We start from the raw sequence: 144,179 nt of genomic DNA on the forward strand, positions 1-144,179 counted from the left end.
CCTATAGCTGTCCCCATGTCGTGGGGAGTGGATGAAGAATAAAGTTTTTTTGGTAAAGGAGGAAGCTGCAGCCATCTTTAAGTCAACTGGCAACATCCCCAAGTTTACTCAGAAGGGGGAATTTGAAACTTCGCATTGCTGCAAAGAATGAGAGTGTGCTGTCTGGAATGAGACCTTTTGGTTGAAAAACGTCTTCCGGAGAATCTAAATTGGTTTTGCGAAAAGGAAATGACGCAGTAACTGTCACATATCACGCCCCTACCGTGCCATAAGGGAAGAGATAAAGGACGGAGTAAAAAAAGAAAGGAAGAAAGAGAGGCTGTAGTCGAGGTCTCCTGACTAATTTCGACTACTTGGGGATCTTTAACATGCACTGACATAGTACAGCACATGGGCGCCTTTTGTGTTTCGTCTCCATCTAAACGCGGCTGCCACGGTCGGGTTCGAAGCTGGGTATCCGGCTCGGTAGACGAGTGCCTTAATTACCGAGCCACCGCAGCAGGTGAATCTGACTTACAGTGCCGCTAATGGTGCTGAGCCATTTTTTAATCTTCTAACAAATACGGTTCCTGCCTTTTCTTTCTGCATCTTTCTAAAATGTAATTGCTTATTCTCTAACCTTTGCATGCGTGTTACATCCATGTTGTCGCAATATCAAGGCTTTTTTCCAATATTTCCACTGGTCAGTTACATCATGTATATCACCAGTTAAAATAACATATCTGAATAAGCTTTTAAATATTTTACTGAAATTCATTAAAAACAGTGCTCAGCATGGCATGCGTCAAGCTCGCAAAGGGTGTCTCTGTGATACTAACTTCTGAAATGAATACCGAGCTCACTTCGCAGTTATCTTGTTCATTCTTGTGATAGGGCTACTACACAACCCGTTATAAAAGCACCTCATATACCACTATTTATAAAAACTTCCCTTTGTTGGCTTACAGCACTTGCAAGTATGTAGCTTATCATGAGTGCAATGGTGCAGGGTGTGGTATCTATTATCTTATTTGTTTTTGTGCAAAGTCGATGACAAGAAAATAAAGTGACACATCAAGGCAAAGTTCAATTTTTTTGCGAAATCATAACTGTTTATTGCCCGGTCCCACAGGCTGGCTCATTTATGTACAGTAACACTCACCAACAATGGAGTCAATAATAATATTAATTAATAAGTTTGCATCTTATAAATTCTTTGGCTCTAACAGCTCATAAATAACACAGTGTGAAAAAAAAAAGATAGGTGACAGGAATAAAGAAAGTAATGCAAGGTTACCACCATTTTTTTCGCGTTCTACATTTGTCCAATGGCAACCCATACTAGCCGAAATGCTTTGTCCTGCATCGTCGCTGGCATTTCTGGTCAGCTGAGACACTACCGCTTACCTTCTACCTTCCACAACAGTACCTCCACATAATTTCTTCTCTGCTTAGCACAATGTTCTATGTACAAGTGAATGAGCGACGACGATGAGGCGATAATTCACCAAACAGCTTGACAGAGGCAGCACATGCACTACTATCCACACTGGCGCACCACAATTGTGGGAGGTCAGACGCTGTCCCTTCACTTAAGTAAATGTGCAACAGAAAAGTCTACACAATAAGACATACACTAGAAAGCGCACGCAACAGGAAGCAAACACTGGTTGGAACAAAATGGCAATACAGTAAAGGAACGGTCACATCAGTGGGAAAACATGCGCGAGCATCAGTGACGCCTGGACGAGCTCACACTAGTAACACTACCACTGTGACACTCACTTGGCAGCTTTAATGAAGCTGCTAAACAGTAGTTCTGATAGAAGCCGAGAGGTTCCAACACTAACGCTCCTCTGGTGACTGGATCAGGCGCCCTTTATTGGTCTCCTCGTTTCGGCAGTTTCTGCGGCACGCGTTTTCCCGCTAGTGTGACCGCGTGCCTTAAAACACACCAACATTCATCGGCTGTTATGCATCTCGAGCACTAGCGTGACGTGACGGCTGCCACAGTTTTTCATGAAACTGCAAGGCGTCATCCCCGGGAAGTAGTACTCGCACACACGCACAGCTTGTTCGTTGTGGTAATTTTGCTTTTTTCCGACCTGCTTAGCTTTGAGCTCTTTTAGCAAGATTTTTGACTGGAGCGTGGACGCTCCGCGCAAGAAGAATGCTGTGGTGGCAGTCACTTCACGCACTCACTCTATCAGTTTCTCTCGCAGTGAGCTAGCGAGAACAACGCCGACAACAAGAAATCAAGAGGGAAACACGGCCCACATGCACATTCCTCTTCTGATACTAAGGGCACAGCCAACATTCAACAAGTCACTGAAACAGACAGAAGAAGGTAATACCCATACGCAACAAAGAGCAGACACAATGCGCCATTTCAGCTGCGTTGAGCTTTGATGCACGGCGGCTGCCCACTTCCAGTTAAAAGTCTGATCTGCTAGCCGCACCCAAGTACAAGGCTGTGAAAAAAAAAATCGAGTGCAGAGCTTGCAAATCACTCACTCTTCTGTAATAAGCTGCAGCGTCGCGACTAGCATCTCGCTCTAGAGGAAACAAATGCTGAGTGCGCCCATGTCTGCCCATCGTACAAAAGCCAAGACTGCGCGAGGAGCTTGTTGCTTGCAGAAGTAACAGGGAAATGGGAGGTATGGGCCTTGGTAACACCCGACGGCAGTGTTGTTGACTAAGATTGCGAAACCACAGTGAAATAGCGCTCCCGCCGTACTCTTCGCCAGATTTGTTCAATATGCAGTGCGCCGGTTATATACAGGGCTCTTGTCTCATAAAAGCTGGAGCCATTTTGCACCCAGTCACTTGTGGGTACCTGAGGGAACAGTTAATAGTGTGTAGTGCATCACATAGTATAAACGGGTAGTACATCTGAAAAACATCTTGAGGTAAGCTTATGAAAAGTGCCACTGTGCTCCTCGTGAAGCTTGTGTAACCTGTGCTTCACACAAAATTCTATTTGCCAGAACAAGAAGTGTAGCACTCCTTGCTGCCACCACAGCATTTGTAACTCCAAAGCGAGAGAGCATGACGATCGTACCAGGACTCCTGGAAAAGGCTACCTGGGCACAAAACACTGCGGCGCGCCTCTCCGCTCCCAAGCCGAATTGCGGGTGGGGGTGCAGGCGCACAAATCTGTAGCATGTAGTGATGACCAGCTTTCTTGTGCACGGATGGGATGGATCGGGTGAAAGGACTTGTGCTCAATGGCAGCCTTAAATGCTTGTGTTTCGAAGCCTGGCCATACTGCAAACATTCTGCAGCTGTTTGGCGCCCTTTAGCATTGCCATTAACGAAAAAAGTTGCTTCAAAGCTTTCCCACGGAAGCTGTGCAGAAGAACTGGCCACTGGTGTTAGGGCACTATGAATTAGGAAGGGAAAGTGCCGTAATTCATTACTCCTAAGCGGACTTTAGGGAAAAGTTAGCGGGCAGCGTGGCATATAGCAAAGCAATATGATCTCATGTTGGTAAACTATGCATGGACACCACCTCATCGCCAACACTGGCACGTTTTCTTATGAAGTGTAGAGAAAAGATTGGAACAAATCGCTCAAACCAGACTCCATAAGGCATCTAAGAAGCGTCTTATAAAGTGGTGCGTCTCCACTAGTGCATTTGACAAGATCAGGCTGCTAAGATGCTAAAGGAAACTTCAGCAGCTGGTTTAAGGAATAGCGGCTGCACACACCCGTGGCTAGAAATACTAGCTCGCCATCCGCTTCCTTACATGCAGGAATTAAGAATGGCAGTCAGTGCGCCACAGATTAAACCTACACTCCTCATGAGCTCATATCCTGCGCACCAGGTGTGGAAGGAGGTTGGAGGTGTAGGAGCTAATGGTATAGGTGCCACACAAAAGCAGGGCAGCAGGAGTTGACTGGCCACTTGATACATGCAAATTCTAGTCAGATTTCCAAGAGTGAAAACAGTGCTAAAGTACATAACAAATTAGTGATTTGGTTCTCTCATAAACAGCTGCACTGCATTCCTTGCCCCATTTCTCTTTAATCGCTCAGGAGGTAACAAAAGGCTCACAGCACAAATCATGACATGCACTCTGGTGCTCTACACTTGTGGAACTTCTTTTTTCTCAGTCAATCGATGCAACGAGCATCTGGCGTCACTGAAAAGACAGCTGTCCACTAGCGCCCGTGTCTCGAATGCAAGTGCTATAGGTTGATGTCGTATGCTGTTAGTGCGCCAGCAACGTCTCCATTTCAATGCGAAGCATATAGGTGACTTTGGCAAGTAGTACACGGCAAATGAATGCATCGTGTGGTATTGTGTGCGGCTCGATGCACAGGCTAATCTAGATGGTCGAAAATGACTGCACAACATGTATGACAAAAACGTATTCACATATATGCACTCACATATCAAATTGCAACCGCTCAGCTATGTTGTGTCAACATCACACACACATCAGCATGCCATCACTGACCACTATTGAAGCTTGCAGAAAACCAAAAGTGGCCACTATAGTTTATGTGGACAACATGGGTATTGTCGAAACGTTCACTTCAGCCCAGGATGCCCAGCATGCACTTGGGGTGGCACGCTGGTGCTGAACGTGAGAGATTACCTTCGAGGAAAGAAAAAGGAACAACGGAAATGCACAGAGCTTCAAAGCATCGGGGGGAAGAAGCGCGTAAGCTATCCCTGGCGAGAATCTTTCCCAGCCCAACTGGTTTATGGAACAATTTACAGTTGATTCCAGTTGGAACCAATTGGGTTCCAGTTGGCTCCAACTGGAACCAACTGGAAATTGTTCCATAAACCAGTTGGGCTGGGAAAGATTTTCGCCAGGGATTACAGCCCACCGGAAAGACAAGAAGTGGGAGAATGTGACAACTGCCTGTTTGAGCAATGCACAAAGTTCAGTGCAAGTCTTGCATCCACCAGCAGCAAGTGTACTTAATCCAGTGAGAAAGAAAAAGGAAAGCACTCAAGAAACCAGTGATGAGCAGTTGTCAGTCCAGCTTGGCTCCATGGGAGCAGCTTTCTTCCGGAGTGAAAAGGCAAGGCGTGTGTCCTTTGCGTCATTTCACCATTGATCTAAACAGTTGGGCTTAATTGCACACCGAGCTAGAGTGCATGGAGGGAGGTCCGACCAGAGGCAAAAAACAAGCGACACATCTGTGCGCCCAGCACAAAGATTATGCTGGTCTTCAAATGTCCCATAACCTGCCTCAATGTAGAACTGCACGTGTCAGCCACGCACGCATACACACACCACAAACGGCCTTCTTGTGTGCACAGCAAGGAGAGAATGTGCTGCTAATGTAGTGGTGGCCATTGCAACAATGCCAGAGAAGACAGTGCTCAAGCAGAAAGCAAGTTTCTATTCGGCCAGCATCCCGAAACGTGCAAAGCGGTCTGGAAAAGGCTTAGCTGGATGCACTGAGCATGCAACACGCGGAAGAGGTCATACGTCGAATGCGCCTGGGGAGCCATTGCTGCTACTATATTCGCAAATGTGCGGTGAAAAAAAAAAAGAGGCAAAACACCCTGACATATTATTGTCAAATGCAAGTAACCTGTTTGTCTAACGCCCCCCCTCCATTAAAGCAGTGATCCCTAGGGTGAAAATGCAAAAGAACAGGATGAAAACTGACAACCAAGACTAAATGCATTATACATTCATTTGCATATTTGTGCTAAGAAATACTCATACCAGGAAATAAAAGTTTTATCAAGTCCTCACTGCATTACTTTATGATTTGTTCACTACAAGGCTACTAAAAGAGGAGTTGCGCTGGTGTTTATGAACCAGGATCAGTGCTCACTACTAAGCTGCTGTACAGTAATCAGAAAGCAAGGAAATTCAGTATCTGGGACACTGGATAGAATTAAGCCCTACGAGACAGCATGTACTAGAAATGTGAAACAACGTAAGGATGCCGACGAATGACCACCACAACAGTAGAGGGGAGCTGCAAGATGGCAGAAGTTCTAGCAGGAAACATTCTTGCCAAAAGAATCGTGTAACATTACATCTAGAAAGCTTGACCGATTACGCAGTGAGGCAATGTCACCTTCAGAATTCTAGCGTACATCGCAAAAAAAAAAACACTCACACAACTCAGCAATATTGTGCACATTTTGTTATGCGGCTAAGCATGTGCTCAACACAGTGTACTTTTCAGCACTCTATGGCATACATCAACAGTCACTTGCAAGTCTTGTAAGGTGACCTATTAAGAGCGCAGTGTTACTCTTGATGCGTAACCCTAGAGAATAAAAGCACTGCTGACAATGTGTACATCACTAAGCTTGGCAGCATTACCTCAAAGCAGTTGAATTTGCAGTAAGTCACTAAGCAGGTTAGAGTATCATAGCTCCAGTGCGCATGAATAATATTGTAGCAGGCAAGTGGCACGCTTCCATCACCCTTTGATATTTGAAAGCTCGAGCAGAAATTGAGAAAATGTCAGCTCATTACTTCACACCTCGCTAAGTTTGACAGCACTCCGGAGTAACATTACAACTGCATGCGGAAGGAAATGTGCGGCAAATTACCTTTAGGACAAGAATTTGTTCGTCTGTTTAGGTACAGTATGAACTCTGGCTAAGCTTGTCACAACACTAATTTACTCTCAGCTTTGATCCTGTTCCAGTATTAAAAACGACATTACACAAGAACAGCCCACGGTGAACATGTTCCACAGTGTACAGTTAAAGGTGCACTGAAGAGGATTCTGAACTTGTCTTTTTGCCGCGGGAACTCGATCTACACGTTCCTAGCATTCTTAGAAACAGTGACTTATTGCCCTGTCTGGCCGATTTCCCAAATTAAATCGAATTAACGTCCGGCTCCCGCCTTCTTTTTTAATTCTGCCTTGTACGGTAGGCGGAGTCGACCAACGCGTGGAGCGCCTTTCACCCAGTCCCGTGGCGGCTTGCCACTCTGACATCGGCGGAGTAATATGTAGTAGTCCGTAGTAGCAAATAGTCCGCGCGTATTTTTATTTCTTCGGGCTTATTTTGCGGCTATATTATCTGCGAATGAAACTATTTATACATGGAAACCTAAAAAACAAAATAAAGCGAAAGCAAAGCCTCTGCAGGACTAGGTGAAAGGCGCTCCACGCCTTGGTCGACTCCGCCCATCGTACGAGGCAGAATTTAAAAAAAAAGGCGGGAGCCGGACGTTAATTCGATTTAATTGGGGAAATTGGCCACACAGGGCAATAAGTCACTGCTTCTAAGAATGCTAGGAACATGTAGATCGAGTTCCCGCGGCAAAAAGACAAGTTCAGAATCCTCTTCAGTGCACCTTTAAGAATGTAAAGCCCCAGCAAGATTTGGATGCCACAGTAGCAAAGCCGACACGCTGCAGAGTGACGGGTAGTGGTTTTTTTTCAACGGAACAGAACGAGGGCACGGACAGGAAATCGTGACGGAGGCTTCACCGAAGGCAAGAGAACAGTTATGCACGTACGCGTACACACGCATCGTTTCCTGCTGGTATGTGGGCAGGTTCCTTCCCGCTATCCCCTTGGGCACCAATGCCGCGGCGCCAGCGCCGAGGCAGGGTGGTAACGAAGAAGCACTTTAGGACCTGCTTGAAGCATTGGCGGTTTTTTATCACTGCTCAAGCACTTTGCAGTCGTAACGTGTGTTGTCCCTCTGGCACAATGACAAGTTCGCAGTGTTTTTTTTTATCCGTTTGTTTTGTCTGTGTCCATCTATACAGATACAAAAATGCTGTGACATTCACGTTTTTAAGCCTAGTTTGCCATGTTACCCCTTAACAACTGAGGCCAGGTTTCAGCACGAGGAGCTTGGTGCGACAGGAAGCCTAGCACTCAGAATCAAGTTTTTGAAGTTGCCTGCTAGAGACACAGAGAACTATAACAATTTTTTTCATGCACAAGGTTTTTTTGTAGCACTTGACTGCATAAGCAGAAAAAAAACAGGTTCTTTGCTGTTTGTTCTGTCGAGCGTTCATCTTCATCCTGCGTTTTGCTCGCATTTCATTTTTCGTTAATTCATTTACGCATTAGAATTTGACATTACATTTTTATGGAGAGATTTTACATCCGGGTGAAACGGCTCCTTTATGAGGCAAGCTTTTGCATATTGCAGTGTTTTGGAGAAGTTAAAATCAAAGAATTCTTCAATTTAAGCACCTTAAATGGACAGTCTACAGACTTTTAGCCGCCAAATTTTTTGTAGCAAACAAAAGCTCCTTACCCAAATAAACGAATACCCAACTGTTGTGCCGAGAAACAGAGCACAACCATTTGAAACCAAATTGTTTTCCTTATGGTGGTCGTTTTCTCACAGTAGGTGGAATCTGCAACCCTGACGTCGGGGGCACGAAATATAGCCACCTAAGTGACTCCATGGAGCTCGTATGAACACAACGACTGCCATGTCACCTAAGCAGCGTGCAATGACAATGTAAATTTATAGTTGAGAGCAGTAGGTGGTTACAAAAATACTATCGACAACATAATACAGGTGATACCTATCACAGACACCAGAAACTGCTTTTGCCCGCAGCAGTGCTACCAATGGCAACGCCGCTGCGAGTATAACGGTGGTGTCAGTTGCATGATTTATATTTCGAAAACATTTTTAAAGATAATCAAGCAAGGTTAAACAATAAAATCGGGAGTAACTTATACTGAAAGAGTGAAAAGTATATGCTGCCTTAAGTTGATATGAACAAAAATAACTACCAATATAACACTGGGACATAGTCGTGAAATGCAGTACTTCACTACAGGCGTCTGCCATGTTAGCCTCAATGAGAGAACAGAGTGGCACTACCAGCCACTCAGACCTGACTTTGTTTGCCAATTTAAGATAAAAATTCCTGTGCAACTGTGCGAGTTCCCTTCATTTTTGCCACCATAGGGTCAGATCTACCAGAATATGCCAATATTTTTATGCTCGTCGCCGACAGCAGATAATCCCTTTAAAGTTTCCATGGCATTTAATTGGATGTCCCTGGAATTCTCCAAGTACAGTCGGGGACAAAAGTCTCCGGACCACGTGTTCCTCAAACGAAGCTTATAGCTCTACTATCAGACAGCGGCTGGAGACCGTACTTGTGGAGATGAAAGAACAAAAAATTAACTTTTACCTCCACAAGTGTGGTCTCCAGCCGCCTACTAATAGCAGAGCTATCGGCTTCGTTAAAGGAACACGTGGTCCGGAGACTTTTGTCCCCGACTGTACATTCCTTCGCATACACCCAAGTAGTGATATGGCTCAGTATGACAGCCTTAATGTTGACAGCAACAGTCCAGCCTTGCACTTGCAGTGGGACTAGTATCGACTGCAAATCGTGCACACTACGGTATTAAAGCCAATCACACAAAAGATATGTAACACTAATGCACACAGTGGCTTCTGCTCTAGATTTTTGCTGTCAGCAGCACCTGCTCGCTTGAGACTTGCATTGGCCATTCAAAAACAGTAGGCCAGACCAACACCAACTTTGTAAAATACAAAGCATGAGCAGCAACACCTGTCTCAGGCCAATTAAATATATTTAACAGGACACAAGAGTAGCAAGACAATGTATGATACTTCCTCTTCTTTTTTAACCAAAGTGTAGTGTTGACATGACAGGATGTCCTTAATGAATATGTACCATACTTTGGTTTCTACTCACTAACTCCTAAGAATCATTTGGAGAATCATATCCACAATATCACTGCTTTTTATGTGCAATTACAGAGGACACAACAGAAGATTTTTGTAGGACAGAATGCCCATGCAATGGACACACCACACAAAGTGAAAAGAAGGTGACATACGCCAGAACGATTAGAGAACCTGAATGGGCATCAGTGCTGTAATCTTGCTTCATGTAATGTGTGATGGCTGTGGAAAGCAGAACTCCCTTAATACCAAGATGAAAGCCATTTGACCATTCGTAACCGACAGGCAACTGCAAAAATGATTCAGTGTGCTAAGCCTACAGCGCCGTGCCAGGGGAGCTCCTTTACAGTGAACTAGATTACCTGCGCAGTGAAAAAAATGTGGCATCCTCCCTCCGAGGCAAAAAGTGTTGATCCTAAGCGGCGTTAGCGACACTGTGATACAATGTCTCGCCGACGTTCGTCTCCGGTCGTGCGACTTGCTCCAAGACAGTGACTTACGCCCCAACAAGTACAGCGGGTGGTGGGCTCGGGAGTGGCCTGCTAAGGTGGCGATCCCCGTCGTCTGTACATCCCCCACCACGGGTTGCGGGCAGTGTTCCCTCCACTACCCAAGTATCCCGGTTCATTGTTCCGCGACCTCCGAACCAGTCTGGCACGCAACGCGCACAAGGACGGCCACCACCACCACCGCGGGGGCGACGGGGTCCTCCTTCTCAGGCCTGGTGTCGGCCCCCGCACAGTCCGCACCCGACTGCCGCCCGGTGGCACGCCCTGAGCGGCAGGTAGCACCAGAGGCAGGGCACCAGCAGCGACAGCAGCGCCAGCCCCGCCCAGCGGCGGCGGCAGTCCCGCGGCGACCCCGAGCACGAGCAGGGCCGCTGGCTGAAGTCGCCCTCGGCGTCGGCCATGCAGTGGTACAGCATACAGTGGGCGCACGAGATGCACGACGCCGTGTTGATGCACGACAGGACACTGTCCGGCGCGTACTCGCACGCGCCCCGCACGTTGCTGTCCTCCGAGAACTCCTCGAGGCAGTGCCGACACTGACGGCGCTTTTGGCCGCTGCGCGCCTTGCTGGGCAGTGGGGGGGCCGCCTTCTTGCCCGGAGGCACCGCGGCGGCGGGCGTCTGGCCGCTCGGCGGAGGTCCCGCGGGCGCCGGCGGGGGCGCCGTGGGGCCGCTGTCCCGCACCACGCCACTCTTGAGCGTCTCGACCAGCGGGTAGGAGTAGTCGTGCTTGGCGAACTGCACGTACGAGTAGGGCTCGGGCTGCACCGGGTTGCCCGCGTCGTCCAGGAGCAGGCCGCCGCCCTTCTGGTGGTTGTTGGACGGTGGCGCGCCCTCGCGGCGCACGTAGTTGATGCGGTGCAGGTGGTGGTTCGCCGAGTACGGCGACAGGCCGCTGCCGGCCGATGAGGAGCCCGACGAGGAGCGCGAGTCGACGGGCAGCTCGAGTGTCATGAAGACCTCGTCGTCGCCGATGTCTGAGTCCGGGAAGGTGCCGCACAAGTCGCCCACACCTGCGCAGCACAAAAAACAAGGTGCCGACCGTGAGCGACCTTCCGCAGCACAGCGCATGCGTAAATAACACTGCATAAGAGGATGTCGGCCGTAGGCGGTGAGCAGAAAACCTTGCAGGTAAAAAAGGAACATAACGCAATATAAAAGGAACACGCAAACGCATGCCCCTGATGCAGGCCTAACTGCAACGTGCCTCTGAGTGTTCTGGCTTGAGGTCCATCCCGGCCGCGCTAGCGACGGAGTGCCTCGATCCAGTTTACGAAAAATAGAGAATTTCAGCACTCCTGTACGGTAATTCTGACCATATGGCAAATGTGGCTAGGCAAGCCTGGCTACGGTAGGAACGGCACACGCCTCAGAAAATATCTGGTCGGCCGCACCTTACTATAAAAGTAATTAAAGCTGCCTTAGATTGGTTTCTTGGGGTCCAACGTCCCAAAGCGACTCAGGCTATGAGGGACGCCGTAGTGAAGGGCTCCGGAAATTTTGACCACCTGGGGTTCTTTAACGTGCACTGACATCGCACAGTACATGGGCCTCTAGAATTTCACCTCCATTGAAATTCGAGGCTGATTTTTCACACTACAACGAAATTGCTGATGGCGAGACGCTGTGGACAAATTATGTTCTTTGCATTTTTTATGTGGATATACTACTGGCTTACACATCAACTCTCCAAAATTCACCATGAGCAGAGCAGAATTTGCTTCAAAATATGCGGAGTTCAAATTAAGCGGAGTTCAACAGATGGCGCTGTCGCGATTAAAACATCAGATCGAACAAGCTTTCAGTTCGAATTAAGCCAACTGAAATTCATGAGGGTCCAATGTAATTAACAATTTAGCCGTTCGGGCAGACACGTCAGGCGTGGCAGTCGGCATCGAGCCGACCACCACCAACCACACGTCGATGGCGGGAGCATGGTACCATGGGCGGGAGCACGGTGGAAGAAAAGGAGAGGCCGAGGAGAGGATGGCGGCGGCGGCATCTCAAGAACGAACGACAGGCGCGCCACCTGCGATCGATGCGGACGGCTAGGCGCGACGCATAGTCGTCGGCGCGTCCCCTGGATGGCGCTGCTAACGCGGCGGCGTCTGGCGGCGTCGCGCTGCATACTCGAAAGACCGGCCTTTCTTTCTCGGGTTCGACGCCTCCTCTCCCTCGACCACCGTAGCTGTTTACGATACCGAAATTTCACAGCCTCTTTCTACTTCAAAACTTCTCTATCTAGCTCTCTCTGCGGCGTAGCGAGCTAAGTACCAAACGCTCTCTCGTTCAGAAGCCAGGATTCTACGGTCGCATAAAATCCGACGCGCCTCCGAAGATGATCCCCCGTTTCGCGATCCGCAAGTGAGCCCACCCTGCCGCCAGCGGCGGAAAGGCAGGAGCTGAGAGCACACACCAATGTTTTGAGCCAAACGGTTTGGAACAGCGGACAGTGTGAAAGGCGTGGCCTCCGACAGTATCGCGCCGTCCATGCTAGACAAAATGAATACCGTAATTTTTACATCCAGCGCCATCAATCACAAGAAAAAAAACAAACAAAAATCGGCAAAAAGGATGAGAGCGCCCTGAATATCGCCTAAATGTCGCTACCGAGGCCACACGCGCCCACCAAGTATTCCCAAAGCTTTTTCCTATTCTTCGGCACCGCTAGGGTAGGACCTCGATATATTTGTATATTCGCGGACCGCGGTAGCACAAATGGAAGGGCATATTCTATGGGTGTGCGAATATTCAGAAATTTCGAATACCGACTCGAATACCCTCGTACCTGTTATTCGACCGAATCAAATGGTGTATGTTCAACATTACTCGAAAAGAATCAAATATGCTCTCAAGTTTTCGAATATTTTTCGAAATGGCGCGGAGTTCGAATAACGCCTGCCGTATTTTTTTCCGTGGCTATTCCAAGGACAGGACCGCGTTACCATACTCCCGCGATCCGTATGCGGGATTGGAGGGTTCAGCGTCACGGTGCGATTCATTCGCGTGGTGGTGTTCGTAATTGTGATGAATAGCCTCAGAGATTGCAGGAAGTTCAGCAAACCAAGCCTTTATGCCTGACCTCCGAGGCCGTGCCTCATATATAGTAAGCTCTCGCCTGTCTCATGCACTGAGATGTGGCGCTTGTTTATTATCTTCCGTTATCAACAGCAAAAGGTACTTTTCCTATGAGCGTAACATGACAACGATAAACTTATTACACTGACTTCGTGTTGCGATCCCCTAAATGCAGTGTTGCGTCTTTTAACATATGCAGCTATAATTGCGAAAGCAGCTCTTCGCTGTTCCTCACGATTGTTCATTGAATTTCGCACAAATAACGAATATTCGATTGGGTTTTCAGCTAAACTACCCGCATTCGATTCGGTAGCAAAGCTGCACTATTCGTACTGGATTCGGTTTGGAAAAAAGTACTATTCGCGCACCCCTATACAGTAACAATGGCGGCCACCATCCCGCGGCAAAGCCTTTGCGCGTGCAAAGCGATTGCTATACGCCACAAAGAAAAAGAGTTAGTTGACAATCGAGGAGACGCGGTCACTGTATAAGCGGGGTGCAAACCGCTTCCATAGCCGAGCGTTAAGTTCAAGCTTCACGAAAAACATCGAGGGTTAAGATATCAAGAAACCACGAGAGTATGTACTTCGAATAGGCATCTGCTGTCAACCGACTGACAGTTAGGACGACTCCACAGTTGGTCTGTACTCTAATTGACTCTCGATAATACGATCTCGAAGGAAAGCGAAAGTTTCTTCCATTTAATCTGAAATTCGCATTATGGGCAGACCTTTTAAACGCACCCAAAGTAGGCGGTGTCTAAGTGTCAGTTCGAATAAACCGGAAGTTCGAATTAACGGGGTTCCGCTACTCTACAGCCTTCGAAAGCCGCCGAAACATGTAACACGTGAGACCAGCTGTGTGTCCCGCATGTCATTTACTCGCACCCGACTGTGCCGAGTCGAAAAAAACGACACAACCATGTCAAAAAATGCGACATGATAATTTGTAGTTTTGTCGTGCGACAGATTTTTCGGTTTTTTTTTTTGTAGTATTTTTCGGTAGTACTTCTCAGTAGTCAGTAGTACTTTTCTGCAGTGCCGGTTCCGCGCCTTGGCGAAGCATCTGCGCAAGGCCTCCGGCGCCGGCGTTCCGCCAAACGCTCAGGCTTCACACATACCTCGGTTTTTTTCAGCCTCGCTTAGGGAATAGAGCTTTCGCACTGAAAACTCGAAATCACGCTCCCACACTGTGGCCACCGTATGCCAACCCGCGGAGAATGCCACACCGGCCCATCATTGGATGTGGATATGTTTAGTTACAATTCCCATTTATACGAACCAACTCTCGATGCCGAAGCCTCAAATTAAGGTGGTCAGCTGTACAAACGAATAGGAAGATCGCATGTTGACGGCGCAGTTACAGCTACAGAGCGCGGATGAGGTCCGTGGAATCGGGTTATATTTTCTGGAGCACGCCATAAACCTGGTCTTGCACTGACCTTATGGGACATGTGACGGTGCTACGCAAAAGGCCTACAAATCTAGCAGGACCCGAACTTAGCCCCATTTGAGCCGCTTGAAATACAATTTTTTATTTTCATGCGCATTCGCCACGAAATGGGACGGGTTTGGATGCCGTCGGTCACTTTTATCGTCACATATCAGGAGAAGGAGCTCTGCACATTTGGCGGTAGCAGCTCATAATCATCACTCGTCAATTGCAATACCCTTAAAGACGTCTAGTGGGGATTAGACATCATTCCCACCACTGTGCAGCTCAACTAAAACGATTCAAGGCGATTCTCATTAATTTCTCCGAAGGCCCTCACTGACATATAGCGTCTGAAAGCAAGAAAAAAAAATTAAAAACGTCGCGTCTGGGAGCTCCAGCGAACGCACAGCCTCGCAGTGTATCTAGGCGGCAGATCTCTTCATTTCCCCTCCGTGCATTCTTAGAGATACACTTCGAAGCAACAACGATAATACCGTAACAATGAAAAACAACCGTCAGATAGGCGGCACGCCCAGAACTAGGGCATCCTGCGTACACGACCTCGAGCACATACGAAAAGAAAGAAAAAAAAAAAAACGTCCCTGACGTAAAATTCAGCGCCATTTTATAGGGCACGTATCCATCCATCTATCGATATGTGTCCCGGTTCTCACGACCACCCCTCAGGCACACTATTACGGTTGCGTGCGTTGAGGAAAATAAAGCTAGACAAAGATTCGGCACGCCATCCTTCACAATAAGATAACGCGCCGAAAGAATGCTTGTTTGTGTGCGTTGACATCATTTCACTGGAACTGCGGTGTTTCGAGTTTTAGGTTTGGTTTGGTTTATTGGGTTTTAACGTCCCAAAGCGACTGAGGCTATGAGAGACGCCGTAGTGAAGGGCTCTGGAAATTTCGACCACCTGGGGTTCTTTGACGTGCACTGGCATCGCACAACACACGGGCCTCTAGAATTTCGCCTCCAAAGAAATTCAGCCGCCGCGGCCGGTATCGAACCCGCGTCTTTCGGGTCAGGAGCCGAGCGCCAGAACCACTGAGCCACCACGGCTTTTTTTTCCTCTTTATTGCATTTTCACAACGGGTACAAAGAAGTAAAACATGCCAGCAACACTTGCACTGACACGGCAGGTTAAATAATTTTTTTTCAGTTCAACCAAGTCATCCAACACATTTAACCAAGTTGGCTGAGCAGGCAGTGCGTGATACACTTCCCTCAGACGTATGACACCTTCAATGAAATGCTCGCGTGGAGATCTCCCCGCCGCGGTGGCTCAGTGTAGAAAGAACTCTACACTGAGCCACCGCGGCGGGGCCGAGTTTTAGGAAAGCCGAAAACTACAGTAGCAGCCATATCTATGCAAAAGAGCAAGTTTCTTATAATACTGAAATTAACAAATCTTTCCCCTTATGGCGTTTTTATTCACTAATCCAGCCTTCTTATCTCATACTACACTTCTCCGCAACTCCGCAAGGGTGACTCTTAAAAAGCTCATTGTTCAGTCACGTGCTGGGCACATGATGCTGCTACGGTCGGACATGATTTTCTGACTAGACGCTATCGTCACTTAAAAACGAACAACGCGACAAAGGCCAGACTCCGAACGCACTCGACACGCCATCAGTACGTTTGCCGCGCTACGCAGAGAAGGTCTCGTATGCGTAACAAATTCCCCCACCGCTAACTAGTAAACAGCTCGTTACTAGGGCTATGACGAGCGGCGCGGCCCTGTTGGCTTATATAACTGTTTCCCACCCGTCGTCGCTCGGTACTCATTCATACAGCGGGGGCGGGGAAGGGCCGAAGAGAGTGAACGAACGGCTGGAGCCACGGTGGCTGGAGCGCATCGTGACGACTGCTCCACATGACACCGTGCGAGAGCAAACAACAGCGACTGCAGCGCCGCCGCGACCACGTCCGTAGGTCTTCGTACTACTACGTACGCTCCACTCAACACCCGGCCACGCTCGGTCGCTGGCACGAAGGAAAAAAAAAGCGGGAAACAAGAAAAAAAGGACAAAAGAACAAAAAAAAATAGCGAGAGAGAGTGAGGCAGAGAAAAGCGCAACGGACCGCCCGTACTGCCACGGACGTTCTTCTGTCGCTCGGGCGATTTTACCCCTTCACCTCGTTACACGTTGAACCGTATCGCGCGGTCTTTCGCTCCTTTGACGCGCACGCTCACTCGCATACACACACGCGCGCATGCGTAAGCTCTTTTCGTCGCCCCCCCCCCCCTTCGTTCCATTCTTCCTCCGACTCTTCCCACTTTTGTTTCACCTCTTTCTGTTCTTTCCTTCTCTCTCTTTCCCTTAGTGAGCGCACGCACACGTAGTGCGAACGGGCTCGCACGTAAAAAAAAAAAAATGCTGGGGGGGGGGGGGGCATTCAAAAGAGGAAAGAATAAGAAGGTCGAGACGTTGTTGTTCCATATTTCTGTCACGCCGCCTCGTCTGGCTGTGGGAAACGACGAAAGTGCACGCGCGACAAGGCGGGCGAGCTGGGGGAAAAGAAAAATTCAGGCACTGAAAAGAAGAAACGAGAAATGTAAGCAAAGAAGGGGCCAGCAAAAGGCCGCGCTTACTCCCCGCTAGTTCCCCCTCCCCCTCCCTCCCCCTACGCTCGCTCACTCGCTCGCTACGCCCTCGCGTTCTCCGTTGGCCGGCTTCATTCACGAGCAGGTTCGCGGCTGCAGCGGCAGTCTTATTTTTACCCCCGGCGTTCGTCGGCTCCCGCGCGCCCACTCGCCCAGCGCCGCACTAGCGCGAAAGCAGGCAGGGCAGGAAGCCGGCGTGCTCGGCGAAGGCGGGAAGCTTTTTAGAGACACGCCACAGCTCGGAGATGGGAGGGGAGGGGGGGGGGGGGGAGAAAAAAAAAACAAGAAACAAAGCACGGCAATTGACGGAGCGGGTGCTGCGAAAACCGAAGAGTGGGAGGAGGAAGCTAGAGAAGAGGGAGACGGGATGAGGCCGTGGCGTGACGAAATGAAATAAACGAAGAAAGGAAAAAAGTGAAAAAGAAAAAAGTGTATCGGGAACGGAAAATCCGCTCCTATCGTTTATTTCCCACCCGATGATGATGATGATGATGTAGCCTTCCCTTTGTAACGGGCGGGCGCCTACCAAAGGTGCCCTGGCTGGATAGATACACACATAAAAACACCACTATCAAACGCGAAGCGGCAAACACACACGCACTTTCCTCGGTGCTGCCTCCTGGGGGGCGATACGCGAAACGCACAGGCGTGGCCATCCGACAGTCGGTAACTGCGATGAAAGCTGTGCTCTCAAAACACCGCGCGATTACGAATGCCGCTTTGCTGGCGACGTCCACCTGACGAGCGCGAGATGGACTACGATTTCGAAATGCAGAGCGAGCGACCGCGCTCTCCGCCGCTCCATCGTTCAAAGTCTAACAGCTCCACAGCTCCCAAGTTCCATACCACTGCTCCACAGCCACAGAAAGTTGCCCGCGAGTTCAGTTCGGCCGTGACGCCATCGAAGCACTTCGCGTGCTGGCCGCTAGGGTGAGAGCATGCGCTATCGGACGTGGTGACGAATCCACGATGAAAACAGAGCAACAAAAGTTTCGTAGCCATTCGTAAACTAAATAGAATGCACATATATAAGAAACTGAACGTTAGCGCGTGCATTTACGAAGCTTAATGGCCGCCATATTGGCGGACCAGAAGGCTGTTCATTCATCCGACCCGCAGATCGGCACCCTACGCGGAAGCCTGCTGGAAGCATGCGTTGCCCACCAACACAGTGCCCGTGACTCCACTGGCAGACTCACAACCTGTCCCCGCAGTCCAATGTTGTCGCGCTTTAGGCATGCCGCTCTATTTGCACAAAAACTTTCTACCTCTTTCTACCTGTCACAGTGTCACACATCCTGTCCACTGTGAAGTCACACGGCACTCAGGCCTTCACATCGCCCTCTATAACGAACCTAAAATATACAAGTTGGGATCCACTCTGCGCACTATTTACAATATTTACAAAGTGACTCTCCAACTCTCCATACAAACTTCCACAAAGCGTCTCTCATTGAAACACCCACCTCAACCAATTCAGAGACCACCCTTCCGACCACATGAGCTGGCGAACAGCGCGAGCCGATTGACCCGGCTAGGCTAGAGGGGAAGGCAAGAGAGCTCTTGGGCTGAGGAGCCCTTACAGGAAGGTTTTTATCTTTGTTATTAAAAAAAGTTTATCCTTCTCTGCGATAAACGTTGATTCCCTCCGATATGCTCCCTCCTTAATCTTCGCCATAACTGCCAGCTTGCTTGCCTATCCTCCATGCAGCAAGGCGGATGTATACTCTCTGAGGCTCAGATCCCACCCATATGCTCAATGCCCTTCAGGCCCATGGCCTCCCACATGTCCTTTCCATTCCCCGCACCGTGTCCCCTCTCTTTCACCCAGGATGCAGGCAGGGGCCTAAGCTGCCCATCACTCTCCTGCTCTACAGTCACTCTGCAGCATACACCGATGCCTCCATACGCGAATCTCTCTCGGTGCTGCAGCTCAGTTCATACACTACCCTTTTACTCCTAACTCGCTCTCTTCTACTAGATGTCGCAACCTCGACCCGCCGGACTGCACTAGCTTAGAGATCCTCTCGACTGTGCACACTATACAGAAGTTTGTTCATCTTCCTCCGAAACAGCAGTATGTTACATACACTGACTCCCAAGATGTCCTTCACAGTTTTCAAAAAGTGAACCATGCCCCCGGATACACACACTGTCCTAAATATGGCTGTTCTGGATCTTAAACGTCGTACAGTCGCATTAAGGCAGATCCCTGGGCATTCAGGGATTGCTGGAAATGAGCAGTGTAATCAGCTCACCAATGAGACTATATATTAATCGGGCTCCACAGATCCACTGATTCAAATCATCATCGTGTGACGAGGGCCTCCTGATCAGGAAAGCCATATCGCAGACCTAACTCTAATTCATGCACGAGCTCGCCACTCTCCCTGCCCCACACTCCGACCTATTCATCAGGCTCATATCTTTTGTAAAATTCAGACCAACAGGAAGTCTTTTATATCACATCCATTCTGCCCCGTCCTGCCTCTATTGCCCTCAACTCAATGCCGATCTTGAACACCGTCTCTTCTAGTACTGTTCTATCGCTCTTCAATCCTCTTTTAATCCTTGGTCCTCGCCTGGCATACCTGGCTGGCTTCTTCATGCTAAGAAGGTCAGCTTGGTCTGGTGTGGCAGGCAAAGCTCATTTTGAGCAGTTGATTTGTGCTCTGGAATAAAATGCCTTGCTACCACTACTACCACTTTCAAGGTGCCACCGAAACCTAATGCTAATAGAGAGGAATAAGCAATCTACAATCAGTAGGCAATCCGATCGCCCTACAACGCGTGTCCATTTTATTTGTTAAAGGCAACAGGCAACACCTGGGGCAGTGGCATATCTTTTATCGAGTGAATGCAGCTCTTGACCTCAATCTACCATGTCTCTAACGATGCAGCATTAACAGCGCAGGACAACTTTCACAAGAGTATTGGAAAATGTCACCAGTCTCACATGACCAAGAATTAAAGTAATGCAAAGCAGATTAAATAAATTCTTGGTAGTGTCACTGGTGCAATGCAATAACAAGTTAAATGAAAATACTAAAGCAATTGCATGATGATAAAATTACATAGTGTTTGACATCTGAGTAAAGCACAGCCAAAAATGAGTTCATAAGAGTTCCTTTGCACTAGCATCAAAATTTGGTTTACGAATATGGGTGCAATGAATAATTTATTGACACCTCAAACAGGCACAGTTAAATACAACAAGGTCCGAATATGGAATGGCCGGTTGGTCCGATCGTACGTTGGTCAGCGGTACTTTGTCCGCTCGTCCGGCGACACGTTGCCGGTTGGGGCAGCCACTCCAGACTTCTTCAGACAAAACTGATTTAATCAAGACGAGACCGAAATACAAACACTTAAAGAAAAGGCGGTTTAAAGAAAGGCTGTTAAAAAAAGGCCGTCGAAAAGCGGCCGAGACTGGGACTCGGCGCGCTCCTCCCGCTCTTTGTTTGCAGCGGTTTTTATCCCCTCGATAATTGGGCGGAGCTTTAATAAACCGGCTCTCGCCCAATTCCAACCAATACTGCTGCAGTGGCACTGCGCATACAAGTAGGCGGAGCCCAGTGCACGCCAGGGCCCGACTCTGGAGGCGCCACTGCTTAGCTAGACAGTCGGGGGTTTAAGGAGTCGTCGACCTTATTGTCCCCAGCTCCCACTTCTATGTTTGTCAAGGGATCCTTTCAAGGGGTCGTCGGCCCCTTGGTCCCCGACAAGGCGGTCGCGGTCTTTCCCGCAGCCTTGGACGGCATCCGAAGCGCGCGACCCGCTGTCGCCATTCAACTCCTCCCGACTTCAGACGGACATGGTAGGGGGAAATTAGCTACTGGCGCCATAGGCTTCTGCCTTAACACCTCCCCACCAAGAATGTTGGGTGGACGCTCGCCGTACACACAACATACCAAAGCGCGCAAAAGTACAAAGAGCCGGCCGTGAACAAGCACAAAAAAAAACGGATCTCAACTGAGCGCTGTACGAACAACATAAAAAAAGGAGCGCTTCTGCGTCCTACTAACAACTGCACAAAGAGCATGTTCAAGACCACATGATGCATGCATCAACACTCACGCTCCTTAACTTCTTTTCACAAGCAACCACAACAGTCGAAACACTTGTAACATGGGAGTCCAACATCAATGCACTTGAGTTCACAGTCCACCACGTTCCCCCATGTTCCCCCACTCTCACCCACTGCCCCATTGTGTGCTCAAACCACAAGGCATTTTTGCGCGTACCGCAACCTGGCAAGAGTGGGTTAAGGCTGTGGCCATTAGGTGTTTGTCGCTATCCACCAGGATCGAACACGTCACCTGTTCGCATGAAAGTGAACAGTACGTGCCGCAGCGTGCACAGTCGTCGCATTCGTCCTTTCCAGTTGCGTAGCGCATTGTCTACATCGGCGGAGCCGCCTCCCGTGCGTGCATAAGGGGCGCAGGTCTCCGCGAAAGCCTCTAAGCTCTCGTTCACAAAGGGCCTCTTAAAAAGTGGCACGGCCAGCTCAACCAGTCCACCGTCAGCGACATCTGAGTTTGCGATCCACCTGTTGCGCAAAACAGCAAGGTGATCGCGGCATGGGTCGCGGTGCGACCCTATCAGCGGCGGTGTACTTTCGTCTCCTTCAGGGAGTAAGACGAATTTTTCGTCGTCGTCACTGCTCAGACTCCATTCACCTACCGCCAAACTCATTGCGGCGTTACACGAATCTGAGTTTTCTAGCTCGGAATAGCCTCGCCTACCAAGCTGTTCCGCAGGCTTCTCCGACACCGCTGTGAGTGCCGCGCATGGTGTTTGAACACACACGTCGCTTTCATCAAACCCTGCCTGGCCCACTGGTGCTTGAGTTGGCCACAAAAGGTCGCAGTGGGCAACCCGGCCGGCCGAGCATTTCATGTCGTTCCACTCATCAGCGCCAATAGTGTCACTAAAAGCATGCTCGGCTGCCTCGGAACACTCGACCTGCACAGTCTGATCATAGGTGGACTTTTTCGCAGTCACATCCGTGGAGCTCACTTCCACCTTGGGAATCAAGGACTCCTGGTTTTCTGTGTCAACAGTCATGGCTGACTGCACAATGTGCGGCTCCTCTGCGCTAACGACAGTCGCGCTGTCTGCAGGAGCCCGTGATTCCTTTTGTCTATTCTCAATAGGAACCGACTGACTTCCGCTGCTGCTATCCTCTATATTCACCTCCTCGGTTAGCGTTTTATCAGCGTCCTTCGCGCTAATAAGGCATGGCTGTGTCTGTGCCGGATCCGGCAGTGCACTAGACGCTCTTCGTGAGCGTTGCTCCTCCTTAATCCGTTTCCTCTCCTGCCGTAGCTTCTCTTCGGCTATCGCTAACTGACGCTTGAGGTCTAGAATGTACGCGTCGCTCCTCTCTTTTGCTCTGGCTCGCTCAGCCTCTGACATTGGGGCTCGCTCATGGCCATCCCAATATCCACAGCCATAACCACTTCGCCAGCCTAATGTACTCATTGCGCCTCGGTTACTTTAACCTTGCGGCTCAAGCACTCCTGAGGCAAGTAAAGTGAGACTGGAGAAACTCACTCTGTTATCGGGCTGTCGATCATGGCACTTGCAGCGCAGCAGCGGCAGGTTGCGTCCATAGGCGCAGAGGAGTAGCCGGCATCCAGGGCTCGCAGTTGTCCCACCACGTCCTCGCAGTGGACGGAGTCGCCAATCTCAGGTACCGCCGAGGTCGCGGCGCTTCGCTCCGTCGGTCTCGCTTCGCTCGCTCCTTGGCGCTGTCGCGGAGTCTTGGCTCCGAGGCCTCGCGCAAGGGTATCGCCTCACTTGGACCTTGGTCCCCGGGACTCTTCACCAAGGTAATTGCCCCGTCAGGCTTCCGGAAGATAGTGCCTCCAACCGCTCGCAGAAAGCCGCTCGGACTATCCTGGTCACGGCACCAGTTAAAAGGAAAAGATCCGAATATGGCCGGTTGGTCCGATCGTACGTTGGTCAGCGGTACTTTGTCCGCTCGTCCGGCGACACGTTGCCGGTTGGGGCAGCCACTCCAGACTTCTTCAGACAAAACTGATTTAATCAAGACGAGACCGAAATACAAACACTTAAAGAAAAGGCGGTTTAAAGAAAGGCTGTTAAAAAAAGGCCGTCGAAAAGCGGCCGAGACTGGGACTCGGCGCGCTCCTCCCGCTCTTTGTTTGCAGCGGTTTTTATCCCCTCGATAATTGGGCGGAGCTTTAATAAACCGGCTCTCGCCCAATTCCAACCAATACTGCTGCAGTGGCACTGCGCATACAAGTAGGCGGAGCCCAGTGCACGCCAGGGCCCGACTCTGGAGGCGCCACTGCTTAGCTAGACAGTCGGGGGTTTAAGGAGTCGTCGACCTTATTGTCCCCAGCTCCCACTTCTATGTTTGTCAAGGGATCCTTTCAAGGGGTCGTCGGCCCCTTGGTCCCCGACAAGGCGGTCGCGGTCTTTCCCGCAGCCTTGGACGGCATCCGAAGCGCGCGACCCGCTGTCGCCATTCAACTCCTCCCGACTTCAGACGGACATGGTAGGGGGAAATTAGCTACTGGCGCCATAGGCTTCTGCCTTAACAGGCACTGTAAAGGCTTTGCATGCCTTCCTATCTTAAAAGGTCAGCCTGCCCCAGGTGTTAAAAATGACAGTGGTTTCGCCGAGAATTCCTTCTTAAATATCAATGACGTAAGGTGGAGAAATCTTCATCATTGGTGACATCTGTGGTATCGATCTCTATAGACAGCCAGCGAACAGTATTCACAAAAAGCAACAGATAAGATAGATCCATCATGCCCATGTGTAGCCTAGCAAGCACGCCTCCGTACAGGCATCCAAGCAGCAACAGCATGTGTTCAGTGTCAATAAGGAGTGAAACTGAAGGAAGTTGATTTCCATTCACAGCGTTGCAGAATTCAAGACAAGCAAAAACAAAACACTTTGAAGAAAAGACAGCATGTAGCCGGTGTCTTTCCTTCTGGGTCCCTGTTTCTTCCTTCTTTCCTTATGTCTTGCACAACCTTCCGCATAATTAAGTGTTCTCGTCAACAAGGAGCCAAGAATACTCACCATGTGTCAAAGTGGCGGCCACACAATGCAGTCCACAATGCAGCATGAGAAAAGTAAGAGAGGAAAGACAAGAAGAGGGAAGGGAACAGAATGAAACAGCCTGTCTCAATGACAATGGGCCATTTTCGAATGCAGGTGATATGTGCATGATAGCAGCAGTGCTCCCACACGGATGCAAGGAATGTAGCTCATTTTCTGGCACTGCAAAATGACCAATCTCCAATTTGTGAGTGCCGTCCGACCTATGATATGAGGCGAAACTGTATTGTTGTTAAAATACACAGGAAAAGCAAACAGCCCACTAGAAATTGATTTACAGTAGTGGTGGTTCATCACCAAGGAGTGTCAGCTTTCTACTGCATGTCAGTATGTAAGAAGAAAGCTTCTTTTTTTGGCTAAGATTATTTAACAAATGGTAACACTCAAGTTTCTTCACTTCCCACAAGCAAAAACTGCATACTGCAGCTTCGCGGATGCCTGGGAACTCAACTGCAGGCTATCCTAGTGTTGCGAGCAAGAGAGCATGACGCTGATCTGACCCCTAATCCCTCAACCTCTCTGCAGTGACATATACAGCACAGTAATGGCCTTGCTTACAGAGACAGCCAGCAGATCTTCCCAACTGTGACTCGAGTACAAGAACATTAAATGTAACTTGCTAGTGACAGTGTCTACAGAGATTAGGCAGGTGCATACGGTATAGCTAAACCATCCAACACCCAAGGTGTGCAATGCATGGTGCTGCTGGCTTACACACATTCCTAATCAGTCGCAGCACGGCTTCTAATATGCCAGCGATAATCCATTTTTCATTCTGTGCTGAAATGACCATGGAATGTGGAAGACTGTTTTCCTCAAGTCCCTTTCAAAGTTTGTAGCAAGGATGGTAGTTCAGTACATCCAACATGTGCCAGTGAAGTTACAGAGAATGTTCAGTATGCCTTCCATTTTTCACTCAGGGGTGTACGATTTAATTTCAATAGTGCCGCACGATTCCGCAGAATGAGTGGAAAATCAGTGAGGTCACGTGCACGAGTATGTTGTCCATCCCAGCAGCAATTCTGCCGGGGTGGAGCCTTTCATCATCCTAGGTTTTGTTAAGAAAGCCGGATCTCTTCAGATTTAAAAATGCGCAGAAATGATTACCCTGGCCTCACGAGATTAGCAACCCTGTTCTGTGTATAGCGTGGAATACAATTTCACTTTCCCTGCATCAGCTCTCATTTGGGTGCTCTGAGCTCAGTGCTGTAGATCAGCCCATAAGCTGACCAGGATTACCACGCTTCAAGAGGGAGTATTCACTGACATCACAACGGCCACCATTACGATATCTGTGCAACACTATGTGAGGCCACGGGCGTGTCTGGAGAGATTATTCCCTCCTGCTTCAGCTTGCACGGCTCAAGCCACGCACTGGACACCAAAATGGCGCCATTGACGTAGCTCCTGGTGCTCAATCCCCATATCCATAAGGCAAGACAGGTCGTGCGGGCCAAAGATTCCGCAACAATTCAGTGCCCGATCTCAAGACCACCATACGTGGAAGGAATAAGTCAGAGGGGCCCCTGGAGGGTGGGCGGGTGCATAACCGTACCGTCCAGCAGGTCCTCCATGGCGATGCGCACGGCCTTGTCGAAGGCCCTGGCGTCGGCCGACGTCTGGAAGGTGAGGCCGAACTTGTGCTCGCCGGCGCGCCAGTGGTGGAAGGTGGGCATCACCTTGTTGTACGTGAAGTCCCGCCCGATGGCGCACGACAGGAGCACGCGGGCCTCGCGCTCGCCGGTGATCTGGTAGAAGCAGCCGCCGCCGCCGCCGCCACCGGGCGTGGCGGTGGGCGGCTGCTGCAGGTCGCAGCGCTTGCGCACCGAGACGCTGCTCAGGCCGCCGCCGCCCAGCGGCACCCAGCCGCCCGTCGAGTCGTCCCGCGTCATCACCTGGGCCCGCACACGAACCAGGCAGCCGCCACTGCAAAGGCACCAGAGAGAAACGGACACGTCACCAAACGGAACAGGACCATCGACTGAGACGTGGCCGCCACACGTGTCCACTCACACACGTCGTTCAGTGCAACACTCGAATGAAAATACCCTTCTAGTCTCTATAGCACTATGGTACACAGCCTTGCACCATTTTGTAGCGAGAGCTACACTACGCCACCCACTTCGCGAGGAAAGCGTGGCTGCGCGCTGAGCCGAGGCACCACGGGCAAGGCGTCGCGCCGAACGGGCGATGGCGTCCCTTCGTAATATTGAAAATTGTTTTTTGAGGAAAGGGAATACGCAGTAACTGTCTCACATATCTCTATGGACACCCGAACCGCGCCATATAGGAAGGGATAAACTGATTTTTTTTTTCAAAGAAATGGTTTATGAGGGTTTAGTGTAGCCAGGGCTATGTACCTCGTGCTACTCTACCAGGTTTAACCAGAGCTAAACCACAGCCAATTGTTTGTCGTCGGGCGCGAGACAACTCTACGTATTTACGCTCCGGGCGAAAAGATGGGTAAGAAAACGACCCACTGCGCCACTTCCCGTAGAACGGCCACTCCCTGCGCTCTAAACATAAGTACACCTATATGGGAGTATGAAGGGAATAAACTCTCCTCTAGCGCTCTCTCTTTCATACAAGGGCGTGCGCTAGAGGACAGTTTACTCTCCTTTTACTCTTTTCTGTCTAAAGTGTGGGGAAACTGTGCCCTTTGCAGTAGGGCCGCCGAGGAGGAAATGGTTTCGCCTTGAGGGACTCTGGTTGTGGTAATGCAATTAGTCGACAGAGAAGTAACCTCTGTAGCACAATCCTTCTTACTAGAGTGTGGGCAGGGACTGAAGGCTCCCAAGATTTTGTTACGGCAAAGGGGTACGGCCAAGGTCGATCCGGCCGAAGCCATGTTCGTGCTGAGTGCGCGAGATGCGTGCAGCCGTACAAATGTAGGCGGGATAAAGATATTGCGTGGATGATTCTTTTCTCGGATTGAATGATAGTGTTCCGCCTGGGATGGATCGGCGGCAAATGTTTCTCGGGAACGGAGGCGCTGAATGCAGTGAGCACGCCTGACTGTGTGCGTTCAAGCAACGTAAAATACGTCAGTGCACCGAAACTCGGTGTTGATCTATAGTTTCGTTTTCAAGCACCATTCCGCTATGCAGCGCGAAAAGTCCACCGCTATGTGCCCCGTGCAGAGAACACAGAAACGTCTCTGAACGCACCGAACAGCTACGGCCGCCTAGCATACTTCAAAACACCGTCGAAATAAAAGTGACGCCAACGATTCCGTTAAAATCGACGAGCGGTAGGCTACAGGGGGACACACTCGTTACTGCCCAGCTTCAGAGGGCACAAACGGGTTCGTGAAGGAACTCGGCACTCACGACTCTCCGACGACGGACAACAAAACGCCTTCGTGAAGAAACACGGAATCTTCGGAAGAATAATTCACCATTGTTTCGACACGACCTGGCGCGTCCACAGCTACAAAGCTTTTTTTTTTTTCTAAGACAAAGAAAGTGCTCAAAGAACAAAGACACCGCACTTCTTGGAAAGTGCTCTTTGAAAAAAAAAAAAAAAAACTCTCGCCGCCGCCATGTGCACACTAAAACTCCTTGTAACGAAACTGAAAGGAAGACGGTGATTCTTCTTTTTTGGTCACGATCATCGCCGTTTTTGACGTATAGCGTTGCACAGACAGCGCCCGCCACAGAGGCCGCAGTCAGCGCAACAGAGAGGGCAGTTTCGCTTGGATACTGCGTTGGGGTTCGATCCCAATCGCGCCGCGGGTCCACTTCGACGGAGGCGAAACGAAAAACATGTACGCGCGCTGTGCGATGTCTGTGCACGTTAAAGATCCCCACGCGGTCGAAATTATTAAATGCGGGAGCATTATATAGCTCTGTCACGTCAGCAAAAAGTGTCCGCAATTTCGTCCGCACAATTACGTTGTTCTCTGAAGATAAATGCGTGAAAGTGTGGTTGTGACAGTTAGTATGTGATAAAATGTTGCCGTGGGAAAAGGTTGGTGAGGTTTAATTAGTTAATTAATTAAACGCGAAAAATACCATTAGACGTCAAAATAGCCACAGACGTCAGAACAGGCACGGGCGTCGATATAGTATGCGGGCGTTTTGCTTTCGCAGTGCTTCAGTGCGGGTCGCCGCAGTGATCTCAAAAGTATTTCCGGAGCCCTCCACTACGGCGGCTCTTTTTTCGTTCCCTCCCGTGTCCACCGAGAGATGTTAGTGCTTAGCAAGGTAAAATTATTCGGAAAAAAACTTGCAACACAGCTTCGTGATTTTGCAGCACTTTCGTTCCAAGGCGAACGCACGGTCAGAGATAATCCGTAAAATACAACCATCGTTTTGAAAATTACCACGGGAGTGTGAAGAGCAACGCGTCACCATCCTCGCTACTACAAGAGCCGTTTGGAGGGAGATGCCAAACCGGATATCCGGTCCGTGCACAGTTCCAGGAAGAGTCCGAGCGAAGCTGTGCGCGAGCGCAGTTCCGTCTCGTATAGACTTCCGTTAACCTCGATGGCTTCGGGCCCGACGTCCACAGCCGCAGATATTGGCCATATTACAGTCAATATCCAAAAACGTCGTCGTTCCGTGAAAGGTGATGGAAGACAAAATATCAAAATGATACTTGGTTTTTGAGGAAATGAAAGACACAGTAACTGTCTCACTTCTCGGTGGACACCGCGCCGTGACGGAAGCGTGGAAAGTGGATGCGAAAGAAGAGAAGAGAGAAAAGGCGACGTAGTGGAGGGCTCCGGAATAATTTCGACCACCTGGTGATCTTTCAACGGGCGCTGACATCGTACAGCACACGGGGGCGTCTTTGCGTTTCGGAGTGACCTTAATCGGCGTCATTATAATATCTAAATGAGTGCAAGTAACGTTGTCTACGGGTTCCGCCGAAAAAAAGAAAAGAAAGTTACTCAACAGTGCACCCACACAGAAGTTAAGGTGCAAAGCAACTTCGCTAGAGCGACCACAACTTGAATATCTCCGCCGCACAAACTATCAGCTATCCGCCACACAGCTAATAGTTAGCGCTTACGACCGTGTCTTCTTTTAATCTTCGCGCATGCGAATAATCCACAAGTGAAAAGACAACCCTTGGCAGGAGAGTGCTGCTTTCCCCACAATAGGGGTCGCTACACACAATTAATCCACTACAGAAAAAATAGACCGTTTTGTTTTCCAAGGTTCGACGGAACACCGTCTGGTCAGGGCGAAGCATGATTTATTCACAAATGAAAATTGGGTCAATGACCAAGTCCTTGTTCACAATAAGGCTGTCACAGAAGAAGGGATGGTTATATACGCTTCAGAATCTTCTGCAATCTTTTCACGTAAATATGATGTAGAATCAGGGCACGCTACATCATATTTACGTGAAAAGATTGCAGAAGATTCTGAAGCGTATATAACGATCCCTTCTTCTGTGACAGCCTTATTGTGAACAAGGGACCCGTATGGGACCCGAAACGTCATTTTTCATCTTTCGACTTGGTCAGTGACCCAATTTTCATTTGTGAATAAATCAGACCGTTTTGTTATTTTTTCTTGGCCTTCAAACAGGCCTACGGGCCTACCAATCACGAAAAATGATCTCGAAGCACCAGTGAGCAGCGTGATTAATTACAAACGATTCTGCGCACGCAGTTCGCGCCTCGGATAGCGCCAGCTCTCGAGTGCATATATTGACGTCACGTGTGGTCGACCTGCCAAGCTTGCCCGTGACGCCGACGTTACACTCGGGTAACTTCGGCGTCACGGGCAAGAACCGGTTGTTCCTGTGAACAACCACTGATTTCTGTGACGTCACGCTAATTGGGGCAAGTGTCCCTTGACGACCAACGTACTTCGCACTAACTCGTTGTTCTGTTAACGCTGTTCGGGACGTCATGTTCCACTCAACGCCTACGGCTGAAACCTTGGCTTACGCCCAAGAAACAAACGATGTTGTGTGTTTGCGTTCGAAATGTTGTCTCTGTACCCTTTCAAAGCTTCTCTTGGTACCTAAACAGGAAGCTAATCACAAGACTGAATTATAACCTCAAGGATTTCGATGCCTCCCGCTTGTTTGATATAGCAGAACTTTTCAAAGCTGATTTCTTTTACTGACACTGTGATTGGTCAGCGGAGTAATAACACAGGACGCTGCGGACCATACTCCTTGGTTAAGAACTGCCGTATTTTTCTAAGCTGTATCCTAATACAACTTAGAAAAAAAAAACAGCACTTGTTAACACTGGGTCACAGTCCGCGACGTCCGCTAGCCAGTCACAAAAGTAAACGAAATCAGCTTTTTAGTGTTTGTATTGAACAAGGCAGGCGTCAGAATTCTAGAGCATATAACGTTTATCTCGTGATGAGCTTCGTGTCAAAATTCCAGAGGTTATAACTTTTGTCTCGTGATTAGCTTCTTGCTTGTGACAAGAGAAGTTTTAACAACGGACTACTTTTTGGTCGCGGAGGAATACTGTGCGTCGGTCCTGAATGTTGGCGGAGTTTCACTGCAGACTCAAGTTGTATCCGACCATAGCATAGCTCCTCCGAGATGCCATCCTGTGCAGCTGGACGTTCTGTATTCATTCCTCGCCGTCTCCCACCCAGGATACCGAGGAAAGCGGCGGCAAGCAGGAAAACAGAAAATAAAGAGAAAAAATAGCCAAGAAATAAAATGCAAAAAGAGAGACCGCACCTAGAAAGGAAATGCGCACCGAAGGCCAGGGAGCCAAGAAAGATCCCCGACCGAAGGGGGGATGGGGAGAGACAGAGAGGCTACTCGAAGAAAAGGGGGAGAGGATGAAAACGTTTCCGGTCCCCCCTTCCGGTCGCGAGCAACAGCGCGCGCGCCTTCTGCGTCGTCTTCTATCTGCCTGCCTCTTCTTTAGCAGGAGGAGGGGAAGGGGGGGGGGGGAGAGAGTGAGCGGGCGCGTGTTCTCTTCTCAGACGACGTTTTCACGGACCGCACGGCATCACCCGTGCGTGCTTCCCGCTCTCCCCCACTCTCCGCGACGTCAGACACCTCCTCCTCCTCTCTTACTCCGCGTAGACATCATTCCCCCCCCCCCTCCCCCCGACTTCCTTTTCTTCACCTCAAGGTTTACTCAACTACCGCATTTACTGGATCTTAACGAGCACTTTTTTTGTTAACAGAAAGATGCATTTTCGTTACGATCGGACACGAAAACAAAAACAGGCTAATAGGCCACGTCGACATCGCCATCACAAGATGGTAGATGAACCTCTTTTTGTGCGTGTTGGCAGCAAGAATCTTCATGGAAGTCGTTGGATCCAACTGTTCTGCACTCTGCTTAACGCTTGTTTATCCTTCGCTGTCATCATCCCTCGTCATCGTATCATAGATGGCTAATGCTGTTCGGGGCCCGTATCATGGAAGCGTATTGTGGAAGACTCAAAATTCAACACAGCGACCTGTCGGTACTTTCTAACACCGTGATATAAGTAGCGAGTATTTACAGCTCAAGTTTCCCCCCGATATTCACTTGTCCACGACAATTACGGACGAAATGGAAAGTGCAGCTCCAGCCGAGATGACGTCACAGGAAATACTGGTCACCTGTCGTAACACAGTCGTCACTTCCGGCCTCGCTACGACAGCACGTAGGACAAAGCGTCGTGAAGCTGACAAAGCCCGAAATAAAGGCAGGGTTATGACGAGAACGAATGCGATAGCAGGAGCAAACGTTGCTTTGCTTTCAGGCTTGCGCACAAGTTTTGCTTCTTTTCTGTTTTCGCTTCCAGGCTTGCGCACAAGTTTTGCGTCTTTTCTGTTTTCGCGAACAGGAGAAAGTCGGGTGCGCAGTGAGGCTGGGGGAGGGGCTTAAAATCGGATAATTACGGTACACGCGGCCGCCTTTTTCCCGGCCGGGGACTTCCACACCAGATATCCTCGTCGCCTCCTAGCGCAGCTTTCGCCGATTCCGGCTAGGAGACCAGAGAAAGACGCTTCGGCAGGGCACCCGGATTTGGTTCGCGACGCGCAACTAGCTCAGAAAGAGAAGCAAGAGGGGAGGGGGGGGGGGGGGGGCGGAGGTACAGCAGGAGGAGACTCTTTGCGGGCGGGACGGAGGCGGCAAAAAGGCTCCGACTCTCGGATGGTGTGGTATCTCCGTTGCTCGCCGGTCTGCGCGGTCTCCGAAGAGAGCTTCCTGCCTCCCTTTCCCTTCTTCGTTACCCTCCTCCTACTCCTCGCCTTCCTCGCACAGCGTTCCGAGAGGCGGATGCGAGCAGCAGAAAAATGGCGACGGCGTCACTACTACTACAGCTACTACTACTGCTGACAGCTGCTGCGAAAGGCTAAATAAAACATAAAGAGCGAAGGAGTCATTCATCGAGAAATCACGCGTCTGCAGCGAAGAAACGGGTATGGGGGAGGGCGGAGGGGGGGGGGGGGGGTTGGAGGCAGCAGTACTGTACTTGACCGTACGCGGGATGGGAGCGGCATACCGTAAAAAAAAAACCAAAAAAAAAACGCGTTGTCCTTGAAAGGGAGGAAACGTGGCTTACCGTCCGCCGAAAGTCGAGAAATGGCTAGCGAGGAAGTAGAGGAGGGGAGCCGAGTCGGGCCGAGTTCGTGTTTCTGCCGTGCAAGCTCGAGTGAGTGGACCGAAACAGGGCGAGGGGGCGTCTACTAGTGTCCACACGACGCGCAGCTGTCCCGAGCGAGAGAAGCAACGAGCGAGAAAAGAAAGAATTAACTAATTAGGGGGAGCGAAAAAAAAAATAAAGCGAGTTGCGCAGCTGCAGGGTGTTTCCAGAAACAAACACAGACGAATTTTCTGTGTCCCTGCCTGTGCGTACAGTCGGGGACAAAAATCTGTGGACCACGTGATCCGCAAACGAAGCCGACAGCGCTGTTATTAACCTGCGGCTAGATTTTCGATTTGTTGGGGTGAAAAAATAGGATTTTGACTTTCACCTCCACAAGTGTGGCCTCCAACCCACAGCTAGCAAAATAACTATCGGTTTCGTCAGCGTATCGCGTGGTCCAGGGACTTTTGTCCCCAACTGTACGCAAGCCGAACTCCTGCGGGGCAAGTCTGACACCGCCCTACTCTTATGATGAAGCTTGACACCGCTCGGAAGGGAAACGGGGCTCGACTGTTTTTTAGAGTTTGTTGCACTGTGCACTCTAAACACAAATACGCCTACATGGGAATAAAAACGGAGTAAACTCTCTTTTATAAAAGAGTGTGCGCTAGAGGACAAATACACTCACTTTTACTTATTTATGTTTAGAGTGTAGGTCCTGGTGTAGGTCCTACTCCCGGCTTCTTCATGGTGACAGCACGCAAAGAAGTGCCGGTCATGAATCACAGAAAGCTCGGAACAGCCAAGGTGCGAAACAGTGGTCGTCCATTCAAGGACGTTGCGGTTACACCGTTCAATTACAAACGCTCATTACGCTACCTATCTGGCTTAACTGCTTGGCGTCGTGCCCACTATCCCACCACAAGCCTAATAATAAGCTCACGCCACCGGTTAATGACGATTCTTCCGTTCTGTTGGCAGCTGAAACAGATGCATCTTGGACAAACGGGGGCCGCAAATGAGAAATTACCTTTAACCGCACGCTGGCACGCCACAAAAGCGCCATGTCCTATGGCGTGTCTTGAATGAGTTCCATGTTCCATGGCTCATACTGTCGTCCGTTAACAAAGCGCGTCACACGCGTTTAGCTCGGGAAATAAAAATGATAGACGAAAGCCAATGCTTCCTTCAGATAGAGGAGGAAAAATAAAACTAGAAGCCAAGTTTGACGACTGCAGGTTAATTAATTATATGCAAAATGTCGAAATTGCGTTGAAATAGCGCGGACGTCGATACAGCCACGGGAACGCTGTGACGTCACACCCACCGGAAGTCGTCACAGCATAGTGAAAATTGTCACAGAATGGTCGGAAAAACGTCGGATTTGTGTCAGACTAGATGAAAAAATGTGTAATTAAGCGTAATTAACACTGAAGATCCCCGAAAGATGTACAATTTGGGTGTCGATATAGCTACGGCAACGGTGTGACGTGACATCCACCGGAAGTCGTCACGGCATAGTGTCCTCGGCTTTCGCCTCTCAACACTTTAGTTGCCAAAGTGTCTACGCAGTTTTTTTATTGTTTCAGCTTCTTTCATTTTTTTTGTTTTACTATTTTCGCTATCATTTCTTTCTCAGTTTCGACAAATTGGGGAGTCGCTTGTATGGAATGAGGAAGTAAATGTGACGCGAAAAAGTAAAAAATAAAGAGAAGGCGGGCCGCACGTGCACGGGAGGCTGAATCACGGTGTCAAAAGCGACGGACTACGGAACTTATTGAAACAATTATGCGGCGTAGAAACGAGTAGGTCGACTTTACCCGGCTCCAAAGAAGAAACAAGAGCGAACGCAGAAGGCGGAACTGCACGTGCATATAGGCAAATGAGTCACGCTGACGTAAAGGAGCTGAAGCGGAAAAGCGTCGGCCAACGTCCCCTCAATTTCAATGTCAGCCGTACTGCTCGCTCGCTTCGCAATGAGATCTCTTTGACCGACTTTGTTAGCTTAATCGCCGCAGGATGGCATCACTTACGTGGACAGGTTGCTTACGTCACAGCGCGAGCTGTTGGCATGACTGAAGGATGTCGTATAGAGGTGGCTATGGACGAATGCTTATGAACCGCCACCAAGGGGAGAAAAAAAAACAACAAGAATTTCTTTGTCCTTTGTCATCCAGATCAATAAAAATGAATGAATGAATTTCCGGTGGTACGTGGCAATTCACGGGGTGCTGTCTGCCTCTCACTGCCCTGCTTATACAGGGTGTGGGAGCAAAATAAAGAGTTATGAGAGAGGACCCGATCTGCCCTGTAGTGTAACTGTAACACGTACTGTAACCTGTACGGTACCGCACTTTAAACACATTTTGTTATAAACGGTACCAAACTGCGCAAGAGGGATCTTATGGATACTGTTACCTAACCGCTTTTCATATAAATACGAATATGTTACATTCCTGGCACTAGCGAAAGTCTGTTCCGGGCTGTAAAAGTTCTCCGGCCGAACAAGGTGCCCCCCCTTCCCTAAATAGCACAGCAACAGCTCGAACACGAAGAACTCGATTCACTCCTTCTGTGAATGTGCGTTTGTGAACGAGCGGTCGCTTCTTCGCGGAACACTTAATTCCCATTCTCGTTTCCGCACCCTCAGCAACGTCAGCCGAAAGCCAATCCCTTCCCCAGAGATTTCTTGGACATCGTCCTTTTGATACGACGTCCTCACGCAGTAAGTTCGTATTACCTGTAGTCATCAGTAACACTAGATGATAAACCCTTTTAATGGCAACAGGTGAGGAACTGCCCATACGGCCCAGGTGTCCAAATCCGGCTTACCTACTGACTACCGAAACTCGGAGATTTGCAGACTGTCGCGCCACCTGCGGAATTCAGAACTAACTGTCCAACGCTGCTCAAACCACGAAGACAAAATACAAGTGAAAGTTGCAGCGATCACCAGATAGATGAGAGCCCAGCTCATAGGCGGCGCCACTGTGGCCTTGTTGCAAGCGAAGGTGGCTCTGTTACAAAGTTGCCTCGTACGATAAACGGCGTGTGGGCGGCACCTCGCTAGACTAGGCGCGGGCGGCGGCATACATTTTTCACCGTCTCGTTGCGCACGCATACACTCTAAACAGAAAGGGGTAAAAAGGGAGTAAGCTGTCCTCTAGTGCACTCCCTTATAAACGTCAGCTTTTCACGAGCGAGGGCAGCAGCTTACGCCAATGGAGTCCCGGATTACAGTTCGTTCTGAATTCCACAGGTGGCGCGACAGTCTGCAATCTCCGAGTTTCGGTCCAGTCAGTAAGCCGGATTTCGACACGTGGGCTGTATGGACAGTTCCTCACCTGTTGCCATTAAAGGGGTTTATCATCTAGTGTCACCGATGGCTACAGGACTACCCTCCTCTTGTTGGCCGCAGCGGTGGCTCAGTGGTTATGGCGCTCGGCTGCTGACCCGAAAGACGCGGGTTCGATCCCGGCCGCGGCGGTCGAATTTCGATGGAGGCGAAACTCTGGCGGCCCGTGTACTGTGCGATGACAGAGCACGTTAAAGAACCCCCAGATGGTCAACATTTCCGGAGACCTTCACTACGGCGTCCCTCATAGACTGAGTCGATCGCTTTGGGACGTTAAACCCCCAATAAACCTCCTCTTGTTGTTGTTGGCCTCACAAAACGGCACATATCCACAAGGGGCATTAACTACCTGTATTGCAAACTGCATGCGGCAAACAAAAATGGTCTCAAAAATTTGGGCAACTCAGTTTCCGTGACAGAGATGGTTGAGGGTGGTAAGGGGGCCTAATAAGCTAAAATTTATGAGAGGTAGTGAGTAAAAAAAAATACAGGAATAGCAAAAAAGAAATGAAGTAATGGGTAAAAGGGGCATTATACGAAAGCTTATGATGATAGGCGTTTTGATTCTAGAAGAGAATTAATTTTCCCTCTCTCCTGTTCCTATGCCTGCACTACTATAAATATTTTCCGTCATCCCTGTCACCGCGCTGGCCTCGTTTCGATGGAGGCAAAACGCAAAGAACCCGCCCGTATGCTGGTCGATGTCAGTGCACGCCAAAAATCCCCAGGTGATGGAAATTATTCGGAAGCCCTCCACTACGGCACCTGTTTCTCTCGTTCTTCCATCAATCCCTCTTTCATACCTCCCGTTAGGGCGCGGTTGAGGTGTCCACCGAGATATGTGAGACAGAGCGGCATTTAATTTCCTCAACCCCAATTTTTTTTCCCTCTCTCCTTGCTGGGCTGTTTCACTACAGCAGTGCTTATATTTTCCCTCGCCATTGTCAATTTCGCGCACAGACATAAAAAGAAACTTTAATGAATTGAATTAAATTCAAATGAATGAAGTTCGTTTTCAAGGTCGACAGGCCGCGCTGCTTTGTTCGTCGAAAAAACGTGGGGGCGAATACAGCTTTCCGCACACAAGCGGTTCTTGCCTGGACAGTGGAGGAGGCGTTGGCTTCGAGAACGAGAGCTGTGGGGAGGCAGCGGGTCTGGCCGTCTAATCGGCGATTCGCGAACTCCGCATTGTGATCAATCAATCGATCAACCCGTTCCGAATCGAACATGAACGGCGAGACACGATAAAAATCGTGGCCCATATGCTTGTCGTCTGCATTCCACTCTTATCACAACGTGCCGCGTCGACTGTTCCGATTCCTTCGGTGCTGAACGCCACGGGGACAGCAGAACAAAGGTTTTGAAAACGGGGTCCCTACTAGTGTTTCTATTTTTCGTGAGGGGGGGGGGGGGGGTTAACGTCCCAAAGCGACTCAGGCTATGAGGGACGCCGTAGTGAACGGCTCTGGAAATTTCGACCACCTGGGGTTCTTTAGCGCGCACTGACATCACACAGCACACGGGCCTCTAGAATTTCGCCTTCATCGAAATTCGGTCGCCGCGGCCGGGATCGAACCCGCGTCTTTCGGGTCAGCAGCCGAGCGCCGTAACCACTGCGCCACCGCGGCGGGTTCTTTCCACACTAGCAGGGCACACTAGCAGGGCCTTAAGAATTGGCCGACGCCATTGGCTGGAAGGGGAGTCTTTGACGGGGAAAAAGCCGCTTCGTTCTAGAGTTGTATCCCACTGTAGCAACCAGCTGAGGAGCGAAGATACCCCTTCATATGAGCTAGGCTTACTGACTGACTGCACGGGCAACTTTTCCCGAAGCTTTGAGAGAGAAAGAGAGAAAGGGGGGGGGGGGGTGCGTGTTCGGGCGAGCCCGGCGGCATCCGGCGCCTCAATGAAGCAAATACAAAAAAAAAACACTGGAAAACGACGAGGAAGACGGCGAGTATTATATACGAGAAGACGGTGGGCGCGGCGTAAGGCGCGCAGTTAGCTATAGCTACACGGGCTGGGCCGAGCAAGCGGCCGCTTAGGAATGCTCCTGTAGTGTGTGCTACACAGCAGGCCAGTGGCGGCCCGACAGGATCACGCGGCTCTCGGGTCTAGGGGAGGGGGGGATGCTGCATGGCGGTAACGCCACCCCAGACATGAGGTGTTGCCCGCACACACCCACGCGTCTCTCTTTCTTTCTTTCTTTCTTTCTTTCTTTCTTTCTTTCTTTCTTTCTTTCTTTCTTTCTTTCCTGCCGCTAGCGTTTCCTGCCGCTAGCAGCACTCAACACTTCAGCGTCTGCGAAGCAGCTGCTGCAGTGAGAGTGAGATGTCGGCTGTACCGGATGATGCGAGCGACTGCTGTCGGCAGAGGAGGGGGAAAAAGGGAGGGGCGTTTTAAACAGCGTGCCTGCCGGTATTATTTATTTATTCATTTACTGTTCCCGCAGCCGTTCGGTTCTGGGCGCTATATTTCGTCCGTCACCGAGGGGAATCTCGTATGTGATGCTGGAAGAAATTGCGCATATTAATAACCCGCGGGGTTCGTACACGTCGTTCTTCCAGGGATCGCAGGCTTCGAGTACACGGCGCTGCTGTCTGGCGCAACTTCCTCTGAGCGGCCTTGAGCAACTTGAGCGGGGTGAAAGATGAAAAGAAAAAGTGAGGTGAAAAAAAAAGACAGTAATAAAATCGTTCCCTTTCCCGCTGTTCTCAAGCTGTGCACGATATGTTGCTTCAGAGATGAAATGCGAAATTAAGAAACGCTTCATTTAGGTGAACATTTATGTCCTTTCTGAAGACTGAAGTTACACGGTTCTTGCTTCTCTGAGCCGTGTAACTTCAGTCTTGAGAAAGATCGGTCTTCCGATCCAAACGTCGAGTCAAATGTTTCGTTCACTGTGTATGTGTGTGTGTGTGCATATATATATGCACACACTGCATCTTACATCGCAGAACGCAGTGCGGACCTACTGCTGATGGCCTCCCGTCTGTTTCAATGCAGAGACGCATTCCACGTCACACAAACTTGCGGGCCAGATAACAATAAGCTCATCCCTTGTCTTTTAAAGTGTACGCGACATCCACGGCGGCGTACGTAGGAGATTAGTAGCAGGCAAGCAGATAAAGAGAGCCCGGACACAGTAAAGCAGCTTCTATGGGCAGTAGGCGGGAATATATTTCTGCCGCGGTTGCACCCAGGGTTTTGTGTACACGCCTCTAATTTCTTTTTCCTTTCATTTATTCTGTGTGTTGAAGTCGCTGCAGCGCAGAGCGTACATACGACGCCACGGCGACATCAATCAATCAATCAATCAATCAATCAATCAATCAATCAATCAATCAATCAATCAATCTTTAATAATGTGCGCAGGAACAAACGTGCGGCCTTGAGAATTAAGCATAGATAGGAAAAATAACAGAAAAGCACGCCTCTATGTTGCATAACGAGATAACAGTAAAAAGAAGAACGAAATACCACAAAAAAAGAGGAAGTCAATAAGAAAGGGGTCTGGCACATAATGAAAGCCCTAAAAAAAATAGCATCCTTTAGAGATACATATCACACGAAGAACGTCTACAGAGGAACGAAAACAAAAACATCATACGTACACGCGAAAAAAAAAATAGAATGAACAAACGCGAACAAGCAATCAGACGCGAATAGGCGGCTTTAAAGTAAAAATATCATTAAAATTAAATACAAGGTACATAACACATAATAAAAGTTAAAAGTAATGAGGAGAAAGAACGCACAAATATAGTAAAAAAAACAGTATGCTAGAAATGCGAAGTTACATGCAATAATAAAAAAGGACTGCTCACACAATGAAAACCAGTGAACTTCAAATGTAAACGAAGACCCGAGATTTGGAAGATATCCAGATGAAGGCGATAAAAACGAAGAAGTTTTTGCACCAATCTCGTAGTATTTGTTTAGCTTATTTCAATTACAGATCTGAATTTCTTTCATTTCTTTCCTAATTACTATTATTATCATTATTATTTTGATTTTTTCCCCCATCATTTATTTTCTTGTTTAACATTCTGAGTACCTATCAGTTGCCGCCTGTGTCCTGGCCAATCCCCCGCAGTGGGTATGCGACATTGTTTAGAGGACAACAACAACAGACCGCGTCGACCCCGGAAGTCGGGAATGCAGAATTAAGACTGATCCGAGCGCGAAAATGTGGCCATGCACATAGACAAACTGCCTTCAAATAGAAGCGATAGAAAGAAAGGCAAAAACAATAAAAAGAGAAAAAGGTAAAAAGGAAACAAAAGAGAAAAGAAAATCACATAAAGAAAGAAATGCAGAAAGAATGAAATAATGAAAGGCTGAAACACAGGAACAATATGGAAAGAAGAAAACAAAGAACGGAATAAAAACAAAGAAGGAAAGAAATAGAAATAAACAAATAAAGAAACAAACAAAACCAAAGAGACGAATTTGCCGAGAAAGTGCTTGTTATACAAAGTAGTACACCACAGGCGGTTACTCTGCCAAGACAAGTCGCGGGTTGGACAACCGATCGCAGCAACCACCCATCATCGGTGTGGCAGCAAAACGCAAGAACGCATTTCACTCGAAATTTCAGCGCATGTCAGACGGCCGCCAATGCAGCACACAGCCATAAGATGACGGAACAGAGGGACGAATGTAGATATTCAATATTCTGAACAACTACATCGCCGCCGCGGTGGCTCAGCGGTTATGGTGCTCGGCTGCTGACCCGAAAGACGCGGGTTCGATCCCGGCCGCGGCGGTTGAATTTCTCTGGAGGAGAAATTCTAGAGGCCCGTGTACTGTGCGATGTCAGTGCACGTTAAAGAACCCCAGGTGGTCGAAATTTCCGGAGCCCTCCACTACGGCGTCTCTCATAGCCTTAGTCGCTTTGGGAAGTTAAAGCTCCATAAGCCAACGAACTAAACAACTACATCGATCTCGCTGCACGGGCAGTGACCGACCGGCTGTTTCCCAGGGTGTTCATTTACGACGCCTGGAAACGTTCCGAGCTTGATTGGCTCAAGCTGAAATGTGTTCATTTGGCGCATATGAAACTAATGCATCCGAGGGCTGCGAAAAGAAAAAAAGCTGCCCTTGGACAGCTGAGTGGCACCCAACCCACAGGTTAGCAGCAAGGCATAACACAACACAACAAAACAAGGAAGTCACAAACGCGCGTATTATGACGTAATTTATTGAATGTCCCGGTATACGAACATAGACATCCAGCTATTTGTTAAGTTGATAATCATTTAAAAAGTAAGACAGCGCATGACATAATCGCTGTTGTCCTGACCTGCGAAGAGTCATACAGAGCCCCAGTTCATCCGCAAGCTTTGTCAATAACCGTTTTTTATTTGTTTTACGTCATAACTCTCACAGTGCTTAGATTAGACGTAGTGTCTATGTGCTTCCGATTTAAATTTAAAACTCAATCGAAAACCGAGGCCGAATTATCTTTGCATTTATTAGCTTCCAACCTCCACCTCGACGTGGCATCCAGCAAAGGCAATCGCTCGCGGTTAATATTTGCGGTATTCGTGCAAACAAGATCCCTACAGGCTGTTTGGCATGACGCATAGCGCAGGAGTTCTTTTGTTTTTTCTTTTTTTTTGTGCCGGTCATGTGGCACACCCAATATACGCCCACTCGCCTTGGTGAAAGCCACAACGTTGTGGAAAGAGCAGGAAACTTTTCGAGAGAAAAAAAAAAGGGGGACATTTTAGTGACGTGTCACCGTTAATGGATAGTTGCTACTTTCTGCATTAATAGTACACCTTTCTAATCACACTCACTGATTAGCATACTAGACCACGTGATGCACCACTAGACACAACAGGTCTCCCGTTATCAAAGTCGAACGAATGTGCCTCAATGGTCTATATAGGGGTAGCGTGTCTGACTCGTAACCAAAAGGTCATGGGTTCGATTCCCAACCAATTACCCGAATTTTCTTTTCAGCCTAGTTCATCTACTTTACATCCTTACATGTCATAATGAAGACCTCATAATCACAATTCAGCTCAAATTTTAATTGCCTTCACACCACTGCCCGACGTGTGACGTCACGACCAATCAGGATTTTCTCGACATGCCAAGCAACTTCCCCGCATGCACGGGAGCTTAACTCCGTCGCTTGAAATCTGAGCACACACGGCAACGGCGTATTCTTCGCTGCCGAGTTAGTTCCGCCCTCGGCAGCGCGCTTTATCTTTCCGACAGCTGTATATGCACGTAGGCGAGTCAGCTGATCGGGGAGGATAGGAATGACGGAGTGATAGAGACGACACCCTACTACGCGTCCGCCCAACGTCATATCTGTGAAGCCATTTCGTACCTGGGACAAGGGAAGAAATTGCATTGTTCGCCCTTATCAGCAGCCCCCCGACTGATGACTGACAAGAAACGCAGTCGCAAATACGCTGCCCGATAACACCAGCCGAGCGTATCCGCTTCCACGTACGCACGTCTCCCACGACGGATGAAGGCAATAAAGCCAGGGTAGTAAATGTAGTACGAGGTCTAGCGTATACTGCCCACTAACAAGACTTTCTGCCCACTAGCGGACTTTCAGCAGACTCTGAGATTCTGTTGAAACTACCAAACGTCTCTGCGAATGGATTGACCTCGTAATTCCGCGTTAGTTATTACTGCACGTTTCGAAGCACCTAAGCATTACCAAGTTACCCCTCCCGCTACCGACAACCACTAACTGCGTGTAGTTGAAAATAGTTCCGCAGGTTTAGCGCTAGGCGGCACTATAATGCCTCACGGCCCACGGTGTTTCCGTGCTAGCGACCCAAAGCAACCACAGCAACGAGCTCTAATGCGCGCACTCTGTTCAGCACCGGAACGTCACGTGAGTCTACGATACGCATGCGCAGTCAGTGCCCGGGGCGATCGAAATGCGACGGCAAACCTCAATGAATTCTTGGACGTCGAAAAATCGCCAGACATATGAAAAGAGGAGGAAGAAGGTGATCACTTCATCAACGTATTTCTTTTGTTAGTCTATTTATTTATTTAGAGCAACGTATTTCCTTTGTTAGTCTATTTATTTATTTAGAGCAACGCATTTCCTTTGTTAGTCTATTTATTTATTTAATTAGAGCAACGTATTTCCTTTGTTAGTCTATTTTTTTATTTAGAGCATACTGCAGGCCCAGTGAAGGGCCCTGGCAGGAGGGGCACTATGAGAACAATACAAAAAGTACAAAACAAAAGTACAAGGCAAGTCATGAAACAAAAACAATTCAATGAGCGGCCTATTCAATGGCATCAATCTCAACTGTTGATGATGATGGTAGCTGATTCCACTCGGTAATGGTGCGGGGAAAAAGGAAAATTTGAATATGTTAGTTCTGGCAAAGTAAGGTTTTAACGATTCAGTGTGCCTGTTTCTTGTCGACCTGGACGTTATCGGTTGGAGATACAAATCGGGAGATACAAATACATATTTATTTCGCGCCGGTACGCGAAGAGGCCTATACACCGTACTTTGAAAAGCAGGGACCTGGAAACATTTACCAGCAGTCTTCCAACTTCTTGTAAGGCAACGTGCGAACCGTGACGCGAATCTCGTCACGAAGAGCATTCAAGACTGCTTTGTAACCCCCGGTAGTCGAAGTCGCTATCGTCACGCGGAACCCCCTCTGTCGTTCTTCACGATTCACTGTGCGGTCTTTGTCGGCCAGTCGGTCCACACGCAAACATGTGAACAACGCTGAGAACCAGAACACGCTCCCCATCGCGTGCGCATCCAGTCCGGTCCCTTCACATCGCGGTCCTAAATAGATTCACCGCATCCGGCGTTTCGGGTCGCTCAGGGATCCTGAGACTGCTGCGGCTATGGTTTGAGTTCCAATATGCGTCCAAAGCGAAGTACTGGAAGTCGAGCGTTTCGCAGAATACGCTTTGAAAGAGCGAATGTGGGTGCTGGTGCAAGGCGCCCGATATTAAGGCGGCTTCCACTGAATGCGTGTCGGAAAACTGATTGAAAAAGACTCCAAAATAAGCAGGAAAAAAAAAAGCACAAACGTGAGGAAGGAATAACGTCCGCCCGTGCAAACTGTACGCGCAAACGAACGCGAGTTCACGGTTTTCGTTGTCTCCTCGGCTGAACTATAGGACCGATACAATTGCCTAGTGAGTTTATCGGCTCGATAAAGGTTTCACTCAATTACTTTTTCTGGTGTAACGGTCACTTACCCTTTAAAAAAAAAGAAAGAAATTAGCGGCGTAGAAGAATGGAACCAAGCATTCAGCAATGCTCACGCATTCCGCGCAACCTTCTAGCAAAAATAAACTGCGTCGTCATAGCATTATACTCCGAGCAGGTTACGCCTAAAGCGATCGCTTTTGAATTTCGCCAGAGAGAACTGTCAGCGTGAAATCAAACGCGAAGGGAAACACGAGATCTTGCCTGAAAGAGTCGAAACAATAGAACAGTTCATTTTCACTTGGAAAAAAAAAATAATGTAAACAATCCAAGACTGCTCTCTGAAGGAGCTATGGAACGTGTCTGGCATTTCCTCCAATGCAGCTAATATGTTTGCATTTCTGTGTCGAAGTTTCAGTTTGTCCTGCTTGCGTTTCACTTCATTCTGACGGTTCGCGAAGGCCCGAAAGCCAGAACCTGTAACCGCAGCTCCCTTACGTAAAGCCGGTATACGTATGCGGTATGCTAAATCTCTCTATTGTCCGCGATGTATACGCTTTAGTACGGAAAACACTTCGTACGTAGTACGAACAGTCGTTTCTGATGTACAACGTACAGTTAGTTCCACCCACAGTAACATTTCCATTTCTTTCACCACAGACGACGCGACCAGACTGGATCCTGTTGTAGCAGACAGGGGGACCGGGAACACCGTGATTTTAAATACGTACAAACACGCTCACACAATGCCCTCCTTTAGTTTCTTCTTCGACCGAAAGATGACGCGACCGACTACCTACGCCACTCGATCGTGCTTAGCCGTGTATAGGTCCCGGATGCCTCAAATAATCAATTAAAAAAAAAAGCGAAGAGACAGGGGATACGCGTATCGTTACATCGAAGGAGCGACACACAGGCGAGCGAAGCGGAGAAGAGAGGTCAGCCGGGTCTATCCGACTCACTATCGAATAACGGTACACGTAAGGACGCTGATTGGACGCCAGGATGCAACGCACAACCGGATACGCGCATTGACTACACACAAACGCTTTTGCCGCTCCTTCGTTCGTCGCTTCTCGTCTTGCGCTCCAAGCGGATGTGGTGGTGGTGGCGCAAGCGGGTCCTTGACAGCGGTTTCGCCGACCGACCAGCAACTGATGGAAGTGTGTACGGAGGGAGGAGCGGGAGAATGTTCAGCGCGTAGTAGTACTTAGCGCTCGCATACGTCGCCAGCGCAGCAATAGCGCAGCGAGCCAGCGTTTGTTCGTTCTGCGCCAGCGATTCGCCCCGTCGTCCTGTTGTTGACTGCCTTTTCCCCCCCTCTCCGTTCTCCATCCGCGATCAGCTGCGCTGCGCCGCTCGCGGCGTCGTTCATTCATCCACTCGTCGTTCACCCATTCAAGCGCCGGCCAACGCCGCACGGCTAGGCGCGCCGAAGAGAACGGCGGAGAAACAGATAGACAGAACGACGAGAAAAAAGAAAAGAAACAGCCAAAGCGGCACGCACGCTGCCGTCCTTTTCTTCCATCGCAACACTTCTTTCTTCCTCTTTCTCTCTTCCCCCTCCTCCGAACATCCACCCCTCCCTCACAGTTCCTCCTCCTCACCGTCCTCTTGTTCTTCCGTAGTGGAAGAAATTGACGGGGGTATAACCTGCTGCGCAGCGCCTGCTCCCCCCCCCCCCCCTCCCCACCTGCAGCTGTTTTTCCTTTTGTCTCTGTTGTTGTTTTGTCGGTGGTGTGACTGCCTTAAACACAGCTGTGCCTGCAGCTGTGGTCTTCGCTCGTCGTCGTCGTTGTGACTCGGGCGAGTGGAACGACAGCGAGATAGAGAGAGAGAAAATAGGCGCAGGCTTAGAAAAACGCGTCGTCGCTTGTACACGCGTGTGCGGCCGTAGTAAAAAGCGGCACCGTACGCGATACACGGTCACGTGAACAGGCGCGAGAGGTGACCGCCGCTGCCGACGGCGGCTCTGCCTGCCTGCCTGCTACTTTTGCTTTCTTTTTTTGTTGTTGTTCTTTACAGCCTCAGTACTGAGCCAGCCGCCTTCTCTTTTCACTAATCGAGTGTCGTCCGAATCCTCCTCGACGAATTTCCTCCTACTCACACACTCCAGGAGAAAGAACCAACCTCTTAATCTCCTCCCTCACTGCGCTTCATTAGTTCTTATGCCATTTCAGCTGACCTTATATGTCAGTTAATGTAATACCCGTGCCACACGGCCAGATTTAATGCCAATCAGCGCTTACTGCCTTAAGTTTTAATGGCATTCGTGCGGTGCCACAGCATAAATTTAATGGCATTAGCCCTACTGCCATTCGCGACCTACTGAGTTCACCCCAACTCATTCGCCCGTGCAATGCCTGCTCTCGTTTCCATTCCATACGCAGAAAAGCATGAGTAACAACTTACTAGCTAATAGCAAATGGTTAATTCGTAGCTTTGTCAGATGAAGCATCCATATATGCCGCGTTTTCAATGCGAAGAGCGCCATTTTAACCAGCCTTTTTGACCGGTACTCTGGACTTGTGTGCCGACATGCGAGTTTATGGCTACTCTTTCCACTTGTAAAGCAAGAATAGCCGTATTTTCTGGAAAATCATTTTTACATTACATTCGAACAACATTCCCGATATATTGTGCTTAAGACATTCAGGTGAAACTTCTGACTGCCTTACAAGCGTTATCGTCATCCTCACTTTCGACAATGGCATTAAATGTGGACGTGTAGCGCCAACTGCGAAAATAATGGCATTAACAAACTTAAGGCCCTAAGCATTTACTGCCATTTCTTGTGCGCGTATGGCACACGGTCATGACTCACGACGCCTCCACAACGGTCGTCTTCAGCGTTCCACTGCACTCTTTATTTTTTTTCCCCTTAGGTGTTCTGGTATTTCTCTCGCTCCTTATAGTACTCGGCTCGGATATTGACTTGGCTTACTCGCGGCACGTTTGAACGTGTCGGCGGCGGAGCGGTTTTCGCGCCAGCATAGTAAGTCCAGCGCTGCGTTTATTTCTGTACCGCCCTCCGCAATAGGCGACACCAGCCGCCTCTGAGTCTACTCGGTCGAAAAAAAAAAAAGCCTGCCGTTGGCCCGTCGCAACGGATCATCGGATAACGGAGAATGAAACGAGATGGGAAATGTGGCGAGAGCGGGACAAAGGAAGGGGGGAGGGAGGGGGACTGTGCGTATACGACGGCGGCGGGGCAACGGTGGATATAGTAGGTAGTAGAAGCGTAGTGTGAGAGGCCCGATACGAGGGAGTCCTCTACATCCGCTCTGCCCTCACCCCCCCCCCCCCCCCCCCCCCCCCAGGCGAGCCGACTTCCGCAGGAAGAGACTATTTCCGTTGGCTGCTTGTTATTAGCATCGGCATCCCCATACACGCCACAGCGGCGCATGAGTCCAACGGCAGCCGTTTCTACTTCCTCTTTGCACGGTACAACCCCCCCCCCCCCCCCCCCTCCACTTTCGTTCTTTTCTAACTTCTCTAGCACGCTCGGTTTTCACGCCGTGTCGTCGCTTCCGCTACGTCACATCCGGCACCCCGCGACCAGCTGTTGTCGAGCGCTACCGGCTCGTTTTGCGTCGGAAACGGAATAGTACCCGGGAAAAACACGGCGGCGAGCGCAGAGACGACCAAGGCACGAGGGCCTATACGTTCCACGCAAAACATCGACGCGGAACGCGGGAAGCACCTCTCCTCAATGAACAGCGTAAAAGATTTAAAAAAAAGAACAAGGATGGCGAAGAGAGGAAAAGAGGGGGGGGGGGGCAGGATTCAATGACGAAAGCGAAGCGTGACGCTGACGTCACAAACGTCTCCACAGAGTAGAAACAGCGCGAAGGGCGAACACGTCGCCGCGAAAATATGCTCGCCAGCGACAGGCACGGAACAGCTGCTCGGGAAAGAGCTCGTTCATAGACGAGCTATGTGAGTGTGCGTGCATGTGTACGGCGAAATCCGGTGGTATACGCCGGGCCGCAACGAACAGGCTGTTATTGCGCGCGGCGTACAGGCATCACTATACATAGACCGCGGATCGGGTCTGTCGAAATCAGCTCTTTGTTCGGCGCGTACGCATTCCACGAAGCGCGCAGAACACATTCCAGGTACTGCACACTATAGTGTTGCCGGCGAACAAACGGTTATTCCTCTAAGCGTAAGTAGCTGCTGATGCCTTTGCCGTTAGTCCCTTTTGGGTAGTAATGGACGCTCCTTCAATGACTACGAACACACCTGAAGGACACACCACGACAAACCGAACTTGGACTGCATCGACGGATTATCGCGTCGCAACGACACAAGACCAGCTTTCACTGAAAACCTGGAAACAGAGTTTTGTAGGCGAGAAAAGAAAACAAAGACGAAAGAGCAGGTATCGCCGCCACCGGCCATTTTGGGAAGCAGACAGCGGTGACGTCAAGAGGGTTTTTGGGCATGGATCCCTGATGTCATAGGCGACGACGCCGTTCTGTTCCCAAAGACGATCACGGAGTCCGTTCCGGTCTTCACATAATTGGCTGGATCGAATCGCGGGGGGGGGGGGATTCAATCTTAAATTTTCTTGGGCAATTATAATGCGGGTTTTGTTGCGGAACAAAGATAAACATAGCTGCTAAGATCCAAAAACCGTTTTTTTTATTGAAAACAAAAATTCTATGCAGCTGTCCTCAATATCCATTCTAAAGGGTGAATGAATTGTGATGCTGATGATCACGATGACAATGATCACGAGCAGCTCTGCGATTGAGAACAAAAATTGCGGGGACACTTTGGAAACTATAGTGAACTAGAATACTCATCTAGTGGCGCGAACGGAGGCGCGCGGCAGCGTAGTGGCTGAAGCAAAACGCCGCTCCTCGCCGCAAGAGGCGCCACTGCGCCTTTTACTAGCCCTGCGCCAGCCTGCGCTGCCGCTGCCGTGCTGCTTCTCACGTTCAGAACGGCTCTCCGGGCGCTGAACCGAAGTGTTTTGTGTGCGTTCTACGTTTCGGTTTGACTCCTCGAGGTGTGAGTGATCCGGAGAAAATCGTATTGCGTGTGTGAAGTTGGTGCTATATACTACAGAGAGGCACGATGCCGAAAAGGAAGACGGACTCCTATTGCTTTGCTCCGGGCTGTCGGAGCGGTTATCCGGGAGCTCCTAAGGCGTCTTTGTTCGCCGCACAGTATTTTTACCAAGAAGAGAACATCTGTGTAATATATTTTCTACATTTCAGGTGTAACTGGAAAGTGTCCGTAGCCATTGCTCTACATGGCAAAAATGTTGCATTACAAGCTCTGTACGGGATCACATCTAGCCACGCCAACCCAAACAGTTTTGAGGTTCAGAGGGTGTCACCTGCACTGTGGCATCAAGTGACAGCCGGCTAATATTTTATATAGCTGGTTATGTCGCCAGAAAATGTGTCCTGAAGACGGGCTGTGAAAGCTGCCTGAATTTTATTTTGCTGACCAATTAGGCGGCTGGGAACTAAAACCTAGCCCCGTTCACTCGCATGAAAGACAACGGTGGTCTTCTGTATCCCGCTGCTCCCCTCAGCAAATTTGTAGCTGACCTAAAAAATGCCTTCACGACATTGTGAAGGCCTAGAACTACATGCAGACAGTATCGTTGATATTGTACAGGTGGTTAAGGCAAAAACAGAGCTTCGGCTTGGCTGTCCTGACCACGGTGAGAATGTGGCAGCAGAGCTCACTGCTTTTTATGTAACAACCCGCCTTCAATTTCCGGAGCCCTCCACTACGGCGTCTCTCATAGCCTTAGTCGCTTTGGGACGTTAAACCCCATAAACCAACCAAACCAACCAACTTTTTTAATGAAAATCTTCAATAGCAGAAACAACCGGAAGCGCCAAGCTTCTAAGTACCTGAAAATAAGCCATTGCACTTAGATCTCCGAAGCACCTTGTTAGGAAGCACCAAGCCCAGCCTTGATTCCGCGGATGACATTGCTATGTAACCTAATTTCGGCTGATTACGCCAATAACGTGCCTCCCATCAAACCAATATTCGCTTCAATTTTTCTTTCACATGTCTGCACTTGCCAATAAAGGTATAATGCTGGCCTCCCGTGTCTTCTCAACTTGGCATATGTCAATACATACATTGCAAGACCTGCCGAAAATTGGGGTGGAAATATTTTCAATCGGGAGTAACATTCAGTGAACAAAATATGTTTCTGAGGCCGCATAACCGCCTCAGAAAAAAACTGATTTCCGTAAACTAGATGACACGTAGGCGCGCGGACAGATGAATGAGGAATGTAGTTTTCTATGACTGTAAGCCGCCGCGGTGGCTCAGTGGTTATGGTGCTCGGCTGCTGACCCTAAAGGCGCCGGTTCGATCCCGGCCGCGCCGATCGAATTTCGTCGGAGGCGATATGCTAGAGGCCCGTGTGCTGTGCAATTTCAGTGCACTTTAAAGAACCCCAGGTGGTCGAAATTACCCGGAGCCCTCGACTACGGCGTCCCAATAGCCTGAGTTGCTTTGGGACATTAAACCCCATAGTACCAAACTATAATCACAGGTAAACAAAATGAGCCTGGTAAGAGATGCATCTAGACAACTAACACCCACCGGCAAAACCGTGAGCCTCTCTCATTGCCCGTTCTCGGTAGCATACGGCACGCAACGACGGGGTTTTTCATCATCGCCGAACTGCTCAAAGGGGCACGGCGGGGAAAAAAAAGTGCCTATCAGGTTACTTTGAAGCTAGTTGAAGCAAATGGCATGCATGTTTATTAACTAAAGGCGTATTAGAGCACCACACCTACACAACGACGTGGAGAAACATACACAAGCTCCAAATAGAGCCGCGACGACGCCGCTGGAAAAAGTTGCAGTGGCGCCATCTGGTGGCTTCTACGCCAAAGAGCACGCCCGCGCCCTTCCGTTCGCGCCACTAGGATAGTATTCTAGTTCACTATATTGGAAACCAAAGTGTTTTGAGAGGCGAAAGCCGCGGACACTATGCCGTGACGACTTCCGGTGGATGTGACGTCACACCGTTCCCGCGGCTATATCGACACCCAAATTGTACATCTTTCGGGAATCTTAAGTGTTAATAACGCTTAATTACACATTTCTCCATCTAATTTGACACAAATCCGACGTTTTCCCGGCCATTCTGAGACAATTTTCACTATGCCGTGACGACTTCCGGTGGATGTGACGTCACACCGCTCCCGTAGCTATACCGACGTCCGCGCTATTTCGACGCAATTTCGACATTTTTGCCTATAATTAAAGAACTAATTAACCTACAGTTATCTGCCGTGGCTTCTAGGTTCATTTTTTTCCTCCTCTCTCTGAAGCAACAATTGGTTTTCTTCTATCTTTTTTAGTTCCCGAGTTAAGCGCGTGCGACGCACTTTGTTAACGGACGACAGTACGAACCATTGAAGGCTTTCGCCTTAATATTCGAATCACAGACGGCGCTTCTAATCGGGCCGTGTATTCAGAAGGAATGCTGGCGATACTGCGCGCATGGTCAAATTAACCTCTCCCCTACAAGCCATGGAGTCGTTAAAGGTGCACTAAATAGGAATCTGAACTCGTCTTTTTACCGCGGAAAATCGATCTACACGTTCCGAGAATTCTTAGAAACTTCGAAACAACTCAAGTAGCATAGGTAATTGGCCCGATATTGGAAATGGATGGTTTCACACTGGCCCTTTGTAAGAACGGCATTTGCCAACACATTTCCAATATTTTGCCGATTAGCTGTGCTACTGGGGGTGCGGCCGGTTTCCCTAATTTAAATCGTATTAAACGTCCCGGCTCCCGCCTTATTTTGAACTCGCCGCAGACGGTAGGAGCTAGGAGTCAACTAAGGAGTGCCTTTCAGGTAGTCGCGTGGCGGCTTCACTGTTTTTTTTTTGTGTGTGTGTTTTAGGTTTCCGTGAATACATAGATCCAGTCAGAGGCTACATAGCCGCAAATTAGGCCCACAGAAATAAAAATACGCGCGGACTCTTTGCTTTCGCCGATCGCTACGTATCACTCCGCCGATGGCAGAGCGGCAAGCCGCCACGGGACTGAAAGGTTGAAAGGTTGGCTGACTCCTCCTACCGTCTGCGGCGAGATAAAAAAAAAAAAAAGGCGGGAGCCCGGACGTTTAATCCGATTTAAATTATGGAAAGCGGCTGCACAAGGCAATAATTCGACGTTTCTAAGAATGCCACCTTACTAATGTGGCCCCCCATATTGCCTCTCTCAGCAAACAGAAGTCCTCGCATTTTTGTCTCCCCCCCTGTGTGTTTCCAGCGATGACTGGGTAGCCAATCCTAGCCACCGAACTTACGTTTGGAATCTTTCGGACTTGGTGCGCATATAAAGCCATTGCATGGTTCACTATACGCCATACTTAGTGAAGTTGCCAAAACAGTCGGCCCCTATAGCCATCAAATTTACCCCTACAATCGCGTGCTCATAGAAATCACTGCACGACGAACAGTGACTAGTTTCGAAAGCGAGACTTCGTATTCGTGCACGCATCTTCTTTGGCAGTTAGTGCTGCCAATGAAAAAGCATACTGTCGTTCTTGCAGCAACACCATCTAGACCAAACTAGCAGAGCTGTAGTTGCTCCCAGTGTAACCCACCTAGGCTACGCCGGCTTATCTAGAACATCACTCAGACCAGGCTAGTTCAGACTATTCAAGGTGTTGTCGCCCACAAAGGAACCCAACCTGACTATACAGACTCATCTAGAACACCATTCAGACCAAGGTGGTTAGAACATCACCGAGACCAGGCTAGTTCAGACTATTCAAGGTGTTGTCGCCCACAAAGGAACCCGATCTGGCTTTACAGATTCATGTAGAACAACATGCAGACCAAGTTGGTCAGGTACTATTGCTCGCAAAGCAAACCACCTAGACTATACCGACTCATCTAGAACGCCATTTAGACCCAACTAGTCTAAGTGGTATTGCTCGCACAGCAACGCGCGTCGACTACACCGACTTATCCAGACGCAAAGCAACTACCATAGACTGTATTGACTTAACTACAACACAACCCAGACCAGGCTCGTCCAGATGGTGTAGCTCCCAAAACAACTACCATAGACTGTACCGACTTATTCAGAACACAATCCAGACCAATACAGATGGTGTAGCACGCAAAGCAACTACCACAGACTGTACCGACTTATTCAGAACACAACCCAGACCAGGTTCATACAGATGGTGTAGCTGGCAAAGCAAACCGCCTAGACTATCCCGATTCACAACACCCCCACCACCAGCCTGACTACGCCCACTGCAGGGAAAAGGCCTCCCTCATGTGTCTCCAATTAACCCTATCCTTTGCCAGCTGCGGCCACCGTATCCCCGCAAACTTCTCAATTTCGTCCGCCCACCTAACTTTCCTCAACTAGAACCCAATTCAGAGCAGGCTTGTCTAGGCGGTGTAGACTGCGAAGCCACTCCATAGACTATACCGACTCATCCAGAACATCCACCCCGACCGTCTAATCCAGGCGGTGCTGCCGTAAGCTGCTTGGGTGAAAACGCGGCAAAGGATCTACTCAGACCCTCTCTCCATCCCTCTCTCACAGCCGCTCGTCTCCCGAGTCTCCTGCTGCCATTTCACGCCTGGCTCCTCTTCTTGTCTTTTACGCTGTTTATCGTTTCCCCACTTCCGTTTCATTTTTGGCCTCGCTTCCCGTGCACTTTCCGTGGTAGCCCTCTCCGACTCATCGCCCATCCAAAGTTGCGTGCAGCACAGAGCTTCGCAGAGTAGACACCTAGGGGGAAAAGTGGCGCTGCAATCGTTGCTCGTGAATGCCGAGTGGCTTGCTGAAAAGGCAGGTTCGAAGACAGAAATGCGGTTTCCTTCCTTTTTTTTAATCATTCACAAAAACGCCCCAACGAGTTTAATTCGTTTTGCGACACGCTTAAACACGAAGCACTGACTCAACAAAATATGCTACAGAACTGAGAAACGTGTGCGATTTCAAAAATTTAACTCGCCCACAATGGGAGCGCGGCTATGCCTTTCCGTCCATTCAGGAGCCCGCACTAATAGCTTTTTCACCTGCGCCAATAGTTCGAATCACTCGCTATTCTCAAGACACTACAGGAGACGTTCACTCCATGAAAAGCGCAGCAGCAAGCAGAAGAGACTAAATTCCAAACAGAAAGGCGTAAAAAGGGTGTAAACTCTCCTCTAGCGCCCTCCCTTTTATAGAGAGGAGTGCGTATAGAGGACAGCTTACCCCCTCTTTTTACTCCCATTTAGGTGTATTCGTGTTTACAATGTATTGCAGAGTGTGCTCAAAGATATCCACAGAACGTTCTTCTTTCTTTTTTTTTCGGACGGGAAATCAGTCCGAGCGGTTGAATAATATGATTTCGCGCTATAAGGCTTGCTAACTGCGCGTGCTCCCCCTGGCGGCCGGAACGGACATAGCAAGAACGGACTGCCGCATTGGAACCGTCGCCCCTGACTTTATAGAGTGTTTTGGCATTTAGTGCGATCCGCGTGTCGACGCTGTGATCCGCTTACGCCTTCGGAAGACCTAACCGCGCATGCGCAGTGGCAGGGATGCGCGGTGAGCAACCAGCGCATGCGAAAACAGCCCGCCAAGGAAGCGAATTGCGGTATAAAACTCGCTCAATTATCCCATTACGCGAACGTGGAACACCACCGTTTCGCTTGCCCTACAGCCGACCGTTCTCCACACTATCCAAGCACCCCTCCTCCTCAATGGCTGGGCGTAGAGGCCGTGGCCCCACAAAGGAGCCCCTCCATCCAATGGCGTCAGCCGATTTCCACGACTCTGCGGTTAATCCGTGGTTATTCTCAATCCCAAGTCACCCTAGGTTAAACAACTGTCACGCTACTGCGACAGGGCGTCAACCACGGATTAACTGTTGGAGTCGGCCGATTTTTACGCCATTGGCCCTAGGGTCTCCTTTCAGAGGAATCCGTCGCTACGTTCTTGAATTGTCTCTTACTACAGACATCAGCGCAGGTTCAAAAAAGTAGCTGCGGAAGAAGTTTTTACGCCACCAAACATTTTTAACCATTCCTGCCACGTCTGCAATTCCACCGTCAAATATACTCGGCAAATTTTTGACATCCTGGTCTCGGGAAGCTACGACGCCGCAAAGCATCCACCAGTGCTAACGGCAAAGTCTCCGCCCTCGAGCCGCTGAATCAAACCTGATCCCAATACAGTCATCGCAGCAAAAAAGGCATCTGCCATCATCGAATAAGAAAAAAAGGCTTCGGACGGTTTCAATCAAAGGCAGACAGACCTCTGCGGGGATAAGGTGGCTGCGGCTCGCACAGGTCAGGGTTACTGGTAGAGATAGGGGAGAGGCCCGTGTCCTGCAGTGGGCGACTAGTCCGACACAAGTCAAGAAGAAAGCGGCTTTTCCTTTCCAACGGGACCCCCCTTCCAGACAATGGTGTCGGCTAATTCTCACCAGCCTGCAAGCGTGACAATGCAGGAAAGGGGGCTATCTACGACATTGCAGAAAGGCGACTGTCCCCTTTTTATCTGCCTAGCCCCCTTACGGCAGGTGCACGCAACTGCGGCGTGCACACGGACAGACAGGACGGGCAAGAAGAGGGAGGGCGGCTGGGCCGGGCGTGCGTGCGTGTTGTGTTTATTGCCTCTCGCCGTGGCGCCGTCCCGTCGCCGCCGCTTCGAACGCAACTCGGCCGACATGATCGACGTTCGAAAATATACAGCGCCGAGGGGCGCGCGCGTCCTCGAAAAAATCCTCGGGGGCAGCTGCTGCTTGCTTCGTTGCCTGGCGCGCATGCGCAGTATCCTGTGCCGACAGGCCTAGCATGCTATACCTCGGTTTTTCTGCCTCCCCACCTAAAAAATAAGGGCGGAGTATTTTTTCTACTCCCATACAGGAAACGAGAGAGTGAGGCACGCGCGGCGAAGGTGAAGGTGCACCGCTGAAAATGGGATGAAGGAAAATAAACCAACGGAGAGGGGGCGCTGCCTACTTCACTCTCGTTCAGGCCGGGGCAGTGTACTCCCGGGAAGGGTTGCTCTTGCGTAAGGCGTTCATTTATAGCTTTCCGCACGCGGGGAGGTTCGAAAAAAAAATTAAAAATCCACCCGAGAGACTATAACGTAGCGCAAGAGAAGGGCAAGGTCATTCCCGCGCGGTATTATAGAGATTTAGCATACCGGAGACGTACTATAGTACTATAGGGGAGACGTGTACCCGTTTTACGTATGCCTGTTGCGCACGCACAGTGCTCCTACTCGTTCACGCGGTTTCCACTGCGCCGCTCTCGCACGTAAAACCGGTATACGTCTCCCCCATAATACGTCTCGGGTATGCTAAATCTCTCCATGTATGTACGGTGGCGAACTCTACTGCTCTTCAGAGAGGCGGTATCTTTGTACATACTAAACAAACCCGCACTGCGAGTCATTCGACGAGTCGGATAACTCAGGAGATATCAGGACGGCTTAACTCCTTCCCCCCTGTGAAGAGAGACAGTCAGCGCGCACACAGTATTTGTGGATTATATATGATGATATACGATCACGTATAGGCACGAGTAGAAGAAGGGAGCATCGTCACAGATGAAGTCAGCCCACCGCGAGTCGAACGTTGGAAATGCACTTGCAGTTGGCCTCTTCTCTCTAGGATGTCCACTACAAAAACGATCTTCCCGCGTATGTGGCGTCAATCCGCGGGACAAGGGTGCAGCGGGACCCCAGCCAGTGCCTTCCAGAAACAAAAGGCCTCCGCACTCCTGTGGTGACGTCCCCTCACCTTGCTCGGTTGACCATACCATGACACGAATTTAGACCACAAGGCTGAACCACAAGGCTGAAGAAGCCGCTGGCGGCCGTCGCTTTTTGAGCCCTGTGGTCTAAACTCATAGTATGGTACGGCCAACCGAGCAAGGCCGCCAATCTTTGCGGCCGTGCTACTTGAGCCTTCCGGCGTACATTCATGGCATGGTATGGCCAACTTGGAAATGTTTGGAGAAATGCGTCTTCGACTCCACCTCGCGCAAAACGCGTGTGTTAGTCACGACACACTCTGTCAAACGGCACTTTCGCCATCAAAATAAAAGCATCATTACCATCATCAACAACAACAAACAACAACAAAGGGTGTTCAGCTTAAGTTAAGGACAACGCAGCGAGCCATGGAAAGAAATGTGATAGGTGGTAAGCGGGCGGAGTGGGTGAGGGAACAAACGCGGGTTAATGACATCCTACTCGAAATCAAGAGGAAGAAATGGGCTTGGGCAAGGCGTGTAATGCGAAGGCAAGATAACCGCTGGTCCTTAAGGGTAACGGAGTGGATTCCAAGAGAAGGCAAGCGTAGCAGGGGACGGCAGAAAGTTATAATTGGGCGAATGAGATTAAGATGTTTGCGGGGATACGGTGGCCGCAACTGGCGAAATACAGGGTTAATTGGAGAGGCATGGGAGAGGCCTTTGTCCTGAAGTGGGCGTAGTCAGCCTGATGATGATGATCTTTATCAACATCCACCACTTCACAGATCATCACGCGAAAGGAAGGAGAGACTGTACCGTGTCTGTCCGAAAGCTGCCACACGCCTCGCACGGCATAAAGGATTTGTCCCGCGCTTACAATGAACAGGAAAACACACACACACACACACACACACACACACACACACACACACACACACACACACACACGCACACACGCACGCACACACGCACACACGCACACACACACACACGCACACACACACACAGCGCTGGGGTCTATACGGCAAGACAAAGAACGCGACATCTGACGCAACGTTCGCCGCTCCCCCTGCAGGAAGCCCGCGTGCCGGTCGAGATTAGAGAGCACAGCGGCGGATTCTGTTTCCTCGAACTCCAAGCAAATTTCCCGTCGAACAAGGTCTTCCGCGAAAGCGTCCTGCCCATTCAGAGGAGAGCTGAAACGTAGGGGCGACGAATAACGGGTGTCGTGTCACGCTGGCACAGAACAGTTTCCGCGCGTTTTCACTCTCTGTTTACTCCCTGTACTTTCGAGGTGCTTTACGTTTTGTATTTTGCAGACAGTGTGCATAGCTCTTCCTTGTCATTTCTCGATATCGATCCACTCTGTGCTTCACCTCGCTATCTTCATCCTGTCCCTTTCATTTCAGCCGGCCGCCCCTTATAAAAATGGTCTATAGACTGTCTATGGACTTCTTGTAGACTCTATTGCCTTGCTATAGAAATTTCTTATTGTCTGTCCATAGTCTAGAGACATTCTGTAGATAAAAGGCTACTAAAAGTATATGGTCACATATCTTTACATTCTCGATAGACTGTCCATAGGATTTGTATTGCCTGTTGACTATACTCTAGGATTTGTCTATACGCAGTCTACAGACTGTATAGACAAAAGTCTATGGGTAGTCTACAGACTGTCTAAAGAAATTTTCATAAGGATCAGCTCCCAACATTCCTCCGTTCCCTTACGGCGCGGTTGGGGCGACCACCAAGACGTGAGACAATTGTCGTGCCGTCTTCTTCCCTTAAAAACACTTTTCATTTTTTTTCGAACGCGCACGTTGGTCTGACCGCAAGGCAGGCATACAGCTAAGATGGAAAGAAGCGGAAACGACACAGCCTCAAAACAACGCAGTGTCTGGCTACCCGCAGAACACGAGAGGCTGTCACACATCCTTCAGAACGGCAACAGTGTTTCCCCTGTTGACGGAAACGTCAACGAACTTGACGACGACGCGGAATCACCACCGCAGCGCTCCCCCGCTCTCTCTCACTGCTGTATCGCCGTCGAAACGGACGCGAAAAAAAAAAGACGGAAAAAGAAAAACAACAATCAGCTCTGAGTGTTTTGTCGTTTGGTGGGCGCGCGCAGAAAAGAACAAAAAAGAAAAGTACGAAAGACGGCCACGTGCGTCGTCATCGTCGTCGCTGAGCCACCAACACGGCCGCGGCAAACCACGCGGAGTCGTTAACGGCGACGAGACTCGCGACGGCGAAATACGAGCCGGGCCGCGAGTCTCGGATTCCGTTTCACGGAGCAGCCTCGTCAGCAGCAGCGGGGCGGGGGAGACCGCACGGGAAAAACAGTAAAGAAAGAATGAGTGCGAATGAAACGGAAAAGTAAACAAGCGGCGAAGAAAGAAGAATACGCCACCCACACGATGCAAAGAAGATGGTCGTCGGAGCAACCCCCCCCCCCCTCTTCCTATTTCGATAACAAGAAACGAGGAAACCGCTCCAATATCTCGAACAAAGGAAAGAAGGAAGGCTGAAGAAAGATCAAATCTCTCTCTCTGTCTCTGTGTGTGTGTGGTCATTATTTCAGCCGTAGGGAAGGGTAGTATTCGTTAAAGAGTGAGTAATGCGTAGGGAGAGATTGAGGTGGAGAGACAGATACATATACAGGGATATGGAGAGATGAAGATAAAGAGTTTGAAGACGAAGGGCAGCAGACGACGCAGCAGACGAACTCTCGCGGCGCGCCGGCAAGCAGACGCCATTTTGGGCGAGGCCACGCGAATGAAGCAGCGGCACAACAGACGACGCACGAGAGAAACAGAAAACACGACGCGGAGACCGCTAGCAGACGACGTATCAATTCACAACGCCACCACACACATGCCCTCTCTCTCTCTCTCTTACTCTGTCGGGGAGGTCTGTCGCAGTGTCAAGTGTCACTCACACGTGGTGCTACTCTTTACTTTTTTTTGTGTGTGTAGGCGGACAGTTCTGTATCTGAACGCGCTTTTTAATCGCCTAGCTTTTTCTCTTTGCGTAGACTGTCGCGGGCTTTGTTTTCTTCCTGGTCTGGCGTAGGCGCGTGCAGACTTTCGCGAGCGTTTGTTCGCGACAGTGTGTAGCGTCAATGGGGAAAGGGAAAAAAGAAAACAAATACAAGAAAGCCCGCTTCAAGAGAAATATTCATTCAAAGTGCTCAGTCCCTTACACTAAGGTCAAACAGGCTGGGCAACGCCATTCTCTTTGGACGACAGGTGATGAGGCCAAGGACTTTTCGTCATAGGAGTGCCAAGTCTGTCTACCTCAAAAAGAAAAAAAAAGGACACTTCGGGACGCTATGTAATAATGGAAGTATTGTCTGTTAACAACACTCCAATTAACCGGCTCTATATCTTTTTCTACTTTCAATTTCACAAATAATATGCCCTTCCCGTTTTATTTATACGTGCTCAGTTCACGCTGACCTCACGAATCTAAACAACCGTCACACCAAGGAAATACGAATTTTTACGTTTATTTCCCATACTCACATCGTTCTACCTCTATCCGCCATATTTGACCGTGACGTCATCATTGGCACGCAGCAGGTGGTTGTTTCTACAATGCTATTGTAGATGGCGCTACAAGTCTCAATTCGAGATTTGCTGTTGTGTAAGTAATGCCACAGATGGCGCTGTGACCTCAGGGTGGTAGCAGACCCCACGAAATTTCGAAACGTGATGAGTAAGAGCTAACGCTCTCAAAAACGAAGTGACTTTGCCCCGTCAAAGCACCCTCCCCCCCCCCTTCAAGCCAATGGCATCGGACGAAAGGGCACAGTCCTCTCCCTCTATGGTTGGGGATAGTCTTCCCGTCCATTGTCACGCCGCTTCCTGCATAGTCACATTAGCAGGTTCAAGGGAATCGGCCGACGCCATTGGCTGGAAGGGGGACTCTATGACGGGAAAAAAGCCGCTTTGTGTTGGTTTGCACCCGATTATACTACTACTACTACTACTACTACTGCCACCACCTTTCTTCTCTGCTCCAAATGCCCTTGCAAAGTAAGGCGTTCTACCCGCCGCGGTGGCGTAGTGGCTATGCGGTTCGCATGCTGGTATGGAGGTATATCACCATCCGAAAGAAAGAAAGAAAGAAAGAAAGAAAGAAAGAAAGAAAGAAAGAAAGAAAGAAAAGTTGTGGGGTATGTCCCTAAGCCACGCCATTTTGTTCATAAAATTCACGCCACACGCGTGACGCAGAACGAGAGACCCACCGCGGGCGGCGCAACCTAAACTTGCGGTGCATTGCCAGCAGGGATCACGCCTCACGTGCGCCGACGTCGACGCCGCCACCGCCATGCGACCGGCGCTGCCGTCGCCTCCGCGTTTTCGTGGAAACGTGTCTCGCGCACACGCCCACCCAAAACGAGCGAGCGAAGACGAGAGAACGAAGAGGAGGAGGAAAGGGAAAACCAAGCACGCTCGCGTCCACCTCCGCCCGCAGCGGACGCCGCCGCGCGCAACTGTTGAGGCGAATAGACAGAAGAGGGGGAAAAAATGGCGCGAAATGAAGATCCAAATAAACAAAAAAGGGTAATATAGCAGAGAGAGAGAGATTGGATAGACAGATGAAGGGGGGAAAGGGCGAGTTAGGGAGAGGTTGACGCGCGGGGTAAACCACGCTAGCAGTCGCTCTTCTTTTTGCGCCGGAACTACTGAAGAGAAGGAGGGGAAATGAAGAAGGAAGAACGCGTGGATGGAAAGAGGGGGGAGGCGGCAGGGCGGCAGCATCTCTCGCGATGCTTTCCCCCTCGCAACTCTACCAAAGAGAGAAAAGAAGAAAAAAAAAAGCCGAGAGAGCACGCGAGCAGCAGATTCATGGTCGAAACGACCAAACTCTTCTCCCTTCGCCGCCGCTCCAATTCTAGAGAGCTCCGTGGCCTCCTCCGCTTCCTCGGCTGTGCGAGAGAGCTCGGGGTGTACACCTTCTTCGCCTCCGCACCCGATTATTGATCTGGCACCTCCGGAGCGCCGGGAGGGGACCCAAGTAAGCTCGGTGACGGAGTCAGAAGTAGATAGAAGGGCGAGGGCGCAGGAAGAAAGATGAGGGCAGGATGAGAACGTGGGGCGAGGAGGTTGGTGGCGATGAGAAACTATCGCGAGACTCTTTAAATACCCGGCCGCGGTCCTGACTCTCGCTCGAAGTGTACTCACTACTCGTAGTAGCAGCGGGTTTCTGCGAGGGCAAGTTGGAAAAAAAGGTAAGCAAAGGCTGGCGTCTCTGCATAGAGCTGAACTATGCGCATTGTCGGAAATAAAATAATGCTCGCTTTAGATTTCCCGTTAGTCTTCTAAGACACGGTACGCTCCAGTTACTCACTGATCTTTTTTCTTTCTTCGTTGTTTGTTACGGGACTGTTTGCTGTACATAACGAGTTACTGCTCTGGAAGAGCTTTCAATTCATTGATACCTTTTATATTCGAGATTTCGTAGCTGCTGCTAAACGCTCGTAAGAAACGTTTTGAGTGGGGAATCACAAAGGTAGCTGCTCTGAAAGGCAGTCACAAAAAGCAAATAATCAGGTCCCGTAGCTAATCAAAAGAAGCGAATAATTAGGCACATTTCATGAGTTGACGCCTGTCCTCCGAAAAGGTACAGTCGGGGACAAAAGTCTATGGACCACGTGTTCTTCAAGCGAAGCCGATAGCTCTGCTATTAGCCGGCGGCTGGAGAGCGCACTTGTAGAGGTGAAGGTCAAAATTTTGTTCTTTCATCTACACAAGTGTGGTCTCCAGCCGGCGGCTAATAGCAGAGCCATCGGCTTCGCTTGAAGAACACGTGGTCCATAGACTTTTGTCCCCGACTGTACCTTTTCGAAAGGTACGTTTCCGAGCCCGTCAAGTAGAATAAACCTGTCATCTCACGTTTGGACGCTGGAAGCTTTCAGGCATTCTTACTGCCTCGTAAACACGTCCCTCAAGGGGTACCTCCAGTTCTACGCCTGCCTTGCCGTACTATGTACACGTTCCCATCTCGTGGTCAATCAGCCCACGGCGCGATTACAACACACCGGCGCCAATGCTACTTCCGAAGTCATCCTAATGGCATCCTGACCAGTACGGAGCCCCGCCCGCGAGAGTAAACACTGACGCGATCCCAACGTCACGCTTCGCTAACAATCAGTCACACCCAAGCGCGATTCGGGGAAGGAACCGCCCACTGACGCCGTCTAGTGCCACCGAGCGGAGGCTTTCGCAGAACTCTAGTAGGAGAGCTCCCGCGTGTGATGATGGATTACACGCAAGAAAAGAATTCAAATTCATTTCTGCGGTGTACCACGGTAGTGGCGGGTGCTTGCGGTGAGCGACACTTCGACTCTTCGAGGTGACTCTACTAAAGTGTTTCCTGTCCATCTATGTTTCTTTTTTTTTGTTTTTGTTTTGTTTTCAAGGGGCTGCTTTACGGTCTAGCACAGTGGCTCGATTCTCTCCGGCGGAATTGCGTGTCATTTGGTTACCGCTTATGAGCTCAAAAGTATACCGCTGGCTCTGACTCTGCGTGAAAAAAAAAAAAAAGTGTTTTGACAAAATTTCTGTTCCGAGACGAACTTTTCATTTTTTTTTTTTTTACGACAGATTGAACAAGCATTTCTTCAGGGGGTTTTTCAGTCCAGAACTGGTGTAAGACGCCCCATTACAGTGTGCCGAGAAACGCTTTTTTTCTGCGTAGCCTGGGAAGATAGTCGAAAATGACAGGAGCTCTAAAGAATTTCCGCCCGGAAGACCGGGAAACAGGTTTTCAACTGGGGGCACACCAAAGTGGCTACAAAAACAAAAAAATTTACCTTTTTCGCGATTCGCGTGCCTCGCAGTGAACTTTTTTTGACGCCGGGTGAAGTACAGCCTTTGTCGATAGTAACCAGGCTGCATGGTTTGTTTCTAGCTCGTACAGTGGAGCCCTTACAGCTTCCCTGGAGCTGAAATGGTCGTTAAAGGTAAAGACTGGGGGCCTTCTTACCTTCCAACCAACACCTTTTGATCGCTAGGAAAGCCACACGGGCTCCACTATACAAGCGAGAAGCAAACCATGCAGCCTGTTTACTTTTGACAAAGACGGTACACACCGCACCATGAAACGGGACAGAGCAACGAATATGCTCTCAACTCTTCTTGTCATACAAAAGAGAATTAGAATAAAATTGGAATCGTCCCTGGAGCGTGTACGATACGCACCATATGGCATACAGCAGTACCAGGCACACGGCAAAACAGCACGCCAGATTCCCAGCCTGCTTATAATAGATCAACACTGCAGCACTCTACACAAAAAGGAGGAAAAAAGGAGTATGCAGCCATTCGCGCGGAGGGGCTTGGGAAAGGGAGGTCGCAAGCTGTTCGTTATTTCGAACAATTCGCTACAGCGCTAAAACCAATGGCTGCACGTGGGAAACAGTCAGGATATCTGCGATAGGAAGCGACAAACAGCGGGTCGCCAGTTCGGGTGTGGACTTGAACTCGGTTAAACTTGGAAACTCAACACCACCCTACACGTACCATAAAAACAGAGCCGTTAACACTTTTTTTAACGACATTCCTCACTATTTCTTACACACCTACAACATTCGACTTCGGCCTCAGACATCCCCCCTCCCCAACACACACACATACAACAAACGACTACGAGACGTCCGCCACCAGAATCTCGTTATCTGAACCAGAAATCGAAGCAAAGATAAGGAGAGCTCGGACGGGTCAGAACCGGGACCCTTCGGACAGCCTCGTACTTTTATTGTACCGGACGTACGGCTTATCGTCCCTCTCGTGGTGTCTCGGACCGTCCAGCTGAGGTCCCACGCGCGTACGACGGGCTCCAAAAGCCTCTCCGAGCGCACGGCAAAACCGTCCCTTCTTCGCGGCTACACATAACGAATGCGGGGCGTTTTAAAAGGACCACCGAGTGCCACACCACCCCATTTTTTTTTTCTGTTAATAATACTCGAACGTTTGGTTGTCCTGGTTTTTTCCCTGTTGACGTTCGCTCATCAGCAAACCACTCATTAACTTGGAATTTCCTTTTCCCAGACCACCCGGTTCAAACTCGTGACGTCAGCGATGACGTCTACTGCCTTGGGGGGGGGGGGGGGGGGGGGCGACACCGCAAGCACGGGCGGGTAATGACGGCTGGAGGGGTGCGGTCTAACCTGAGAGATCCATCACTAGAAAGAAAAAAAACAACAAGCGAATGCACTCAACACTGTCAAAGCTTATTTGCGAAAGAGCAAACATCCTGTGGAGGCGGCGATATGAGTCAAGCTTTCAGGTCCCTTTCTACAGCCTGTTAAATAAGCTCAGTCTACAGCGAAATTAGCCTCTTCGTCGTTCGGACGCGGTAGTAAATCGTTATATATGCCACCCTTCAAGACACAGGGGCTGTATATCTGTGCCTGTTAGTCGCTGAATCCCACGTTGTCTACTGCTTACGATGCAGCTAGCCTACGGACAAGTTGCACGCGGGTCGGGGCACCGGCGAGGTCACCGCTGGTACGAGGCAGAAAAGCCGAGAAAAAAAAATGACGAAAAAAAAAACACACCGAAACAAAATAACAGAAAAAAAAGGGGAGGGGGGCGGAGACGGCGAGGACAGTGCGCGAGAATTGCGGAAGAACTTGGCCAGCTAGCCGCAGCAGTTTTTCCTCAAGTCTTAATTCGTCTCGGGTTCGTTCAGCCGCGAAAAAAAAAATAATAAAGAAAAAGCTGTACAGCGTAGCGCACTTCGCTCAAGAATGAAGTAGTATGCCCCCCCCCCCCCCCCCCCTTCCCTTCCACCTTCCTTCTCCGTTCACAGTCCCAACTTCCTCCAACGTGTCTTCCTCGTACTGAATGGCCGTTGTGACCTGCGCGTATTTCTCTTTTTTTTCTCTCTCTCTCTCTAGCTTTCGAAAGTGCAAAGGAAAGTTTCCGAGGAACGTTTCTTCCACTGAGGGAGACGAGTAGAGATCGGACTTCGGAGAAGGAAAAAGTGTGTGTGTGTGTGTGTGTGTGTGTGTGTAGGGGGGGGGGGGGGAGGTGGCGGCGTACGAGACGCGTAGAGATCGGACTTCGGAGGAGAAAAAAAAAGAGCAGCCAGGCCAGCGCACGCCCCCGTCTTGCCACCACGCATGAGCCCGAGGACGATTCTCTTTGGAAGTGGATGGTGTCGTTTGGCTTGAACGTTCCCCCTCGCGTTTTCGTCGAAGCCGGAAGAAGAGCCGTGTTGTGAGCGGGGGTGGTATTGTTTGGTTTTATAACCCAGCGGACGATGCTTTGTTTTTTTTTTTCATTCACATAACTGCATTTCATACGTTATATAAGGCCGATTCACACGACGGTCCGTTCGCCCGCGGCTCGCGGATCACGTGTTCATACGTCACAAAAAAACTCGTCTGCGATCCGATGACGGACCAAAGGAGCAGACGATGCACTGGGTGTACCACAGTTGCCAGGTTATTTTAAAGCGTTTGGCAACGCTGGTCGAACTGGGTTTTCCATCCCGACCCATGACTGTGCGATTGAATGAACTGCAGAGGGAGTCCTGCGCAACGGGTTAGGCCCTTTGTCCAATTCCTCAATGGTCTGGGGCCATCTTGCTAGCCCAGTTGCCAGAGCTCCTCTCAATGTGGTGACGCATGAACACGTGATGCACGGACCGCGCGCGGCGAACGGACCGTCGTGTGAATCGGCCTTATCCGGCCGTAGTGAGCTGCAACCTGAAACTACCGCCTTTGCCCAGACCTCGTTGATGGCACAAGCACGGCAGGGAGGAGAGATCGAGCGGCCGTGGCACAAGCTTCGATACTCTGCTTCGAAGCCCGGCTGCTACCCTCGCGGGCACTTCGCGGAGGTTGGCGGACGGTGGCGCGCCCCTGTGAGCAGATTATACGTTACAGAGGGTTAGAAAAGAAAAAAAAAAGTAAAGAGAACAGTCTCCCTGCCTGCTCTGAGCAGGACAAAGAGTAGAATGGGCAGGGAAAGAGAACTAAAAAGGAAAATGCCAGCCGGCTTTCTGTACCGCGCTGAAACTTTTGTTTCTCCTATACATTCGTGTTTTAGACAGCGCCGATCATTTCAAATGAACGACCGCAGGTGGCGTGACAATCTGCTAACCTCCGTATTGTGTCATTCTGAGCGGTCAATTTTTTTAGATGACGTAATTGAAACGTCCGGAGGAATTGCTGCTCTGGAACAACGCCGAACACAAAGAGGTCACGCTGTTCAGTTCCGTCCCGGAGAGACAACTTTGGGTAGCGGCACGAGCCATAGTGGTCACAGAGTACCATGAAGGCCATCTCACAGGTCTGACCCCCCCGATAACCTAATCAAGACTGTTCGGGCGGACGGCATAAATTTTCACCAGCACCTATCAGAGCCCACTAAGCAACCTCATCCAAGGACGTACTCGTATATGGACTCATATGGACAGTACACATCCGTACTACCTTCGCGGAGCATTCAAAAAGGGCGTCTCGGCTGCTCCGTTCCTAAAAACTCGCGCTCCGCGTCTGCTGCTCAGCTGAGGTCGTTCGCGGAGGCGGGAGTGACAAAGGACGTCTCAGTCCTCACTTCTGAGAAGGTTACGTCATTTCCCGCCGCTCTTGGCCGCCGTCCACCGGGGCTTATCCCGCGGCCAGAGAAAGAAGGAAACAGCCACGGCGCGGAACCCCCCCCCCCCCCCTCCCTGCCCTCATTCATGGGTTGCGCAGGCAACGACACATTGCGCAGCGGTAGCGACTCAGCGAGCATGCTCCTAGCGAGCGCGCGGAGTCAGTACACCGAGTTTTAAAGAGAAAGTGACGGCCATGGTAGCGGGCACACCGTATACACTCTTGCCATCGCGTCCTTGCGGGCACGGGCTCGTCCTGCACTCCAGATGCGGCAAGACCGTAACACTAAAGCGGCGCAGCCTTTTTTGCGTACCGCCTTCATCTCTACTCCGTATTCCCTTCCCGTCCACAGCAACAAGCAATGAAGTGGACCACAGAGGTTGGCAGAACCCCAGGAGGTCCAAAGCCCTCCACAGCGCACGTCCGTCCAGCTCCGAAAAACTAAGCCCCCTATACCATACCATGCACTCTAAACACGAATACACCTATATGGGTGTAAAAAGGAAGTAAGTACTCCTCTAGCGCACATCTTTTCATAAAAGGGTGTTCACTAGAGGACAGTTTACTCCATTTTTAGGTCCTTTGCGTTTAGAGCGTGCCATACCATACCATACAGTACGGTACCATATCATGGATTATTATAATTATTTGATCTTAACGGCGCGAGGGGAGCATGGCCACGCAGAACCATGCCTAACAGTCTTCGGTTTGCCAGAGGAGGGCTAAAGGATACATTCCCCCCCACCCCAAGCATTTCACCCCGGAGCCACGGAAATGCTTGCACCCTTCAGCATAGCCGGTGGGTACACCCTGCGTAGGTGTGGGGGTCGAACCCCGAACCCCCCTCGTACGGACCGGATGCTCAAACCACTACAGGCCACCACTCACTACCATACCATGTCACTCTCCCACTCTCTGCCTGCTGCGCCGTTCGCATCCTCTGCGGAATGATCGCTCCTGTAGTGTCCCCTCGTATCCGTCGCGCCGTAAAAATGCGCAGCTCGCTGACATGCCGTAAATCAGATGCGTCGTCGTTCTCTGGCGTGCACACGGGGTTAATTTGTTCTTGCGAGCTTTTTTTTTTTTTCACGGCATTCTCTGCGCGATCCCTGCAGAGTCACGCTTCCTGTAATTCGGTGTTCAGTTTCCGCCCTGTCGAGTTGAATTTTGCTGTGCCCCACTGACTTCAATACTGGCGGAAAGCGCGGCAATGAAAATCAGATGCCAGGCTCTTGCCTCCCTAGTCATCGTCCTTAGTGCCCCCTCCCCCCCACAAAAAAAGAGAGGAATTTTGTCTTACTTCCCTGGGTCTCTTTCCAGCTTATTTAACTCTTTGTCACGCCAAACCACACAAAGGTCGACCACAAGCCCGAAAAAAAAAATCTGGCTAATAAACACATTTAGTTCCAGCGGTTTCCTTCAGTGGTCCACGTGCTCATAATAAGCTCAGCGAAGAGAAGGCGACACGCAGGCGCCAGTTCCAGTTCCCTTACTTGCCTATCAACAAAGCAAAATTCATCCCACCGATTATGAGGCTAGACGTCCACACTACGGGGATAGGGCTGCGTTAGACCAGAAACATCTATTGTTAAATCAAAATAGAGACGAAATCTGCTAAGTGGGGTGTCCTTATTTCAGGACACCAACGGCCATGGCTGTTTCTCTTGCTTGGGACACCGGATTACGCTGGATCGTCAGGTCAGAGCTGGACACAGCAGCCCCCCACTGCTCCTTCGTGTAGTGTGCTTGTAGGCTGTCCGGTCTTTATCCCCTGCAGCCCCACGTGACCTGGTACGCTGTGAGTCTCTCGTCACACCACGGTCATTCGTGTTTGCAGCATTCAATGAAGGGTGTTGGTTTGGAGTTTGCCTCCAGTCCCTAGCCTCCTGTGCTCTCAGCCCCTTGTGTTGTTGGGAGTTCAAGCACTGACCACGTTACGTTACGTTATTCCACACCACGTGTGCCTGCCAACGTAGTAACCCTTCAGTGGCTTCACACTAAAGTCCCACATTGGAGCAGCGGGCGGCGGCCTTGTAAAAAGCGCGGTCCTGGTGGATCAAGTCGCAGCATCTTTACAGAACGAGCCTGTCACAGCGGCGGCTTTCCGACTGTAGACAGCCATTACGGATGAGAGTACCTGGAGGAACCGCGACCGCCGCTGTGATCATCATCGCCACAACAACCACCATCAGCTGAGCGCAGTCCATCAAGACCCCCTCCCCCAAAGACGTCCAACCAAGGACGGAGGAAAAAAAAGATAGGACAGGCTGTGACGTAACTTTATGCGCACCCCTTAAGTGCAACCACAACGTCGTTTCTGGCCGCTGCAAACAACGTCCGGACAAGGTGGCTCCGTAAAACTTCGACCACACTTTTCTAGAAACATTCTACAGTGTTTCAAAAGCTCTAGAGCCTCGATCGTATTCCTTCCCTTGGTCTCAGCCGGTTACGCTTCCCTCCTCTCAGTATCTACTTTTCCTGAAACTTTTGACAGAGCGCCGGTTACCAGTTCTGCGCATGTCAAGTATACGGTGCTGAACATAGTGCAAGTACACAGCGGGGAGCCCCATTGATCAATATTTCGACTGACAGCTACGATGCACAGCTTTTTGTTTCCTCGGCTCCTTCGACGAGCTCGCATCGCGCCTGTTCGCGAAGTGACCTCGGACCCCGTCTCGTGCGTTACGCGTAGCAGGCAGGCAGGATGCGTTCGCAGTCGTACGTTTTCTTCGCCTTTGCGTCCCGTCTACGACGCGCAGCTCTCCCGGTGCAGCGGTGTCGCGGTCAACCCCTCTTCTACCCTCTCCCCCTCCTTCTAAATAAACACTTCTCTCCTCTCCCTCACCACCGCCGCCAACGGAGTGACGCGAAACCATTGAGCCGTTTCAGCGCCGGCGCGCAGGCAGGCCTTTCGGTGGCGGCGTCGCGACAAGTCCCATCCCACACGAGTCGGGTGACTCACGCCGTTGGCGCGAAGGAACAGGGAGAGAAAGCAAGAGAGAGAGAGAGGGCGGAGGAGGGGTGCCCCAGAGAGAACGGAAGGGAAGGTGAGCGATGCACCCACCACCGAACAGCACAGCTGGAGTCTGCGCCCGCCGACTGAGCCCTATTCTAAAGGACCCAAGGTGTGGCGAGGCGCCATGCTTTCTCAAAGTGTCGGCGGAGGGGTGTTTTGTCCGACCGCTCGCTCGTCGCACACTGTGTTCAAGCTGCGGGATATACAACAACAAAAAAGAAAGCGGGCGCCCCAATCGAAATGCGCGACAGAATTTTCTGCAGAATGGAAAGCTGGGCTAGGTGTAGGTTGCTCATGATGAAAATTTGTGGGCGCGAACAAACAAAAGACAGCGAAGAAACCACACGAAACAAGAGATCAGAGAAACAAGGCGCTTGTCCTGTGGTTTCTTCTCTGTCTTTTGTTTGTTCGCGCCCACAAATTTTCATCATGAACAGAATTTTCTGTCGTATTTCTGTCGTGCGACAGAGCCTCGTATTTCTATCGCGCGACACATCTCTGTGTCGTGCGACAAGGGTTCTTGTCGTGCGACAGAGCCTCGTGTCGTAGGTTCTGTCGCACGACAAAGATGTTTGTAATGGGGCGGTTCGGGACGGTGTAGCGATGACGACGACAGAATCAAAGAACGGGACGCCACCGGCTCCTTCCGCTCTTCGGCTACGCCACGCCGCCTGCGCTTTTTCCTTGAGGGCGCATCTTCAGTTTCGGTCAGCACAGGGCGTGACCACCCCTCGGCGTAACGAAGGCGTATTCTGGGGCCATATTTCGCAACATTCAACTTCATATTCACTTCGTTTGATCGTGACGTCAATCGTGACGAAAGCAACAACGAGGCGCGGGTCTGCAAGGGTCGGGGCGGTCGTGGAGCGCGTTTGCTCGAGCAAGTGGCATCAACGGCGCGTTTAAACCCGTCACGATCGGCGTGACGTCATCCCCTACGAGCTATGTCACCGGAAGCAATCGACCAATGGCAGACAGAGGATCGAATGAGATGAATACAAAATTAAACATTGCAAAACACGTCTCCCGCGACTACATCGCGTTAGTAGTGCCATAACATCTTCATTCTAGCTGACGCGGCCCCGCCTGGAAGCAGTAACCGTAAGCGTGACCTCACAAAGACCGAAAGGACAGACGGAGCTATCGCACTGCAGCAATGGAGAGAGAAATGCTGAATTACGATTCATCCACGGTCTTGCGCTATACTGAAGTGCAGGATTTTTGGACATCAGTTTTAATTGTGAGGTAGCTGCGGAACATTGTAAGGTACTGTTACGGAAATATTTAAGCTAATGGTCCATTCTTCCGATCCGTAGCGAAATCTTCCTTTTAAAAGTTTGTGAATCGCTGGCACTGAGTAGTTAAAGACTGTCGCAGAAAATTAATGGGGACCGTTTTTGACGATGGCAACAACGTTAGTTGCAAAAAAAAAAGAAAAAGAAAGCAAGCCTGCTGAAGGGAGATCTGAGCATACATTGATCGTTACAGCGAAACCTTACGATGTGCGAAAGAAAATAAATCCATAAACTCTTTCCCGTTGAAAAATTCGCTTGTTCAGGATTTCCGAGTATGCGAACAGCTGACCCAGCCAGTCAGTTCGGGCTGGTGCTGTTGTCCGCTGAAGCTGAGATAAGGCTGTAAGAGCGCGGAATGTGCATACACAGGATGCAGATCCTTGCAGGAGCCATTATCGGCGCTCACACCACCTCCGACTTCCCTGTAGGAGCGAAACTAATCAGCTCCTGCCGCCGCTTTGAGAAACGCCAACCAGGGCTTTGTCCTTCTACATCGGAATGGGACAATCTCAGGAAGTTCCGCGCTCGGCTACGTCATCGTGACGTGGAAAGGCTATCGCCTTACATAGTGAGCGGTGACTCATGTGAAATATACAAGACCTACTGAACTACAGACCTGCACAAATGGCCCTTCTCCAGCGCGCATGTTCTAGTTCATGCCTTTTGCCGCTAGGACAGAAACAATACGTGCGGCGTGGCGCTAATATATACCTGTTGAGAAAATGGCCTCCTCCATCATTTTGTTTCAAAGAGGGCAGTTTTGTCGTTCGTCCACGTAATCATTATCATCCATTTATCTATGCTAGGCACGGTAGTGCTGACGAAAAGAAAGGGGACAGAAAGGAAAACGTTTTTTATACTCTTCGAGAGCAAAAAAAGGTCGTTATTATAGCTATTTTCAATGCTGGTGTTAAGATAGCAGAGAAAGACAAAACAAATGTATTAAATAGCGTGCACAAAATTGCAAACGATGATGATGATCATAGCAGACGAACAGGTAAACCGAGCGCCCTCAACGGCCAAAAAGCTAACGAATGTTGGCGCACTCTGCTCCATAGGACCCCGCCGTATGTGCAGGTCTGTAGTTCAGTAGGTCTTGGAAATATACCTCGTTCTCTTTGCTTTTGTTGCGAAAGCAACACTACGTGAGTCGCCGAGCCATTTTGCGGAGCCGAGGAAAGGACATACTGCGCATGCGCGAGGAGCAGTGACGTCCATTCTTCCGATCCGCAGCCAAATCTTCCTTTTAAAAGTTTGTGAATCGCTGGCACCGAGTAGTTACGACTGCCACAGAAAACCAATGGGGATCATTTTTGACGATAGCAAGAACGCTAGTAGCAAAAAAAAAAAAAAGAAGCCTGCTGAAGGGAGATTGGTGCCATTGGTCGCTTGCTTCCGATGACGTAGCTCGTAGGGGTGACGTCACGCCGATCGTGACAGGTTTAAACGCGCCGTTGATGTCACTTGCTCGAGCAAACGCGCTCCACGACCGCCCCGACCCTTGCAGACCGACGCCTCGTCGTTGCTTTCGTCACAGTCCCCCCCCCCCCCCCCCTTGTCACGGACCCCCCTTCCAACCAATGGCGCCGGCCTATTCTTATGAGCCTGCTGGCGTGACAATGCAGGGAGGTGAATATCTCCGCTAGCAGGTTCATAAGAATCGGCCCAGGCCATTGGCTGAAAAGGGGGCCTTTTGACGGGGAAGAAAATCCACTATGTGCTTGAGTTGTATCCAACTAGAGCATGTTTACCCCCCCCCCCCCCCCCCCCACCCCTCACCTTAAAGCATTTCGTCCCGGAAAATCCTAGCACCAGGCGAGGGTGTCAAGCTTGTAACCATCGGGAAAGCCGTTGGGTACCGGGTAAAGATATACTGGCAACAGATCCCCGCACCTCCACCAAACGAACCGGATGCGCAAACCACTACAACGCATGCCACCGATGCAGTCGGCTCTCCTCGAAGGAACGCGAAGAGACGCACACACGGCGATTGCCCTCCTCCTCCGCCCAACCTCTCTCCATCCGCTTATCGCGCTCGGTAAACAGGGGCCGGCACGGGACGACACGACGACTCCCGGTGTTTTGCGATCACGCCGCCACCACCACACCCCGGGAAACCTCGTGCTAGACGACGACTTCGGCGGATGCCCGGCTGGCTGGATCGCTCTCGTCTAGCTTCGGAGGCGGAGGGGCAGGGCGAGCGTGATTTCTGTGACGGCTTCCTGCTCTCTGGCGGGCCGCTGGTGTATGCATTTCCCATAGCCGCCTTCTCTTCCGAGGTCTCCTCCTCCGCGACCTTGGAACGGAGGAGACTGACGGCGACCGCGTGGGGAAGGGAGGGATGAGGGCTAGATGGATGGAATAGGGGGGGCTGAAGAGAGACCCGCCATGTCTGAGCGAAGCCAGAGCCTCACTGGCGGAGTCGACAGGTTTGAATTTCACCTTGGCTCCGCGGCGGCCGGAAGTGGAACGGTGTATCCTCTCAAGCGGAAGAAGATGACAAAAAAAAAACGAAGCTTAAAAGGAAAATCCCTTTAGGAGAAAAGTACAAAGAGGACTTCACCGTAGGCCTTCTCTTGTATACCCAGATGACGTCTTAACCAAGCCGTGCACACCACCTCGGGCATGTGATCTGTACAAGTCGAGTTGACCAAATGTTTAGGGGAATCCCCCAAGGTGGAATAGATTTGTAATAAGGAGTAATTACTCATTGACATCCACCCGAGCGCAGCCATACGGCTACAAAGGAAAGCTATACAGCTTTCTCAGAAACTTCGTAGTTAAAGAAAAATTCGTCCTGGTCCGGGGTTGAGTCGAGTTGTTGAGAGCGGCCCGTTTACGATTGACTTGGATAACACTGCAAGGCAGAGGTTTAGTCCATGAACGGTCTCGCAAGCATATCACCGCATAAAAGCGAGCGCCGGACCGGGGGAGATCTTGCACCCATTATAAAAGCGGTGGGTACAGGCTGCATTTGCGATCGAACCCAGCAACTCCTGAATGCGAGGCGGATCATTCACCGCATGGCGTTATTATTATTCCTAGGAGAACAACAATACAGCCACACGCGGCTATCGTTCTTGGCGCACAGCTTCACGGCATTCGTGTGAAGTGTTTGTCCAAAAATGACGCGGAGAAAGTGAAGGAATAAAAAAACGAACAAACATACAGAGCTCGGTCTCTAGCTAACACATGTGACCCAACAAGTGACATTATTGAGGAAAAAAAAACCGATGATCAGGTTTTACAAGAACAGAAAACCGCTGCGGTAGCCAACTTGGGTTGAGAATCCGCCTCGTACTTGGTAGGTCCGAGGTTCGACTCTCAGTGCCACCGTGAGTATCCACAATGCTTTCGGATACGCGCAGGCTTATCGTACTCAGAACATCATTATGAAGATCGAAACAAGCTTCTATCCCACTTCCGCCATGTTTCCCCAGAGTGCACTCTCTGCGGAGAACCGCACGCCACCCTAGACCACATCCTCTTCGGCTGCCCTGCCGATCCTCCCCCGCAGGGACAGCCCGCCATCGGTACATGGGAGGAATGGGAGGCCCTCCTTGCGTCGCAGGACCCGGACGCGCAACTTCGCTGTGTGAACCGGGGTGCCAGTGCCATGGCCCTACGTGGCCTGGACACATGCGCGTAATGTGAGGGCTGTGCGGTGGCCCTGAGACCTTGTACGGTCCAAACTCACTTGCTTAATAAAGTTTTCCATCCATCCATCCACTGTATGAAAGGAACTGCTTTCCTTTTTTCCGACTTCCACGGTCTGCTGAGCATCTACTACCGCTTTGAATACAAACACATCACGTGCGAATATAAAAGCGTTGCTGTCGGCCTAAATAAACCTTTGACTAGGCTTGTTTCCCGGTCTTGATCAAGAGATCGCACATAGCAGCGGCGCAAAAGCTATCAACAGGAAACCACGACAACAACGAATTCGCGTTACACCGAAGAACCCCCGAAAACTACACTACGTAGGCTCGAATGCACAGAAAGTGAAGAAATGCGTTCAGCCACTCCACGTAATCAAACACTATGAACATTCCACGTCTCCTACCCCACCGAAAGCCTGAGTTGTACTCTTTTGCCATTAGTAAAGAGGATTGGAAGAAAGACGACACAGGAAACGCTGAGAGACAGCAAAACCACTGAGTGCATTAGGGAAGAAACGCGGAGTAATCATGTACCAGTTGTAATCAAGAAAACAAAATGAGCATGCGTATGGTACGTATCGCGGAGACCAAAAAAAAAAACGATTAGGGTAATGGAATGCATTCCAAGAGAAGCTTAGCAGGTGGGCTGGGCTAAGATCCCGCTGTGGGCGTAGATGATGTCGATGCTGCTTCGACTGTGTAAACGCCAGGTACAGTTTCTTTACACAGCTGTGGATACAAGTACAAACTTAAAAAATGCAGCAACAAACCTTCGCAGTTTTTCGCTTGTCTCGCGTAACCAGTTGCAGCACCAATAAATCAGACCAGTCGTCCAGATCCGTAGACTACTCTTCGAAGTCAAGAGTTTGACGGAAGCCCGTCTGGTCGGGATGGGACATGACGAAAAATGAATGGCACCGACCAAAAAAGAAAGATGGAATGACGTTTCGGCTCCCGCACGGGAGCCTTGTTCACAATCTTGTTCACAGCCTTGTTCACAAGGCTGCCGCGTGGGAGCCGAAACGTCATTCCATCTTTCTTTTTTGGTCGGTGCCATTCATTTTTCGTCACGACTACTCTTCGTAATGTTAATCTAGCGAAGTGCGCGTAGTTAAGACGCAGAGAAGACAACCAACCGTAAACAAGCTATCGAACGCCTCTAATCCATACTCATGGATTCCCCTCGTCACACTGTTTCTTTTTTTAGACAATGTTCACCCATCAACTCTAACTGATCATAACAGCTGCGAAATTTCTCACTGACGATAAGTATCGAAATCCGCCTGACTGGCCCTAAATTCCGAGCTAAGCCTATATCGAAGCCATGTTTCGGTAACTACGAAGTTAACTCGTTGACAGAAGGAGAAATAATAACGGACAGAGCGTCATCATGCGCTGACCTCCAAAAATTAGGCGTCATACATTGGGGGAGTTCATAGGTGTTATGACTGAACCCCCCCCCCCCCCTTCGGTTTTACCTTGAAGAAAGGCAGCTTCAAACACCTTTCCGAGATCGCCACAGCCCGGCAATCTTACCGCACAACGAGTATCAATACAACCAAGTACAAAACTGCGCACAAAGGGGCAAAGTCCAAAAAAGCCAAGCCTGAATACACGCGTACGCGCCAACAAGACGGACCAAGAACCGAGGCGAGTGTAGGTCAGCATCTGCGCACCGGAAACGGCCCCTCACACACGCTCCCCCACCTCCCCAGCCTCCAAAACAGACGGAGGAGGAAGACAAGCGTGAAGAGAGGGAACAAGAATGAAACAGTCGCCGCGCAAAAGCAAAAACAGACAAACAAAAAAGGACCGCGTCGAACCACGGAACCAGAGAGGAAACAGCTCTCTCTCTCTCGCACGCACGCACAACAGACCGCGCGCGCCCAGCATGCAGGCTGTGGTGAATAGAGCGGCAATGCGAAGCCTACGTACGGCGCTACAACTCCCCCTCCGTATCCCTCCGCCTCATCCCCCCCCCCCCCCCCCCCCCCCAACACAACTTCACCCTCCTTTCTGGCTTAACGACCAAGGGATGCACGCAGGCGCCGCGGAAGCAGCCGACTAAAAAAAAAAGAACAATAAAGAGGTTAGCAGCAACTGTGTTAAAGTGCCAACAGTAACAGTATACAACGCGAGAGAGAGGGGAAAAAAAGTGGGAAAGAAGAGGCGAACATTAAAATGAAGAGAAAAATGTTTGTCGCGAAACAGACGTGATGCCTGTGCTCGCAGGTAGTGAGTGAGTGACTGGACGTCTCACATGTTGAAACGAACTTTGCTGTTGAGGTTATATCATGCTTGCTCGCCGGTATTGGTCGCTCTGAAGCAACAACATCGGCACCGTATGTACAGTCTTTGTCAAAAGTAACCAGGCTGCACGTTTTCCTTCTTAGTCGTATATTAAAGCTATTATGTCAGCCCTCAAGGTCTAAACCTCTGGTATGGTAAGAAGAACCCCTGTTCTGATCTTCAAAGAACTTTGAGATCTTAAGGGAAGCCTTGAGGGCTGTTATACGAATGAGAAGCAAACCATGGAGCCTGGTTACTTTTGACAAAGACTACGTGTTTGCAAGACACACACACACACACACACACACACACACACACACACACACACACACACACACACACACACACACACGCTGACGGAAGCGTCGTACACGATTATACTCAACGCGTGTTTGTTCGCTTGACCGTACCGTACGTAAAACAGGCAGGCAAGCCGCTTCTATATCACCGGTCACTTTTCATTTCATTTTTTTTTCTTTTCATACCGGCCACCGCTGTTGCCCGGGTGATTTTGTTGCAACAGACTTTCTCCCTGCTTGCTTCAAGCTTCCCGCGCCGACCAAGATTGGTTCGATCGGGCCGGGAGAAGCGGCGAATCGCGGAGGCCCATGCGCGAGCGCTTTAAAATAGAAACGTTAGTAACAATAATAAAACAAAGAAGGCAGACGCGAGCCGATCAAGGCACGGACTCTCAGCTGCCTTAAATTAAAAAGAAAGAGGCGCGCGCGCGGCAAGTGGGCGCGACAACAAACGCTAAACAGCCATTTCCGAAATGTTTCCACCCCGCGTATTTTCTCATTTCGGTCTCTGCTCGTCTCTCACCCCAGTTCGCGGAGAGCGAGAACGAACGGTTAGGCTAGGGAGAGTACGAAGACTGGGGGGCGACAAATCCAATCGTTTTCGAAGGAACGGAGAAAAAAAAAAGCTAGCTAAGCCTAACCAGCCCGGCTTCGGAGTTTTCTTCGAGACGATGAGGAGGGATTCGGCGACATGGAGTCCCCGCCGAGACAAGTGATAGGAAGGACCACGGAACAGGCGGACGGTGTGTGCGGCGACGGAGAGTCGCCAAGCTTCGCTGCTCGTAATGGTTGTGCGAAGAAAGGGGGGGGGGGGGGGGGGGTCACAGGATGAGCTTGTCTATGCGTAGGGAGATCGGCGGCTGCGAAGAGGACGCACTGAAGGCGGAGGAAATGCAGAGAGAACGAAGCACCGAGCGAGGAAAGAAAGAGGAAGAGAAAAAAAAAAAAGATCGCAAGGAGCGAACGCGAGAGAAAGAAAGAAAGGCGGCGAGAGCGAGCGAACACGACCGAAAGGAAGGGACGACGCCGCTCTCGTACGGCGAAGACGACGACGCGAACAGGCCCGAAACCGAGGCAGCAGCGACGGCGCTCCCTCCACTTCGGCGGAGAGAAAAAAAAAAGCCGATCGTGTCTGCGTTTCCGTTCGAGAAAAACTCTGGAAGCGTGCGCGAACTCCTCCGTAGAGAACACTACGACCAGAAACTGTTACCAACTCCACAAGTTGCCGGGGGTAGCTCGCGAACCGAAGTAAAAGCGTCGGCGGTGTGGTAGCACCGCGGTCGTCAGGGCGGAGGGCTCCGTTTGATTTAGCATCGCCAACCGACGATCGTAGTCGTCGGAGGATAGCGGCGGGTAACGAGAAATTGAAAAAAAAAAGAGGGGGGGGGGTGTAAACAAAAAAAGGAGAGAGTGACGAGCGATAGATACTCACTCGTGGAAGCTAGCTTCGGTCATGTTCCCTCCTCGGATGGAGTGTCATTTTGGCCGCGCGCGGGCGTCCGTCTTGCGATAATCCTCAGGTGTAGGGCGAGAGCCCCGACTTGCCCAAGCCCGAGAACAATACGTCGCCGTCACCTCCGCCGTCGTCGTGCTTCGGAGTCCTTTGCACGGCGCTCATGGACGATCGCTGCTTCTGTTGCTCAGTATAGTTTCCCTGTTCTTTCTAGTCTCCGCGGCCGCTTCGGAAACTCCGGCGACGTAAAGAGGTGATCACACGCACGGAACGAACAACACTTGGGTGGGGGGCCCGCGTTCACGGCCCGCCCGCCGCCACACACCGCACACTCCTTCACAAAGCAGCGCCAAGCCAACACCGCCGCGGCCGCACACTCCGTCCCCGACGCCGCCGACGAAAAACGCGTCTCCTCTGAGCTCGGCGCGAGCGAATGGGGAGGGGAGCGAGGCGCGCTGCATTCTGGGACGGCCGACGCCGACCGCAGCGCGCCGCGGCGCCACCGCCAAACTCCCTCCGCGCCCGGAAAAATAGTGCGCAAGTTAATCGCGTCTCGTTCCTCTAATATAACTAGTAATTCGAATCTGCCTGCGCATTAATGACGCTCGCAGTGCCTTACAGCAACGTTGAGTGACAGATTTTCAGTACCTCGTCTCGACGCGTACCTCACCGCTGTGTTTGTTTGTTGAGAAAGAGGATTCGGAGGAGGTTTTTGGGATGCTGTCAGGGTGCGGACGCTTGGGTTGGGCTGCAGGCGGAAGGCATTTCCTTTTATTTTATTTTTTTCAGCCCACCATCCTTCTTATTCCTCGTGTTTTTTTCCTGTCCTCTTCCTCGTAATTTCTGTCCCCTTAGCTCGGTATCCTCTCTTCCACTAGGGGATGCGGAATGATGGCGAGGAATTGGAGTTTGTTTCCTGGCGTTAATTTTTACCCATTTATTTCTCTTACGCAAGTGCGAGGTGCGGCCTGAATGAGGAGCGCTCATTTTGGGAAGAAACTGATGCGCGAAACATGTGTGAGTCCCGGACGCACAGATCGGTTTTTTTCCAGCCTTATCGGCGATGCTCGGCTTCGAGGCGCCGCTGATAACGTCGGAGGAAGAATATCTCCGCCCAGAGGGCAGGCAGGAGTAGGACCCGCCTAGCCTCCGCACCTCAGAGGCTCTGCGTGCGAGAGAACATCGCCGCTGGCGTGAAAAACCTACGGCGGAAAGGCAGTGAGCAAGCCGGCCGGGCTGTTTGAAGCAGGCGCATATCTTCCTGTTGCAAATACGTAGTACTGTTCAGCGTGCGTACAGACTTCAAGCGACTCCTCGACCGGAATGGTTTCTACTTTTTTTTTTTCTGCTCGTTTTTACCCTAAGGCCACGCTTATGAAGGGGCTGCGTAAAGCACATTATTAAGTCAGTTCAGGCAAAAGCAGACTCCAGATGTCTTCTCCACATTAGGGTATGGTCCGTGGAAGCAGCACGACTAGCACGAGAAATCACATTCGCTTGGTTTGAGCAGCTTACAGTTTCTGATCATTCTTTGAGGATGAAACATATACGAGGAGAAAAAAAAAATGGGGGGGGGGGGGACATGGAGGTTTAGTTTCCTTAGTTTTTCTTTTCTTTTTTTTTTTAACTTTATCACGATTGCGATGGATTTACCTTCCTATAACATACACACTGCTGGTACGTAAGTCGGTTGCGTTATTCCAAGAGATCGACGCGTTGATAACAAGCCAACTGGACGTACACAACTTTAGAAGGTCGTTTCGGTTCCTGACCTTTCCTCGGGCTTGAGAAAGAGCTTACAGCTTTCCGAGATGCGCGTTCCTTTTTCGTATTTCTCCTATACTTTCTCTTTTCTTGCTTTTCGTCTTTCAGGTAAGACTGGTGAGAGTGTTGTGAAACGTTCGTGAGGCCCGTGGCGAAACGTTTTCCGCTTACATGTTGTCATACCTTGTGGAGACGTCAAGACCACTCCTCTGTCGATAAGAATATTTCTGTTACCGGTAACTCTAGCTACCAACATCTGCCGAGTTTCTTAGTCCCTTGGTCTCGACAGCGTTACCCAAGGAAGCCTTTTCTTTCAATTACTTCTTCAAGTAGAATCCATTAGCGACTACGTGTTAACGACGGTATAGCAAACGTCCGGCGACTATAGCCTATAGATACCACTGCTTGAAAATCCTGTCCGCGAGGAGTAGAACATGACCGTTTTTCTTAAAGTTTCCTGGGAAGCACTTTACATAATCAAGCACATTCAGATACTTTAGCCGCGCTCATCTTTGTGCGCCCCAATAAGATGCGATTCTCCAGCGCAGTTTTTGCCGTGAATGAGTTGCACTAATTTCACAGAAATGGAGATCCAGAACTGTTCACGCGATTCGCTGCCGTAGGAAGTGAAGATCTGAGAAGGAAGTCTGAAAAAAGGCCAAAAAAACGCCTTCTGTCGACATTCCATATCTGATACCTCTAATCTGAACAGTCGGATACAAGTCAAGAAACAAGCGGCTTCTCAACGTCAAGAGACCTCCTTCCAGCCAAGGCCGATCCTCATGAACCTGCTAATGTGACAATGCAGGGAATGTCACATAAAGGGCGTAGTCGCCTCTCTGCTTTGTCACGCCTCTCCCTGCATTGTCACGCTCAGGTTCGTGAGAACCGGCCTACGCCATTGGCTGGAAGAGGGTACTTTGTTGGGAAAAGACGCTTTTGTCTTGGTTCGTATCCGACTGTAGTATTTGTGTGTTTTGCGCATGTCTCGAGTCCTAACTTACAGTGTCTGCATCGCACCTAGGACTGTGGCCGTCCCTATACACATGTGGTGCTTGTATACAAGGTTGGTCAGAAGTCTTCGGGCCATACGGTTTGCATACGGGCCGTATACAATTACATTTATGCCCCCTAAAGGCCAAAAGGTGTTGAAAAGGAGCACGAAGGGCCTCGCCACCATCGCAGAGGTTGAAAAGCTCGAAGGCTGCCATAACTGCGCCATCTACCTGGCTGAAAACAAAGCAAATAACCTGAAGTCCTTTGATCGAAGGTGTGCATTACAGACCAGCGTTCAGCCTTTACTTTCCCAGCTTCCATCGTTGTTACTTACTGAACTGCAACGCTCGTTCTGCCAGCTATACACAGACGGAAGCGAGTACTCTGTTATCTTTCTTTTTTACGCTTTAATGCGCAGTGGCTTGACAAGATACAGACCGTTCGTTTTACGATCGCTCTGTATTTGGCTTGTCGTTCTTATGGCTTCGTCAAGCCTCAGTGACGAGCGTGTATATGTATACGTGAAGCAGACAGCCTCGTGTGGTATCAGTATACGTATAGCAGTTTAGAGGAAAGTTATTCGTGGGTTCCTTGCGAACCAGTGCCTCTTATGCGACCAGAATTCATGCCTTGTCCTGAGTGTTAAACGTAATTCATAATGCCTTGAAATTACGGCGCATGCTGTTTTCTGCTCGGATATTATTCGGATAAAAAGGGGTAACATGATTGAACATGATCTCTCACTATAAGGTCATCGATAAAAAATTTTTGTGGTGTAACCTGGAAATTTTCCCCCTTAACCCTACTTTGCAGTGCGGACTGTTCAACATCTTCGAAATTTTGCCGCCAGACGCCTTGATCTGCTTGTTTTCGTCTTTTATCTAATCATCAGCTAGGCGGCAACATAGCTCAGTCATTATGTATTGGGGCGATGTTTAACTGGAGGACTCTTAGCTGTCCTTCTAACAACAACAAGACCTGCTAACAGATGTTTGGCGGATTGGTTCATGAATGGTCGTAAAGCGACAGGTTATCGCCAGCCTAGGCAAACACAGACAGCACTACAGTAGCACTCTCCTGTGTCTTTCTATCTGTGTTCGTCTATGTAGCGCTGCTCATCCTGTCTTGCATCTGAAGGACATACCCCGTAGCTCAACCGCTCTGTCGATATTTTCGGTCTTTGCCTTTTCAGGTCCGTCTCCCCAGCTGCACATCAACTGTCACGTCCACAATTAGAAAAACGCCATCTGCGGTTTTCATCGTCTTAGGCTGTTGAGAGGGCACATGGAGTTCCCGGAGTTTAGCTACATTCCCGGAACTAAAGGTCATTTGACTGTAATCTCTGAGGAGACCTTAGCATTCATGGCGCCATTTGTCACTCATGGCGTCATTTGTACTTAGCAGCACGTGTTTCACAATACAGTGGCAATACACTGGTCATACAATGGCAATACAATGGCACGTGTTTTCCATGATGCAGTTCTGAAGAGCGGTGGAAAACGAAGCTGAGTGTGTGAAATGAACAACAAAGGTGTACTTTTCTCGAAGGACAGTGTGAAAAGCTCCTGATATGCTTTCTGTCGTTATTTTACCTTCCTGCACCACGTTTTGAGGCGTTAGTGTAGTGATGTCACGCATACGTACTATCCGTTTGTCTCCGCCTGTTAACATTTTGCTTCGTCATCAAGCCCTCACATAGGTGGAGCCACCATACTTTCCTGCTCGGCTTTCCTTTTTACCTCCTTCCTTTCCTCCTACTGGGGCGGTGAAAGGGAAAGTTTTCATTCTCCACCGATTGGGAGCGCTGGGGATACCGTGAGGGTGCCCTGGACTGCTCACAAGCGAGCCCGGTGGCCTTTGGACTAACAGCGAAGACTGTACAGGACAGCTCGCGCACTTCTGCCGCTTTAAGGTTTGCCTGCGTGCCTTTTAAAGAAGAGAGAGAGAGAGAAAACACATTAGTTTTGGCTAGTCAGCTTTAAAGGGTATTACGCAATAGAAGCGCTTAACTGTAAAACAAGAGCGCTGAAGAAGCACGCACATCGCGGATCTTTCTTTTTTGTCGCCTCTTGAGGAGCTTCACCGTGTTCACATACCACTCTAAATACGATTACGCCTATACGGAGTAAGAAGGGAGTAAAGTGACTATAATACTCCCTTTTATGCAAGGGTGTGCTCTGGAAGACAAAATACTACATTTTAACTCCTTTCTGTTTAGAGCGCACAAATATGGCTGCTTCTGTGGGGTTTGCCTGCTCTCTATATAGCACCCTCACCCTGACAGCTACCTCTGCCTCAGTATATGCCAGTACCGAAGCACAAGCTATGCAAGGGGACGGAATTATCACGGTTCTTTGCACGTAGAACAGTTTGTGAATAGCTCCCGTAAGTCACTTCGATAGTCGTGATAGCTCGACGTATAATGTCTAGCGAGATTCGAGGGTTAGCACATTGATTTCTGTAAAACGGACCAACAATTTTTTCCTGGCGTGACGTTCCCTTAGTGCACAACATATATGATGCTGTAGCATATAGGCAATCTTTTGGCAAGCTAAGTTCATGCATTCGTTGTAGCCCTCTTGTGAAAATAACCCTTGTTAAAGCAGTTTAGTCCTAGTAGGTTAAGGCTAAAGTGATCACCTTCAACTGTACGTATGATATACAAGAGTGCGGGACGATCGCCCGCTGTTCTGACGCTTCAAGCAAAGGCAGAGGAGGAGGAGGTTACGAGGAAAGGAAAGGTGCGGTAACCCTCAGCCTGGTGGACACCACAGCCATATGTCGTTAAGGGGGTATGAAAGAAATAAGTGGGGAAGAAAGAAAGGGGTGTAGCGCAAGGAGATGGCAGATTTCAACTCTTATTCGCAAGAGGCAGCCATTTCGCCACTACTTCTATAGACCCCTCCCTTCTATTCTCGCCTCCTCCCCCCCCCCCCCTCCCCGGAAAAAAAAAAGACTTCTTCTTTGCTTACACACTCATGACAAATATCTGATTACTTGTCATTTTTTATGCTCAATAATCAAGCTGCCTGCTGTGTGGACTAGTCCGGGTCACATGCAGAACGCTGGCGTGACCGTTTCCTCTTTGCTTTTAAAATGACGGCATACGCAGCGAAAAACTAACTGCTAAGGTTGGTAGCACCGCCTTCACATCCCCTTCTCGTACCTAATGGGCTTTTCTGAGGTCCACGTATTTGAATGAAACTTTTGCCATAAGATCTCCTCTCCTTCCAGACCATTTTCGCTAAGTTTGGCAGCTGCGTTACATTTATATTCTGCATAAAGCAGTTTTAAGAGTTACCGTTTCCGTGACTTAGGTTAAGCAGATTTGTACGGGCAACAATGCGTTAGTGACGTCGGAAGCATTACCCGTTTTTCGGCATTCGCTATTAGCTTCGTGAACAAAGCATTTCAGGTTTGCCATTGAATCATTTCAGACATTTCGTGCGTAGACTTTTTGTTTGCAGTCGCCATGTCTGTCATTCAACTCGCTTGCTAGAATTTTTTCTAATCATTCCCATGACGTCATCGCTGCGTCAGGCAAAGCGCCACCTACAGCCACAAAGCGGAGTTTCAGTCTCGGTTTGCTGTTTTCGCTGCTTTAAAGTTGTTCTACTTTGCATTTTGAAAGGCAATTTTCTGTAATGGAGAGGTGAATCTTCAGAATGTACTGACAGCAGCGCTCAAAATGTTCAATAAAAACCTCGGAGTTGCTGCGGTAATGGCCAGGGCACGATCGCTAGCAAGGCTCCAGAGCCAAAGTCAGTTTAGCCTGGAAATCACAAATAACACTCGCTGGGAACAGGTTCTGAGACTTTCTCCTCCTGCTGCATGAATCCGGGGAGAGTCTGGTTCAGATGGGCTTTGAGAAGCAATCTCAAATTTTTAACTACAGATGTTACGGCTGCGCTCGTTATATGTCTGGTCCAGATGGTCAAGGCGCAGCTGTTTCCTACCTTTTCTAAAGGCATTTTGTCATCGCAGCTTTCAGAACGTTAGCACAGCTATCAAAGGGTCTTCGCGAATTGTTTGAACGCACCTAAATCGGACAATGTATGTTATTATTTGTAACCCACTCATACAGCGTATTCTCTGACGAAGAAGGTTTGGTTTCTCTTTGAAAGGCAGTTGTTTTGCTCTGGCGGCTCGCTTTTCAAATATAGTAACCACATATAGGCCTAAATCTTCACCTCAAGAGTAGGATATACAAAGTGGCCAGGAAAGAACCCTTAAGACTGAGCTCCATGTACGCGAAAAAGTAAGCGACGCGACGAGGCGGCGCGGCGACGACGGCTGGCTGTCGCTCCTTCGCCCACCGGCCAAGCTACATGCATAGCGACAACGCGAACGCGAAATGGAGACGACGATCAGTGTTGCTGGCATAATACACCGCAAGGCTGTTTGCGTTTATAGCAAGAGTCACATTATTTGCAAGGATTAAAATTTTGGGCAGAAAAATGTCAAATAAAACATGTTTACAGCTTTGTCATTGTATGTCATTGCATGTGATTTTATGTTATTGTCACGGGCGCCGCCATGTTGCCTGAACGTGGGGCGCACACCTGTTTGAACCTCGCGCGCTTTCTGACCTCAAACGACGCATACTCGCTAAGCCTAGCAGCACAGTAAACACAAGTAATCTGAAAATCTGGGGTGTTTTATCGCTAAAATTTCGTGGTTGAGGCAAGTTCAGACAAAGCGAAAGCTTCGTGCGCATTTAGCTTGCCGTGAACGTGGGGCACAGCGTAGCGACAACGACGAATCGGTGGTGAAGCAAGATTCCCGGCCATCTTTGCCAGAGCCGGCAAGAGGCTCGGTAGTGACGTACGCTACCAGATTAGCTGCTATTGGCTAATCGCGTTGGCAACTTCCGGGCGACGAGCGAAATTTTCTGTGAGTGCAGATCCGAGCGACACGACAAGCGACACGGGTATTTCGCTTCGCGCGACGGTGTCTCTCGTCGCTTGCCGCTGTCGCGTTCGCGTGAGTTTTCGCGTACATGGAGTTCAGCCTTTAAACGCTCCAAATAAATGCGAAGCTGAGATAGTGAGGACACCAGTCACGTAACAAACTTTGCGTGTTCACTTTGCTTGTTCACTTTGCGTGTTCCCTTTGTGTGTACACTTTGAATGTTCACTTTGTATGTTCACTTTCTGTGTTCTCTTTGTGTGTTCAGTTTGTGTCGTTTTTCATACCACGTCGGTAAAGCACAACAAGTGTGCCGTTTCGACAATATCTGTATAGAAAGAAATAGTTCCGAAAGGACTTATATATTAGTATTTTTCAGAATTTTCCAGCTTCTGAACGAGGAATGTACGTCCAGCAGCGAAACAATTCTAATATCTCCCCTTTTGACTTCCTTTTTAGCGATTGAGCACGCTGTAATTCGCGAGAACTAGCAACTAACACCAATTTTGCGAAGGAGTTCATACTATTCCAGTTAGAGCTCTCGACCCTTACTAAAATTTCACTAGACAGCGCTCAAAAGTCTGGAGTGTATGCCGTGCTGTGTGCCGAAAATTTTTTAACGAGAAGGAACAGTTGCAGATAACGCTTCTGCTATGCGTACAATGTAGTGAACTGTATTTGAACTTACTAAAGCTGAATTCAAGTTGCGTGATGTTGCACGGCACCGTCAGTTGCCGTTGAAATATCATAGGTTATTTAATTCAGCTGAGAACAGGCAAGTTTATATGATGGCCGACGTTTCGCTCGACGCTGCACCCATTTGCTCTCTTATCACGCGGAATTTTATTGGCCGCGGTATCATCGATACAGATCTACGACTATACATCGGGCAGATGTTTACAAACATGCAAACATACGAATCACCACAGTAGAGAGATGATACGAACAAGCTCTGAAGCCAACGACGCCTCTCCTGGATTGTCTTGACCAAGTACGGTTTACGATTATAGCCCCGGCAAAGATCAAAGGTTGCTCAGAAATTACTATTCATTGATATGGAATGAGTGAAAATTTACTCAATAACTCGCCACGTAGTACGTTTTGATCACGTGATCTACACTGAGTTCCACATAATTTCCCTTGTGAACGTTGCGACCGTTGGTCATTTCGACACCAGTTTCAACGATGAGTTGCGGCTAATTTGAACCATGGTTTTGAAACTGCTCTTGTGACATTGGGTACAGCCTGTCTGCACATTTCTCAGTCCTTTAGCCAGAGGAGAACAGGGGTGTACTTTGTAACGTTTCGTCTCGTTTCCATTTCATTTTTGGCCACATGTCATTGGTCGGTGCTAACGGTGACGTCAGCTGCCGGAAATGACGCCACACTAGAAGGTGTTCATGACGCCAGTGATGCCACTTACTCGTATAAACGCACTCCACGCGCATACACACTGCAAGACCGACGCGGACGCCAACGAATGACGTTGTACGACGGCGCGTTTAACATGCCTGACGAGCTTTATCGGAGATGCTTCCTTCCCGGGAAGGGAAAGGAACTGTGCAGTGATCGTGGGAAGAATCTCAGGAGGAGCATGGTCTTTGTGACACGGCCGGACTGGATGCGACGGTGGCGCCGCGTCCAGACCGGTCGTGCCAGTGATTGGTTGCATGCTTCTCCATCTCCTGATACCTCCCTCTTGAATGACGTCACCTCGGAATGAAATGAAAAAGAAAACAAAGATTACAAAACACGGGCCCAGGAGCAATATTCATACGACTGTTGTCGCACCTTTACCACTCCGAACACACACCCTCATACAAATTCATACGTGATATCCCAGTGCCTTGTCACAGTGAAAACTCGCACACACCTATAGTTACAGCGCTTAAGCAGCAGCACCACGTAGTCAAATAAACAGCCAGATGATACAAGTTTGTACCTCTTCAGCTCTGAGCTACAAGTTTGTATCTTGTCAGCTCTGAGTACGACAGATCATCACGGCGCTTAGGAGAGCGTGTTCTTTGAGCACTGTATCCTATAAAAGTGCGTAGAAAGGCTATTTGTAGCTCTGTTACGCAAAGTAATAAGATGAAGATAGCAGAGAAGGCAGTAAAAAATATAGGTGTTATAAAAACAGTCCACAGGTTTATCGGCTCATGATGGAGCCTGTGAAATTGTTTTAGTTCAGAACAGTTGCTTTCAAATCTACTTGACCTAAGTTATTTAATACACGAACGCATGAGGAAATGAAAATCAGACCGAGCACTGAGCAAGATCTTTCGAAAGAAGCGTAGGGTACTCTTCCCCACCAAACGTTGCGCATTGAGGCAGGATAACAGCGTATTTACGTCGTCGCCATGTGTGTTCTTCTTTCAAATGCTTCTTTCAAGCGCGCATATCTGATCGCATATCTGACCACAATGCTTAGTTCAACGTCGGCTGAAGATACCATCGGTCAAGAACAGTACAGAGGCGTCAGAAATGCGTGCCCGGATTATTATGGTATGATATGTAAGGTTTAACGTCCAGGAAGTCGCACATGGGATACATCAAACGCCGTGATAGAAGACTCTGGATTATTTTCGACCGCCTGGGGTTCCCTGAATTACGCTGACACCACACAGCACATGGACGAGTTTGCATTTAGCCCCAATCGAAATGCTGCCGCCGCGACCGGGGTATTTTACCGCGCGTCTTGGGCTCAGCATTTCGTTAGAGGGGACACTATCGAAGAGATTTTATAGATTGTCTATTTTCTTCCAGAACCAAGGTTTCCATACCACATGTTCAACCAGAACACGAATGCCATGTGCGGCGAGAGTTTTCTTAGATAGAAATAGCTGAAATTGCGAGAAATAGAAATAGCTGCGTTTTTCCCTGAGCTTCTGACCGGAAAAGTGACGTCATAAGCGTATTTATTGCAGAAACCTGAGGCCCAGGCGAATTTCGTACTTAGAATGTGCCTACCTGGCTAAGACCAGTCGTTTAGGCTTAGCTACCAGCGTGAGGGCCTGGTTAAACCTAGATAAATTATCAGAGCAACCAAACTGACATTGTCATTGTCATCGTCATCATCATCTTCAGACCAGTTACATGCATTGCGGGACAAAGACCTCTTCAACTGATCTCCATTAGCCCTGCCTTACGCCGGTGCGGCCAGTCTATCCTATGCTATTTTCGTATCCTCTCTCCCCCACCTGACTTCTTCCAGCCTTTGTTACGCTGACGTTCTCTTGGAATCGACTCGGTTATCATAACGAATCATATCTTTTATAACGCCTCACTTTCTCCTTTATTCCTTCCCTCAAGGCTTGGTTAGAGGCGTCCACCGATAAGTCAGACAGATACTGCGTCTTTTACGGGAAAATAAATTTTATTTTTAATAAATCATGTCCCACCCACGAGTGTATAATCTTCTTGATATATACACTCGTGTTTGCTCCCTAACCCTCTATGCTACCTTCCTTTCTCCAAACGTTGCACCTACTTTTTTTCGTTCCATTACTGACTTCGCTCTCTTCAGTTTCAATGCCACTCGATTTATCATTATTGAAACGTGTGCTACGCAATGACCGATAGCTTTTTTCTGTCTTCTTATTTTAATATGGAAGGAACGCTCGAAGCACGGCAGAAGTGTTTAAGAGTGGTTCACGCAATTTAAGTTGCTGCATACAGCTGCCGGCAAAATTCACTATAGCGTTCTTTTAGCAGCCACATATTTCATTCCTCCTTGCAGAATGTCAAAAGCCAACGCCTTGCGCGTCTTCTGAAAGAAATACGCCACTTAAATTTGCCACTTTGCAAAGAGCGCCATCTGGTAGCGCATCTGCTGACTTCGTGGTGGAATTTTGCACCATTGCGTATTTCTCTGTTTAAAAGTAGACAGCTCTACAGTGAACAAAGTCATCTTACAAGGATTCTTGCAAAAAGTGCGGTACCATGGATCACCTATCATCATATAACTATCTACCTATGACCATATTTGTGAGCGGCCTTGTTCTCCGGGTTGGAAGTTTCGTCGGCCGGGCTGTGTGCACCTCGGACCTGATGTCTGTGAGGGACCGTCTGATTTCATACCCCATTATCACCCTTCAATACCGCCTTAACAGGCTGCACTATATCCTTCCCGTCACAATGCTCTTATGAAAGCTCAGGAAATTTTCTGACCCCGACTTCAGACGAATTCCTTCCCCAGCTCGGTAGCACATTCCCACATGTTAGCCGGTCAATAACCCCTTGGTGCGGTACATATTGCTCTCGTGCCACATTAGATCGCACACTATAAGAGTGCCTGGAGGACCCACACCCTCTGGACCCTATGCAGTTGGACACCGTGCTTCTCAGCTCCGACCCGGAGGAACCAGCCATAGAGGGCGCCGTTGCCCAGGGACTCCCGGCCACCCGGACTCTCCGTCGCTTTAGCTGATGAATAAATGCTCCACTCTTTCTACCTGAACCCTCTACAACACGTTTTCAGGTATGTGGCACCTACCCTGCCAACACGCACACATATTGGTCCTGTCCACACGGCTCTCAGTCACACCGCACTATCTCCAACGCCAGTTTCCCTCCCCTTCCCATAGCCTGTACTCCAAACATGAATACGCGTATATGGGAGTGAAAAGGGAGTAAGCTCTCCCTTTACTCCCTTTCGTGCTCCCTTTCACCCTTTCCACACCCTGCACTCCAAACATGAATACGCTTATATGGGGGTAAAAAGGGAGTAAGCTCTCCTCTTACTCCCTTTAGTGCACCCTCTACTCCCTTTTGTAAAAGAGAGGGCGCCAGATGACAGCTAAACTCCCTTTTTACTCCCTTCTGTTTAGAGTGTAGACCTAGGAGATCTAGATAGTTAGTCACTCCTGTCGCCCTCCGCCCAACACTATCGCCGATTATGGTAGATCTCATCATCGACTTCTTGGGTAACCACCACACCGGGCCGAGCTGCAGCCTCAGCGTGCTAATTTTAACCAGAAGACTCCAGCTGCGACGCAATATAGTTTTCTCTCCATTTCCATCATCACTATTCTTCATATTTCGCGGGCCTCACTGATATTGCACATTTGCAGTACTATAAGACCCTAAAGGGATCCTCGTGTTCAGCAGCACCACCGCAGCCATGCCTGTGACGTCTCTGCCTCTAATTATGCTTCCAACAAGCAACGACCACTCAAATCAAATCAAATCAAATCAAATCTTTATTTCAGCACCGCAAAAATGCTGAAATACAGTCTATCCTACACCTACAGTCTATCCTGGTAGCACCGTTCCAGCCCTGGCCCGATGTGAATAGGCACAAACTGAAAGTGTACATCAAACGTTTGAGTCGAAAAGTCTGTGGACATGGTTTTTACAAGGAGACGGACATCGAACTTGTAAACTGGCCTCGTCAGTTCGAAGCTGCTACTGTTGGTTGTAAAACGCGGTCGCGAGAATATTCAGGGCGTAGGTGCAGAGCCACTTCATTTGTTGCCACCAGCCCTGAAGCTGTGATTCGTATCTGTATATGAAAGAATATGGACAGCGCTCTCAATTAGAATATTCTGAAACTGACGACTGCACGAATACGCTACCTGTCGAAGCGCAAAACGTAAATATCTTTGACGTGTGCGTTTAATATTGGGGGCTTGCCTTGAAAAACAGCTTCAGTTCTTCTGTTGCATGGGTGGTCAACTAACTATTCAGATCACTGAACAGCGGCTGATCTCATTCCAACGCGTCTGATGAGAGATGTATGATTGACGCCGCGACACTTCGCGAGTGTCTTCCATTCGTAGCGTCTTTAAAAGCAACAGATACTCTTGTCGCTAGCGGAACAGTCGTATCATTCACGTTTCCAACACGGAAGTTTGGGCTTCGCATCTACGATGGTTACTCAGAGGACAGTGACCATCTTATCCCAGAGGTTCTAGCTATTTTGTGAAATTTTTAGCCTTTGTCCTTCTGTTGGCGCAGTCGAGCTGATGATGATGGTAAACAGAGTTGCGTCACCCAAATTGTTAAGATTTTGTGAAAAAGAACTTGTAGAGAACGAAAGACAAGGGACAGGGACGAGTGGTCGTTCATTACCCATAGTTTCTTCGTCCTCGCCGCTTCAAGCATCGCTTCATGGTGCATTTTGCAGTTCACTCTCAGCGATAAGCTGAGAATTCATTCATTCATTCATTCATTCATTCATTCATTCATTCATTCATTCATTCATTCATTCATTCATTCATTCATTCATTCATTCATTCATTCATTCACTCATTCACTCATTCATTCATTCATTGCTTCCTCGAGGTATGTATGCGTCCCACGAAACACTGGTATAAATCGCCAGCCCCCTGAGAGCCATGACAGTACGAGAAAACTTTGCTAATGTATGAGCACGATTGTCATCTCCATTATAGTATACGTAATCATCATCATCATCGTCGTCATCGTCATCCACGTTACGTCTAGACAGTAGCGTACTGCAGTACAAAGGCATGTCTCTCGTTGATTTCGCATTAGGCCTATCCTGTGACATCCGCGGTCATCCTATACCCCAGAAAATTTCCCTGTCTCGTCTTTCAACCTCACTCTCGCTTTTGTTGCTTCGAACATTATTAAGGAGAGTCGACTTCGGATATTATCGCATTTGTTATCTGTTGCTGATTAACTTCACTTCGTTATCGCGCCACACCTCGAACTCTATGTCTGTTGCAAGGGGCCGGCACAGCATGCTCTGATCACACGTGACTGGACTGATTAAACACCTTTTCTCGTTTATTCGAGCGCTATCGAGTTGTTAATCTGCGCATTTCGTTGCGTTTAGGCCATATTTTGCCAATACCTGCAACAATGGGCGCTGTTTCGTCGTTACTTTCAGGGCCTCTCTGTAGAAGGCGACCTGAATTGTCTTCAGAAGGCGACCTGAATTGTCTTCAGAAGGCGACCTGAATGATTCATCGACGAATATATCGTCATCATCAGAATCCAGACCACATCCGCTGTAGGACAAAGGCCTCTCCCTTATCTCTCTAATTAACCCGGTCCTGTGTCAGCTGTGTCCATCCTATCCACGCAAACTTCCTAATTTCATGCGTCCGCCCACCTGACTTTCTGTCGCGCCCTGCTACGCTTACGTTCTCTTGAAATCTACTCCGTTACCCTAAGCGACAATCCGTTATCTTGCCTTCGCATTACGTGTCTTGCTCATGCCCATTTACTCTTGATTTCGATTGCATATGTCTTGCTAAAATTTCGTCCAAAGGAATGTAACAGAATCAACCACGAGGACGTTAGAAGTAAACGTTATCAATGATAAGCACGCACGGCTGTGATTGAACTGCATCGCGGCGCGATGTTTCCGAACGCGGTTGCTGTCGATACCGTTCAACCCTTGTAAAAGTGGTCTATAGACAGTGTATAGACTTCTTATAGACTCTGTTGCCTTTCTACAGATATTTCCTTTTGTCTATTCATACTCTATAGACAAAAGTCTACTAAAAGTGTATGACCATAAATCTATAGATTGTCTATACACTGACTGCCTATAGTACTTGTATTGCCTGTAGAATGTTATTTATGATTTGTCTATATAGAGTCTATAAACTTTATAGATAGAAGTCTATGGACAGTTTATAGACTGTGTAAAAGGTTTTTGTAAGGGATGGGTGGTCGTTCATGCCCAAAGGCGTGCTGTTTACTCGTTTAGGCTTGTGGTGGCCCTTCTGCTATAGGCGACTTCGCCGCACCGGGGGTGTACACCACGGTACTGAACACTCCGTGGTCACTACTTCGGTCGGCGATGAACTGCCACATTAATAGTTCCCGGTGACGACAGCGCCAGGTTTTGCTTAATTTTTCTTACAACTCTACCTGCAGAGGTGCTACGCTAGCGCCATCTCGCGCAGTCGCCGGTAACTTGTTTGGCAGTGGCCGAACAGGGTACCGGTGATGCCAGCTGGTGAATACGGCACTGCTATGGTCACGCCATTTGAACACGGCACTGGTACCGAGTACTGCGTTCGGTCAATGCCAACGACGGTACCATGCTGCCGCCAGTATAGCTTCCACCGAGCAAGACAACCCTGCGTTTGCAATGGCCAAGCCTGGCACTGGAATCATGCAGTGCCGTGTGCCACGCTACTTCGGGAGAGGAGCTATACTATGTACGCTTAAGACTAGTAACTGCCGACTCTGGCGAATACATCTAACGGCGGTCCCTTGTCAAAACGTCGTTTACTATAACCCTGAAAAGAATCTTCCGAAAGGTGAACCATGAATCAGCTGAGCCTGCAGGAATCGAATACCGCTGAACGCTTTTCGCTTTTGGAATGTAGCCTTATTTGGTTTTCCGTTTTCTTTTGCCGCTGCTTTCAGAGGGCCGAAGAAAAACTTTCAGTGACATGATTTGAATGTCTTATCGCAGCCTTCGAGTATGCAACCGCTTTGGTTTTCCCTTCGAATCAAAGCTTAGATGAATTCCTTCCGCAACGCGTGTCACGTGAGTTATTAAGAACCAAGTAGAATCAACAATATTTACGCTGCCGTAGTCCAAGTATGAATGTTGCTCGACGCAACGATGCATGCAAGCGCTTGCAATAAAAAGCTCGCAATTTCGAGAGAATTTCATTGCTGGCTGTTTTACGCACTACAGGCGAGCTCCCTCTTTGCCGTGCGTCCTGGTCGAACAGTCCTTGCCTTAAAAGCTCTTCCTATCCAACGAAATATATGGGAGACGTATCGCGTATCCGAAAAAATTCTGCCCGAGGTAAGCACGGTGCACGGCACTTTTTGAGTTTCTTGGAAAAGTGAGTGGTAGTGACACCAACAATGCGTCACTTTTTGAGGAAGCGCAACAGAGCCTTTACATTACAGCGCATTTACCTCGGTAAGTAGATTTTCGCATATAGGTTCACTGCTGTTGCGTCCCAGTATAGTTAGGCGCCTTTAACAACCGCATTCTTTGAATCGGGTCTTTTTTGTTGCTTACACTGTCAACAAAATATTTTCAGTCCGTATATACGAGTAAAAAAAGTTGACGATTTCAGAACTCGACCAAACGTTGTTATTTAAGCCGTCAGTGAGCGATGTGCACATCCCACAGATTATAGACCTTTTCAAAAAGAGGTCTATGGCCGCCGCCATATTGAGAACTGGGCTGTGCTCGTAGTACAGAATGAGTTGAGGATTAAGCTCTCCCACGTTCTTCCCACAGCCCAGAAAACCGATTTTCCCGAGGGTCGTGAAAAGGTCTGTACCTGGTAGTTGCTTCATGTTTTTAAGCTTATGTGAAGCTTTCCATTTCCATCATGAGCGCTACCGTTTGAGTTGCGCAACAGTAGGAATTTCTCTCGTCTGCGTATCATGCGATTTATGTAGTTCTTGCTGCACATCGTACCGGTACGTTCTGCCCCGTGTTCTTAGAGCGTTTCAGTATACTGTTACCGCATACCGTAACCATAGCTTTTAACGTCGGTTTATAACTTGATGAGAAGAAAGTGCAACGTTTTACGCTACTGTGTTGCCGTTGCCAATACCACTCAGACACTGCGCATGCACACCTTGGTTGCCAGATATGCTAACGATTGTAATGGTGAGCAGAAACGCTCTAGCCGTGGTTGGCGGCCCATAACCGCTGTTTTATGTAACAGTACGTGCTGGTCAAGAAACAAGTCTCTTCGGGGCTAGCCCTACCCGTTTTCATGAATATTAGTTCTTCGTTAAAAGACGACTTTATATGATATTTTTACTCCAACGCAGTCTATTTACTTCACTGCGCTTAGGGTTAAATACCCGCACTTTCTGCTACAGGCTGTACCATACTATACAGTCAACTAGGAAGGCTTTTATGAGGCTGTTTTTATGGAGACTGCATGAAGACTCTAATTTTAGCGTGATTTACGAACGAACGTTTCCAACTGGCACAGGTTCTTCGCAAAACCTGCGCTACCTGCAGTTCCATGCGACGCTGAAACCCAGTCCTGCAGCGCCGTGTTTTTCACTTTCCAGGAAACTGGCTCATTTGATGAATCACTTCCTCTCTTATGCCTCCCTGCGCGTAACTGATGGCGTACTTCGCGTCACACAAAATTAGACTCTCCTCATATCACTCACACAAGAGTGATTTTAGGTTAGCAAAACAACGTTATCTCACTCTTTCATTTGTGCGCTGCGGAGTTTGCGGTAGATATCATTGTTTCTCTGTTGTAGACATCAGATTCGCTCCAGACATCAGAGATGTACGCAGATACAATAGCTCCTCCTACGTCAATTGATTTATTTGACGGCGGCGTAGACGGCTCATTGTGTGCGTGCGATGAGGAAGGGGGATGGAGGGGACCGAGTGCTTGCCAGGCAGTGCAAATAACGTTATTAGATATCACGAAATACCTATGGCAACAAAAAGTTTCAGTGAAAGGGTCTTAGCGCTATCATTGCCGTTAAAGAACCCATGGGGACAGAAAATAGTCCAGAGCCCTCTACTATCACGTCTTATTCTCCCTTCATTACTTCATCATTTCTTTCCCCCTCACAGCGCAGTTCGGGTGTCCACCCGAGTGAGGTGGTTATTGCGCCTTTCCTTTCTACAGACCTCCCTTCCCCAAACACACCCACGCAAGCAAGAAACCAACGTAACGTGCACGTTAAAGATCCCCAGGTGGTCGAAATTATTCCGGAGACCTCCACTACGGCACCTCTTTCTCTATCTCTTCTTTCACTCCCACCTTCCTCCCTTCCCTTAAGGTGCAGTTGAGGTGTCCACCGAGAAGTGAGACACTTGCCGCGCCTTCCATTTCCTGATAACCAGTCATAATAAACGTACGAAAACATGTCGCCCGCTTCCACTCACTAAGACCCATTCTCAAGGCATTATGAAAGCCCTGCGTTTTGTGTTCGCCAGGCATCTGATTTCTTCGGCTTTTCCTGAAAACTGCTGCTCCAAGAAGTTTTACATGCACACACTGACGTCACGGGAACAAATAAAAGATTCTAAAAGAAGAATTATATGCAGGATATCAACATAAGTCAAGAATTGTGCAGGAATTTCGAAGGTGCTGACAAACCAGTTCTGTAGAATGATACGAAAATTAGATTTCAGTGTGTTGCTCTAGCCGCTCGACCTTGCGCTTCGAAACTGCGTGGTTGGCTTCCTTGCATACCGAACATGCCGCAATTCTTGAAATCTGGAATGAATGTTGCGTCGATTTACTGGTTTAGAATGAAAAATAGTTACACTCGCGGTAATAACTCTCAGGATAGAAGCGGCGGGCCTGTTAATACAGTCCCCGCCTTTTCATCTTCGTATTTATCTCTGCTGTTGAATGTAGCGTCTGCTTTGGCTGTTGCCGCCGTCACCACCATCATCATCATCAGCACGCACAATTACGTCCACTGCGGGACGAAACCTCAACCATTTACCTGAACCAACCCTACCCTGTGCCAGCTGCGAAGCTGCGACGAGCTTATCTACTCCCGTGAACTTCCTAATCTCGTCCACCGAACCGTCTCTCTATAGCTGTCTTCCCCCGCTCCGTCTACCTACTCTTGAAATCCATTCCATTGCCTTAAGGGACAATGGTTACTTTGCCTTCGCATTACATTCCCTGCCCTACCATTTCTTCATCCTGATTTCAGCCAGGACATCATTACATCGCGTTCGTTTCCTCACCCACATTGCTCCCTTTTTGTCACTAAACGTCCCACCTATAATTTTACTTTCCATAACTCACCACGCTGTATTTAATTTGGACCCTTTTGGTCTGCCTCCAAGTTTCCGACCCATAGACACAGCTATTACGCAGTATACATTCCTCTCGAGGGATATTGGTAGGCTGCTATAGTATATTCATCCCCTGTGAGTACCGACCAAATGCACTTCACCACATTCTTAAATATTTAGCTACTTAACTGTCATGATCGCTATTACATGTCGTAGCAAGGATTGATTGGAACAACAACAACGGTGTGAACATGACAGTAGGCAGTTTTAGCACTGTGGAGACGTACTTGGAAGAATAAAACTAGCGGAAAGTACGCATTGCGTTTGCGTCCTTTATGTTGTTTAGATTTAGTTCAGAAGGGGTAATATATGAATACAGGCCAGCTTCAATTTGTCCTCAGTGTTTATTCAAGTGCACATTATTACAGACGCCCTTCACTATACGGCATCCCTCATAGCGCGTGAGGCTATGACCATACCTTACCATACCATACTATACCATACCATACCATACCATACCATACCATACCATACCATACCATACCATACCATACCATACCATACCATACCATACCATACCATACCATGCTCCATACCATACCATACCATACCATACCATACCATACCATACCATACCATACCATACCATACCATACCATACCATTCATGAGGAAGCGCCCTCTGACATCCGGATATGGATACGTCTGATCCAGTTGCGTAAGCTGCCAAGGTGATCTTCGTGCTCGTCTAAGTTTGGACAAGGTTGCCAAGGTGACGCACTTCTGCAACTGTAGCTGTACAGCGCCGCTATTCCGACACTCATTCAGCGAGGCACTCCTATCATGACGCAAGAACCGAGGAAGCAAAGCTGCAGTTTCACCTCTAAGTGGCGAAGTTGGCGAGGATGACTGAATGTTTTGTTCTGTCACCATCGCATGGCCGGGTCCTTGTGACAGCTGCTCCCTTTAAAAGCTTCTGACGAAAAGGGCTCCAGAACAATCACGTATGGTTGTTTTTAATGTACTGACTCTTACAGAGGAGTCTAACATACTGAGATTACGCACTGTTCTTGTGGAAAATTGATATCGCATATCCGCGTTGCAGGGACTCTGGATGTACAAGAGAAAGCAGGGGAATAAAATGGACGGAACCAAGAAATTTGGAGGGGGAAGGGGGGGGGGGGGGGGCGTAGACGCGCAATAAACTCAGCCAGACAGGACATATTCACTGAGTGGACTCGTGAGCGAGGACTAGGAAAGCGACGTGAAAAAAAAAGGGGATTTTAGGAAAGAGAATGACGCAGTTATTTTCAGAACGGTGACTCCGTGCCGTTTTCTTGTTCTAGTCCTAGTGCTCATTTGTTCAGCTTTGCTGGAAAGAAAAGCTTCAATATATAAAACGCCTAGTCCGTCGTTATGGCGTGGGATTTACAGGGATAAATAGAGGCAAAAAGATTAGCTTGCCCAATGAGCCACAAGACCTAGGTAGCCTAAACGTTGGCAGAGAATAAGATGAAAGATTCGAAAACTGAGGTACGCCAAAGTATGGCAGACTATGCTCTAGGATCTTTGAAAACAAGATAAAAATGTTTACGCATGAGTGAAAAGCTGGCATTAGCGATAAACAACAGCTGGCATTAGCGATAACAGCAAGACCAAGGAAGCAGATAGTAATGTGCTGAGAAACCCAAAAGAAACCGGAAAGGCAGCAGAAGCAATTGAGGAAATTTAACAGTGGCATGCAGTATGACGGTGTCGATCTTAGAAGACAGGTCAAAACGCTCAAATACTAATGTACCCTGCTCTGTGACAGAGAGGTGGAGGAGGAGTACAGCGCTGGAAGACCAAAGGAACCGCAGATTATTGCCATGAAAAGGAGTTGACCCATTTCTCACGACCCCGTTAACAGCCTTCTAACAGGAAGGATAAATGTCATCAGGTTAAAAACAAACATCCCTCAGTGCAATCTGCAGAGTCAAGAACGGCATACAGGACTGCTGTTCAAGACTTGTGTAAAAACGATGCAGGTTCTCATCGAAGGCAGCGAAAATAACATCATGAAAAAGATCAAAGACAAAGCTAGCCGACGGGCCTGTAAGGTTGGGATTTGTCACTGTGATATCTATTCCAGAAACAACATTCAGCCCGGGAGAAATTCTTGGAAACGTATAAATAAATTGCAAGGTCTCAGTGTATTGTCCGCGAACTTTAAAGCCCGTGCCAGATTGCAAAGCCAAGGCCTGGGCTGGCAATGCAGCTGCACGAAAGTTCAGTCACATGGGCCAAAGATGTCGTAGAAGTTTAGGCTCAGCAAGTGAATCGAGAAACACCCTGGAACACACAATGAGGAGATCACATCATTGTGTATGAACATGCAGTAGGAAGTTCAAAAGAAAAAGAACTAAAAATAAGTCTTCTGGCGCATCAGAAACAAAAAGCATTTATTAATTTGATTATCTATAAATTCATTTATGCACCGTATACAGTCCTTAAGTGGCTATTGGCAGTGACACAGAGGCCAAACGAGGGAACTAAGAGAAGCTGAAACAGATCAATGAAGAACGTGGCAGCATCGGCGAAAGCTAATAAAGTGCAACGGAAATGAAAGCTACAGGATTAATTGCAAGTGCAAGCACTTGAAAATGATACCGAACGACCGTAAAAGAATGACGGCTGGCCTGGAATTCTCATCAACAGCGGTGTGAGCAACGACAAGTGGTGTATTGCACAATGTACCATTACGCAATAAGCCAAAGGTCAACTGATTTCAGCTATGCTTATCTTGCTGTAACGTTTCACGCAACTGTGGCCAAAAATAAACCATAAGAGAAAGCTGATTAGGCTCTAAGAGCTTGAAGTATAAACTTCGATGTATCAAGATGCTTCGAAGTATCAAGAAAGAGAGAGGTGGAAAGCAAATGAGGAAAGGCGGAGAGGTTAGTCACATGAGGGTACCAGTCTGCTACCCTGCAGTCAATAATGAATTGTGTAGAGTAAGGCAGTAAAGTTTTTCCCACGGTGTCAGGAAACCGCAACAAAGTTAGTAGAGCACAGAATGTATTGGTATAGGGGGTATGCCAGATGCGACTAATTATTCTATACAATGCTTCAAATAACTAAAATAATTGGTATAATGGATCTCAAATGAGAATACGAAGTAGGTACGAATACTAAGGACGGGGTGGATCATGTCTGAGGGTCACGAAATTTGAAGTCCGATTGTGGAATGGAATGACAATGTGGCATGCCACTTTGACTAAGAGGTTCTGGCTATTCTTACACAGACAGGCTGTTAACCTTCAGATAAAGACGAAGCTATTAGGACAAGAATGCTGAGGTTAATGTGCGATACAACAGGATACTGAAAGGCCACGAGAAACATACGATGAATGATCAAGGCTGAAGACTGTAATGTTCTGTGAATGGGATCGCTTGACTACCTAAAGTGAACTATGGCGGGAAGAAGAAAGTAAGATTATATTGACTGAATTTCAGCTTCATAAAGAAAAAAAAACTGTCAGGAAAAAGAATCATGAGATGATCGCGTGAAGCATGAAAGAATGATGAGGGGTGGAAACAGGCCATGGCTACAACTGAACTGCTGGTCAAGGAACTGACCTTGAACACCAAAACACTGAAATTAGGATGGTCTGACCTTGATACCAATACGTTTGCTAAAATCTATGATAGCAATACCGTGACGGCCGCTCTTTCTGATTGATCTTGAACTATTCAAAAGGTCGGCGCAACAAATAGCAAATGAAGGAGTAAGAAAAATAAAGGCCGGGAACAGTTACACCAAGTATCCGGTAAAATCGACTAACGATGCAACCCTAGGCCGAACAAGCAACCGTGTTGGCTTGAGGGCATTAACAATGGCACCCGGGAATGCAAGGAATAGGAGTCCAAGTTCCCGAAGCGTAGAAAATTGTGAAAAGATCAAATGTCATAGTTTGGAATTGCAGATACGAGGACATGTAGATGAAGATTCAAAGTGTCGCCGTCTGGAAATGTGGACATCAGTGGATAACAGCGATGAGAGCCAAGAATTTCAGGAATGATTCAATAAAGAGAAGAACGAATGGCGAGGCAATGTTCCAGTGGAAAATGTCTATTCAAGAACATGACACCGCTACAAAAGGAAAAAAAAAATCTGTACAAACGCTCAACATTCATCCTCTGCAGACCTGGATGATGCCACGTCTGTACGTAAGGTGGCGGCTGGTGAAGAGGCATAAGAGTGTTTTGAGTTTACCGTTGCCATTTTGTAAGTATGGAGCAAGTGATTATGCGAGCAATATCAGTGCTGAAAAAATGCGGAAGTGATGGCAATAACAAGCACCAGTTATCTGTTGGGGCACTGAGTTTTGATGTACTGAATCGTCAAATATGAGGCTAGGAGAAATGACCTATACGTAAAATAAATTTGAAGTTTAATAAAAAGCAAGAATTTCAGCGCACGCAGGGTGGCTAGGTATTTCTAATTTAAGAGACAAGCAAAATGCAACATGTTGCGAAACGGCGGAAATCCAGACAAAAAAAAAAAAGGCACACTGAGCAAACAAAGCAGTCAACACATTCAACACAGGGATCAGGCAAAAATGCGACATCACTTGTATAGAATCTCGCCACAGGGAAGAACTGGGCAAGAAATGGGCAGATATTTATTACGTGCTCTATCAATACTAAACTGTCTTTAAATATCCTTTGAAGGGTGAAAGTGGATTCCACCGAGCCCCTAGAATTGTAATGAGAATCAATGCCACGTTTGCTCGGCCCGTTTTCTCCTTTTTATTTAAGCAATTATTAGCTCTAAGGATGATTTGGTTTGGTTTATTACGGTTTAACGTCCCAAAGCGACTCAGGCTTTGCGGGACGCCGTAGCGAAGGGCTCCGGAAATTTCGACCTCCTGGGGTTGTTTAACGTGCACTGACATCGCACAGCACACGGGCCTCTGAAATTTCGCCTCCATCGAAATTGGGTCGCCGCGGCCGGGATCGAACCCGCGTCTTTCGGGTCAGCAGCCGAGCGCCGTAACCACTGAGCCACCGCGGCGGGTCCCTTAGGATGAGATAGGATAAGTGAAGTAAGTGTGAAGGAGAAGGAAGTAGTATTGCACAGCACAAAGATTCGTGGCAGTATTCACAGTGTGAAGGGTGTAGCGCGTGCGAAACGGGAAGGCAAGTACCAGCATCACATGATGTTTCTATGCGCAGCGGCCATGCGCATTGTTTTGTGAACTAATGTTCAGAATTGATAGCGATAACGATGGGGATGACGATTACAAAAATCCGAGTAATGAACCAGCAACGCATTGAGCGATCATTTTTGCCCAGGAGCGACATCACTGTGCCTCAAAGCGCGTGTAAAAAACAAATGAAATGCTGTTGTCAAGAGTACGAAAAAAAAAAAAAAGAAGGGCTCAAGAATGACAGGAGTTGCCAACAAGAAACTCAAACAGTAAGAGGCCGGGAAGCCAAATTAGCGAAACTAAGTGACGGAAAGGAATCAGTGGCAGTACAAAACCAGGGGCGTGTGTTTTTTAAGTGAAGGCGTTAATCTGTGACGCTGTCTAAAGCAAAGATAATATTGTAGCGAAGACAGGACTGGCACAGCCCATAAACCAAACCAGCTTCCACGCAGCTTCCACCCTCTCCGTTCGATGACGTTCTACGTCACACCTGCGGTAACTCAGGACGTTCTACGTCCGCCGCTTAGGAGCGTGGGTGGCGCTGATGAACGCTCTCAAGGTTAGGTTACTTGTAAACATAAATACCCCCGAAAGCAGAAGAATTGACAGCCGTCGCCGTAGCTCAGAGGTAGAGCACCGGACGCGTAATTCGGAGGTCGTGGGTTCGGATCCCACCGGCGGCAGGTGGTTGTTTTTTCTTCTGCTTTTCTAATCAGTTATCTTTAAAAAAAAAACGATAACATATTCAGTAATATTCTAAATTGATCAACACCACTAAATAAATAACTTAAAAAAAAATCCCCTGTGCCCCTTGGTTTCTGTGGCTGTTGGCTTCTGTCATATTTATAACGAGCCCCTCATCCCCTTCCCTTGTTTGCTTAATTGCTTAGCGAGGGCCTCGATTCTGGCAGCCTTGACGCCTTAGGAAGCATAAGAGGGTTCTCACGCAGCTTCCACCCTCTCCGTTCGATGACGTTCTACGTCACACCTGCGGTAACTCAGGACGTTCTACGTCCGCCGCTTATGAACGTGGGTGGCGCTGATGAACACTCTCAAGGTTAGGTTACTTGTAAACATAAATGCCCCCGAAAGCAGAAGAATTGACAGCCGTCGCCGTAGCTCAGAGGTAGAGCACCGGACGCGTAATTCGGAGGTCGTGGGTTCGGATCCCACCGGCGGCAGGTGGTTGTTTTTTCTTCTGCTTTTCTAATCAGTTATCTTTAAAAAAAACGATAACATATTCAGTAATATTCTAAATTGATCAACACCACAAAATAAATAACTTAAAAAAAAATCCCCTGTGCCCCTTGGTTTCTGTGGCTGTTGGCTTCTGTCATATTTATAACGAGCCCATCATCCCCTTCCCCTAAATTTAAACAAGGTTATTTTTTTAAGAATTACTGCTACTGACACTTCCTAGTAAGACCGCCATTTTTTTTTGCGTATTGCTGCAGTTGTGCTCTCAGGTTGAGGATGACAGCGTGTTTCGAACAACATAAAATATGGTCCGCGTTGTTACAGAGTTTCATTTTTTATCCGTTGCTTGACACTTGGAGTGCGAATAGCATCTGCTTCTGTGCGCTTAATAAACTAACTAAGCTGTCAGAACACACAAAAACATCGTTAGTCTCCCGCACCTTTGGCAAGGGGCATCTGCGAGAACAGGATGCGGTGGCTTCTATCTATAAGCTCAACCCATTTATTTTAACTTACGTCATACTGTGTACATTTCCCACTGCAAAATATAGGGAAATGAATTGGCTCTATTTATACTACTAAGCAGAGTCGCATATATTCATTGTGGTTAGGAGCTTTATTGCTTAATTATTGCTTCATTTATTGCACGCGTTACCACAGTCAGCCTTCTAGCTCGCCCCGTGTGCCGGCTGTCATCATAGGGGTAGCGGTGTAGCTCTACTTTCTCTTTCGTTGACGGCGGTTGTCCAATTCCTCTGCAAATCACTGTGTGAAGACTTTGTAATACAATTCCTTGGCAAATTTACCTAGCTTATCCATATTGGTTATGACTTTGTCTTCCTTGTCTCTTATTACGTACGCCGCGCCGCGGTGGCTCAGTGGTTACGGCGCTCGGCTGCTGACCCGAAAGACGCGGGTTCGATCCCGGCCGCGGCGGCCAAATTTCGATGGAGGCGAAATTCCAGAGGCCCGTGTGCTGTGCGATGTCAGTGCACGTTAAAGAACCCCAGGTGGTCGAAATTTCCGGAGCCCTACACTACGGCGTCCCTCATAGCCTGAGTTGCTTTGGGACGTTAAACCCCAATAAACCAATAAACCAAATCTTATTACGTACGTCTGATATATGCCTATGCTTAGTTCCGGCTAGACCGGTTTTAGGCGGCCTCCGTTCCTTAGAACATGCTCGATTCTCTCCATATCATTCTTCCTTATGTCGGTTACCTTAAGCTTGCTGATCACCTTTGACAGTTCCGCCAGTTCATGCTTTGGTGTTCCTTACCTTTAATCGCCTTAGGGAGCTTGCCAGTTTCATGCCTAGCTACCCTTCCCCCGCTTCTACTATACACTCCGTAACGATGTTTGTGAGAATATCATTCACCGCGCCGCCGCGGTGGCTCAGTGGTTATGGTGCTCGGCTGCTGACCCGAAAGACGCGGGTTCGATCCCGGCCGCGGCGTCTAGAATTTCTTTGGATGCGAAATTCTAGAGGCCCGTGTACTGTGCGATGTCAGTGCACGTTAAAGAACCCCAGGTGGTCGAAATTTCCGGAGCCCTCCACTACGGCGTCTCTCATAGCCTCAGTCGCTTTGGGACGTTAAGCCCCGTAAACCAAACCAAACCAAACCAAACCAAACCAAAAGACGCGGGTTCGATCCCGGCCGCGGCGGCTAGAATTTGTTTGGGGGAGAAATTCTAGAGGCCCGCGTACTGTGCGATGTCAGTACACGTTAAAGAACCCCAGGTGGTCGAAATTTCCGGAGCCCTCCACTACGGCGTCTCGTAGCCTTAGTCGCTTTGGGACGTTAAACCCCATAAACCAAACCAAACCATATCATTCATCGCTTGAACAGTACCGCCCTCGATTAAAGAGGAACATCCTTTGGTCTCCAAAAGAAGGCAATTAGAGTGATCGCTAGTGCCGGTTACACTTCCCACAGAGAAACCTATTGCCACAATACGGGATTCACCGTGTGCGGACCACACTTGAGTATCGCTTGTTGCACTGCCTTAGGTTCTCACCACGATGCTCATCCGACTTCTGGCAGAATCTTGCCGGAGTTAAGCCGTATGAGAAAACATTTCACACGAGAAGCAAACAAATACGGGACGTTCCTCGAACGAGGACGTTATACGGAAACCACAGCCTTCGTTTCGTTTTACCATACACACTAAATCATCATAGCATAAACAACCCAAATATCTTTACCGCCCCTATTAAGGAGTTTAAGTTATATTTCATCAATGCCGCGCAATCATTCTGTACCTTTGCCTAGCTGATCATTCTCATGAAGACTTGCTATATTTTTGATTCAGCCGCGTTACCTGGGTACCGTCGACCGTTCATTACTGTCTTCATTTTAATTTGTTTGTTTCATGAACGCTAGTACTTCTCCTGTTTTTGCTCTCTTTCATACTACATAATTTCATTCTGTGTATGTATGTTCGCCTTGAATGTGCACATGTTCCGCTGTTCTGCCTTTACCGGGCCTCGAGCATCTCCCATGCTACCCTTGTAGCTTTTTACCCAAAGCCCATTTCCTGTATGTCTGGAAATAAACTTTCTTCAATTCAGTTCAATTCAGATATCTGTTCTGCAGCGTTCTGCAGCGAGACCCTGAACTTCCGTACCTTATCTCTTACCGCTAACTCGTTGATGTGCTTATTCTTTACTACTTTCCACCATTTTCTGCTGTCGACACCTTGTCATCCTGCGGTTGTTACGTCTCGCCTTTCCGAGCACCTCCCCAACCTTCACGATGAGAGGCTGCCCGCAGATTGAGGAGTCTACATTTCATGTTGAGACTCGCCATTTGGGCTCTTCCATGTCCACTTTCACTTGTCCCGTTTGCGGAAGAACCTATTCCCGATTCGTGAGCTATTTCGTTATGCGAAGTCTACTAATAACTCCCCCTGCTATTCCTAGAACTTATTCCACTATCTCCCATTGCCTGGTCTCCTGCCTGCTTCTTGCCTACCTTGGCATTGAAGTGGCCCTTCAGTACAGTGTACTTTGATTTTAGCTCGTTGCTGATTCGTCGTCCCCGTAGAACCTTTCCTCCATCTGGTCATCATGACTAGATGTTGGCGCGTGTGCCTCTACCACCTTCAATACGTAGCTTTTGTTAAGTATAATTCCGATTAATGCCTCGACCTCTTTGATGCTACAAGTTCCTCTATGTTGCAAGTCATATCCATTTTGATTATGAATTTCACGCCTGTAGCTCTTGTCTGTCCGCTAAACCCCGATAGCATAGTACGGGCCCTCTCTTATGCACTGTATATGCTTCATCTGTCCTCCTAACCCTACCAAGCCCTTACGAAATTCCAATTAATACCCGCTAGTTCCTCAAACAGCACTGCTATAGCTAGCCTTACTGGACAAAGTTGTAGTATTAAACGTCATTAAACCTTGCCAAATTCACAATCCAATGAAGGCCTGTCCGTAGCCAGAGATTCTTAGCACCCTCCGCTGCGCCACAGGTCTGGCCGCCTCCGTGATCAGTTGCCAATGGTTACTTAGTGTATTCATACAGTAGGTGGTAGCCAAGGAGAACCCCATAGTACCCAAATTCTGTTCTGGTGAGAGGGGGTGGTGTCAACTCCAGTCGCCGGAATCAGGCCGAACCAAATGCCCGTTTAATGCCTGTTTAATCAATTCCATCTACACTAGAGTTTATTTTTATATATTTATGAGGCACCGGAATTGAAGCCGCGACCCTCTTCCAAGAGAGGCGGATGTAATACCACTACGTCATCGCTGCATCCTTAGAGATGCTATTTCTTAACACGGCGATTTGCACTTGCGGTCTATAAAACCGCGTGGCCTTTTCTTAGGTAAACAAGTAATATTGAGACGGTGAAAACGTAAGAATTCAATTTGAATTACATTTATTTTCGCCCTTTGTCTTGTGAGCGCCAGCTCATCCCCGCCGACGGAGATCCTTCGCCGGAGGGCGAGCAACCCGAACGTTGACTCTATCCCACTTCTGAATTGTTATAATGAAAGAACGGACTCAGGTGTTGTACACGAAAGAAGCAATACGGCCTCTTGTTAACCCAGCGCTCCTTTGTAAATTAAAGACGAATAAACGTCTCTGGATTGTTCTTTCATCCTAACAGTCTTTAGCCGAGATGCCCCCACGTCCTTGGTATCGCCAGGATCAGCGCTGTGGATGAAAAAGACGGAATAGAATCGAGTGAAAATAATTATTATATCCCACCGGCCTTGATTTTTACCAGGGAGATAGATATTGCTCCTATTTAGGGCAAATACAAAAACAACGTCGTACAAACAATTGGTACTTAACGTTGCTGCCAGTACTGCACCCCAATTCATACGAGTATGCAGAGTGACTTACTTTCGAGCGGCGTGAAAAGGCACAAATACAGGAGAAGTCTTGGCACATTGACCCAGAAATCCGATACGAAATAACGACAGGAAGCTTTCATAAACGTCGAGATTGATGAAACGAGCGTTGTATAAGTGTTGCGTTTCGCACAGAGCCGGGAATGCGAAAAGCTCAACTTGTAACTTGCAATGTCGCGTGGAATCCGAACCTCAAAGTAATTAAGGAACTGTTGTCCATGCAGTCTTGTGAATGCTTTTTCACGCTACATAGAGACCAACAGGAACACACGTTAGCAGTTTAGGGCACCCACGCGGAGTGACAATAAACTGAATAGGCTTTAGCTAGGGTACTAAAGGTAGAGGACTTGAGCACATGCCGTGAAATGTGCACTTAGACACACGCAACCACTCCCGGTTTTGAAAGCTTGTGAACTGTTTCATTATGACCTGGTTTTCGCGCTCACAAACACACACCCGTGCCACAAGATCCAAATAGGCAGTTGAAATGTTTAAAGTGGATGTGAGCAATGGAATTATATCGAACGTTGAAAGTGGATGTGGGGAATAGAATTCTCTCGAACGTAGAAAATGAATGTGGGGAAGGGAATTCTCGCGAAAGTAATTGTTTGGAACGTCGAGTGTTAATGACTGATTGGCATACTGATTGATTGATTGGCAGGTTGGTGGATTAATATATTGATTGATTAGTTAAATTTGGCACATACAACTCACACCATTGAGAGCTTGCATCTGTCAGTGACAACATGAGAAAAGACGTTGTCATTGCTGAGGAATAGCAAATGAGGTAGAAGAGTTCTTGAGGCCAATTCAAAGCTGTAGAGCGCATCCAACATCAGGTAAGAAAACTGCTGTATTTAATGCCTAAACCGTGTTACATTTCTTTTTTTCTGAATTTCCAGCAACAACCCTTGTTGCGCGTCTATCGACAGTTAAGGGACGCAGAACTACAATGTGAAGTTATCCAAAGTACTGAGGGGCAGCACAAGACAGTTGGTTCAAGTCGAAGTAGATTATATACAAGTGACAAATCCATAACCACGGCACCAACAGAGGGCAGGCCTGAAGATGGAGAAGTACGCTGAATCTACAGAGTGGTATATCCGGAACATCACTGCTGGTCTGACAAGTAAAAGTTCTATGAGTTTTGGTTTTGTACAAGGCAAAGAAGCGAAAGCGATAGCTATATAAGATTTTTAGCGTACACATTTATGAAATAACTCGAAACCGCCTAAGGCTACCCTGCTTGAGGCAAGGTGATCAAAATGAGAAGCCATAGAGGAACTCGAAGAAAGAAAGAAACAAATAAGGAATATATATATATATATATATATATATATATATATATATATATATATATATATATATATATATATATATATATATATATATATGTACATATATATATAAAAGCAAAGAAGAGAAGGGGAATGCGGGGCTCGTTAAGAGAAGCCAACAGCCACAGAAACCAAAGAACACAGGGGATTTTATTTATATTTATTTCTTATATATATATATATATATATATATATATATATATATCAGGTAATTAGAGAGGTAATTAGAATACTTCTGATCATTAACCACTCCCAAATATGCTCAGACGAGGTATCATTCGGCCAGATAAGCACAACCTGAAAAGGCCCAACTTCTGCCGCTACTACTATAACAGTCTCCCACACACACTCAAATCAATATTAGACAAACCAAAACGAAACGGCCAGTACGTATATGTATACCCACGTCTGCCCGCTTCAGCGGTGAAATCGAGGCTGTTGCAATAGCGCGACTCGTCGTTTTTAAAAGCGGCAGGTGTCGGAAACGAAAACATATGTGCGCGCCGTGCGCGTTTTTTATATTTTCACCTCTATTACGGCCTTTTTTTGCGCTCTCTGCTCTTCCGCACACGGAGTTTTGAGAGCCGGGCTTTTAGCGGCACACACGTCTCCCTCGTCTGTATCCGATTGCGTCTCTAATGCGCACCTGTCACTACCTGCGCGCTCAGCTCAAATGGGACACGTGCGCCCGACTTCTGAACCGCAGCAGCACTATACTACACCCGATAAAAGTATTGATACGGTAAAAGTAACAAAATCGCTAAAAGTGGAAATTAATCCGCGCAATTATTTCCTTTTCCTCTCTCTGAGGCAACGCGCGTCAATGTGTGCATGCAGAATTTGTGTTTCTGTTCGTTTCTTTCAAAAGGGCCCCGAAATTGCACCCTGTACTCTGAACTGAAGGGAGTAGAAAGGGGGTAGGGTATACTCTATCCGACTCCTTTTCACGAGAGGAAGTGCGCTGGAGGATAGCTTATTTCCTTTTTTGGCATATTCGTGTATGTGCACTTTTGCTACGTTTCTGCTAATCTCTTTCTATTACTAGTTACTGAGTGTAGACTAGGCAGCACTGCTTTTTTTTCTTTTTTTTTTGCACTCCTCTCTATCCACCCATTTGCTCCATTACCAGGAGGCGTGGTTCTGCTATCCATGCAAGGAGTCTGAGAGTTTACCGGGTCTTTGCTTTCAACATAACCCCCTCTTTTTGTACTATGTACCTTCAGATTCACTAGTATTCCGTCAAAGCACGTTATATTAGGCTCTGTTAGTTACCAGAGCTCCTTGATTATACCTCTCTCGAAAGTCCTCATAGAAACCCCGCATCAAATTCTGGCGCTTTGATCAGGACCAAATTCGGAGGTTAACAGACTGTCACGCCGCCGACGGCCTTCAGACGAACTGTTCTGCGCTGCATAAACACGAGTGTAATGAGAAACAATAGTTGCAGGGCACCACCAATTGCTGGCTGTTGGGCTCATAGGCGGCGCCACAATCTGCTGGCATTCATGAAGTGGCCAAATGGAATATGCGTGTTTTCAAGTGCAGCCTCGCAAATGATATGACCAAATAGCTCTGTTTCAATACAGAACGCCATTGCAGGGGTTCCTCGAGATGAGAATCACTAAACGATGACGTAAAAGATAAGAAAGGAATAACGCGTTCACACACGACTGGCTAAGCGTTCGGGAACATCGGAGCTGCACTACTGTGTGGAACACAAACCCACGGAGCTCATGACGCCATCATCCCAGTCAGCGCGTCCGTTTAGGGTAGCGACAACGGCTGTCCGGTGGAAAGACGCCATTTTGTTTAGCAAGGATAACATAGACCTCTGATATGAACACGAAGCTGATAAATGGCCTCTTGAACTAACGCGTCTGTGTATGAAAGCTGTACTGACGATCGTCTGGCCCTGATAGCCAAAATTGCGGCTTGCTGGAATGATATTAGGGACGAAAAATTATCTGAGAAACAAAATGACGTATCTGTCATCATTCTAAACCATGGAGGAAGGAAAGATTGGTTTATGGTTTGGTTTATCGGTGTTTAACGTCCCAAAGTGACACGGGCCATGAGGGACGCCGTAGTGGATGGCTCCGGAAATTTCGACCACGTGGGGTTCTTTTACGTGCACTGACATCGTACAGTATACACGGGCCTCTGGCATTTCTCGTCCAAAGAAATTCAACCGCCGCGGCCGGAATCGAACCCGCGTCTTTCGGGTCAGCAGCTGAGCGCCACTACCACTGAGCCACCGCAGTGGCCGGGAGGAAGGGAAGGATTCAGGAGAGGCCGTTAGGTCAGAGTTTTTGAAGCCTGACGTGAAGGCTCCCGCCCCATACTTAGCCGCTGTCTCAGTGCGCTTGCGCATGCGCAGAAGACAGTGCAGCTAACGAACCGCTGTACTCAACGTTACTACTGGCTGCTCTGTCAGCGAAAAACCTCCAGTTTTCCTTGCGAAAGCACGTCACTTCCGGCCCATTTTTTTTTTTTTTTTGGCGTGCAGCTCGGGTAGCAAAGCTCTCTCCTGAACATTCCTACACAAACAGATATGATTTGCTTCATGGGCGTACCGGGATGCCTTCTAGAAAGTTTCCGTTGCAGGCGTTGAGCGGAACATAAGTTATTTTGATTTTGAATGCAGTCCGAAGCCCGGATCGACATTTCCACCCACATCGAGTGACGTCAAGATGCACTGGTTTCAATTATTGTGACGTCACAATAATTGGAGCCAGTGCACCCTGACAGGAACAACCTGTGTGTTCTGTGACGTCACAATAATTAGAACCATTGCATCTTGACATGTTGTTCTATGGTTAACCAGTGTTTGCCTGCGACTCCAACGTGATTAGTGGCTGGTTGATCGTGACGTCGAGGTGTACTCCAGAGATGACGCTGACCGCGAACGAAACTGCTGATACAAAACCATTTGTAATTAATTATTAAAGCTGCGAGCTGGTGTTTGGGGGCCTGTTTCACGATCACTAGACCCATAGGCTTCTTTGAAAGCAAAAAAAAAAAAAAAGAACACCTGGAAAATCTTGTGTCTGTACACGTTTAAGCATACCCAAAATGTCCGTGCAAGATTGTTTTTACGGACCAAGCACTACTAATGCTCAGTCCCATGGTGCACATCTTGCAAGTTATGGAAAATTTCCTGATTTGTAGACATTTCCTGAGGTGACTTCAACAGACGGACCGGGCCGCGGGTCGTTTTCCAAAACACTGTCCTGCAATGCCTAAACAAATCTGCGCACTGAGGTAGGGGTGCGGCGCCGGAATACGGTCACCCGAAGCTCCCTGTAGTAGGACTTCAATTTCAGCTTGTATATGTATATACACCTCGTCACTGACCCAAGCGATCGCCGGAGCCCGGTTTTAGAAATCGCAGGCAGCCTCGTGAACCAGTTCATTACCGGCAATCCCTGAATGACCAGGTATTCACTGCAAAGTGACTATGGCAAGGCATTTTCTTAAAAGGGTATCGTGGAGATAATCTTGAAGGCCGAGGAGGATGGTGCGATTTCGAATCGAATGGAGGAGAGACTAGGAGTCTGTCTAAAAGATATAGTTCTGTCTGCGTGGGAGCCGTGTAAAGGTCTGCATGGCATGAACGATGGGGGTGATCTTGAATGAGCGTGATCTCGAGGGAGATTTGAAAAAAAGATGCCCAGGCTTAGCTTGGTTTAGTTTGGTTTGGTTTATGGGGTTTAACGTTCCAAAGCGACTCAGGCTATGAGAGACGCCGTAGTGGAGGGCTCCGGAAATTTCGACCACCTGGGGTTCTTTAACGTTCACTGACATCGCACAGTACACGGGCCTCTAGAATTTCTCCTCCAAAGAAATTCAACCGCCGCGGCCGGGATCGAACCCGCGTCTTTCGGGTCAGCAGCCGAGCACCATAACCACTGAGCCACCGCGGCTTAGCTTGGTTAAGCCAAGAATGCGTTGCATATTGCGCGGTCTTTTTGCTCGAGGTATTGCTTGGCGGCACTCGATTTTCTCAGCAGCTTTTCCTCCTTGACGTATGGATGGATGGATAGGAGCGCCCCCTTTGAAACGGGGCGGTGGCAATCGCCACCATGCTCAGCCGTCCTTTTTTTCTTTTTTTTTGTTTCTTCTTCTTCTTTTTCTTTTTTTTTATCTTTTCACGTAGTTTGGTGACGTCACGTTACCACGTGACGTGACGTCAACAAACCACGTGACGTGACGTCACGTGGTTTGGTGGCTGCCCGGCCGCGCCCAAGGGCTGAACTGAGTGATTGCAATATGCTACGCATAAAAGGCCCACACGTCTCGGTTATTGGATCGGCCCCAAGTGTGGAGAGTAGATGGCGTACACTCTGAACAGAAAGGAGTAAAAAGGGAATAAGCTGTCCTCTAGTGCACATCCTTTTGTAAGAGGGAGCTAGAGGACAGCCTACTCTACTATTACTCCTATATAGAGGTATTCGTGTTCAGAGTGCATGCTCCAGTGCCTGGGAACAGGCGTTGGTATATGCTACAATGTGAATAGAGAGGGGTGTATTGTGAGCAGCCCGGGCTTGACGGCGACCTTCGTGAAGTACAGGCGATGCATGTTGCTATGGTCAGCTCACTGGGGTTAGCTCTTTGGGAATGATGTTAGTTTAAGATGTCCGGGGAGGAGAGATGACACGAAGACGACGGTAAGGGGAAGCGCATCGCGCTGTCGTCTTCCTGTTAGTATGTCTTCTCCTGAGACCTCTTAACTAACGTGACTACACACATGTACTGGTCCAACAGCAAGTCCCCGCAGTAACTCGCAGCAATTGCTCCTGTAGGCCACAACAGCAGAGATACACATCAGCCACAGTTGTTTTCCTCACGGTAAAACTGAATTTCTTTGGAGGAGAAATTCTAGAGGCCCGTGTACTGTTCGATGTCAGTGCACGGTAAAGAACCCCAGGTGGTCGAAATTTCCGGAGCTCTTCACTACGGCCTCTCATATACTGAGTCGCTTTGGGACGTTAAACCCCATAAACCATAACCATAACCAAAACTGTTGCTTGCGAGCTCTAAGTGGTACCGTTAGTGTCATTGTTATCATTTCGGCTTAAGAATTAGAAAGGACGACGAGGCGACTCGTAAAAGTTTCCTGTATGAATTACATAATATGCACTCAATATTGCAATCATCATCATCATCATCATCATCATCGGCCTTTCAATGCCCACTGCAGGGCAAATGCCTCTCCCATGTCTCTCCAATTAACCCTGTCCTTCGCCCGTTGCGGCCACCGTATCCCCGCAAACTTCTTAATCTCATCCTCCCATTTAACTTTCTGCCGCCCCCTGCCACGCTTGCCTTCTCTAGGAATCCACTCCGTTACCCGTAACCTGCCCAAGCCCACTTCTTCCTCTTGATTTCGGCTAGGATGTCGTTAACTCACGTTTGTTCCCTGACCCACACTTCCCTCTTCTCGTCTCTTAATCTTACACCCATCATTTCTCTTTCCATAGCTCGCTACGTTGTCCTTAAGTTAAATTCAACCCTTTTCGTTAACCTCCACGTTTCTGCCCCATAGGTGAGTGCCGGTAAGACGCAGCTGTTACATACATTTCTCTTGAGGGATGTTGGTACACTACCATTTATGACCCGAGAGAACCTGCCAATTACGCTCCACCCCATTCTTATTCTTCTAGTTATTTGCAGGACCGCTTGCAATACCGTTTTTATATTTCATCATACTCGGGGCAGGGGCGTTCATTGAACGCCCTTTTTAGTGCTCGTTTGTGGACGCTAAGGAAACAGCTAAAACTTCCCTGGCACAAGTATACAGCTGCAGTAAAACCCAGAGCTTGACAGAGAGGAAAGCGATGACAGTGGCGATGGGCACGGACTTGAAGAGCGCAATAGATGATTCCAAACTCCGCTGCAATGTCTATCCGTATTCCACGGTTAATTTCACTCTGGAATAAGAGATAAGCGGCAGTTTTTTCCGTTGTTATTCTTCGGCGACTCCCAGCTGCGTGAAAGCTTGTGTAAACCCAGCCATTTTTTTTTATCTCTCCGGCTGTGGATGTTACACGTGTTCCTCGGTGCTCTACAAAGAGCGCTCAGTCTGCTCTCTAGCGTTTTGACCGCACCGGAGAGGTCAAAACGCAAGCCTGAAAAAAGCCGTGCTTCTAAACACACGTGCGAACTCCACACTAGTACATATGTTTGGGAGAGCGGCCTGTTTAGTGAAATGGATGTAATGTTGCCGCATAAATTTTCGTCGCTCCCGTTTGTCTCGACGTATGTCACCTGCGCGGCAGTTGGGACGAAAACGAAACGGAATCACGAGAGGAGAGGGTGGTAGCGTGGGTTCATGCAGTTTGTGGTGCCAGCAAGTCCCCTGGGTCTCACATAACGCTCTCGCCATTTCAAAGAATAAAAATAAATATTAAGAGTGCTTATCATACTGATCCCTTATAAAAAATGGTCTATAGACAGTCTATAAACTTCGTATTGACTCTATTTACTTACTATATATATATTACTTTTTGTCTATTCATTGTCTATAGACTGTCTATAGACAAAAGTCTACTAAAAGTGTATGGCCATAAATCTATAGATTGTCTATAGACTGTCTATGGCATTTGTATTGCCTATAGGCTGTTCTCTAGGATTTGTCTGTAGACAGCCTATAGACTTTATAGACAGAAGTCTATAGACACTCTATAGACTGTCTATAATTTTTTTGTAAGGGATACAACCGGTGATGAGGGCTATACCCAACCAGCACAGGTAATCGACCCATTATTGGTAATGGATGGCAGCACTCTTGTTCTTTGTAGGACCTGCCTTTGTCAATACGTTTCCAATATTCTGCTGATTACAAGGGCTGCTTGGGTAGTCGGATACAACTCAAGAACGAAGCGGCTTTTCCTCCGTCAGAGTACCCCCTTCCAGCCAATGGCGTCGGGTGATTCTCATGAGGGAGGGGACTATCCCCGAATACTGAGGTAGAAGACTATCCCCTTTCATCTGCCACTCCGTGCATTGTCACACTAGCAGGTTCAGGCGAATCAGCCGACGCCATTGCCTGGAAGGGGGTCCTTCGACGGGGAAAAAGCCGCTTCGTTCCTGAGTTGTATCCAACTATAGCTGGTTCGAGGAATGATCGACGAAATGATGACACTATGCATAACCAGTTTGACGATGATTGCTTCGCTAATGGATTCATGGCTAACAGTTACGTGACAAAAACACGCACTCTACTATCTATGGTCCTTGCACTCGTTATCTCTGTGCCGTTTTCCTTTCTGGCGTTCTAATTTTTTGGCGATTTTTCGCCAAATTGACGCCACCCTGCAGCGGCGCCGCGAACTAGTCTAAGAGGGATGGGCAGCGCACGCAAGCGTTTGTTTGCTCCCTTGCGAGTGCTTCGTCGGCGCGCTTAGATGCTGTCATAGTTTTCCTATACAAATATTGGCAGTTTGCACGAAATAGACGCTACAACACTGCGATCCCGTCAACGTGGAACTCGCCCGACAGATTCTCACTGCGAGTGCGTGCTGATGTTGCTACGAAGCGAGCACTTCCAGATGTCGTCCCTCGAACGTCGTGAAGCTTGAAAGCACTGCTGCCCGCCTTTGTGGGTCAACCGTTTGCCGCAGAATGTTCCCGAATGGTCTCATACGATTCAGCGTTTCGTGCAGCATGAGCTTACTAATTAAGGTGAAGCCTAGCTCGTGTCAGGGATCTGAACCGGAGACCTATGTACCCCCAATTTAACGTCTTTAAGAATCTTCACATGAACATTGCGGTTCACCCGTGTAGCAGAGTCTTCGGGATGATGTCATACGATTGAGCATTTTGTGCAGCATAAACTTACGAGTTAAGTTAGCGCCTAGACCACGGCAGGGATTCGTTTATCGTTCGTGGGGCTTTAACGTCCCAAAGCGACTGAGTCTATGAGAGACGCCGTAGTGAAGGGCTCCGGAAATTTCGACCACCTGGGGTTCTCTAACGTGCACTGACATCGCACAGCACACGGGCCTCTAGAATTTCGCCTCCAAAGAAATTCGACCGCCGCGGCCGGGATCGAACCCGCTTCTTTCGGGTCAGCAGCCGAGCACCATAACCACTCAGCCACCGCGGCAGGGATTAGAACCGGCTACCTATGTTAGGTGTATATTCAGCCGTCAGCGTCGGCTCATTTTTTTCGACGTCAACGTGGTGAAAAAGCCGTGAGTTAACCACTGCTAGCAGCTCGAAGGGAAGGCAGCTTTGGATGCAGAAAGCGCAAATTGGCAAGCCAGTCACCGCGTCGATGGTCACGGGTTCGAGGCATTTTAAGGGAGACAGCTTCTTTCTTCCAGGTGAGGACTCAGTGCCATTATACCTTTGGTTTCAATATAACGACTAGGGCGATAATCATGGATGACCGTTTTAACTGCTGCCGTGATTCAACTGTAATGCTCGCAAAATTGTACCTTGCCCTCATCCAGGCTGCAGTTAAAGCGCCTGAATCTTATTTTTTCAACTCAGTTTTTTCTTTTCGTGCCGGTGTCTGTTCATTTTAAACACTCGTGTTTCACGGCCCGCAAAAAAATAAATAAAATAAATCCTCTAATCGAAGATACCCGCGCTACCCGCGCCGTCGCGCCTCTGAGGGCGTGCCCCGACTCGATAGTATATCAAGCTTACGGCGCAAGGTACAGAGATGAGCAGGCCTGTACTGGAGTGCTCGAGCGGTCCTCTGCAAAGCAAACACAGCGAAATTTTACAGCAGGTACTGTGTTTCACGACCAGTGCTCACGCCGAAGCGAAGCTGCGTAGAAAAAAAATTTCGTTGGAGTCACTTAGATATAAGCCGTTTGCGACTCACTGCACTGATTTGAATTTGCCGCGCTTGAATTCATTTCACGACAGAGGAGAAGGGCGTCGCGAGAGGAAGTGATGACGTCACTCTGCGCATGCGCAGCGCGTCGGCAGTTGTTGCTTGGCGGTGGATCACACTGCTTCGACATCCTTTCGTCTGATTTGACGTCATTGTCCACTTTTGCTCGTTTTTGAGCAATTTTTACTCGAATTATAGATCTTTTGCTGATATTAAGTACTAATTACGCTCAATCACACATTTTTTCAATCCAATTTGACACAAATCCGCAGTTTTTCCGCAAATTCTGTTATAATCATTAGTCAGATCAAAATTAGAATACACATCTCCCATCTGGCCTCCGAAACAAGCATATCTCTGTAATTCAATTGAAGCAGTTCAAAACCGAGCAAGTAGATTGATTCATTCATTGTGTTCTTTTGATATCAGCATATCATCCCTGAAATCACAGTCCAGCCTACCTGCCCTTGCTCATCGCCGCTACATTGGTAGCTTATGTTTGTTTCACCAGTTTTTTTTTTTACTGTGAGCTACGACATGAACCCTAAATCTGCGCACCGCCAACACGCATCTCCCTCCACACCGGCCATCAGCAGCAAGTGTTGCGACCTCGCGCCCGCACCACTACATTTTCTTCAGCATTGTTCCCCCGGACTGCGAACGACTGGAACGGCCTTCCCCGAGAACTTGCTGCTATCACATGCAAATCTTTCTTCCTCGAAAGAATCACGCGTGTACTTGCTCAGTGAAAATCTTATACTTGTATAACTTACTTCAACTTATCTGTTACTTATTGTTTTTCATTTCTGTGTGCCCCACCCCTTATGTGGGGCACTTCACTCATGTGGGGCATTCACTTCACTTTAATACCCTGAAGACTCTCTAAAGTGAAGTGAAATTTTCACTATGCTGTGACGACTTCCCCTAGATTTGACGTCACACCGTTCCCGTCGCTGTATCGACGTCCTCGCTATATCGACGCATTTCTTTGTTTTCTTGGTTTTCGCTATAATTGGCTATAATTACTTAACTTGGCTATAATTACTTAAGGCCACACGACATACATATAAAGCCCCGCTTTAACCAAGCTGTACGAGCGTGTCTGCATAGCGTAGCGGTAGTGTGTCTGACTGGCAACCCGTGGTTCAGGAGTTTCCGATGCGCCGCTGCTGGCGCCATCTATGGGAGCCTCGTGTAATCTTTAGTCCTAATTTTGCCTTTACGCCGACGGCAACGCCGACACTGACTTTTCTGCGACGCAGTCTTTACGCTTTCGCATAATAACAGGAAAAACGAGGACATTGCCCTCAGTACAGCACTTGGGCGCTATGATTCGTTCTTCAGCACACCGCTTCAGTGCTCTAAACTAGTCTGCTCGAGAGTGTGCATAAAGAGACGCTGCGGGCTTTTGTGGAGGGTCGGCCACACGTAAATGGTACATAGATTCAGCTTGTGGAATTGAAATCTAAGAACACGATGGTTGAGAACGAAACTCGATGCATTCTAGCTTCCAGAGTTGCGCAATAGTTTCACAAAGCCCTGCTTACCTTAACAACTAAACACTGAACCCGAGACGTGCTTGCATTTTTGACTTTCCCTCTCTGTAAGAACACTCGGCGCTGGCGATTTTGATATCGCTAAAATCGTCCTGGAGGGCAGCGACGATCCCGAGTGATTCCGCTTCGGACGTTTCCAGACACAGGTCGACGATCTCCAGTTTGTTATCGGTTTTGTTTTACACCGACTAATACAAATTGTATAGCTGAAACTAGCCGCTCAAATTCACTAAAAAAAAATGTCACACAATCGCGGCAATCAAAGAACGTTAATGCACCCAGCTGATCACAGAGTCCTCTTTGCTGTTGCCATCTTGGCTCGGCTGCAGCGCCGCCTATAGTTAGTGAAGACCGCCAATAGGTGAAGTGCATTTCCGAAGTGAACGCAAAGAACCATGGGAAAATCGTCTGCCAGCTACTTCCGGTTCAAAATTTCTCCCACGCACTGCCTTCTGTATAGCAATTCCCGTGCATTCGTGCATCGTTTATTCGCTATACTATTTCTGCTGTGACATTGCGTATTGCACAGCATTACCGTAAGATCAGCGCGTGTTGCGTATGCACGCGTCCTGAGCGCGGAAAATGAGAATAAGCAAAAGTACGAGTGTTTTTCCGTGGTTACAGTATGCCAGCGTAGGCTGGTTGGTCTGCGTATGCACGGCAGTCGGTTGTGTGTGCGGTTGAACTAGATTAACGCGTTGGTCATTATACATTATTTTTTTTCCCTGCACTACCAAGGCATCTAAGGGCTGAGCTTGCACAGTTTAGCAAACGATATATGTATTTTCCTCACAGAATTCAAAAGCTGCCTGTGGGCTATAGCAGACTATCCATACATGCAACTGTGCGCACAGCGTGTCTCAACACACACATCGCACTGCATACGCATAGAAAGCCTCCTCCTCCTCCTCCTCCTCCTCATCATCATCATCATCAGCCTGACTACACCCACTGCAGGGAAAAAGCCTCTCCCATGTCTCTCCAGTTAACCCTGTCCTTTGCCAGTTGCGGCCACTGTATCCCCGCAAACTTCTTAATCTCATCCGCCCACCTAACTTTCTGCCGTCCCCTGCTACGTTTGCCTTCTCTCGGGATCCACTCCGTTACCCTTAAGGACCAGCGGTCATCTTGCCTTCGCATTACATGCCCTGCCCAAGCCCATTTCTTCCTCTTGATTTGAACTAGGATATCATTAACCCGCGTTTGTTCCCTCACCCACTCCGCCCTCTTCCTATGTCTTAACGTTACACCTATCATTTTTCTTTCCATAGCTCTCTGCGTTGTCCTTAACTTGAGCTGAACCCTCTTTGTTAACCTCCACGTTTCTGCCCCACAGGTGAGTACCGGTAAGATACAGCTGTTGTATACTTCTCTCTTGAGGGATATTGGTAAACTGGCATTCATGATCTGAGAGAACCTGCCATATGCGCTCTACCCCATTCTTATTCTTCTAGTTATTTCCCTCTCATGATCCGGATCTGCGCTCACTACATGCCCTAAGTAGACATATTCTCTCACTACTTCCAGCACCTCTCTACCAACTGCGAACTGCTGTTCCCTTGCTAGGCTGTTGAACATTACTTTGGTTTTCTGCATGTTAATTTTTAGCCCCAGCGTGCTGCTCTACCTGTCTAACTAATTTATCATGCTTTGAAGTTCTTGTCCTGAGTGGCTTAGCAAGGCAATGTCATCAGCGAATCGCAAATTCCTCCTCCTACTGTTTATATTATTTTGGTTATGCTTCATGCGAAAACACACTACTAAGCAGAACAGAGGCGACATCGAGTTGGTCTTGCGTTGATGCTATATAATCAGCGGTGTTGCAGTGGAAATAAATTAGTGTAAGGAGCGAATTTACACAGGAACTGCCGTGAAGCAAACGAGCAGGGGGAGAAATTTGGCACCGGAAGTAGTGGTAGCAGACGACTTTCCCATGAGCCTCTGCTCTGAATCTGGAAACGCACCTCACCCGTAGGACCGCTATGCGGCCAGGTCCTTAGCCTTCGTTACACTGCACTGTCCGCTAAACTCCAGAACCCGTTTGAATGAAGCAAATAATGCAGTAGAGTTCCCAGTAACTCTTTTTAGTGCGAACGCCTTATTCCGATGGTTAAACCCCGAGCAAGATCCTGCAATGTTCGTTGGTTTGTGCCAAGTGAAATCAATGAATAAAAAATTTCGCTGTGGCTTAGCTTGGTTAAGCCCGGTGATTGCGAAAGCAATATCCGTACCTACGCCATGGTAAAGCTCGTAGTGTAGCTGGTGGTGGTGCTTGTGGTTAGACTTGTGGTGATGCATCGGTTATACAATCCAATCCAATCCCATCCAATTCATTCTAATCCAATCCACTCCAATCCAATCCACTCCTATCCAATGCAATGCAATGCAATCGAATCCAATCCAATGTAATCTACTCTAATCTAATGTAAACTAATCTAATCAAATCCAATCGAGTCCAGTCCAGTCCAGTCCAATCCAATCTTGGTTGGTTGGTTTATGGGGTTTAACGTCCCAAAGCGACTAAGGCCATGGCCGCTTGATGCAAAGCGCAAAGCGCTTTGTATCTAGCGGCCGTGCTAAGGCTATGAGAGACGCCGTAGTGGAGGGCTCCGGAAATTTCAACCACCTGGGGTTCTTTAACGTGCACTGACATCGCACAGTACACGGGCCTCTAGAATTTCTCCTCCAAAGAAATTCCAGCCGCCGCGGCCGGGATCGAACCCGCGTCTTTTGGGTCAGCAGCCGAGCACCATAACCACTGAGCCACCGCGGAGGCCAATCCAATCTAATGTAATATAATCTAATTCAATCTAATCCAACTAATGCAATCAAGATCAAATGAAGGTCAATGGTGGTCACCGCCGCGGCACGATGGTGGTCACCCTGGAAAGTGCAAGTAGTATTGCTTTCGCAATAAAGTATATCAAATAAATATCCGCGACTGAGATTTGTACCCGCGGCGGTACGAACAGATCAGCTTCGCTGGCCACTGCTTGAGAGCACTTGACTATCGCCGTAGCCGAACTCTCCTGCGTGCTAAGCTGCAACACACTCGCGCTTTGCGTTGCACATCGTCTTCTTCATCAAACATCGCCTTATTCATCAACTAATACTACTCTCAAACTAATATTCGCGCTTTCAGCTATGTGGCGGTATGACAGAGAGATGTGCGCTGCATTCACTTACGTGATCAACACTCAGTAGCCGAGCGCTCTAACCACTGAGCCACCGCGGCGGGTTTCTCTGCCGAATTTGTTTTAGAGCGCAGCTCTTTGGCGGCCGTTTCTGCGTTTCGCGGCGTCGCCGTCGTCCCTCGTAACCAGCAGTGGACACCCTAGTCGCGTTTTAAGATGCGAAACCAATGGAGCGGGAGCTTGGAAAGCTGAGGGAAGGCGCTTACTGCCCTCATGGAACAGTGGACACCTCAGTCATGCTTTAAGCTACGAGGCGATAGTGACAGATATGCGCTACATGCGTTGGCATTGACAACGTTGTGCCAAAAACGCGGCGCTGAAGCCACAGGCCGTCGGCGTTCATTGACGTGGCATTGACAACGTTTTATACTCCGATCATTTTAAGGAAAGGAAGTGCGCATAACTGGCTCCCTGGGTCAGTGGACGCCTGAATCGCGCTTATACGTGAGGTGATGAGAGAGAGATGTGGGCTGCATAGGTTAGGGTTAGCGCTGACAAAGGTGAGCGGACTTTCACGATCAACCATCAGCTGCCTGCTACCTGCCAGGGTGGCAGGGTGGGTGGGGTCTTTAGATATAAAGACAAACAGTTATTATTGCAAAAGCAGTACTACGCTCATGAACGGCCTTTCGCGTAGCGGCGGCCGGTAGCCACGTTTGACCTTTAGAATGACCTCTGACGTCATACCAGGGTGAGAGACGGGCTACCAAGTCGAGTCGTCGCGCAGCGGCGGCCGGTAGCCACGCGTGACAGTTAGAATGACCTATGACGTCATGCTATGCCTATTGACGTCATAGCGTGATGTAATACCAGGGTAAGAGATTGGCTACCAAGTCGAGTCGTCGCGCAGCGGCGGCAGGCAGCCACGCGTGACCTGTAGGCGCGGCGCACTGCGTTCCTTCTTTAGACGCGGCGCGCCGCATTCCTTCCGTTAGAGGCGCTGCGCTCGCTTTCGCAACCTACCAGGCATAACCAAAGCTAAGCCCCAAGCCAATTTATTTTTCTTACCACTCATGCAGGAGATTATCCCGTTCCTCTCGCTCGTAACGCCTCCCACGGCTGTGACAACCTCGCGAGATACTTGCCTATAACCTCGTCTTTGAGAACCAGGCATTGGTGCAGCAAGTCGAGCATATATTCATCTATTTCTTCGACCGCTAAGCTTCCTTCATGACAAACAAGAAGTGTTAGCGGAGTGTTTCTTGAAGAAGGAAAATGTGTGTAAAAAAAATTGCCGACGATTGCTTTACTTCCTAATACGAAATTTGAGTGGAGCTCATCAGCTGTTTTAGCTTTTCAATAGATTTAGGCAAAGATTCGAGCAAGACATGTATACATAATTACAGAGAACTTGTTATTTTTCACATATATTCCTTCTTCAAGAAACACTCCACTAACAGTTCTTGATTGACATGAAGGAAGCTTTATGGTCGGAGAAATAGATATGTGCTCGATTTGCCGCCCCAATGCCTGGTTCTCAAAGAAGAGGTCTAGGCAAGTATTTCGCGAGGTTGTCACAGCCGTGGGAGGCGTTACGAGCGAGAAGAACGGGGTGCTGTCCCGCAGAAGTGATAATAAATCTTTATATCTACATTAAAGACCCCATCCACCCTGGCACCCCGCAAGGCAACTAAGCGAGCCCTGGATCTCCCGGTGGCTACCTCTAATGCCAAACTCAAGGCATTAGGGGTGCTAAACTCCTAGCAGGAGCTGCGGGAGGCCCACCTCGTGAACCAATACACGCGGCTTATGCAGACGGCCCCCGGGCACCGCCTGCTAAACCGCTTACACAACCAACACGACTGCACTCCAGAGGAGGCGGAGCGTATCCCAGTTCTGTGGCGCCATATGCTCTGGGTCTCCCCGCTTCCGCGTAACATGGACACCGACATGCACGAAAACAGACGACAAGCGCTGGCTCGGGCTCTTCAGAGACAACACGGCTCCCGACCCGGTGTATATTATGTAGACGTAGCAGGGCCATCGCCCACGAGATTTTACACGGCCGCTGTCGTCCACCAGGAAATGCACGTTGATGGACTCTCCTTTCGAGCCCCGAATTCAATGCGAGCCGAGGAAGTAGCGATAGCGCTTGCTGCCGCCCACGCCAATTCGAGAATCATCATCACGGACTCCCGAAAAGCATGTGATCATTACTTGGCAGGGGAGATGTCCCCTTTCGCTGCTAGTATTCTAAGATGGACTGTCACTGATCCAGCACCGAAAATAATCATTTGGGCTCCTGATCACCAGGGCTGTCCGAGCGCTTACTCACCGGACTCCTCATCCCAGCTCTTCTGGATCGGAGACTAACCAGCCGCTGCTGCGGTTCAGGGAAATAACTAATTATAGCGACAACCACCCCTTTTTGACAGCCCCTGCAAAGGGGCTGAGTAAGACGGTGGAGCGAACTTTTAAGGCGCCTGCAGACAGGTACTCTACTCTGTCCTGCAACCATAAAACTACGATTCTAACACGGATTGGCGATGCCTGCACTGTGGGGAGACCTGTGATATCTTCCACATGGTGTGGGCATGTGCTCAAAATCCCCACGTCCCCCCTTCCCCTACCCCTTCCAGAGAGGCATGGGATACCGCCTTCCTCAACTGCTCCTCGCTTGAGTCCCAAAGGACTCTGGTGAAACGGGCGAGAGACGGGGCCTCGTCATGCGGTGTCCCGGACTAGGGACGCCGACCATGTAGCGGGGCCACTCTGTGGCTCCCAAACTCTATTTCACTAAATAAAAGTTTTCACCACCACCACCACCTGGCAGGTGGCAGTTAATGGTTGATCACGAGAGTTCCCTCACCGTTTTCAGCTCTAACGCATGCAGCTGAAATCTCTCTCGTCACCCTACGTAAAATTCAGGGGGCACTTTGGCTCTCTAAAGTGCTGCAAGGCGAAAGAGTTTCCTGGCCCCTGTTTGTTTTTATTTACCTTTTTATTTTTCATATTTCGTTCATTTTTTGCTCCTTTTCTTAACTTGATTGTTTTTTATTATTTTCACATCTTATTTCTATTGTTTTTATTTTTGTTTATTTTCTTATTTTTATTTTTTTACTTTCCTTGACTTTACTCCTTTTATTTTATTTATGAAGCCCATGCATTCACTAGATGCGCCTTTATTCATGCTGGAACCTTGAGCCTTTCAAGCAGTGACGCCGAAAGGCGGACGAATCTGCCGACGCGTCTGTCGACACGGCTGCCGACGCGTCTGTCGACACTCCTGCCGACGCGTCTGCTAACGACAGTATGAGGCATTAAAAGCTTTCGCCTTAATATAACCGCGATTCAGGCGTCCACTGACCCAGGCTGCACTCCCTTCCTAGCCTATCGAATATACCAAAATTGCATACGGGATACGGACCCCGCACACCGTTACCTCATATGGGCCCCTGCTCATCAGGGGTTGGCAGGAAACGAGGCAGCAGACGCAGCCGCCCGCGCGCTCTCTCACCGGGCTGTTTTCTCCTCCCCATCCGATCAGGAACCCGATTTTAATCCGTTCTATACCTTAAAAGATATTACAACATATTATCAGAATTGTCATCGCGTTTACCCTAGCCCATGTAAAGGCCTGAAGAAGGCGGATGAGCGGCTCCTTCTCCGCCTTCTCACCAATACATTGCTGTGCCCGGCAGCGCTAAAACATTTGGCCCCTCTTTTAGCGGCAGCTGCCCACACTGTAGTGCAGTGTCTTCTGACACCTATCACATGGTGTGGGCCTGCCCCTCCAACCCCGCTATTCCCCCCATCCCCAACCCAACCCGGGAGGACTGGGAGGCGACCCTGCTCGGCTGCCACAACTTACAGGCCCAACAAGCCTTAGTCGGGCGCGCCCGGGCGGCGGCAACCGCCACTGGGATCCCATACTAGAGACCTCCACCTAGTGTTTGTAAGGATCGGTCCCTTACGGGCTGATCCAAATATACCTCCTGTTCATTCGTAATAAATGTTTTCACCACCACCACCACCCAGGGAGCCAGTTATGCACACTTCCTTCCCTAAAAATGATCGGAGTGTAACATTGGCAACGCCAACGTCAATGAACACAACGAACGCTGACGGCCTATGGCTTCAACGCTGCGTTTCTGGAACAACGTTGTCAATGCCAACGCATGCAGCGCACATCTGTCAAAGCACGATTGAGGTGTCCACTGTTACAAGAGGGCAGTTATGCGCCATCCCCCTGCTTTACAAGCTCCTGCTCCATGGGTTTCGCAGCTTAAAGCGCGACTAAGGTGTCCACTACTGGTTACGATGGACAACGGCGACGCCGCGAAACGCAGGAACGGGCGCCAAAGAGCTGTGTTCTGAAATAACAAGTCTGTAACTGTACATATATGTCTTGTTCGAATTATTTGCCTCTAGCTGGTGAGCTCGCTCCGCCGCGGTGGCTCAGTGGTTACGGCGCTCGGCTGCTGACCCGAAAGACGCGGGTTCGATCCCGGCCGCGGCGGCCGAATTTCCATGGAGGCGAAATTTTAGTGGCCCGTTTACTGTGCGATGTCAGTGCACGTTAAAGAACCCCAGGTGGTCGAAATTTCCGGAGCCCTTCACTACGCCGTCCCTCATAGCCTGAGTCGCTTTCGGACGTTAAACCCCAATAAACCAAACCAAACCAATCAAATTTCGCATTAGGAAGTAAAGTAATCGTCGGCAATTTTTTTAGACCGCAGCTCTTTGGCGTCCGTTTCTGGGTTTCGCGTCGTCGTCGGCGTCGGCCTCGTAACCAGCTCCGCCCCCAATGTCACGCTTTTCAATTGGTCGAAATGCTCGTGACGTCACAGTGCGCGAATTTCAAATGGGGCCAATTGTACTTTGGCTAGTAACCATGCAACCAATCAAAGGGATCGTATAGTGATGCTGCAACTAAGTTGGACTGAGTTTAGTTAATTGCTTAATTAATCAATTAGCGTAATTAATATAGAGGAGAATGAAGAGGTCAGAAGAAAACAACAGCGTCCGCGGAAGGAGACGCTGCTGAAAAAAACATACGAAGCCGCGTTCCCTCCACCACCACGCACTTCCCCACTCAGTAAGACGTTGCTCGTTTCATATACGTTGTGTCGAACATCCTAGACAGTTCCAACAATTGACAGGTTAATGACAGAACACGATGGATAGAAATACAATAATATAAATATGAAATAGCCTAATTAACCTTTCTAGTTAGACCGCATAAATCAATAAAACCGAGAACGAAATTGGTCGAGTTGGGGAATCGAACCAGGGTCTCCGGAGTGCGATACGAGCACGCTAGCCACTCCGTAATGCCAGCTGAATGGTTTGGAATGAACAAAGGCGCGTCTAGCTAATACGGCGTCTTCGTTCACTCCCATCTTCCCCCTTTCCCTTACGGCGAGGTGCAGGTGTCCACCCAGATATGCGAGAGAGATACATTTCCTTTCCTCAAAAAATAAATTTACCGTCCAGCAAGGCGTACAGCCGAATTGGCGATGGCGTTCTGTGGACTCCCTGGCAGCGTTGCAAGACGCTGTCGCGTTCCACTCTTACAGGCGAAGCTTAACATGTTAACCACACATCAGTAACACACGCAGACAGCCAATGGACGCGTCATTCGCTGGCAGCACTTGATTCATCATTCACAACCACATTCTTAACGTACGCTCCCTTGCCGCACATGCCAAGGACGTACACCACGATCACATTCTGCGCCATTCCTCTGTACTTTGCTTTGCTGAAACCTGGATGGATCCCGAAGAGCCTCTCGAAATCATAGATTTCCTATACTGCTGTGGTGCTCGCAGAGACCACAACAGAGCGGCGGGAGTCGCTATCTACTTGCGCACAGGTCTCTCTGCAATACCAGTCGAAATGTTTGGCACGTCACATGAAGTTGGCGAACTGTGCGCCGCAAAGTTGCCCAACGGCTTGCTGGTAGTAGCTGCCTACTTCGCCCCTACCGCACTCACGAAAGACGTCGTGCACTTCCTGCAACTCGCATTAACCGTCCATCGATCCACACCGATGTTAGTAGTGGGGGACTTTAATGTTGACATAAAGACAAACAGCAATTTCCTAACACTTATGCGGGAGAACATCCCGTTCCTCTCGCTCGTAACGCGTCCCACGGCTGTGACAACCTCGCGAGGCACTTGTATAGATCTCGTCTTTGAGAATCAAGCATTGGTGTACCAAGTCGAACATATATCAGTCTATTTCTCCGACCACAAAGCTTCCTTCATGACTGTCAAGAGCTGTTAGTGGAATCTTTGTTAAAGGAATACGTGTGAAAAATAAAAAAAAAAATTCTGTGATAGCGCATACATGTGTTGCTCGATTTCTTTGCCTCAATCTATCGAAAAGGTGAAACAGCTTATTTGCTGCGCTCAAATTTCGCATTAGGAAGTAACGTAATCGTCGGTAATCTTTTTTCCTCTCTGCGCGTAATCTCCGTTTCTACTCAGCTCAAGTTGAGAGATGTAACTAGACGCCGTCCGACTGGTCGAAGCCGCCGCCAAGAGTCCAGACTTCATGGCCGTCGTCCTGGCGGTGTTCACAATAAAAGTTTCGAGTAAAAAAAAATTCACCGCAGTTCAGGTGCTCTTCGAGAAAGCAAATACTGGGAATAAGACGAAACTGGTATGTGTAGACTCTTGCTCCATGCAAGCGGACCCTGATCTATGCACCTGCTTCGTGTTATTTTTGACAGCATTGGATTGGCTTGGAGATGAATTCCCGTGATGCGACGTCGAGGACGAACTGCATGGGTTTCATGACGTCGACGTTGAAGTCTAAAGAAAAGATATTTTGCGCAGTGCGAGTGAAAATGGCGAAGGACGTGCACCCGATGAATTTAGGGTGTTTTAAAATTGGTAAATTGGTTTTTCAGGAAAGGATATGGCGCAGTATCTATCTCATATCTCGGTGGACACCTGAACCGCACCGTAAGGGAAGGGAAGGGAGGTGGGATTGAAAGAAGAAAGGGAGGAAGAGGTGCCGTAGTGGAGGTCTCCGGAATAATTTGGACCACCTGGGGATCTTTAATGTGCACTGACATCGCACAGGTGACGAAGCGCGGCTACGGCCGCGTATCTGTTTTTTTCAGCCAGCGTCCGCTCCGGCGGACGCGGTTGTTGCTGCGACGCGCGTCTTTTCTATCCTTTTTCTCTTTCCTCTGATCTTTTAACTCTCTTCTATCTGCATGTGACAGCGGTGGTGGCTCGGCTGGAGCCAGTTGGCAGGCCCGTGCTTTTCCCTTTTCATTCTTCTCTCAGTCGCAACAACAACGCACACCAAAGGGGTGAACTGGCTTTTGAGGAAGGAAATGGCGCCGTATCTGTCTCACATATCTCGGCGGACACCTGAACCGCGCTGTAAGGGAAGGGAGGGAGGTAGGAGTGAAAGAAGAAAGAGAGGAAGAGGTGCCGTAGTGGAGGTCTCCGGAATAATTTCGACCACCTGGGGATCTTTAACGTGCACTGACATCGCACAGCACACGGACGCCTTTAGCGTTCCGGCGCCTCCATCGAAACGCGGCCGTCGCGGTTGGGTTCCAACCCGGGTATTCCGGCTTGGTAGACGAGCACTGAGCCACCGCGGCGAGTGTTTTACTGAGAGGTGTTTCTAGGCTCTTGGCGGTGTCTCGCTGTTGTTGTTGGCCTCTGATGGAGTGGCATATACCGACAGTGGGGGAATGAATGAATGAATGAATGAATGAATGAATGAATGAATGAATGAATGAATGAATGAATGAATGAATGAATGAATGAATGAATGAATGAATGAATGAATGAATGAATGAAAAGCTTTATTGTAACAAGTGGGGGATTGACTAGGGAGCCTTACGTTCGAACACCCGATCCTGACAAAGGTTGCAGGAAGCACAAGGGAGGCGTGAGGTGCGTGCACAAGGCGGTCACGTGACCGCGTGAGAACGCTCTCCACCCAAAGATGACGATGACCCACCTCCCTCCCTTCCCTTACGGCGTTGTCGAGAGCCACCGAGATGTGAAATTTACTGCGTCTTTTCCTTTCCTTAAAATCCAGTTTCCCACAGAAGGAGGTACGAGGCGCGAGGCAGACGGGACGAGGCCGACGACCACGCAAAACTGAGGAAAGAAGCTAAAAAAGCTCTGTGTAATATTTCTCGGCTACCTGCCATAGCCTGTAATGATAGCGATAGTGATAGTATGCTTCCATTTTTACGTGCCATGCACAAGCCTTGGTAACCAGTCTTCGGCCACTCTGACTTCTACAGTGGAGCCCTTTCGGAGACCCCAAAGGTCTAACGGTCGTAATTCAAAGAAAGGGGTTCTCATTCTGCACAGATTCAAGGATTAGTGCATGTCATAAGCTAACAACAGCGCAGCTGGAAAGTAAGTCCTGTACACTGAAGACTTCACGTAGGCAGAAGCTGAAGGCGGTCGAGCATTTCCAGCTCGCCAGGAGTGTTTGGCCGACTGGTTCCAAGCTTTGTTTAACTAGTGCAAATTCGTAATTACTTAGCCATGTGTGCGCTGACCTTGTGCTCCCGACGTGTCCAAGTTTACTCTCTATTTACTCTCATATCGGTGTATTTGCGTTTAAAGTGTAGTAACTGAGGGGTGTACTACGTAGAAGTTGCCGGACCAGTAAAGAAGGTTTACTACACGGCAGCTGTACTCCACAGGGAAACGCAGGTAAATGGCTCTTTCCTGTAAGGTACCCAACTCAACACAGGCGGAGGGTGTCACTATCGCGTTAGCTTCTCTCATATGGACCAAAATTCGAAAGTAATCGTAACTGAATCTCACGAAGCTCGCGCCCGCTACATGACAGAGGAGATCTCAACACTCGCCGACGAAATTCTGCATGCAAGCATGAGGGTCGCCGACCTCACCCCAATACGCTTCGTATGGACAGGAGGTCATCAGGGACTTAGAGGGAACGAGGCCGCAGACGCGGCCGCCCGAATGCTCATTCCCCGGAAGAGAGGGAAGAGCCTTCAATGAAAAACAGAGAACTTAGCCGGCGTTTAAAAATCACTGGCATGCTACTCAGAGGGTACCTAATTTGAGCCCCATGAATTGGAATCCGCAACAAGCCCTGCTGCGGTACAAAGACATGGTTAAATACTACCGATTCCAGAAGTGCCAATATGCAAACCACGCCAAGGGCCTGGATAAGGCGGTAGAACGAATTCTACGCCGACTACGAACGAACACGTTGCTCTGCCCGTCTATATTACAATACTTTGACCTCGAAGGGCTCTGCTATTTGGAATCTGGAGACACGTAGCCCGGTGACACGTGTGTGGTCAGTGTTCTTCACTCTGTGCGTTATACACGACGTCTACAGCGAGGAGCACACTCTGACGTAGTTGACCAGAACTAAACGCGGTCCCTTCAGCAAAGTGGACGAAGTGTGCTGTTGTAGAAGATAGGCGGCATTAGCATCTAGTGGGCCAATGCTTTTACGGCTACTGTCCGTAATGGCCGCGTAGTTTGTGAATGTGGAATATGCGTTTGGACAGCGTCGTCTGGATTCCGTTCCCCGAGGAACCACGAACAGCGCTGCTTCGCCAGTTTTAGTGCGTTGGCTCTATGGGGCTTTCACTCCGGCGAAAAGCCGTTTTGTGTTCGTCTGTCTGAAGCCTGCTTCTGGAAGGTGGCGGTCCACCTGTCATGGTAGGCAGGTGGCCACCTTCCAACCGTTGTACCGTAGTCCGTTTGGTTGTCGGGACCCTCCGCGACCAGGAAGCGCTGGGTGCCACCCACCTGGGTGGCAGGTGGGACACCTAGGTCACGTGACCTTGCGTCGCCGTCACAACCTGCCCAACGGATTGCACCGTGGCAGGTGGCAGTTCAATTAATGGTGAGTAGCCCCAACGATGGCAGCACCTGCCATCGTAGGCCAGTGGCGCATCGCTTAACCGCTGCACCACTGCGCCAGGAGGGGTACGAGGACTCCCGGGGGTCTATGGATGCAGGGAGTGATCAGTTCTACAGCAGTGAAATTCTAAAATGATGCAATATCACGCAAACTTACATCATACAATGTATCAACTAAGGTAAGCCAGTTGAAATCAAGCAAAATCATAGAAAGTCATGATCAGCCATCCAAAGCCAAAGCTAAGCGTGCTAGCGCACGATAATTTGTGATTAGCCCCAAGTTAAACCTCCCGTGATTTTTTTTTAAAATCACAGGCCTGAATGAAGATTTAAAGGATGCTTGCTGGAGTAGTAGTGGGCACATTCAACCCATTTTTGACTTCACACGTAGAACGATTGCCGACAGACAAACTTTAAGACTGGATCAGGCTGCGCCAAAATGCCGATAGAGGTCATGCCTATCGTGCTTATTACACTGCTTAAAGCCTGTTACATTGTTTTCATTGTTTTTTTTCTGAACAAAATGATTAAAACGCGCAATCGCCGTTCGAAATATATCTGCGATGCCTTACGAAACAGTCTAGCAATTCATGTCGCCACTGGAAACTGAAAGTGATTTCTTTTGTTGCCTTCAATGGTAAGCCGCTCAGTAGAATGATCGGTTTCGGAAAGAAAAGAAATCCAAAAAGAAAAGAACAGCAATAAATTTGATTCCCACGTGGTATTCTCATACATCCGAAAAGTTGTTTTGAAAGCCGCTGACATGATATCAAAATTTGAGCTCCAGTTACCTGCCGGCGTGGTACCGTTTAGCTCCAAAAAAAAACCCGTTGCTATTCCTCTCCGTGACTTACGCAACGGAGCCGCTTCCGCGGTCGTGAAATAGATTGACAACATTTTGGATATGAATCTGTGCAGCAATATTCCGCTTGCCGCCTATTAATGTCGAGTCAACAAATTATGAAAACGTCACGTTGTCATTCCTGGGACGAGTGTACGCCCATCCCTTAATGTCGATTTTCCGCGGAATTTGGTCCGCGTATTTTGAATAAGGCTCAGTCGTTACAATACGAAAATAACTCGCCAATATTTAACAGATTCTTTGTATCACTGTCTTGACATTCTATTGGAAGCTGCTAACTTTGTCTATTGGGGAGAACTATGCACAACGCCATGGGTCTGGATCGGACCGTACTCTTTGATTAGGCCTAAACGAGGAATCGACAGAATTATTCTTCACAAGATTGACTGGCAGAAAGCTTTTCCTCATCACTTTGCCGACTCTTCGTATACGTTCATTTAAAGGTTCTGGCAAATTTCACGTGAAGTTTTCTGCAAGACTTTAGGGAAACACTGTTGTCGGCTCTTTCTTGAGATGCTTTCAAGCAACGGCCACTCTTCGCGGTTTTGGTTGCGGTTGATTATAGTCTGAGATGAAATGCGAATACTGTACCAATTCTTTGAAACAGAAGATAAGAGAGCCGGTTAATGAGTTCGATGGCAAAAATGAATACAAGAAAGCCACACCACGCTCACACAGTACTTGTCGGGAATAAGTGTTATACGTGCGCCAGAGGATGTACGCGACTTGGACTTTTCCCCACTCTAGCGATGCAACGAAGCGTGGGAAAGTAAAAACAAACGAACAAGTCTCGTGTTTAAAGGTTTTGATGGACATTATTTACAAAAGCAGCGTTCTACCAAGAGTTTGAACGAACTGAAGATGGTTAAATATCTATAACCGACCGCTACCAGCTTTCTCGTTTTCCGCAGGCCTCAAAGAACTTCTTTACTCAATCTGACTGAGCAAGCTTCTACAGGAGGGCTTACGCCTCGAAGAAGCTTACACAATTTTGAAAGTGCGTGCGTTAAAGTGTTCTTTATACTTCCCCCTAGTAGAGCATCTAGCTTCGAAAGATTTGTCATCGAACGTTCGCGAGCATCTTCAAGTCATCCTCGTTTATCAGAGCTATAAACTTCATGCTGCGTTTTCTTGGATTTTTGGAGCGATTCTTGGAGCACAGGCGTTCAAAGGGCGCGATTAAAATTTCGAAAAGTTGAGTTTGACTATATAGCTGTTCGCCCTTTCTTCGTGGACACCTGCATGTGCTCCATGAACGCTCCGCACGTGTTCGATGAAGGTTAGAAAGGGGAGGATTGTCAAAATACAGATGCGTACAGACGGACAGAAGGATGCCGATTCTAGGCGGCGAATCTTTAAAATTACAAGCCGCGTTTTTCGGACTCTATACATAAGTGACCGGAAGTAAGTTCTTTCATCCGTTGCTTCTCCGGTCTTCACTGAAAGTTGCTCGTTCATTATCAGGGATTCGGGACAGAGGCCGCAGCCAGTGGCGCTAAGCCTAACGGCCTGGCACGCTCTCTTCTGAAGCAATTCGGTCGTTCACTTTCTTTCTTACGTCACGACTGATGTCGGCACATTATTTTTGAATGTTCATAGCTAAGCGTCGCAAGGTAGCAGCTAAGGGAACTTGAAGCACTCGTACCGAACGTTCCTCCCAAGTTGATCAACACGCTCGCATCACGGCGTGCTCTGTACAAGTGCTTAGCCTCGTTAATGATGTGGTACATAAGTAAAGTTGAAATCTGGGTCAGTTGGTACATGTTCATTTTCATGAACAAACCAGTCAAACGACGGAACACAGCGAAGAGACGAAGCACACAGTCTTCGACTGGACTAACAACTGTGCTTTATTGGAGGGAAAAGTCTCACAGGAAAAGGCGGCAGAGCATGCGCAGCTCAGTCATCAAACATCAGCATTATAAAGATCAAAAGAAAAGTCGTCGTGTGTCTGCCTCGTCTGTTCGCTGTGTTCCGTCTTTTGACTTTTTTTCATGAACATGAATAGTAATATCGGGGACAAAAGGGGTGTACTCCACGCGGCGGGAGTAAGAGCAACGGAAAACTGCGTTGCAACGCCATCTACAGGTGGCATCTGAGATCGAGACAGCTAGTGCATGACCTTTATTATCAGCAGGCATGTCGCTTGGCTCGTTTCAGTGTTTCGTGCTTTAGTTCGCCAAAATGCTGCAGTTTTCCGTTGCTCCGGCTCCCGCCACGTGGAGTACACCACTTTTGTCCCCGATAGTACAGGCGCGGCCATCAGTAAACTGAGCACGCTATTGCGTTCGAAGTGCAATCACGCTTTCTCCATTGGTGATGAAGAAGCGTTGTTTGTCTACAAGAAAGCCCACCAACATCCGCCACCAGCATGCGCGTACCACTGCTGGAAATTTCAGTTAGGTGACGCGTAAAAAATATTCGAAGTCATTTGCGTGCTCCATTTACTTTTGTCCGCGCCTGTACATAAGTAAAACATGGGTGACTTACATTACAATACGGCATTGCAGTTTCCGTAACGCGCGGCAGGCTTTAGATCATACTGGGGTGCAGGCAGTTGTGAGCAAATCAGATGAAATTTAGGTTTGGTTTGGTTTATGGGGTTTAACGTCCCAAAGCGACTCAAACTGTGATAGACACCTTAGTGAAGGGCTCCGGAAATTTCGACCACCTGGGGTTCTTTAACGTGCGCTGACATCGCACAGTGCACAGGCCTCTAGAATTTCGCCTCCATCGAAATTGGACCGCCGCAGCCGGGATCGAATCCGCTTCTTTCGGGTCAGCAGCCGAACACTATAACCATGCACTGAGCCACCGCGACGGCCTGAAATTGAGGTAAACACGCTCATGGGGATAGGGGTGCTTGTGTGTTTTCTCCGCTTAATAATCGTGAGGAGCCTGTCCCCTTGTCCGGAGTGAAAATCGCTACCTCAGAACCTAAAAAAAAAAGAACCACACAGATAGTTTTCGCTTTAGGAAAAAGGCGCTCGCACTTTACTGTTGAGGCTCTTTGCAGCTTTTCTGCTTTGTGGTAAGTAGCCATCGACACCACACCAGCGCTGAGAGGCGATTTGCCCCTAGCCACTTCGGGCATGGCTGGCAGGCCAATGCACCCGCGAGGCAGCGCCAATAGCCAATCAACGCGCAGCAAGGCGCTGTGTTGATCCTGTAGCGCCTGATGAGAGGCGGTGCAACTCCGAAGGCGATGATCTCCGAATGATGAGAGGCATGATGTTCTAACCCTACAGGTGGGCGCCGATCGAGGTGAAACGCTCTCGGCGGATAATAAACTGCTGGTAATAAACCTGCGAAATGCAAAGCAGATCATGTGAGGGAAACTGATACAGGAGCATCGGAACCTGTTCGCGTCTACAAGCCGCGTTCTTGTGTCCTCGCGTCAGGTTGCGCAGCTGACGCTTTCGGAAACTCTGTGAGGTGTTGATCGACACAGCGAAGAGATTTATGGTAGCTGAAAACTTTATAACTGAAAGCGCAAAAAAATTGAAGGGGACACTTAAACTCCGGCTTAAAGGTGCACTGAAGAGGAATCTGAACTCGTCTTTTTGCCGCGGGAACTCGATCTGCACGTTCCGAGCATTCTTAGAAACTTCGACTTATTGCCCTGTGTGGCCGATTTTCCTAATTAAATCGAATTAACGTCCGGCTCCGGCCTTTTTTTTTTAATTCTCCCCGTACGGTGGGCGGAGTCGACCAACGCGTGGAGTGCCTTGCAGCCAGCTCCGTGGAGGCTTTGCTTTCGCTTTATTTTGTTTTTTAGGTTTCCGTGAATAAATAGTTTCATTCGCAGATAATATAGTCGCAAAATAAGCCCGCATGTAATCCATGTAATCATGCGCCTCGAATTAGTCTCGATATCATATATTGTGAAGAGCCAAGAACAAACCAGCCCCAGACTCCACACTGCGAAGTGTTTCTCGTACACGCAGATGAGAAATAAAGCAAAAGTGTTCCTTCGAAACAGTTAGGCTTGCTACTTATTGCAACGTCTTTAACCTTAAACAAGGTAGCAAACGAGAAAAGTGCGTCCTCTCACGCCTGCTGTCAATGCATTACTGAGTTCTATGAGAGCTTTACATAGCGTACGACGACTGCTAATTGCTCTACCGGCTCCGACACCGTATATTTACCTAGGCTACTCGAATCAGACTGTCGAATCTGACTCCAAGGGACATTAAAGCCCCGCTTCGCCCTGTACCTCCATTCAAACTGAGTTGGTGTTCGATCAGCAATGCTGCCCACTTGCTTTAGTACTTTGAGGAGCCACCAATTACTTCATGACAGGGCTGCGCCGAAGGCATATCACGGGCTGGTCTGCGTAGTCTGGGGTGGTGGTGTTGAAACAATCGAGCTGCCCATGCTGCCACACCATAAAGGTTTGTTTCCGCATGGTTATTGATGTCCTAAAGAGCGCAAAACTTTGTCTAAACGCCGCAGGACTTCATTCTTTGTCTACGCACACTTCTTGCTCTTGCCAACTAGTTAAGGTAGTTCATGAACTGTGATTCGGCTTTCGAAGTTTTTTAGCAAATCCTTTCAAGCTGCGTGTAGAGAAAAATCATAACCAATTTATTTTTTGTCGTTGAACATAATGAATACCATCGCTTTGGTTGAGTCTACTGAAGAAAAATAAAATGCCTCTCTAGAGGCTGACTCGCGCCTGCTGCCGGACCACCGAGTCCCTCCGCACTTCCTGTTCCCTCTACTCCCAATGACCCTGTGACGCTCTAAGGTATATACGCTTCCTTTCCCTTCCTATCCCCTCTGTTCTGCTCAGCATGTGTTCCGTCAAAGTTAATTCTTTCATCTACTCTGTGCAAGGATAATCTCGTCTCATGTTTTGTTTTCTAATACACCCTCCGCTCGTTCTAGTTATCAACGCTACACCTATCACTTTCTTTTCCATTGCTCACTGCGGTATCCTTAGCCTCATTTCGAGCTTTCTTGCTTTATTTCTGAACTTCAGCACCTATACCTAAGACGGACGCTAGTAGTTGCGGCCACACACATTTTCCTTTGGAGGATGTCGGTAAGCCACTGTTCGTAACTTGGTGGTGCCCTCTTAATCCAACCCAAGCTTAATCTCGAGATAATGTTTTCATCACGGTCCGCATTTTCCATGACTGTTTGTTGGCTAGAATGGGAATAACGTGTTGCCTTTCATACTCGGGCTACGTAGGCCTTTGCTGTTTCATTCCTGAATGATTCGCTTTGACTCATTCTCGAATTACTTACAAAAGGACACCACAGAGAAATTGAAGCTTTGTTCAGGTATTTTTACTCCCTACATTTCGGAATGCCTCTTAATGTAGCTATCCGAATACCCATAGGCACGTTAATAGCAGCCGAGTGGTCTTGTACCTCTGCGTGACAGCCTTTCTGATTCCTATGGAGGACAGCGGCCTCTATAGCCACGTTTACACGAATTCGACAGCAGCGCATCGCATCGACTTTCTGGCGTATCGCGCTCATATGAACAGGGAGAATGCGCCAGAAGAGCACGTCGTGCTAATCCGCCAGGCAGGTGTAGACCGAGAAAGGCAAGTAGACTTTCGCGGTGAATGGAAAGAGGTTTGGAGGAGTCCCTCCTCTCCCTGGTGGTGGCCATACAATACCCCTTCAGCTGACTGCGTTCAAAAAAGGCGCGGCTGGACCTCTCCGCCGCGTGCACTGGGCGAGGGGTCACCGTCCCACCAGTCTTGATGTGGTACATGTAAACTGTGGCGTGCCGGCTCCGCGAGATACGCTAGGAAATACGGTGCCCCACTGTCGTATTCACGTAAACGCGGCTTATGTAGTCCCGGTGAATACTCTGTAACATATTTAGATATATTAAAACTCACCGCTTTTACTGTTGTTAATGGCTCCACATGGAGCACTACAACCACGGAGGACATCAAATATCACTTCTTATGCAGTGCACTGAAGCGGTTGTCAGGTGATGAAGAGTTTCTTGGTGCACAGCTATTCAAAGAAAGCCCTTGTACCCGCTGTGATGAAAGCGACGATGATAATCCCACCTCCTTCGCCGCTTCACTTGACATTGCCACCCCAACGCCTTTAGTCGGCCCTTCGGCAACCACCTAGCAGGCTATACTTAAACTTAAGTCGTAGCGTAAGCCGTTGACCCTGGTCAGCTGAAGTGGTTCTCGGATGCCGAATCCACAGCCTCTGCTTCGACCGAACTCTGCTTCACCTCATCATAGGTTCAGCTGATGTGGTACGACGCCATCCGAATCTTTCTCCTGGAACTGCCAGTGGCACAACCGTACCGCTGATATGGACCACCTTTCTCTGGGACTGTCCGTGATGCATCACCCTTCGGCTTCGTGCCCTGGCCCTCATTTAGCGGAGACCATGGTCTTTCTACGCTGCTGAGCCTGCCCCAGTCCCACACATCCAGTCTGGGCCCACGTCGAGCTCTGGCAAGCACTCCTCTTGCTTTCTCCGAAAACGGCAGCCCCGCTGGCCCGCGGAAATGGCAGCTCTCTCCTTTATTTTTATATATAAACCCCCTTCCCCAACGAAGCGCTCCAGGAACATTCTAGTGTGGAATAAACGTGTTTTCATTAATTAATTCATTCATTCATTCATTCATTCATTCATTCATTCATTCGACCACCATCTTGATCATGTTTCCGGCATCTGGCCTTCCGAAATCGACAAGGGAGGTGGTTTATCTCCACGGGTAAAGTTACGCTTCGTTGAAAGATGTAGTGACATTTAAGTTATGCGCACTGTTTTTGCAATGTTCTCGGGAAACGTGGCATCCTGACGCAGTTGTACAACCACGTGGTGCGGCCTGGAAATTTTCGACAACGTCTGTAGTAGCTTCTGTCTGTGAAGTAAGCACGTTTAACTCTGATGTGCGGCGCAGGCTTTTCCACTCTGAAGTTTTTTACGGTGATTCATTCGCTTCTGTGGCTGATAGTTTGAAAGAAGACCTCCGGGCACCTTGGTAAGGAAATGCATGAACGTCTCGTCTTACTTGTGACTCTGTAGTCCCCTTTAGCTTTACCGCACATACTGGTGAGATGTTGGAAGGTAGTGCCGCAATGGAGTCCTACAACACGCCCAACACTGGGATGGTCGAGCCACTGGTATCTTCCGGAGACCACCCCATACGGCATGCTTGAGCTATAGGACGTCCCCGTAGTGTAGCAAAAATGTGTCTTCAGCCAATGGTCAACTTCAGCACTGTTTAATATTCCCTTCCTGCGTCATGATTGGCTGCACCTTAGGTGTGCAGGCATGAGCGCAAGACCGCATTGCCGATGGACGAACGTTCTTGTGTCTTGTTCTTGTAGTTGATAGGTAGGTATTAGGGCGAGGACTCAGAGACCACAGTCGGTCTTTAGTCAGGACATTAGTCATGCCAGGGAACTTGGCATGAGACGCTGAAGACTAATCTTTGTGGCGCTTACTACACTGTTCTGACCGACCACGAATGAAATAAGTACCAGGAGGACATCATCCTGGTTCTTGATATTACTGGACTATCGCTGATATTGTGGCATTGCTTGTTATTGCTCGGCTTAATTTCCTTGGAAGCTGCTGATAAAGGTTGAAATCGCCCATCCTATAACCGAAACAAGTGACATGCGATCACAGTGATAGGCGACGTTCTTAGCGCCTGCTAGAACTCTGCGAGCATGTAACTTTATTCTGCTTTCCCAGCATTAACGACACACATGCACTCTTAGCACTTGTGTCTTAGCTTGGTGGACATCGTGCCTCTTGTATGCACGTTGACAATGCTTGGCCCCAACAATGTGTATTTTGCGCGCCTCCCAAAATACGTTTAGTACACGAAGCGTTGGTGAACATAGGTTAAACCACTCTTTCTTGACGTGGCCGAGTTCGCTACGTCTTCAATTTTAACCTTACTCTTTGGCCCTTGCCCCGGTGCTTCTGCCAACGTCGTTTATACTTCATTTTACCGTTGCACCATTTTTAAATGTGTGGTAATAGACTCGACTAATTTCGCCACAGTTCATCACGGGTTATACGGGCCACAATCACTCCTCCACGTAACCTCTCAACTTTCCTTTTGTTCTTCACCTTCATACCTCCCAAAAACTTGCTTCTTTTTTTCCCTGCTTCCAAGGTAAGCCGACCAAGCACACTTCCTGGATTCTTGAAGGTTAAATCGGCGAGGAAAAAAAAATGTATGGACGCAAGAACTAACGAAGGAAACGACACATACGTGTGCACGTATGCCTCGTTTCCTTCTTGCTCAGTTCTCGTGGCCTTGACATTTTGGACTTCAGGAACAACACCCCAACCAGCACCGGAGTAAGTTTCAATTTTGTTCGCAACATTTCTTTCCTTCCAAGAGCTATATCGTATAGGAGGGAAGTAGAACAAGGAATTCCGGAGCTACCCACACTGCTCCCACCCAGAAGGCTTTTAAGAACAATAACAACAACATTTTTAGCGGCTGAGTCCCAAACAGCACATGTAATCGGCCCAGTATTGCAAATAGTTTCACACTGGTCCTTTGTAAGGCCTGCCTTTGCCGATACGTGTCCAATATTGGGCCGGTTATCTTTGCTGCTTGGGTTAAGTTTCCTCTTCTTCTTGTTCTCCTTACTGTGTGCACTTCTTCAAAGAACTCCTTCTCTAGTGTAGGCCATACTCTACGCAAGAACCTCACGCA

The 144,179-nt window shown here is 48.8% G+C and overlaps 1 protein-coding gene across 2 annotated transcripts; it reads right to left on the reverse strand.

Annotated features, from left to right (window-relative positions):
• Positions 1-9,659: 9,659 nt before the first annotated feature.
• On the reverse strand, positions 9,660-80,192 carry Spred (Sprouty-related protein with EVH-1 domain). 2 transcript variants are annotated; one of them, XM_089556812.1, is made up of 3 exons: positions 79,732-80,192; positions 25,910-26,280; positions 9,660-11,104 (listed from the first exon to the last, which is right to left on the reverse strand). In XM_089556812.1, exons 1-3 carry the CDS (start codon positions 79,752-79,754, stop codon positions 10,335-10,337), a joined length of 1,164 nt encoding a protein of 387 aa, XP_089412938.1. In that variant the 5' UTR covers positions 79,755-80,192; the 3' UTR covers positions 9,660-10,334. The 2 variants fall into 2 exon arrangements, with proteins under 2 accessions (XP_089412938.1, XP_089412937.1); XM_089556811.1 differs by having other exon boundaries at positions 9,660-11,140; positions 79,732-80,191.
• Between the last annotated feature and the right edge of the window lie 63,987 nt (positions 80,193-144,179).

The sequence above is a fragment of the Amblyomma mixtum genome, chromosome 8, assembly GCF_055824585.1.
Source record: "Amblyomma mixtum isolate Tamu chromosome 8, ASM5582458v1, whole genome shotgun sequence".
In the NCBI taxonomy this organism is placed as follows: domain Eukaryota; kingdom Metazoa; phylum Arthropoda; class Arachnida; order Ixodida; family Ixodidae; genus Amblyomma; species Amblyomma mixtum.

Coding starts and splice junctions, on each gene's coding strand:
- Spred (XM_089556811.1), bottom strand. CDS start 79,754: ATGACCGAAGCTAGCTTCCACGA. Junction 26,281..79,731: donor ACCGAAGCTAGCTTCCACGA/GTGAGTATCTAT, acceptor GTGCCTTTGCAG/TGGCGGCTGCCTGGTTCGTG. Junction 11,141..25,909: donor CATGGAGGACCTGCTGGACG/GTACGGTTATGC, acceptor TGTGCTGCGCAG/GTGTGGGCGACTTGTGCGGC.